Here is a 144,179-nt window from a genome sequence, read left to right as displayed (position 1 = left end):
TGCCCCTGAGTGACCAATGTGCCCCTGAGTGACCAATGTTCTCCCGAGTGACCATGGATCCCCAAGTGACCATGTGTCCCTGAGTGACCATGACCCCCTGTGTGACCATGTCCCCCTGAGTGGCCATGTGCCCCTGAGTGACCATGGATCCCCGAGTGACCATGTCCCACTGAGTGACCATGTCCCACTGAGTGACCATGTGCCCATGAGTGGCCATGTGCCCCTGAATGACCATGTGCACCTGAGTGACCATGCACCCCTTGAGTGATCATGTACCCCTTGAGTGACCATGCACCCCTGAGTGACCATGTGCCTCTGAGTGGCCATGTGCCCCTGAGTGACCAGGTGCCCCTGAGTGACCATGGCTCCCTAAGTGACCATGTGCCCCTGAGTGACCATGTGCCCCTTGAGTGACCATGGATCCCTGCCTGACCATGTGCTCCCGAGTGACTATGGATCCCTGAGTGACCATGTGCCCCTTGAATGACCATGGATCCCTGCGTGACCATGTGCTCCTGAGTGACCATGGATCCCTGAATGACCATGGAACCCTGAATGACCATGTGCCCCCGAGTGACCATGGATCCCTGAGTGACCATTTGCTCCCGAGTGACCATGTGCCCCTGAGTGACCATGTGCCACTGAGTGACCATTTGCTCCTGAGTGACCATGGATCCCTGAGTGACCATGTGCCCCTGAGTGACCATGGATCCCTGAGTGACCATGTGCCCTTTTTGTGACCATGGGCCCCATGAGTGACCATGTGCCCCTAAATCACCATGGGCTCCATGAGTGACCATGTCCCTCTGATTGACCATGTGCCCCTTGAGTGTCCATGTGCCCCTAAGTGACCATGTGCCCCTTGAGTGACCATGGGCCCCCTGAGTGATCATGTCCCTCTGAGGGACCACGTGCCCCTGAGTGACCATGGATCCCTGAATGATGATGTGCCTCTGAGTGACCATGTGCCCTTGAGTGACCATGTGCCCCTGATTGACCATGTCCCCCTGAGTGAGCATGAATCCCTGAGTGACCATGTGGCCCAGAGTGACCATGTGCTCCTGAGTGACCATGGATTCCTGTGTGACCATGTGCCACTTGAGTGACCAAATGCCCCTTGAATGACCATGTGCTCCTGAGTGACCATGGATCCCTGAGTGACCATGTGCTCCTGAGTGACCATGTGCCCCCGAGTTACTACATGCCCCGAGTGACCACGTGCTATTGAGTGACCGTGTGCCCCTGATTTACCATGTGCTCCCAAGTGGCCATGTCCCCCTGAGGGACCATGTCCCCCTAAGTGACCATGTCCCCCTGAGTGGCCATGGATCCCTGAGTGACCATGTGATCCTGAGTGACCATGTGCCCTAGAGTGACCATGTGCCCTAGAGTGACCATGTCCCCCTGAGTGTCCATGGATCCCTGAGTGACCATGTGTCCCTGAGTGACCATGACTCCTGAGTGACCATGACCCCTGAGTGACCATGGATCCCTAAGTGACCATGTGCTCCCGAGTGACCATGGATCCCTGAGGGACTATGGATCCCTGAGTGACCATGGAACCCTGAATGACAATGTTCCCCTGAGTGACCATGTGCCCCTTGAGTGACCATGGATCCCTGCGTGACCATGTGCTCCCGAGTGACTATGGATCCCTGAGTGACCATGGAACCCTTAATGACCATGTGCCCCTGAGTGACCATGTGCCCCTGAGTGACCATTTGCTCCTGAGTGGCCATGTGCCCCAGAGTGACCATTTGCACCCAAGTGACCATGGATCCCTGAGTGACCATGTGCCCCTGAATGACCATGGATCCCTGAGTGGCCATGTGCCCCAAGTGACCAGGTGCCCCTGAGTGACCATGGATCCCTGACTGACCATGTGCTCCTGAGTGACCATGTGCCCTAGAGTGACCATGTCCCTAGAGTGACCATGTGCACCTGAGTGACCATGGATCCCTGAGTGGCCATGTGCCCCGAGTGACCAGGTGCCCCTGAGTGACCATGGATCCCTAAGTGACCATGTGCTCCTGAGTGACCTTGGATCCCTGTGTGACCATGTGCTCCCGAGTGACCATGGATCCCTGAGTGACCATGGAACCCTGAGTGACCATGTGCCCCTGAGTGACCATGTGCCCCTGAGTGACCATTTGCTCCTGAGTGACCATGTGCCCCAGAGTGACCATTTGCACCCAAGTGACCATGGATCCCTGAGTGACCATGTGCCCCTGAATGACCATGGATCCCTGAGTGACCATGTGCCCTTTTTGTGACCATGGGCCCCATGGATGACCATGTCCCTCTGAGTGACCAAGTCCCTCTGAGTGACCATTAGCCCCTTGAGTGACCATTGCCCCTGAGTGACCATGTACCCCTTGAGTGACCATGTGCCCTGAGTGACGATGTCCCCCTGAGTGACCATAGATCCCTGAGTGACCATGTGCCCCTGAGTGACCATGTGCTCCTGAGTGACCATGGATCCCTGAGTGATCATGTGCCCCTCGAGTGACCATATGCCCCTGAGTGACCATGTGCCCCTGACTGACCATGTGCCCCTTGAGTGACCATGGATCCCTGCGTGACCATGTGCTCCCGAATGACTATGGATCCCTGATTGACCATGTGCCCTTTTTGTGACAATGGGCCCCATGAGTGACCATGTCACTCTGAGTGACCATGTCCCTCTGAGTGACCATTTGCCCCTTGAGTGACCATTGCCCCTGAGTGACCATGTGCCCCTGACTGACCATGTGTCCCTTGAGTGACCATGGATCCCTGAGTGACCATATACCCCTGAGTGACCATGTGTCCCAGAGTGACCATGTGCTCCCGAATGACCATGGATCCTTGAGTGACCATGTGCCCCTGAGTGACCATGGCTGAGTGACCATGGTTCCCTGCGTGACCATGTGCTCCTGATGACCATATGCCCCTTGAGTGACCATGGATCCCTGAGTGTCCATGTGCTCCTGAGTGACCAATGTGCTCCTGAGTGACCATGGATCCCTGAGTGACCATGTGCCCCTGAGTGACCATGGATCCCTGAGTGACCATGTGCCCTTTTTGTGACCATGGGCCCCATGGGTGACCATGTCCCTCTGAGTGACCATGTCCCTCTGAGTGACCATTTGCCCCTTGAGTGACCATGTGCCCCTGACTGACCATGTGTCCCTTGAGTGACCATGGATCCCTGAGTGACCATATACCCCTGAGTGACCATGTGTCCCAGAGTGACCATGTGCTCCCGAATGACCATGGATCCTTGAGTGACCATGTGCCCCTGAGTGACCATGGCTGAGTGACCATGGTTCCCTGCGTGACCATGTGCTCCTGAGTGACCAATGTGCTCCTGAGTGACCATGGATCCCTGAGTGACCATGTGCCCTTTTTGTGACCATGGGCCCCATGGGTGACCATGTCCCTCTGAGTGACCATGTCCCTCTGAGTGACCATTTGCCCCTTGAGTGACCATTGCCCCTGAGTGACCATGTGCCCCTTAAGTGACCATGTCCTCCTGACTGGCCATGGATCCCTGAGTGACCATGACCCCTGAGTGACCATGTGTTCCTGAGTGACCATGTGCCCTAGAGTGACCATGGATCCCTGAGTGACCATGTGCCCCTAGAGTGACCATGTGCCCCTGACTGACCATGTGCCCCTTGAGTGACCATATACACCTGAGTGACCATATACCCCCGAGTGACCATGTGTCCCTCGAGTGACCATATGCCCCTGAGTGACCATGTGCCCCTTGAGTGACTATGGATCCCTGAGTGACCATATACCCCTGAGTGACCATGTGTCCCAGAGTGACCATGTGCTCCCGAATGACCATGGATCCTTGAGTGACCATGTGCCCCTGAGTGACCATGGCTGAGTGACCATGGTTCCCTGCGTGACCATGTGCTCCTGATGACCATATGCCCCTTGAGTGACCATGGATCCCTGAGTGTCCATGTGCTCCTGAGTGACCAATGTGCTCCTGAGTGACCATGGATCCCTGAGTGACCATGTGCCCCTGAGTGACCATGGATCCCTGAGTGACCATGTGCCCTTTTTGTGACCATGGGCCCCATGGGTGACCATGTCCCTCTGAGTGACCATGTCCCTCTGAGTGACCATTTGCCCCTTGAGTGACCATGTGCCCCTGACTGACCATGTGTCCCTTGAGTGACCATGGATCCCTGAGTGACCATATACCCCTGAGTGACCATGTGTCCCAGAGTGACCATGTGCTCCCGAATGACCATGGATCCTTGAGTGACCATGTGCCCCTGAGTGACCATGGCTGAGTGACCATGGTTCCCTGCGTGACCATGTGCTCCTGAGTGACCATATGCCCCTTGAGTGACCATGGATCCCTGAGTGTCCATGTGCTCCTGAGTGACCAATGTGCTCCTGAGTGACCATGGATCCCTGAGTGACTATGTGCCCCTGAGTGACCATGGATCCCTGAGTGACCATGTGCCCTTTTTGTGACCATGGGCCCCATGGGTGACCATGTCCCTCTGAGTGACCATGTCCCTCTGAGTGACCATTTGCCCCTTGAGTGACCATTGCCCCTGAGTGACCATGTGCCCCTTAAGTGACCATGTCCTCCTGACTGGCCATGGATCCCTGAGTGACCATGACCCCTGAGTGACCATGTGTTCCTGAGTGACCATGTGCCCTAGAGTGACCATGGATCCCTGAGTGACCATGTGCCCCTAGAGTGACCATGTGCCCCTGACTGACCATGTGCCCCTTGAGTGACCATATACACCTGAGTGACCATATACCCCCGAGTGACCATGTGTCCCTCGAGTGACCATATGCCCCTGAGTGACCATGTGCCCCTTGAGTGACTATGGATCCCTGAGTGACCATATACCCCTGAGTGACCATGTGTCCCAGAGTGACCATGTGCTCCCGAATGACCATGGATACTTGAGTGACCATGTGCCCCTGAGTGACCATGGCTGAGTGACCATGGATCCCTGCGTGACCATGTGCTCCTGAGTGACCATATACCCCTTGAGTGACCATGGATCCCTGAGTGTCCATGTGCTCCTGAGTGACCAATGTGCTCCTGAGTGACCATGGATCCCCGAGTGACCATGTGTCCCTCGAGTGACCATATGCCCCTGAGTGACCATGTGCCCCTGACTAACCATGTGCCCCTTGAGTAACCATGGATCCCTGAGTGACCATGTGCCCCTGAGTGACCAATGTGCTCCCGAGTGACCATGGATCCCCGAGTGACCATGGATCCCAGAGTGACCATGCGCCCCTGAGTGACCATGTCCCTCTGAGTGACCATGTGCCCCTGAGTGACCATGGATCCCTGAGTGACCATGTCCCACTGAGTGACCATGTCCCCCTGAGTGACCATGTATCCCTGAGTGACCATGTGCCCCTGAGTGACCATGGATCCCTGAGTGACCATGGATCCCTGAGTGACCATGTCCCACTGAGTGACCATGCACCCCTTGAGTGACCATGGATCCCTGAGTGACCCTGTGCCCCGAGTGACCAATGTGCTCCCGAGTGACCATGGATCCCCGAGTGACCATGGATCCCCGAGTGACCATGTCAAACTGAGTGACCATGTCCCACTGAGTGACCATGTGCCCCTGAGTGACCATGGATCCCTGAGTGACCATGTGCCCTTGAGTGACCATGGATCCCTGAGTGACCATGTGCCCTTTTTGTGACCATGGGCCCCATGGGTGACCATGTCCCTCTGAGTGACCATTTGCCCCCTGAGTGACCATTGCCCCTGAGTGACCATGTGCCCCTTGAGTGACCATGTGCCCCTGAGTGACTATGTCCCCCTGAGTGGCCATAGATCCCTGAGTGACCATGTGCTCCCGAGTGGCTATGGATCCCTGAGTGACCATGTGCCCCTTGAATGACCATGGATCCCTGCGTGACCATGTGCTCCTGAGTGACCATGTGCTCCTGTATGGCCATGGAACCCTGAATGACCATGTGCCCTTGAGTGACCATGGATCTATTAATGACCATGGAACCCTTAATGCCCATGTGCACCTGAGTGACCATGTGTCCCAGAGTGACCATTTGCTCCCGAGTGACCATGACCCCTGAGTGACCATGTGCCCCTGAGTGACCATGTGCTCCCGTGTGACCATGGATCCCTGTGTGACCATGTGCTCCTGAGTGACCATGGATCCATGAATGACCATGGAACCCTGAATGACCGTGTGCCCCTGAGTGACCATGGATCTATTAATGACCATGGAACCCTTAATGACCATGTGCCCCTGAGTGACCATGTGCCCCAGAGTGACCATTTGCTCCCGAGTGACCATGACCCCTGAGTGACCATGTGCCCTTTTTGTGTCCATGGGCCCCATGAGTGACCATGTGCTCCTGAATCACCATGGACTCCATGAGTGACCATGTGCCCCTTGAGTGACCATGTCCCTCTGAGTGACCATGTGCCCCTTGAGGGACCATGTCCCTCTGAGTGACCATGTGCCCCTTGAGTGACCATGTCCCTCTGAGTGACCATGTGCCCCTTGAGTGACCATGTCCCTCTGAGTGACCATGTGCCCCTTGAGGGACCACGTGCCCCTGAGTGACCATGTCCCCCTGAGTGACCATGGATCCCTGAATGACCATGTGGCCCAGAGTGACCATGTGCTCCCGAGTGACCATGGATTTCTGAGTGACCATGTGCCACTTGAGTGACCATATGCCCCTTGAATGACCATGTGCTCCTGAGTGACCATGTGCCCTCTGAGTGACCATGGATCCCTGAGTGACCATGTGCTCCTTAGTGACCATGTGCCCCCGAGTTACGACGTGCCCCGAGTGACCACGTGCTACTGAGTGACCGTGTGCCCCTGAGTGTCCATGTGCTCCCAAGTGACCATGTCCCCCTGAATGACCATGTCCCCCTGAGTGACCATGTACCCCTGAATGACCATGTCTCCCTGAGTGACCATGTCCCCCTGAGTGGCCATGGATCCCTGAGTAACCATGTGCTCCTGAGTGACCATGTGCCCCTGAGTGGCCATGGTTCCCTGAGTGACCATGTGCTCCTGAGTGACCATGTGCCCCTGAGTGACCATGACCCCTGAGTGACCATGTGCTCCCGAGTGACCATGTGCCCCTCGAGTGACCATAGGCCCCTGAGTGACCATGTTCCCCTGACTGACCATGTGCCTCTTGAGTGACCATGTGCCCTTTTTGTGACCATGGGCCCCATGAGTGACCATGTGCCCCTGAATCACCATGGGCCCCATCAGTGACAATGTGCCCCTTGAGTGACCATGTCCCTCTGAGTGACCATGTGCCCCTTGAGTGTCCATGTGCCCCTTGAGTGACCATGTGCCCCTTGAGTGACCATGGGCCCCCTGAGTGATCATGTCCCTCTGAGGGACCATGTGCCCATGAGTGACCATGGATCCCTGAATGACCATGTGCCTTTGAGCGACCATGTGCCCTTGAGTGACCATGTCCCCCTGAGTGACCATGGATCCCTGAGTGACCATGTGGCCCAGAGTGACCATGTGCTCCCGAGTGACCATGGATTCCTGAGTGACCATGTGCCACTTGAGTAACCATATGCCCCTTGAATGACCATGTGCTCCTGAGTGACCATGTCCCCCTGAGTGACTATGTGCTCCTGAGTGACCATGTGCCCCCGAGTTACTACGTGCCCCGAGTGACCACGTGCTCCTGAGTGACCATGTGCCCCTTGAGTGACCATGGGCCCCCTGAGTGATCATGTCCCTCTGAGGGACCATGTGCCCATGAGTGACCATGGATCCCTGAATGACCATGTGCCTTTGAGCGACCATGTGCCCTTGAGTGACCATGTCCCCCTGAGTGACCATGGATCCCTGAGTGACCATGTGGCCCAGAGTGACCATGTGCTCCCGAGTGACCATGGATTCCTGAGTGACCATGTGCCACTTGAGTAACCATATGCCCCTTGAATGACCATGTGCTCCTGAGTGACCATGTCCCCCTGAGTGACTATGTGCTCCTGAGTGACCATGTGCCCCCGAGTTACTACGTGCCCCGAGTGACCACGTGCTCCTGAGTGACCGTGTGCCCCTGAGTGACCATGTGCTCCCAAGTGACCATGTCCCCCTGAGTGACCATGTCCCCCTGAATGACCATGTCCCCCTGAGTGGCCATGGATCCCTGAGTGACCATGTGCTCCTGAGTGACCATGTGCTCCTGAGTGACCATGTGCCCTAGAGTGACCATGGATCCCTGAGTGACCATGTGCCCCTGAGTGACCATGACCCCTGAGTGACCATGTGCTCCCGAGTGACCATGTGCCCCTCGAGTGACCATATGCCCCTGAGTGACCATGTGCCCCTGACTGACCATGTGCCCCTTGAGTGACCATGGATCCCTGAGTGACCATGTGCCCCTGAGTGACCAATGTGCTCCCGAGTGACCATGTGCCCCTGAGTGACCATGGATCCCTGAGTGACCATTTGCCCTGAGTGACCATGTCCCACTGAGTGACCATGGATCCCTGAGTGACTATGTGCCCTTGAGTGACCATGTGCCCCTGAGTGACCATGCACCCCTTGATTGACCATGACCCCCAAGTGACCATGTGCTCCCGAGTGACCATGGATCCCTGAGTAACCATGTGCCGCTTGAGTGACTATATGCCCCTGACTGACCATGTGTCCCTGACTGACCAATGTGCCCCCGCGTGACCAATGTGCCCCCGAGTGACCAATGTGCCCCCGAGTGACCATGTACCCCTGAGTGACCAATGTGCTCCTGAGTGACCAATGTGCCCCTGAGTGACCATTTGCCCCTGACTGACCATGGATCCCTGAGTGACCATGTGCCCCTGAGTTACCACGTGCCCCGAGTGACCACGTGCTCCTGAGTGACCGTGTGCCCCTGAGTGACAATGTGCTCCCATGTGACCATGGATTCCCGAGTGACCATGTCCCCCTGAGTCACCATGGATCCCTGAATGACCATGTGCCACTGAGTGACCATGTCCCCCTGAGTGGCAATGGATCCCTGAATGACCATGACCCCTGAGTGACCATGACCCCTGAGTGACCATGGCCCTTGATTGACCATGTGCTCCTGAGTGACCATGGATCCCTGAGTGACCATGCGACCCAGAGTGACCATGTCTCCCTGAGTGACCATGTCCCCCTGAGTGACCATGACCCCTGAGTGACCATGTGCTCCACAGTGACCATGGATCCTTGAGTGACCATGTGCCACTTGAGTGACCATATGCCCCTGACTGACCATGTGCCCCTGACTGACCATGTGCCCCCGAGTGACCAATGTGCCCCCGAGTGACCACTGTGCTCCCGAGTGACCATGTACCCCTGAGTGACCATGTACCCCAGAGTGACCAATGAGGTCCTGAGTGACCAATGTGATCCTGAGTGACCATGTTCCCCTGAGTGACCATGGATCCCTGAGTGACCATGTGCCCCTGAGTTACCACGTGCCCCGAGTGACCACGTGCTCCTGAGTGACCGTGTGTCCCTGAGTGACAATGTGCTCGCATGTGACCATGGATTCCTGAGTGACCATGTCCCCCTGAGTGACCATGTCCCCCTGAGTGGCAATGGATCCATGAGTGACCATTACCCCTGAGTGACCATGAGCCCTGAGTGACCATGTGCTCCTGAGTGACCATGGATCCCTGAGTGACCATGTCCCCCTGACTGACCATGTGCCCCTTCAGTGACCATGGATCCCTGAGTGACATTGTGTCCCTGAGTGACCATGTGCCCCTGAGTTACCATGTGCCCCGAGTGACCACGTGCTCCTGAGTGACCGTGTGCCCCTGAGTGACCATGTGCTCCCATGTGACCATGGATTCCCGAGTGACCATGTCCCCCTGAGTGACCATGGATCCCTGAATGACCATGTGCCCCTGAGTGACCATGTCCCCCTGAGTGGCAATGGGTCCCTGAGTGACCATGACCCCTGAGTGACCATGTGTCCCTGAGTGACCATGTGTCTCTGAGTGACCATGTCCCCCTGAGTTACCATGCACCCCTTGAGTGACCATGTGCACCAGAGCGACCATGGATCCTTGAGTGACCATGTGCCCCTTGAGTGACCATGGATCCCTGCGTGACCATGTGCTCCTGAGTGACCATGGATCTATGAATGACCATGGAACCCTGAATGACCATGTGCCCCTGAGTGACCATGTGCCCCAGAATGACCATATGCTCCCGAGTGACCATGACCCCTGAGTGACCATGTGCCCCTGAGTGACTATTTGCTCCTGAGTGACCATGGATCCCTGAGTGACCATGTGCCCCTGAGTGACCATGTGCCCTTTTTGTGACCATGGGCCCCATGAGTGACCATGTGCCCCTGAATCACCATGGGCCCCATCAGTGACAATGTGCCCCTTGAGTGACCATGTCCCTCTGAGTGACCATGTGCCCCTTGAGTGTCCATGTGCCCCTTGAGTGACCATGTGCCCCTTGAGTGACCATGGGCCCCCTGAGTGATCATGTCCCTCTGAGGGACCATGTGCCCATGAGTGACCATGGATCCCTGAATGACCATGTGCCTTTGAGCGACCATGTGCCCTTGAGTGACCATGTCCCCCTGAGTGACCATGGATCCCTGAGTGACCATGTGGCCCAGAGTGACCATGTGCTCCCGAGTGACCATGGATTCCTGAGTGACCATGTGCCACTTGAGTAACCATATGCCCCTTGAATGACCATGTGCTCCTGAGTGACCATGTCCCCCTGAGTGACTATGTGCTCCTGAGTGACCATGTGCCCCCGAGTTACTACGTGCCCCGAGTGACCACGTGCTCCTGAGTGACCATGTGCCCCTTGAGTGACCATGGGCCCCCTGAGTGATCATGTCCCTCTGAGGGACCATGTGCCCATGAGTGACCATGGATCCCTGAATGACCATGTGCCTTTGAGCGACCATGTGCCCTTGAGTGACCATGTCCCCCTGAGTGACCATGGATCCCTGAGTGACCATGTGGCCCAGAGTGACCATGTGCTCCCGAGTGACCATGGATTCCTGAGTGACCATGTGCCACTTGAGTAACCATATGCCCCTTGAATGACCATGTGCTCCTGAGTGACCATGTCCCCCTGAGTGACTATGTGCTCCTGAGTGACCATGTGCCCCCGAGTTACTACGTGCCCCGAGTGACCACGTGCTCCTGAGTGACCGTGTGCCCCTGAGTGACCATGTGCTCCCAAGTGACCATGTCCCCCTGAGTGACCATGTCCCCCTGAATGACCATGTCCCCCTGAGTGGCCATGGATCCCTGAGTGACCATGTGCTCCTGAGTGACCATGTGCTCCTGAGTGACCATGTGCCCTAGAGTGACCATGGATCCCTGAGTGACCATGTGCCCCTGAGTGACCATGACCCCTGAGTGACCATGTGCTCCCGAGTGACCATGTGCCCCTCGAGTGACCATATGCCCCTGAGTGACCATGTGCCCCTGACTGACCATGTGCCCCTGAGTGACCATGGATCCCTGAGTGACCATTTGCCCTGAGTGACCATGTCCCACTGAGTGACCATGGATCCCTGAGTGACTATGTGCCCTTGAGTGACCATGTGCCCCTGAGTGACCATGCACCCCTTGATTGACCATGACCCCCAAGTGACCATGTGCTCCCGAGTGACCATGGATCCCTGAGTAACCATGTGCCGCTTGAGTGACTATATGCCCCTGACTGACCATGTGTCCCTGACTGACCAATGTGCCCCCGCGTGACCAATGTGCCCCCGAGTGACCAATGTGCCCCCGAGTGACCATGTACCCCTGAGTGACCAATGTGCTCCTGAGTGACCAATGTGCCCCTGAGTGACCATTTGCCCCTGACTGACCATGGATCCCTGAGTGACCATGTGCCCCTGAGTTACCACGTGCCCCGAGTGACCACGTGCTCCTGAGTGACCGTGTGCCCCTGAGTGACAATGTGCTCCCATGTGACCATGGATTCCCGAGTGACCATGTCCCCCTGAGTCACCATGGATCCCTGAATGACCATGTGCCACTGAGTGACCATGTCCCCCTGAGTGGCAATGGATCCCTGAATGACCATGACCCCTGAGTGACCATGACCCCTGAGTGACCATGGCCCTTGATTGACCATGTGCTCCTGAGTGACCATGGATCCCTGAGTGACCATGCGACCCAGAGTGACCATGTCCCCCTGAGTGACCATGTCCCCCTGAGTGACCATGTGCTCCATAGTGACTGTGGATCACTGACTGACCATGTGCCCCTTGAGTGACCATGGATCCCCGAGTGACCAATGTGCTCCCGAGTGACCATGGATCCCTGAGTGACCATGGATCCCTGAGTGACCATGTCCCACTGAGTGACCATGGATCCCTGAGTGCCAATGTGGCCCAGAGTGACCATGTGCTCCCGAGTGACCATGGATTCCTGAGTAACCATATGCCCCTTGAATAACCATGTGCTCCTGAGTGACCATTTGCCCTCTGAGTGACCATGTTCCCCTGAGTGACCATGTGCTCCTGAATGACCCTGTGCCCCCGAGATACTACGTGTCCCGAGTAACCACATGCTCCTGAGTGACCGTGTGCCCCTGAGTGACCATGTGCTCCCAAGTGACAATGTCCCCCTGAGTGACCATGTCCCCCTGAATGATCATGTCCCCCTGAGTGGCCATGGATCCCTGAGTGACCATGTGCTCCTGAGTGACCATGTGCTCCTGAGTGACCATGTGCCCTAGAGTGACCATGGATCTTGAGTGATCATGTGCCCTAGAGTGACCATGTGCCCTAGAGTGACCATGGATCCCTGAGTGACCATGGATCCCTGAGTGACCATGTGCCCCTGAGTGGCCATGACCCCTGAGTGACCATGTGCTCCCGAGTGACCATGTGCCCCTCGAGTGACCATGTGCCCCTCGAGTGACCATATGCCCCTGAGTGACCATTTGCCCCTGAGTGACCATGGATCCCTGAGTGACCATGGATCCCTGAGTGACCATGTGCCCCGTGTGACCACGTGCTCCTGAGTGACTGTGTGCCCCTGAGTGACCATGTGCTCCCATGTGACCATGGATTCCCGAGTGACCATGTCCCCCTGAGTGACCATGGATCCCTGAAAGACCATGTGTCACTGAGTGACCATGTCCCCCTGAGTGGCAATGGATCCCTGAGTGACCATGACCCCTGAGTGACCATGGATCCCTGAGTGACCATGCGATCCAGAGTGACCATGTCCCCCTGAGTGACCATGTCCCCCTGAGTGACCATGACCCCTGAGTGACCATGTGCTCCATAGTGACCATGGATTCCTGAGTGACCATGTGCCCCTCGAGTGACCATGTGCCCCTGACTGACCATGTGCCCCTTGAGTAACCATGGATCCCTGAGTGACCAATGTGCTCCTGAGTGACCATGAATCCCTGAGTGACCATGTGCTCCGAGTGACCATGTGTCCCTGAGTGACCATGTCCCTCTGAGTGACCATGTGCCTCTGAGTGGCCATGCACCCCTGAGTGACCATGCACCCCTTGAGTGACCATGACCCCCGAGTGACCATGGATCCCTGAGTGACCAGGTGCCGCTTGAGTGACCATGTGCCCCTGACTGACCATGTGCCCCTTGAGTGACCATGTACCCCTGAGTGACCAATGTGCTCCCGAATGACCATGGATCCCTGAGTGACCATGGATCCCTGAGTGACCATGTGCCCCTGAGTTACCACGTGCCCCGAGTGACCACGTGCTCCTGAGTGACCATGTGCCCCTGAGTTACCACGTGCCCCGAGTGACCACGTGCTCCTGAGTGACCGTGTGCCCCTGAGTGACCATGTGCTCCCAAGTGACCATGGATTCCCGAGTGACCATGTCCCCCTGAGTGACAATGGATCCCTGAATGACCATGTGCCCCTGAATGACCATGTCCCCCTGAGTGACCATGGATCCCTGAGTGACCATGTGCCCCTGAGTGACCATGGATCCCCGAGTGACCATGTGCCCCGAGTGACCATTTGGCCCTGAGTGACCATGTCCCACTGAGTGACCACAGATCCCTGAGAGACCATGTGCCCCTGCGTGACCATGTCCCTCTGAGTGACCATGTGCCCCTGAGTGACCATGGATCCCTGCGTGACCATGTCCCCCTGAGTGACCATGTGCCCTTGAGTGACCATGTACCCCTGAGTAACCATGTACCCCTGAGTGACCAATGTGTTCCCGAGTGACCATATGCCCCTGAGTGACCATGTGTCCCAGAGTGACCATGTGCTCCCGAATGACCATGGATCCTTGAGTGACCATGTGCCCCTGAGTGACCATGTGCCCCTTGAATGACTATGGATCCCTGCGTGACCATGTGCTCCTGAGTGACCATATGCCCCTTGAGTGACCATGGATCCGTGAGTGTCCATGTGCTCCTGAGTGACCATGTGCCTCTGGGTAACCACGTGCCCCCGAGTGACCACGTGCCCCGAGTGACCATGGATCCTTGAGTGACCATGTATACCTGAGTGACCATGACCCACGTGTGACCATGCGCCCCAGAGTGACCATGTGCTCCTGAGTGACCATGTGCCCTAGAGTGACCATGGATCCCTAAGTGACCATGTGCCCCTTGAGTGACCATATGCCCCAGACTGACCATGGATCCCAGAATGACCATGCACCCCTTGAGTGACCATGGATCCCTGAGTGACCATGCACCCCTTGAGTGACCATGGATCCCTGAGTGACCATGTGCACCAGAGTGACCATGGATCCCTGAGTGACCATGTACCCATGAGTGACCAATGTGCTCCCGAGTGACCATGTGCCCCTGAGTGACCATGTGCCCCTGAGTGACCATGCACCCCTTGAGTGACCATGGATCCCTGAGTGACCATGTGCACCAGAGTGACCATGGATCCCTGAGTGACTATGTACCTGTGAGTGACCAATGTGCTCCCGAGTGACCATATGCCCCTGAGTGACCATGTGCTCCCGTGTGACCATGGATCCCTGAGTGACCATGTGCCCCTTGAATGACCATGGATCCCTGAGTGACCATGTGCCCCTGAGTGACCACGTGCCCCTGAGTGACCGTGTGCCCTTGAGTGACCATGTGTTCCCAAGTGACCATGGATCCCTGAGTGACAATGTCCCCCTGAGTGACAATGTCCCCCTGAGTGACCATGGATCCCTGAGTGACCATGTGCCCCTGAGTGACCATGACCCCTGAGTGACCATGTGCCCCTTGAGTGACCATGTGCCCCTTGAGTGACCATGTGCCCCAGAGTGGCCATGTGCTCCTGAGTGACCATGTGCCCTGAGTGACCATGTGCTCCCGAGTGACCATGGATCCCTGAGTGACCATGTCCCCCTAGAGTGACCATGTGGTCCCAAGTGACCATGTGCCCCTGAGTGAACATGTGCCCCTTTTGTGACCATGGGCCCCTGGGGTGACCATGTGCCTCTGGAGTGACCATGTGCCCTTTTTGTGACCATGGGCCCCATGAGTGACCATGTGCCCCTGAATCACCATGGGCCCCATGAGTGACCATGTCCCTCTGAGTGACCATGTGCCACTTGAGTGACCATGTGCCCCTTGAGTGACCATGTGCCCCTGAGTGACCATGGATCCCTGAGTGACCATGTGCCCCTGAGTGACCATAGATCCCTGAGTGACCATGTGCCCCCTGAGTGACCATGTGCCCCTGAGTGACCATGTGCCCCCCGAGTGACCATGGGCCCCTGAGTGACCATGTGCCCCCGAATGACCATGTGCCCCTCAGTGACCACGTGCCCCTTGAGTGACCATGTGCCCCTTGAGTGACCATGTGCCTCTCAGTGACCATGGCCCCTGAGTGACCATGGGTCCCCTGAGTGACCATCAGCCCCCTGAGAGGCAATGGACTCTGATGTGACTGGATAGGGGGGACTTAGTAACCTTTCTGTTAAGGGGTCGGCATATTTATAACCTTTGCCCTGTGAGGTTGGGGGGTATTTAATAACCATTGGTCTGTGGGTCAGTGGGATTTAGTGACATTTGCTGTGGGGTTTCAGCTATCTGTAACCTTTACCCTGTGTGTTAGAGGATTAACAACCATTGCTCTGAGTACCGGGGAGTGAGGGGAGCTGGTCACCTTTAAGCTGAGGGTGAGAGGGAGAATCAGTCACTTTGTTAGAGGTTCAGGGAGAGTTAGTGATCTCTGCCGTGGGGTCAGAATGGGAATGACCTTTACCCTGTAGGGAAGGATGAGAAGTTTACCTCCAAGTGGTGATGTTTGGTTGGTGGTTGGGTGGAGGAGTTGTTGGTGATGAAGGGAGTGTTCCAGTAACTGTTTAATTTCCTTTGCAGTTTCTCTCAGACACAGTTCTGAACACACAAGGGTTCCCGAGCAGTAGGAGCAGCTGCCAAGGCAGTGGCACGAGACTCTGAAGGCAGCAAATGCATCATCGGTGTGTCGTTCTCACAGGCCGCCTGACTGCGCCTCTCTGCGACTCTGAAAATAAATGGTGCCCATTAGGGCTAGCGGCCTCCCCTCCCTGCAGCTTGGCAGTAGCCATCAATCACTTCACCATGTACAGCGCGAGAGTGAAAACAAAAGCGAAGGTGTTTGGACTCTGTATCGCTGCCAAGTTCCTGTCCTGATGTTTACCTTTGGTGTAGTGTGTCACAGGGAGAGTTAAAGCCAAGTGTTTATCAACGGGCCACAGAACTGTTACAGGGAGGCCAGTCAGCTCGCTGTCTCTGTGTCAGCTCTCTGACCGAGGCCGCCGAAGATTGGAACCTCAGGGGGGGAACTTGATTGGGCTTTTCAATCAGGTGCTGGATACCGTGTGGAGGTTGGTTAGCTCAGTTGGCTGGATGCCTGGTTTGAGATGCCGGCAGCATGGGCTCAAATCTCACGGTTCTCCTTCTGCACCTCTCCCCTTGCCTGAGGTCTCCAGGGCTTTATATTGTGCATTCTGGGTAACCCCCAGTGCTATGGGGTACAGTGGGGAGATGTTAGCTGGTTTCCACCTGTGTCCTGACTATGGCTCAGTTGGCATATCACTCCCCCTCCCCCATTCCAAGCCCTGCTCCAAGGCCTCAAGCATAGCCATCAAGGGCGTTACTGAGGGAGTGCTGCCCTGTCAGAGGCTCCCTCTTTCAAATATGCCAACGCTGTAGGCACTCTGTCCGGTGAAGGTAAACAATTCTGGCACCTTGTTTTGACGGAAGAGTGGGTAAGTTCTCCTGGCTGGCCTGGCCAATTTTTCGACACTTCACATCCACGAACATTTAAAAAAAAAAGAGATGCTCACATAGTTGTTTGTGGGAGCTTGCTGTGCGCAAACTGGGAGAGACGTTTCCCGGCGACTCTACATCTCGAAATGAGTTCGCTGTCCGCGAGATTCTTTGAGGCAGCTGGCCAGTTGTGACGGGTGCTAGACGAATGAAAGTCTTTGTTTTTAACACCCACCCATCTGCCAACACGCACGGCCAACCTTTGCACACTGTACGCTTCCTTGCTCGGTGCTCACACACACTCAGATCGTTTAGATTAGATTAGCTTCCCTACAGTGTAGAAACAGGCCCTTCGGCCCAACAAGTCCACACTGACCCTCCGAAGAGAAACCCACCCAGACCCATTCCTCTACCCTATGTTTACCCTTGACTAATGCACCTAACAATACAGGCAATTTAGCATGACCAATCCACCCTAACCTGCACATCTTTGGACAGTGGGAGGAAACCGGAGCACCCAGAGGAAACCCACGCAGACACGGGGAGAATGTGCAAACTCCACACAGACAGTTGCCCAAAGGTGGAATTGAATCCAGGTCCCTGGTGCTGTGAGGCAGCAGTGCCAACCACTGAGCCACCGTGCCACCTTAGTTGTACAAAGATTGCTGTGTACCCTCCCACCTCTCCGGGCCACACAGCCGAATGCTTTAGAATCTGTATACAGATGTATACAGCTCCAGGGAGCAGGGGTGTGGGTGCAGAGGTGGTGGTGGCATGTGATGGTGTGAGGAAGCTCTTCAGCCCGACTGCCCCATGTCTGCGTGCCCAGGTACTGGGGCACATGGTATCCTCCGAAACACACAAGGTCCTCCATACCCATGGGTGGCACTATGGCTCACAGCACCAGGGACCCAGGTTCGGTTCCAGCCTCGGATGACTGTCTGTGTGGAGTTTGCACGTTCTCCCCGTGTCTGTGTGGGTTTCCTCCGGGTGCTCCGGTTTCCTCCCACAGTCCAAAGATGTGTAGGTTAGGGTGGATTAGCCATGCTAAATTGCCGTAGTGTTCAGGGATGTGTAGGTTAGGTGCATTATTCAGGGGCAAATGTAGAGCAATCGGGTAAGGGGAATGGGTCTGGGTGGGTTACTCTTCAGAGGGTCGGACTTGTTGGGCCGAAGGGCCTGTTTCCACACTGTAGGGATTCTGTGATCTTTGATTACTATGCATAAGTGAGGACTGCAGATGCTGGAGATTAGTCGAAAGTGTGGAGCTGGAAAAGCACAGCAGGTCAGACAGCATCTGAGGAGCATAAGCCCTTCATCAGGACTTTTTGCCCGAAATGTCAATTCTCCTGCTCCTCGGATGCTGCCTGGCCTGCTTTTCCAGCACCACACACTCAACCCTATGATTACTATGACCATTGGGCACCTCGGGGGCTGGAGTAAATTATCCACAACCATAACAATATCTACTTTACATTCTGTAAGTTTGATTCAAACTTTTGATTTTCATTACAGTGTACCTTAAGGAGTTTCTAATCCTTGAATTCAATTCAAATGTGTTCAACTGGTTTTAACAGACAATACTCAGTCTGCACACTCACTCCAAGTACGAACAAGAGCTAAATCACTCACACACATTGATGGTCATCGGACAGAATTGTTTAAAGAGGTTCCATCACAGTGCAATGGTGTCACTGACCAAGCCCAGCATTTATTACAGTCATTGCCCCCCAGAAGCGCGGTTAAGAGTCAACCCCATCGCTGTGGGTCTGGAGTCACATGTGGGCCAGACCAGGTAAGGATGGCAGATTTCCTTCCCGAAAGGACATTAGTGAACCAGATGGCTTTTTCCGACAATAGATTCATGGTCATCATTAGACTCTTAAACCCAGAGTTTTAATGAATCCATAATTCCACCATCTGCTGTGATGGGATTTGAACCGGGGTCCCCAGAACTTTTCCTGATTCAATGGATTAGCATTCCAGCAATAATACCACCAGCCCATTGCCTCCCCTCACACTCACTCCTTACACACTCACTATAGTGAACACAGGGGTGGAATCAGTCACACTTGCTCCTTACACACTCTCTATAGAACATAGAACAATACAGCGCAGTTCAGGCCCTTTGGCCCTCGATGTTGCACCGATCCAAGCCTACCTAACCTACACTAGCCCACTATCCTCCATATGTCTATCCAATGCCTGTTTAAATGCCCATAAAGAGGGAGAGTCCACCACTGCTACTGGCAGGCCATTCCATGAACTCACGACTCGCTGAGTAAAGAACCTACCCCTAACATCAGTCCTATATCTACCACCCCTTAATTTAAAGCTATGCCCCCTCGTAATAGCTGACTCCATACGTGGAAAAAGGTTCTCACTGTCAACCCTATCTAAACCCCTAATCATCTTGTACACCTCTATCAGGTCACCCCTAAACCTTCTTTTCTCCAATGAGAACAGCCCCAAGTGCCTCAGCCTTTCCTCATACCAGGCAACATCCTGGTAAACCTCCTCTGCACCCGTTTCAGTGCCTCCACATCCTTCCTATAGTATGGCGACCAAAACTGCACACAATATTCCAGATGCGGCCGCACCAGAGTCTTATACAACTTCAGCATGACCTCAGGACTCCGGAACTCAATTCCTCTACCAATAAAAGCCAGTACGCCATATGCCTTCTTCACTGCACTATTTACCTGGGTGGCAACTTTCAGAGATCTGTGTACATGGACACCAAGATCCCTCTGCTCTTCCACACTACCAAGTATCCGGCCATTAGCCCAGTACACCATCTTTTTGTTACTATTACCAAAGTGAATCACCTCACACTTAGCCACATTGAACTCCATTTGCCACTTTTCTGCCCAGCTCTGCAGCTTATCTATATCGCGCTGTAACCTGACACATCCTTCCTCACTGTCTACAACTCCACCGACTTTCGTATCATCCACAAACTTGCTCACCCAACCTTCTAGCCCCTCCTCCAGGTCATTTATAAAAATGACAAACAGCAATGGTCCCAAAACAGATCCTTGTGGAACACCACTAGTAAATGCACTCCAAGATGAACCTTTACCATCAACTACTACCCTCTGTCTTCCTCCAGCCAGCCAATTCCTAATCCAAACCTCCAACTCACCCTCACTATAGTGAACACAGGGGTGGAATCAGTCACACTTGCTCCTTACACACTCAATATAGTGAACAGACAGGTAGAATCAGTCGCACTCACTCCTTACACACACTACATTGAACACAGGTGGTATCAGTCACACGCCTTACACACTCGCTATAGTGAACACAGGGGTGGTATCAGTCCCGCTCACTCCTTACATACTCACTGCAGTGACCACCAGGCTGAAATCAATCACACTCGCTCCTTACACACTCAGTATAGTCACACTCACTCTTTATACACTCAATACTATGAACACGGGGGTGGAATCAGTCAAAGTCACTCTTCACACACTCTCTATGGTGAACACACAAGATGGAATCAGTCACACTTGCTCCTTACACACTCACTATAGTAAACACAGGGGTGGAATCAGTCACACTCATTCCTTACATACACAATATGGTGAACACGGGTGGAATTAGTCACACTCTTTACACACTCACTGTGGTGAACACAGGGGTGGAATCAGTCACACTTACTCCTTTCACATTCACAGTCGTGAACACAGGATGGAATCAATCACACTCACTCCTTACACACTCACTATAGTGAACAGGGGGTGGAATCAGTCACACTCATTCCTTACACACTCACTATGCTGAACACAGGGATGGAATCAGTCACACTCACTTCTTACACACTCACTATAGCGAACACATGGGATGGAATCAGTCACACTTGCTCCTTACACACTCACTATAGTGAACACAGGGGTGGAATTAGTCACGCTCATTCCTTACATACACAATATGGTGAACATGGGTGGAATTAGTCACACTCTTTACACACTCACTGTGCTGAACACAGGGGTGGAATCAGTCACACTTACTCCTTTCACATTCACAGTAGTGAACACAGGATGGAATCAATCACACTCACTCCTTACACACTCACTATAGTGAACAGGGGGTGGAATCAGTCACACTGATTCCTTACACACTCACTATGCTGAACACAGGGATGGAATCAGTCACACTCACTTCTTACACACTCACTATAGCGAACACATGGGATGGAATCAGTCACACTTGCTCCTTACACACTCACTATAGTGAACACAGGGGTGGAATTAGTCACGCTCACTCCTTACACACTCACTATAGTGAACACAGAGGTAGAATCAGTCACACCGCTCCTTACACACTCAATACAGTGAACACAGGGGTGGAATCAGTCACATTCACTCCTTACACACTCAATACAGTGAACACAGGGGTGGAATCAGTCACACTCACTCCTTACACACTCACCATAGTGAACATGGGGGTGGCATCAGTCACACTTGCTCCTTACACACTCAATATGGTGAACACACAGGGGTGGAATCGGTGCTGACTGGTGTTTTGTTTGGAGATGGACGAACGCTCTGGGGTAAAGAGACGGGAGGGGCTGGGAATCTGTTTGAAAGACCCGGCCCACTTGCAAGGTTCTGTACTGGACAGATTCTGAGAAGCGGGGTGCCGTGCTGCCTCACAGCGCCAAGGACCCTGGTTCGATTCCAGCCTCGGGCGATTGTGTGTGGAGTTTGCACGTTCTCCCCTCGTGTCTGCGTGGGTTTCCTCCCACAGTCAGAAGATGTGCAGGTTAGGGTGGACTGGCTGTAGGAAATGTGGGGTTACAGGGATGGGGATAGGGTCTGGGTGGGATGCTGTTCGGAGGGGTGGGGTGGTCTCTCTGGGCTGATTGGTCTGCGTCTATGCTCTCAGGATTGTATGAAGTCAAGACAGAAATGCCAGTTTAAAAGAAGTAAAATTTAAATAATTGGTCACTATGGAGCAATGGTCTAAGTCAGACATGTCATCCCCACGTTTTACTGCTTTTTTTCCATCTGATTGGAAAGGGAGTGGGAGCAGAATGTAAGTTCAGTTCAGCTTATATCTTTCAACTTGCTGAAAGCTCTGTGCAGGGCAATTAACTGCAGGTAGCTGCCTAATGAAGGAGCAGCGCTCCAAAAGCTAGTGCTTCCAAATAAACCTGTTGGCCTATAACTTGGTGTTGTGTGATTTTTAACTTTGTCCACCCCAGCCCAATACCATCACCTCCTCATCCTGGCTCTCCAGAAGAGTCAAACAGAATCACACAGTACGGGAAGGGGCCCTTCGACCCATCGAGTTTTTACCAGTAAAGAGGCATTACAACCTACCTTCAGGGGCTCCAGTTGCCTCCCACAGTCTAAAGGTGTGCAGCTTAGGGTGGTTTGGCCATGCCACGTTGCCCATAGTGTCCAGGGATGTGCAGGCTAGGTGGATTAGTCTTGGGCAAAGCAGGGGGACAGGGACAGGGTAGGAATTGGGATAGTCTTCAGAGGGAAGGTGTAGATTCAATGGGCTGAATGGTCTGCTTCCACACTGTAGGGATTCTATGATTCTAGATTCTGGATTAGTGGTGCTGGAAGAGCACAGCAATTCAGGCAGCATCCAAGGACCAATATCCAGAATCTGGTTTCCAGCATCTGCAGTCATTGTTTTTACCTATTCTATGATTCTAATCCCATCTTCCCACACCAAGCTTATAGCCTTCAATGTTATGGCACCTCAAGTGCTCATCTAAGTATTTTTTAAAGGTTCAGAGGTTTCCCTCCTCAACTACCCTCCATTCCACCCTCTGGCAACAAAAGGTTTCCTCCAATCCCCCTCTAATCTGCTATTCACTGTAAAATTATGCCCCCTTGTTAAGTGATCCTTCCGCTGAGAAAAACAACTCCTTCCTAAAATCCACCCAGTCCAGGCCCCTCACATTCTTCTACACCCTGAGTGGGTTCCCCCCCTTCAACCATCTCTGCCCCAAAGGACCATAGAACATAGAACAATACAGCGCAGAACAGGCCCTTAGGCCCTCAATGTTGCGCCGACCTGTGAACTATTCTCAGCTCGCCACCCCCCCCCCCCCCCCCCCCCCCAACGCTAATGGGGTGGCATGGTGGCTCAGTGGTCAACACTGCAGTCTCACAGCACCAGGGTTCCAGGTTCGATTCCACCCTCGGACGACTGTCTGTGTGGAGTTTGCACACTCTCCCCGTGTCTGCGTAGGTTTCCTCCCACAGTCCAAAGGTGTACAGGTTAAGGTGAATTGGCCATGCTAAATTGCCCACGGCGTTAGGTGCATTAGTCAGGGGTAAATGGGTCTGGGTGGGCTACTCTTTGGAGGGTCGGTGTGGACTTGTTGGGCCGAAGGGCCTGTCCCCACCCTGTAGGGAATTGAATCTAATCTATCCCATCAACATCTGTGTGCTTATCCAATAGTCATATTGGACTCAAAACCTTAACTCTGGAACTGCTGAACCTCCAGGACTTTTTTGTCTTCAATACTCCTCATGGAATTGGCTTCAGGACTTTTTTGGGGGGGGTGGGTTGGTGGAGAGGGAGAGAAGGTGAGGGATTGAGGGAGAAGAGACAAATTTCTAATTTCTGGCAGCAGAGGACGCTACTGTTACCCAGGTCTGTCCAAGATCCAGCCAACCTCTCTCAATTGGCTTCTCAATTCCAACAGCATTGCTCTCTCTCTCTCTCTCTCCTGACACCATACCTCAGGAGATTAGTTAATCAGTAACTGGTCCAACAGTCTCTCTCCTTCTCAAACACACACACACACACACACACAGAGTTGTGTTCCTGAGGTTCTCAAGCGGACCAAGAGACGGCTGGAGCTGGAAGTGGCGGGGAGATGATTTGGGGACCATCATCATTCCAGAGTTACCATTGAGCTTCCCAAGAGCTGGGCAATCTTCGGACAGCGAGACAAGGAAGGAAGTCCGGGCACTGGATCCTAGCCCCCCTCCAAGTCGGCGCTGCAAACTCTCTCCTGGATTAGTGGTGCTGGAAGAGCACAGCAGTTCAGGACCCCGCTGCAAACTCTCTCCTAATTCTCTCTGGGATACTTCTGCTCATTTTGGAAGCTAGCTGCTGGGGGGATTTTAATCTCCCACCGCCCGAGTGAATTGGAATACAATTCCGGAGCCAGAGGGATTTTAATGCAGCGTTACATCTCCATTTGGGTCCTTAGTCTCACTTTATTTCTTTTTTAAAATTCCCCATCTCTCTCTCCCAGCCCCTCGTTTATTTAAAAACACACACACAGCGAGAGACAATGCTGGGTTCGGTGAAAATGGAATGCCATGAGGTGTCGGAGTGGAACAGTTTGTATTCTGAGCCGAGCGAGGTTAGTATGAACATGCTCAGCAGCGGTCCCTATCCGAGATGCTTCCCCTGTCTGTGTGTTTTTTTTTGGGGGGGGGGAGTTGTTTGGAAGTTTGCATCCCAGGCGGACACGGAGTGAGCTGCTCGCTCTCAGTTCCCCAGGCTCACCCCTATCCCCCCTCTTGGTTGTCACACACACTGGGAGGATGCTGGAGGGGACATGGTCAGAGCCCAAAGCATCGCAGCTCCACAGGGCTCAATCCAAAGAGCCGGACACTTTGGAAATACAGCAGGAAATCCGCTCATTCATTCACTGTCTCTGTCACTGAAGGATCGCAGCGTGTCGATGGTTACTGTATTCAGAGCAGCGTGTAAACGTGGGCATTCGCTGTGTCACTGAGTGTGTTTATATCACTGTCAGTGTGTGAATTTATATCAGTGTATCAGTGAGCGTGTTTATATCAGTGTGTCAGTGTGTGAATTTATATCAGTGTATCAGTGAGCGTGTTTATATCAGTGTGTCAGTGTGTGAATTTATATCAGTGTATCAGTGAGTGTGTTTATATCAGGGTGTCAGTGAGTGTGTTATATCAGTGTGTCAGTGTGGGTATTTATATCACAGTGTCACTGAGTGTGTTTATATCACTGTCAGTGTGTGAATTTATATCAGTGTATCAGTGAGAGTGTTTGTATCAGTGTGTCAGTGTGGGTATTTATATCACTGTGTCAGTGTGTGTGTTTATATCAGTGTGTCAGTGAGAGTGTTTGTATCACTGTGCAAGTGTGTGTGTTTATATCAGTGTGTCACTGAGTGTGTTTATATCAGGGTTTCAGTGTGTGTGTTTATATCAGTGTGTGTGTTTATATCAATGTGTCACTGAGTATGTTTATAATACTGTGTCACTGTGTGTGTTATATCATTGTGTCAGTGTGAGTTTATATCAGTGTGTCAATGTGTGTTTCTGTCACAGTGTCAGTGAGTGTGTTTATATCAGTGTGTCACTGAGTGTGTTCATATCAGTGTGTCAGTGTGTGTGTTTATGTCAGTGTGTCATTGAGTGTGTTTATATCAGTGTGTATGTTTATATCACTGGTTCGGTGTATGTGTTTGTATCACTGTGTCAGTGTGTGTGTTTCTATCAATGTGTCAGTGTGTATGTTTCTATCAGTGTGTCAGTATGTGTGTTTATATCAGTGAGTTTGTTTATACTAGAGTGTCAGTGTGGGTATTTACATCAGTGTGTTACCGAGTGTGTTTATATCAGTGTGTCAGTAAGTGTGTTTATATTTGTGTGTCAGTTTGGGTGTTTGTATCAGTGTGTTACTGAGTGTGTTTATATCAGTGTGTCAGTCAGTGTGTTTATGTCAGTGGGCCAGTGAGTGTGTTTATATCAGTGGGCCAGTGTGTGTGTTTATATCAGTGTGTCAGCGTGTGTGTTTATATCAGTGTGTCACTGAGTATGTTTATATCTCTGTGTCAGTGTGTCAGTGAGTGTGTTTATCTCAGTGTGTCAGTGTGTGTTTGTATCACTGTGTCAGTGTGTGTGTTTATACAGTGTGTCACTGCATGTGTGTTCTATCAGTGTGTCAGTGAGTGTGTTTATATCAGGGTGTCAGTGTGTGTATTTATATCACAGTGTCACTGAGTGTGTTTATATCAGGGTGTCAGTGTGAGTGTTTATATTAGTGTGTCAGTGAGTGTGATTATATTAGTGTGTCGGTGAGTGTGTTTATATCAGTGTATCAGTGTGTGTGTTTATATCACAGTGTCACTGAGTGTGTTTATATCAGGGTGTCGGTGTGTGTGTTTATATCACTGTGTCAGTGTGTGTGTTTATATCAGTGTGTCACTGAGTGTGTTTATATTAGTGTGTCACTGAGTGTGTTTATATCAGTGTCAGTGTGAGTGTTTATATTAGTGTGTCGGTGAGTGTGTTTATATCAGTGTGTCAGTGTGTGTGTTTATATCACAGTGTCACTGAGTGTGTCTATATCAGTGTGTCACTGAGTGTGTTTATATTAGTGTGTCGGTGAGTGTGTTTATATCAGTGTGTCAGTGTGTGTGTTTATATCAGTGTATTACTGCATGTGTGTTCTATCAGTGTGTCAGTGAGTGTGTTTATATCACTGTGTCAGTGTGTGTGTTTATGTCAGTGTGTCATTGAGTGTGTTTATATCAGTGTGTATGTTTATATCACTGGTTCGGTGTATGTGTTTGTATCACTGTGTCAGTGTGTGTGTTTCTATCAATGTGTCAGTGTGTATGTTTCTATCAGTGTGTCAGTATGTGTGTTTATATCAGTGAGTTTGTTTATACTAGTGTGTCAGTGGGGGTATTTACATCAGTGTGTTACCGAGTGTGTTTATATCAGTGTGTCAGTAAGTGTGTTTATATTTGTGTGTCAGTTTGGGTGTTTGTATCAGTGTGTTACTGAGTGTGTTTATATCAGTGTGTCAGTCAGTGTGTTTATGTCAGTGGGCCAGTGTGTGTGTTTATATCAGTGTGTCAGTGAGTGTGTTTATATCAGTGGGCCACTGTGTGTTTATATCAGTGTGTCACTGCGTATGTTTATATCACTGTGTCAGTGTGTGTGTTTATATCTGTGTGTCAGTGTGTGTGTTATATCAGTGTGTCAGTGTGAGTTTATATCAGTGTGTCAATGTGTGTTTCTGTCACAGTGTCAGTGTGTGTGTTTATATCAGTGTGTCATTGAGTGTGTTTATATCAGTGTGTATATTTATATCAGTGTGTCAGTGTGTGTGTTTGTATCGCTGTGTCAGTGTGTGTGTTTATATCAGTGAGTTTGTTTATACTAGTGTGTCAGTGTGGGTATTCACATTAGTGTGTTTATATCAGTGTGTCAATGTGTGTGTTTATATCAGTGTGTCAGTGAGTGTGTTTATATCAGAATGTCAGTGAGTGTGTTTCTGTCACTGTGTCAGTGTGTGTGTTTATAACAGTGAGTTTGTTTATACTAGTGTGTCAGTGTGGGTATTCACATTAGTGTGTTTATATCAGTGTGTCAATGCGTGTGTTTATATCAGTGTGTCAGTGAGTGTGTTTATATCAGTGTGTCAGTGAGTGTGTTTATATCAGTGTCAGTGTGTGTGTTTATATCAGTGTGTCACTGAGTGTGTTCATATCAGTGTGTCAATGCGTGTGTTTATATCACTGTGTCAGTGTGTGTGTTTATATCACTGTGTCAGTGAGCATGTTTATATCACTGTGTCAGTGTGTGTGTTTATATCAGTGTATTACTGCATGTGTGTTCTATCAGTGTGTCAGTGAGTGTGTTTATATCACTGTGTCAGTGTGTGTGTTTATGTCAGTGTGTCATTGAGTGTGTTTATATCAGTGTGTATGTTTATATCACTGGTTCGGTGTATGTGTTTGTATCACTGTGTCAGTGTGTGTGTTTCTATCAATGTGTCAGTGTGTATGTTTCTATCAGTGTGTCAGTATGTGTGTTTATATCAGTGAGTTTGTTTATACTCGAGTGTCAGTGTGGGTATTTACATCAGTGTGTTACCGAGTGTGTTTATATCAGTGTGTCAGTAAGTGTGTTTATATTTGTGTGTCAGTTTGGGTGTTTGTATCAGTGTGTTACTGAGTGTGTTTATATCAGTGTGTCAGTCAGTGTGTTTATGTCAGTGGGCCAGTGTGTGTGTTTATATCAGTGGGCCAGTGTGTGTGTTTATATCAGTGTGTCAGCGTGTGTGTTTATATCAGTGTGTCACTGAGTATGTTTATATCACTGTGTCAGTGTGTGTGTTTATCTCTGTGTGTCAGTGAGTGTGTTATATCAGTGTGTCAGTGTGAGTTTATATCAGTGTGTCAATGTGTGTTTCTGTCACAGTGTCAGTGAGTGTCTTTATATCAGAGTGTCAGTGAGTGTGTTTATATCAGAGTGTCAGTGTGTGTGTTTATATCAGTGTGTCAGTGTGTGTGTTTATATCACTGTGTCACAGTGTGTTTATACCAGTGTCAGTGAGTGTGTTTCTATCAGTGTGTGTCAGTGTGTGTTTCTATCAGTGTGTCTCTGAGTGTGTTCATATCAGTCTGTCTGTGTGTGTTTATATCAGTGTGTCACAGAGTGTGCTTATATCACTGTGTCAGTGTGCATGTTTACATCAGTGTGTCAGTGTGTGTGTTTATATCAATGCGTCAGTGTGTGTGTTTATGTCACTATGTCAGTGTGAGTGTTTATATCAGTGTGTCACTGCGTGTGTGTTCTATCAGTGTGTCAGTGAGTGTGTTTATATCACTGTGTCACTGAGTGTGTGTTTATGTCAGTGTGTCATTGAGTGTGTTTATATCAGTGTGTATATTTATATCACTGGTTCGGTGTATGTGTTTGTATCACTGTGTCAGTGTTTGTGTTTTCATCAATGTGTCAGTGTGTATGTTTCTATCAATGTGTCAGTATGTGTATTTATATCATTGAGTTTGTTTATACTAGTGTGTTAGTGTGGGTATTTACATCAGTGTGTCACTGAGTGTGTTTATATCAGTGTGTCAGTAAGTGTGTTTATATTCATGTGTCAGTTTTGGTGATGTATCAGTGTGTTACTGAGTGTGTTTATCTCCGTGTATCAGTGTGTGTGTTTATATTAGTGTGTCAGTTTGTGTGTTTATATCACTGTGTCACTGAGTGTGTTTATATCAGTGTGTCAGTCAGTGTGTTTATGTCAGTGGGCCAGTGTGTGTGTTTATATCAGTGTGTCACTGAGTGTGTTTATATGAGTGTGTCAGCTTGTGGGTTTATATCAGTGTGTCACTGAGTGTGTTTATCTCCGTGTGTCAGTGTGTGTGTTTATATTAGTGTGTCAGTTTGTGTGTTTATATCACTGTGTCACTGAGTGTGTTTATATCAGTGTGTCAGTCAGTGTGTTTATGTCAGTGGGCCAGTGTGTGTGTTTATATCAGTGTGTCACTGAGTGTGTTTATATGAGTGTGTCAGCTTGTGGGTTTATATCACTGTGTCACTGAGTGTGTTTATCTCCGTGTGTCAGTGTGTGTGTTTATATGAGTGTGTCAGTTTGTGTGTTTATATCACTGTGTCACTGAGTGTGTTTATATCAGTGTGTCAGTCAGTGTGTTTATGTCAGTGGGCCAGTGTGTGTGTTTATATCAGTGTGTCAGTGAGTGTGTTTATATCAGTGGGCCAGTGTGTGTGTTTATATCAGTGTGTCAGCGTGTGTGTTTATATCAGTGTGTCACTGAGTATGTTTATATCTCTGTGTCAGTGTGTCAGTGAGTGTGTTTATCTCAGTGTGTCAGTGTGTGTTTGTATCACTGTGTCAGTGTGTGTGTTTATACAGTGTGTCACTGCATGTGTGTTCTATCAGTGTGTCAGTGAGTGTGTTTATATCAGGGTGTCAGTGTGTGTGTTTATATCACAGTGTCACTGAGTGTGTTTATATCAGGGTGTCAGTGTGAGTGTTTATATTAGTGTGTCAGTGAGTGTGATTATATTAGTGTGTCGGTGAGTGTGTTTATATCAGTGTATCAGTGTGTGTGTATATCACAGTGTCACTGAGTGTGTTTAATACAGGGTGTCGGTGTGTGTGTTTATATCACTGTGTCAGTGTGTGTGTTTATATCAGTGTGTCACTGAGTGTGTTTATATTAGTGTGTCACTGAGTGTGTTTATATCAGTGTCAGTGTGAGTGTTTATATTAGTGTGTCAGCGAGTGTGATTATATTAGTGTGTCAGTGAGTGTGTTTATATCAGTGTGTAAGTGTGTGTGTTTATATCAAAGTGTCACTGAGTGTGTTTATATCAGGGAGTCAGTGTGTGTGTTTATATCACTGTGTCAGTGTGTGTGTTTATATCACAGTGTCACTGAGTGTGTTTATATCAGGGTGTCAGTGTGAGTGTTTATATTAGTGTGTCAGTGAGTGTGATTATATCAGTGTGTCAGTGAGTGTGTTTATATCACTGTGTCAGTGTGTGTGTATATCACAGTGTCACTGAGTGTGTTTAATACAGGGTGTCGGTGTGTGTGTTTATATCACTGTGTCAGTGTGTGTGTTTATATCAGTGTGTCACTGAGTGTGTTTATATTAGTGTGTCACTGAGTGTGTTTATATCAGTGTCAGTGTGAGTGTTTATATTAGTGTGTCAGCGAGTGTGATTATATTAGTGTGTCAGTGAGTGTGTTTATATCAGTGTGTAAGTGTGTGTGTTTATATCAAAGTGTCACTGAGTGTGTTTATATCAGGGTGTCAGTGTGTGTGTTTATATCACTGTGTCAGTGTGTGTGTTTATATCAGTGTGTCACTGAGTGTGTTTATATTAGTGTGTCGGTGAGTGTGTTTATATCAGTGTGTCAGTGTGTGTGTTTATATCAGTGTGTTACTGCATGTGTGTTGTATCAGTGTGTCAGTGAGTGTGTTTATATCACTGTGTCAGTGTGTGTGTTTATATCAGTGTGTCACTGAGTGTGTTTATATTAGTGTGTCACTGAGTGTGTTTATATCAGTGTCAGTGTGAGTGTTTATATTAGTGTGTCAGCGAGTGTGATTATATTAGTGTGTCAGTGAGTGTGTTTATATCAGTGTGTAAGTGTGTGTGTTTATATCAAAGTGTCACTGAGTGTGTTTATATCAGGGTGTCAGTGTGTGTGTTTATATCACTGTGTCAGTGTGTGTGTTTATATCACAGTGTCACTGAGTGTGTTTATATCAGGGTGTCAGTGTGAGTGTTTATATTAGTGTGTCAGTGAGTGTGATTATATTAGTGTGTCGGTGAGTGTGTTTATATCAGTGTATCAGTGTGTGTGTATATCACAGTGTCACTGAGTGTGTTTAATACAGGGTGTCGGTGTGTGTGTTTATATCACTGTGTCAGTGTGTGTGTTTATATCAGTGTGTCACTGAGTGTGTTTATATTAGTGTGTCACTGAGTGTGTTTATATCAGTGTCAGTGTGAGTGTTTATATTAGTGTGTCAGCGAGTGTGATTATATTAGTGTGTCAGTGAGTGTGTTTATATCAGTGTGTAAGTGTGTGTGTTTATATCAAAGTGTCACTGAGTGTGTTTATATCAGGGTGTCAGTGTGTGTGTTTATATCACTGTGTCAGTGTGTGTGTTTATATCAGTGTGTCACTGAGTGTGTTTATATTAGTGTGTCGGTGAGTGTGTTTATATCAGTGTGTCAGTGTGTGTGTTTATATCAGTGTGTTACTGCATGTGTGTTGTATCAGTGTGTCAGTGAGTGTGTTTATATCACTGTGTCAGTGTGTGTGTTTATGTCAGTGTGTCATTGAGTGTGTTTATATCAGTGTGTATGTTTATATCACTGGTTCGGTGTATGTGTTTGTATCACTGTGTCAGTGTGTGTGTTTATGTCAGTGTGTCATTGAGTGTGTTTATATCAGTGTGTATGTTTATATCACTGGTTCGGTGTATGTGTTTGTATCACTGTGTCAGTGTGTGTGTTTCTATCAGTGTGTCAGTATGTGTGTTTATATCAGTGAGTTTGTTTATACTAGAGTGTCAGTGTGGGTATTTACATCAGTGTGTTACCGAGTGTGTTTATATCAGTGTGTCAGTACGTGAGTTTATATTTGTGTGTCAGTTTGGGTGTTTGTATCAGTGTGTTACTGAGTGTGTTTATATCAGTGTGTCAGTCAGTGTGTTTATGTCAGTGGGCCAGTGTGTGTGTTTATATCAGTGTGTCAGTGAGTGTGTTTATATCAGTGGGCCAGTGTGTGTTTATATCAGTGTGTCACTGAGTATGTTTATATCACTGTGTCAGTGTGTGTGTTTATCTCTGTGTGTCAGTGAGTGTGTTATATCAGTGTGTCAGTGTGAGTTTATATCAGTGTGTCAATGTGTGTTTCTGTCACAGTGTCAGTGAGTGTCTTTATATCAGAGTGTCAGTGAGTGTGTTTATATCAGAGTGTCAGTGTGTGTGTTTATATCAGTGTGTCACTGAGTGTGTTTATATGAGTGTGTCAGCTTGTGGGTTTATATCAGTGTGTCACTGAGTGTGTTTATCTCCGTGTGTCAGTGTGTGTGTTTATATTAGTGTGTCAGTTTGTGTGTTTATATCACTGTGTCACTGAGTGTGTTTATATCAGTGTGTCAGTCAGTGTGTTTATGTCAGTGGGCCAGTGTGTGTGTTTATATCAGTGTGTCACTGAGTGTGTTTTTATGAGTGTGTCAGCTTGTGGGTTTATATCACTGTGTCACTGAGTGTGTTTATCTCCGTGTGTCAGTGTGTGTGTTTATATGAGTGTGTCAGTTTGTGTGTTTATATCACTGTGTCACTGAGTGTGTTTATATCAGTGTGTCAGTCAGTGTGTTTATGTCAGTGGGCCAGTGTGTGTGTTTATATCAGTGTGTCAGTGAGTGTGTTTATATCAGTGGGCCAGTGTGTGTGTTTATATCAGTGTGTCAGCGTGTGTGTTTATATCAGTGTGTCACTGAGTATGTTTATATCTCTGTGTCAGTGTGTCAGTGAGTGTGTTTATCTCAGTGTGTCAGTGTGTGTTTGTATCACTGTGTCAGTGTGTGTGTTTATACAGTGTGTCACTGCATGTGTGTTCTATCAGTGTGTCAGTGAGTGTGTTTATATCAGGGTGTCAGTGTGTGTGTTTATATCACAGTGTCACTGAGTGTGTTTATATCAGGGTGTCAGTGTGAGTGTTTATATTAGTGTGTCAGTGAGTGTGATTATATTAGTGTGTCGGTGAGTGTGTTTATATCAGTGTATCAGTTTGTGTGTATATCACAGTGTCACTGAGTGTGTTTAATACAGGGTGTCGGTGTGTGTGTTTATATCACTGTGTCAGTGTGTGTGTTTATATCAGTGTGTCACTGAGTGTGTTTATATTAGTGTATCACTGAGTGTGTTTATATCAGTGTCAGTGTGAGTGTTTATATTAGTGTGTCAGCGAGTGTGATTATATTAGTGTGTCAGTGAGTGTGTTTATATCAGTGTGTAAGTGTGTGTGTTTATATCAAAGTGTCACTGAGTGTGTTTATATCAGGGTGTCAGTGTGTGTGTTTATATCACTGTGTCAGTGTGTGTGTTTATATCAGTGTGTCACTGAGTGTGTTTATATTAGTGTGTCGGTGAGTGTGTTTATATCAGTGTGTCAGTGTGTGTGTTTATATCAGTGTGTTACTGCATGTGTGTTGTATCAGTGTGTCAGTGAGTGTGTTTATATCACTGTGTCAGTGTGTGTGTTTATGTCAGTGTGTCATTGAGTGTGTTTATATCAGTGTGTATGTTTATATCACTGGTTCGGTGTATGTGTTTGTATCACTGTGTCAGTGTGTGTGTTTCTATCAGTGTGTCAGTATGTGTGTTTATATCAGTGAGTTTGTTTATACTAGTGTGTCAGTGTGGGTATTTACATCAGTGTGTTACCGAGTGTGTTTATATCAGTGTGTCAGTACGTGAGTTTATATTTGTGTGTCAGTTTGGGTGTTTGTATCAGTGTGTTACTGAGTGTGTTTATATCAGTGTGTCAGTGAGTGTGTTTATATCAGTGGGCCAGTGTGTGTTTATATCAGTGTGTCACTGAGTATGTTTATATCACTGTGTCAGTGTGTGTGTTTATCTCTGTGTGTCAGTGAGTGTGTTATATCAGTGTGTCAGTGTGAGTTTATATCAGTGTGTCAATGTGTGTTTCTGTCACAGTGTCAGTGAGTGTCTTTATATCAGAGTGTCAGTGAGTGTGTTTATATCAGAGTGTCAGTGTGTGTGTTTATATCAGTGTGTCAGTGTGTGTGTTTATCTCTGTGTGTCAGTGAGTGTGTTATATCAGTGTGTCAGTGTGAGTTTATATCAGTGTGTCAATGTGTGTTTCTGTCACAGTGTCAGTGTGTGTGTTTATATCAGTGTGTCATTGAGTGTGTTTATATCAGTGTGTATATTTATATCAGTGTGTCAGTGTGTGTGTTTGTATCACTGTGTCAGTGTGTGTGTTTATATCAGTGAGTTTGTTTATACTAGTGTGTCAGTGTGGGTATTCACATTAGTGTGTTTATATCAGTGTGTCAATGTGTGTGTTTATATCAGTGTGTCCGTGAGTGTGTTTATATCAGAATGTCAGTGAGTGTGTTTCTGTCACCGTGTCAGTGTGTGTGTTTATATCAGTGAGTTTGTTTATACTAGTGTGTCAGTGTGGGTATTCACATTAGTGTGTTTATATCAGTGTGTCAGTGAGTGTGTTTATATCAGTGTGTCAGTGAGTGTGTTTATATCAGTGTCAGTGTGTGTGTTTATATCAGTGTGTCACTGAGTGTGTTCATATCAGTGTGTCTGTGTGTGTTTATATCAGTGAGTCACAGAGTGTATTTATATCACTGTGTCAGTGTGCATGTTTATATCACTGTGTCAGTGTGTGTGTTTATATCAGTGTGTCGCAGAGTGTGCTTATATCACTGTCAGTGTGTGTGTTTATATCAGTGTATTACTGCATGTGTGTTCTATCAGTGTGTCAGTGAGTGTGTTTATATCACTGTGTCAGTGTGTGTGTTTATGTCAGTGTGTCATTGAGTGTGTTTATATCAGTGTGTATGTTTATATCACTGGTTCGGTGTATGTGTTTGTATCACTGTGTCAGTGTGTGTGTTTCTATCAATGTGTCAGTGTGTATGTTTCTATCAGTGTGTCAGTATGTGTGTTTATATCAGTGAGTTTGTTTATACTAGAGTGTCAGTGTGGGTATTTACATCAGTGTGTTACCGAGTGTGTTTATATCAGTGTGTCAGTAAGTGTGTTTATATTTGTGTGTCAGTTTGGGTGTTTGTATCAGTGTGTTACTGAGTGTGTTTATATCAGTGTGTCAGTCAGTGTGTTTATGTCAGTGGGCCTGTGTGTGTGTTTATATCAGTGGGCCAGTGTGTGTGTTTATATCAGTGTGTCAGCGTGTGTGTTTATATCAGTGTGTCACTGAGTATGTTTATATCACTGTGTCAGTGTGTGTGTTTATCTCTGTGTGTCAGTGAGTGTGTTATATCAGTGTGTCAGTGTGAGTTTATATCAGTGTGTCAATGTGTGTTTCTGTCACAGTGTCAGTGAGTGTCTTTATATCAGAGTGTCAGTGAGTGTGTTTATATCAGAGTGTCAGTGTGTGTGTTTATATCAGTGTGTCAGTGTGTGTGTTTATATCACTGTGTCACAGTGTGTTTATACCAGTGTCAGTGAGTGTGTTTCTATCAGTGTGTGTCAGTGTGTGTTTCTATCAGTGTGTCTCTGAGTGTGTTCATATCAGTCTGTCTGTGTGTGTTTATATCAGTGTGTCACAGAGTGTGCTTATATCACTGTGTCAGTGTGCATGTTTATATCAGTGTGTCAGTGTGTGTGTTTATATCAATGCGTCAGTGTGTGTGTTTATGTCACTATGTCAGTGTGAGTGTTTATATCAGTGTGTCACTGAGTGTGTGTTTATGTCAGTGTGTCATTGAGTGTGTTTATATCAGTGTGTATATTTATATCACTGGTTCGGTGTATGTGTTTGTATCACTGTGTCAGTGTTTGTGTTTTCATCAATGTGTCAGTGTGTATGTTTCTATCAATGTGTCAGTATGTGTATTTATATCATTGAGTTTGTTTATACTAGTGTGTTAGTGTGGGTATTTACATCAGTGTGTCACTGAGTGTGTTTATATCAGTGTGTCAGTAAGTGTGTTTATATTCATGTGTCAGTTTTGATGATGTATCAGTGTGTTACTGAGTGTGTTTATCTCCGTGTATCAGTGTGTGTGTTTATATTAGTGTGTCAGTTTGTGTGTTTATATCACTGTGTCACTGAGTGTGTTTATATCAGTGTGTCAGTCAGTGTGTTTATGTCAGTGGGCCAGTGTGTGTGTTTATATCAGTGTGTCACTGAGTGTGTTTATATGAGTGTGTCAGCTTGTGGGTTTATATCACTGTGTCACTGAGTGTGTTTATCTCCGTGTGTCAGTGTGTGTGTTTATATGAGTGTGTCAGTTTGTGTGTTTATATCACTGTGTCACTGAGTGTGTTTATATCAGTGTGTCAGTCAGTGTGTTTATGTCAGTGGGCCAGTGTGTGTGTTTATATCAGTGTGTCAGTGAGTGTGTTTATATCAGTGGGCCAGTGTGTGTGTTTATATCAGTGTGTCAGCGTGTGTGTTTATATCAGTGTGTCACTGAGTATGTTTATATCTCTGTGTCAGTGTGTCAGTGAGTGTGTTTATCTCAGTGTGTCAGTGTGTGTTTGTATCACTGTGTCAGTGTGTGTGTTTATACAGTGTGTCACTGCATGTGTGTTCTATCAGTGTGTCAGTGAGTGTGTTTATATCAGGGTGTCAGTGTGTGTGTTTATATCACAGTGTCACTGAGTGTGTTTATATCAGGGTGTCAGTGTGAGTGTTTATATTAGTGTGTCAGTGAGTGTGATTATATTAGTGTGTCGGTGAGTGTGTTTATATCAGTGTATCAGTGTGTGTGTTTATATCACAGTGTCACTGAGTGTGTTTATATCAGGGTGTCGGTGTGTGTGTTTATATCACTGTGTCAGTGTGTGTGTTTATATCAGTGTGTCACTGAGTGTGTTTATATCAGTGTCAGTGTGAGTGTTTATATTAGTGTGTCAGCGAGTGTGATTATATTAGTGTGTCAGTGAGTGTGTTTATATCAGTGTGTAAGTGTGTGTGTTTATATCAAAGTGTCACTGAGTGTGTTTATATCAGGGTGTCAGTGTGTGTGTTTATATCACTGTGTCAGTGTGTGTGTTTATATCAGTGTGTCACTGAGTGTGTTTATATTAGTGTGTCGGTGAGTGTGTTTATATCAGTGTGTCAGTGTGTGTGTTTATATCAGTGTGTTACTGCATGTGTGTTGTATCAGTGTGTCAGTGAGTGTGTTTATATCACTGTGTCAGTGTGTGTGTTTATGTCAGTGTGTCATTGAGTGTGTTTATATCAGTGTGTATGTTTATATCACTGGTTCGGTGTATGTGTTTGTATCACTGTGTCAGTGTGTGTGTTTCTATCAGTGTGTCAGTATGTGTGTTTATATCAGTGAGTTTGTTTATACTAGTGTGTCAGTGTGGGTATTTACATCAGTGTGTTACCGAGTGTGTTTATATCAGTGTGTCAGTACGTGAGTTTATATTTGTGTGTCAGTTTGGGTGTTTGTATCAGTGTGTTACTGAGTGTGTTTATATCAGTGTGTCAGTCAGTGTGTTTATATCAGTGGGCCAGTGTGTGTTTATATCAGTGTGTCACTGAGTATGTTTATATCACTGTGTCAGTGTGTGTGTTTATCTCTGTGTGTCAGTGAGTGTGTTATATCAGTGTGTCAGTGTGAGTTTATATCAGTGTGTCAATGTGTATTTCTGTCACAGTGTCAGTGAGTGTCTTTATATCAGAGTGTCAGTGAGTGTGTTTATATCAGAGTGTCAGTGTGTGTGTTTATATCAGTGTGTCAGTGTGTGTGTTTATCTCTGTGTGTCAGTGAGTGTGTTATATCAGTGTGTCAGTGTGAGTTTATATCAGTGTGTCAATGTGTGTTTCTGTCACAGTGTCAGTGTGTGTGTTTATATCAGTGTGTCATTGAGTGTGTTTATATCAGTGTGTATATTTATATCAGTGTGTCAGTGTGTGTGTTTGTATCACTGTGTCAGTGTGTGTGTTTATATCAGTCAGTTTGTTTATACTGGTGTGTCAGTGTGGGTATTCACATTAGTGTGTTTATATCAGTGTGTCAATGTGTGTGTTTATATCAGTGTGTCCGTGAGTGTGTTTATATCAGAATGTCAGTGAGTGTATTTCTGTCACCGTGTCAGTGTGTGTGTTTATATCAGTGAGTTTGTTTATACTAGTGTGTCAGTGTGGGTATTCACATTAGTGTGTTTATATCAGTGTGTCAGTGAGTGTGTTTATATCAGTGTGTCAGTGAGTGTGTTTATATCAGTGTCAGTGTGTGTGTTTATATCAGTGTGTCACTGAGTGTGTTCATATCAGTGTGTCTGTGTGTGTTTATATCAGTGAGTCACAGAGTGTATTTATATCACTGTGTCAGTGTGCATGTTTATATCACTGTGTCAGTGTGTGTGTTTATATCAGTGTGTCGCAGAGTGTGCTTACATCACTGTGTCAGTGTGTGTGTTTATATCAGTGTATTACTGCATGTGTGTTCTATCAGTGTGTCAGTGAGTGTGTTTATATCAGTGTGTAAGTGTGTGTGTTTATATCAAAGTGTCACTGAGTGTGTTTATATCAGGGTGTCAGTGTGTGTGTTTATATCACTGTGTCAGTGTGTGTGTTTATATCAGTGTGTCACTGAGTGTGTTTATATTAGTGTGTCGGTGAGTGTGTTTATATCAGTGTGTCAGTGTGTGTGTTTATATCAGTGTGTTACTGCATGTGTGTTCTATCAGTGTGTCAGTGAGTGTGTTTATATCACTGTGTCAGTGTGTGTGTTTATGTCAGTGTGTCATTGAGTGTGTTTATATCAGTGTGTATGTTTATATCACTGGTTCGGTGTATGTGTTTGTATCACTGTGTCAGTGTGTGTGTTTCTATCAGTGTGTCAGTATGTGTGTTTATATCAGTGAGTTTGTTTATACTAGTGTGTCAGTGTGGGTATTTACATCAGTGTGTTACCGAGTGTGTTTATATCAGTGTGTCAGTACGTGAGTTTATATTTGTGTGTCAGTTTGGGTGTTTGTATCAGTGTGTTACTGAGTGTGTTTATATCAGTGTGTCAGTGAGTGTGTTTATATCAGTGGGCCAGTGTGTGTTTATATCAGTGTGTCACTGAGTATGTTTATATCACTGTGTCAGTGTGTGTGTTTATCTCTGTGTGTCAGTGAGTGTGTTATATCAGTGTGTCAGTGTGAGTTTATATCAGTGTGTCAATGTGTGTTTCTGTCACAGTGTCAGTGAGTGTCTTTATATCAGAGTGTCAGTGAGTGTGTTTCTATCAGAGTGTCAGTGTGTGTGTTTATATCAGTGTGTCAGTGTGTGTGTTTATCTCTGTGTGTCAGTGAGTGTGTTATATCAGTGTGTCAGTGTGAGTTTATATCAGTGTGTCAATGTGTGTTTCTGTCACAGTGTCAGTGTGTGTGTTTATATCAGTGTGTCATTGAGTGTGTTTATATCAGTGTGTATATTTATATCAGTGTGTCAGTGTGTGTGTTTGTATCACTGTGTCAGTGTGTGTGTTTATATCTGTCAGTTTGTTTATACTAGTGTGTCAGTGTGGGTATTCACATTAGTGTGTTTATATCAGTGTGTCAATGTGTGTGTTTATATCAGTGTGTCCGTGAGTGTGTTTATATCAGAATGTCAGTGAGTGTGTTTCTGTCACCGTGTCAGTGTGTGTGTTTATATCAGTGAGTTTGTTTATACTAGTGTGTCAGTGTGGGTATTCACATTAGTGTGTTTATATCAGTGTGTCAGTGAGTGTGTTTATATCAGTGTGTCAGTGAGTGTGTTTATATCAGTGTCAGTGTGTGTGTTTATATCAGTGTGTCACTGAGTGTGTTCATATCAGTGTGTCTGTGTGTGTTTATATCAGTGAGTCACAGAGTGTATTTATATCACTGTGTCAGTGTGCATGTTTATATCACTGTGTCAGTGTGTGTGTTTATATCAGTGTGTCGCAGAGTGTGCTTATATCACTGTGTCAGTGTGTGTGTTTATATCAGTGTATTACTGCATGTGTGTTCTATCAGTGTGTCAGTGAGTGTGTTTATATCACTGTGTCAGTGTGTGTGTTTATGTCAATGTGTCATTGAGTGTGTTTATATCAGTGTGTATGTTTATATCACTGGTTCGGTGTATGTGTTTGTATCACTGTGTCAGTGTGTGTGTTTCTATCAGTGTGTCAGTATGTGTGTTTATATCAGTGAGTTTGTTTATACTAGAGTGTCAGTGTGGGTATTTACATCAGTGTGTTACCGAGTGTGTTTATATCAGTGTGTCAGTACGTGAGTTTATATTTGTGTGTCAGTTTGGGTGTTTGTATCAGTGTGTTACTGAGTGTGTTTATATCAGTGTGTCAGTCAGTGTGTTTATGTCAGTGGGCCAGTGTGTGTGTTTATATCAGTGTGTCAGTGAGTGTGTTTATATCAGTGGGCCAGTGTGTGTTTATATCAGTGTGTCACTGAGTATGTTTATATCACTGTGTCAGTGTGTGTGTTTATCTCTGTGTGTCAGTGAGTGTGTTATATCAGTGTGTCAGTGTGAGTTTATATCAGTGTGTCAATGTGTGTTTCTGTCACAGTGTCAGTGAGTGTCTTTATATCAGAGTGTCAGTGAGTGTGTTTATATCAGAGTGTCAGTGTGTGTGTTTATATCAGTGTGTCAGTGTGTGTGTTTATCTCTGTGTGTCAGTGAGTGTGTTATATCAGTGTGTCAGTGTGAGTTTATATCAGTGTGTCAATGTGTGTTTCTGTCACAGTGTCAGTGTGTTTGTTTATATCAGTGTGTCATTGAGTGTGTTTATATCAGTGTGTATATTTATATCAGTTTGTCAGTGTGTGTGTTTGTATCACTGTGTCAGTGTGTGTGTTTATATCAGTGAGTTTGTTTATACTAGTGTGTCAGTGTGGGTATTCACATTAGTGTGTTTATATCAGTGTGTCAATGTGTGTGTTTATATCAGTGTGTCCGTGAGTGTGTTTATATCAGAATGTCAGTGAGTGTGTTTCTGTCACCGTGTCAGTGTGTGTGTTTATATCAGTGAGTTTGTTTATACTAGTGTGTCAGTGTGGGTATTCACATTAGTGTGTTTATATCAGTGTGTCAGTGAGTGTGTTTATATCAGTGTGTCAGTGAGTGTGTTTATATCAGTGTCAGTGTGTGTGTTTATATCAGTGTGTCACTGAGTGTGTTCATATCAGTGTGTCTGTGTGTGTTTATATCAGTGAGTCACAGAGTGTATTTATATCACTGTGTCAGTGTGCATGTTTATATCACTGTGTCAGTGTGTGTGTTTATATCAGTGTGTCGCAGAGTGTGCTTATATCACTGTGTCAGTGTGTGTGTTTATATCAGTGTATTACTGCATGTGTGTTCTATCAGTGTGTCAGTGAGTGTGTTTATATCACTGTGTCAGTGTGTGTGTTTATGTCAGTGTGTCATTGAGTGTGTTTATATCAGTGTGTATGTTTATATCACTGGTTCGGTGTATGTGTTTGTATCACTGTGTCAGTGTGTGTGTTTCTATCAATGTGTCAGTGTGTATGTTTCTATCAGTGTGTCAGTATGTGTGTTTATATCAGTGAGTTTGTTTATACTAGAGTGTCAGTGTGGGTATTTACATCAGTGTGTTACCGAGTGTGTTTATATCAGTGTGTCAGTAAGTGTGTTTATATTTGTGTGTCAGTTTGGGTGTTTGTATCAGTGTGTTACTGAGTGTGTTTATATCAGTATATCAGTCAGTGTGTTTATGTCAGTGGGCCAGTGTGTGTGTTTATATCAGTGGGCCAGTGTGTGTGTTTATATCAGTGTGTCAGCGTGTGTGTTTATATCAGTGTATCACTGAGTATGTTTATATCTCTGTGTCAGTGTGTCAGTGAGTGTGTTTATATCAGTGTGTCAGTGTGTGTTTGTATCACTGTGTCAGTGTGTGTGTTTATGCAGTGTGTCACTGCATGTGTGTTCTATCAGTGTGTCAGTGAGTGTGTTTATATCAGAGTGTCAGTGTGTGTGTTTATATCAGGGTGTCAGTGTGAGTGTTTATATTAGTGTGTCAGTGAGTGTGATTATATTAGTGTGTCGGTGAGTGTGTTTATATCAGTGTATCAGTGTGTGTGTTTATATCAGTGTGTCACTGAGTGTGTTCATATCAGTGTGTCTGTGTGTGTTTATATCAGTGAGTCACAGAGTGTATTTATATCACTGTGTCAGTGTGTGTTTATATCAGTGTGTCGCAGAGTGTGCTTATATCACTGTGTCAGTGTGTGTGTTTATATCAGTGTATTACTGCATGTGTGTTCTATCAGTGTGTCAGTGAGTGTGTTTATCTCTGTGTGTCAGTGAGTGTGTTATATCAGTGTGTCAGTGTGAGTTTATATCAGTGTGTCAATGTGTGTTTCTGTCACAGTGTCAGTGAGTGTCTTTATATCAGAGTGTCAGTGAGTGTGTTTCTATCAATGTGTCAGTGTGTATGTTTCTATCAGTGTGTCAGTATGTGTGTTTATATCAGTGAGTTTGTTTATACTAGAGTGTCAGTGTGGGTATTTACATCAGTGTGTTACCGAGTGTGTTTATATCAGTGTGTCAGTACGTGAGTTTATATTTGTGTGTCAGTTTGGGTGTTTGTATCAGTGTGTTACTGAGTGTGTTTATATCAGTGTGTCAGTCAGTGTGTTTATGTCAGTGGGCCAGTGTGTGTGTTTATATCAGTGTGTCAGTGAGTGTGTTTATATCAGTGGGCCAGTGTGTGTTTATATCAGTGTGTCACTGAGTATGTTTATATCACTGTGTCAGTGTGTGTGTTTATCTCTGTGTGTCAGTGAGTGTGTTATATCAGTGTGTCAGTGTGAGTTTATATCAGTGTGTCAATGTGTGTTTCTGTCACAGTGTCAGTGAGTGTCTTTATATCAGAGTGTCAGTGAGTGTGTTTATATCAGAGTGTCAGTGTGTGTGTTTATATCAGTGTGTCAGTGTGTGTGTTTATATCACTGTGTCACAGTGTGTTTATACCAGTGTCAGTGAGTGTGTTTCTATCAGTGTGTGTCAGTGTGTGTTTCTATCAGTGTGTCTCTGAGTGTGTTCATATCAGTCTGTCTGTGTGTGTTTATATCAGTGTGTCACAGAGTGTGCTTATATCACTGTGTCAGTGTGCATGTTTATATCAGTGTGTCAATGTGTGTGTTTATATCAATGCGTCAGTGTGTGTGATTATGTCACTATGTCAGTGTGAGTGTTTATATCAGTGTGTCACTGCGTGTGTGTTCTATCAGTGTGTCAGTGAGTGTGTTTATATCACTGTGTCATTGAGTGTGTGTTTATGTCAGTGTGTCATTGAGTGTGTTTATATCAGTGTGTATATTTATATCACTGGTTCGGTGTATGTGTTTGTATCACTGTGTCAGTGTTTGTGTTTTCATCAATGTGTCACTGCGTGTGTGTTCTATCAGTGTGTCAGTGAGTGTGTTTATATCACAGTGTCACTGAGTGTGTTTATATCAGTGTGTCAGTGTGTGTGTTTATATCACTGTGTCAGTGTGTGTGTTTATATCAGTGTGTCACTGAGTGTGTTTATATTTGTTTGTCGGTGAGTGCGTTTATCTCCGTGTGTCAGTGTGTGTGTTTATGTCAGTGTGTCACTGAGTGTGTTTATATTTGTTTGTCGGTGAGTGTGTTTATCTCCGTGTGTCCGTGTGTCTGTTTATATTGGTGTGTCAGTGTGTGTGTTTACATCATTGTGTCACTGCGTGTGTGTTCTATCAGTGTGTCAGTGAGTGTGTTTATATCACAGTGTCACTGAGTGTGTTTATATCAGTGTGTGTGTTTATATCACTGTGTCAGTGTGTGTGTTTATATCAGTGTGTCACTGAGTGAATTTATATCACTGAGTCAGTGTGTGGGTTTATCTCTGTGTGTCAGTGTGTGTGTTATATCAGTGTGTCAGTGTGAGTTTATATCAGTGTGTCAATGTGTATTTCTGTCGCAGTGTCAGTGAGTGTGTTTATATCACTGTGTCAGTGTGTGTGTTTATGTCAATGTGTCACTGAGTGAATTTATATCACTGAGTCAGTGTGTGGGTTTATCTCTGTGTGTCAGTGTGTGTGTTATATCAGTGTGTCAGTGTGAGTTTATATCAGTGTGTCAATGTGTATTTCTGTCGCAGTGTCAGTGAGTGTGTTTATATCACTGTGTCAGTGTGTGTGTTTATGTCAATGTGTCATTGAGTGTGTTTATATCAGTGTGTCACTGAGTGTGTTTATATCAGTGTGTATGTTTATATCACTGGTTCGGTGTGTGTGTTTGTCTCACTGTGTCAGTGTGTGTGTTTCTATCAATGTGTCAGTGTGTGTGTTTCTATCAGTGTGTCAGTATGTGTGTTTCTATCAGTGAGTTTGTTTTTACTAGTGTGTCAGTGTGGGTATTTACATCAGTGTGTCACTGAGTGTGTTTATATCAGTGTGTCAGTAAGTGTGTTTATATTCGTGTGTCAGTTTGGGTGATGTATCAGTGTGTTACTGAGTGTGTTTGTATCAGTGTGTCAGTCAGTGTGTTTATATCAGTGTGTCAGTGAGTGTGTTTATATCAGTGGGCCAGTGTGTGTGTTTATGTCAGTGTGTCAGTGTGTGTGTTTATACAGTGTGCGCGTTTCTATCAGTGTGGCAGTGAATCTGTTTGTATCACTGTGTCAGTGAGTGTGTTTATATCAGTGTGTCACTGTATGTGTGTTCTATCAGTGTGTCAGTGAGTGTGTTTATATCAGTGTGTCACTGTATGTGTGTTCTATCAGTGTGTCAGTGAGTGTGTTTATATCAGTGTGTCAGTGTGTGTGTTTATATCATTGTGTCAGCGTGTGTGTTTGGATCACTGTGTCAGTGAGTGTGTTTATATCATTGTGTCAATGCGTGTGTTTATATCAGTGTGTCAGTGTGTGTTTATATCATTGTGTCAGTGTGTGTGTTTGTATCAATGTGTCAGTGTGTGTGTTTGTATCACTGTGTCAGTGAGTGTGTTTATATCATTGTGTCAGTGAGTGTGTTTATATCAGTGTGTCAGTGTGTGTTTATATCACTGTGTCAGTGTGTGTGTTTGTATCAGTGTGTCAGTGAGTGTATTTATATCACTGTGTCAGTGAGTGTGTTTATATCACTGTCAGTGTGGGTATTTATATCAATGTGTCACTGAGTGTGTTTATATTAGTGTGTCAGTGAGTGTGTTTATATCATTGTGTTAGTGAGTGTGTTTATATCAGTGTGTCAGTGTGTGTTTATATCATTGTGTCAGTGAGTGTGTTTATATCATTGTGTCAGTGTGTGTTTATATCACTGTGTCAGTGTGTGTGTTTGTATCAATGTGTCAGTGAGCGTGTTTTTATCAGTGTGTCAGTGCATGTGTGTTCTATCAGTATGTCAGTGAGTGTATTTATATCACTGTGTCAGTGAGTGTGTTTATATCAGTGTGTGTATTTATATCAGTGTGTCACTGAGTGTGTTTATATGAGTGTGTCAGCGTGTGGGTTTATATCAGTGTGTCACTGAGTGTGTTTATCTCCGTGTGTCAGTGTGTGTGTTTATATTAGTGTGTCAGTTTGTGTGTTTATATCACTGTGTCACTGAGTGTGTTTATATCAGTGTGTCAGTGTGTGTGTTTCTGTCACAGTGTCAGTGTGTGTGTTTATATCAGTGTGTCACTGAGTGTGTTTATATCACAGTGTCAGTGAGTGTGTTCATATCAGTGTGTCTGTGTGTGTGTTTGTATCAGTGTCAGTGTGTGTTTTTATATCAGTGAGTCACAGAGTGTGTTTATATCATTGTGTCAGTGTGTGTTTATATCAGTATGTATATTTATATCAGTATGTCAGTGAGTGTGTTTATATTAGTGTGTCAGTGAGTGTGTTTATATCAGTGTGTCACTGAGTGTGCTTATATGAGTGTGTCAGTGTGTGTGTTTCTATCAGTGTGTCACTGAGTGTGTTCATATCCGTGTGTCTGTTTATATTGGTGTGTCAGTGTGTGTGTTTATATCAGTGTGTCAGTGTGTGTGTTTATATCAGTGTGTCACTGAGAGTGTGTTCTATCTGTGTGTCAGTATGTGTGTTTATATCAGTGTGTCAGTGTGTATTTATATCAGTGTGTCAGTGTGTATTTATATCAGTGTGTCAGTGTGTGTTTATATCAGTGTGTCAGTGTGTATTTATATCAGTGTGTCAGTGTATGTTTATATCAGTGAGTTTGTTTATACTGGTGTGTCAGTGTGGGTATTTACATCAGTGTGTTACCGAGTGTGTTTATATCAGTGTGTCAGTGTGTATTTATATCAGTGTGTGTTTATATCAGTGAGTTTGTTTATACTGGTGTGTCAGTGTGGGTATTTACGTCAGTGCGTCACTGGGTGTGTTTATATCAGTGTGTGAATGTGTGTGTTTACATCATGTGTCACTGCGAGTGTTGATATCAATATGTCAGTAAGTATGTTTATATCACTGTGTCAGTGAGTATGTTTATATCACTGTGTCAGTGCATGTGTTTATATCAGTGCGTCAGTGTGTGTGTTTATATCAGTGTGTCAGTGTGTGTGTTTATATCAGTGTGTCAGTGAGTGTGTTTATATCAGTGTGTCAGTGTGTGTTTATATCACTGTGTCAGTGTGTGTGTTTCTATCAGTGTGTCACTGAGTGTGTTCATATCCGTGTGTCCGTGTGTCTGTTTATATTGGTGTGTCAGTGTGTGTGTTTATATCAGTGTGTCACTGAGTGTGTGTTCTATCTGTGTGTCAGTGTGTGTGTTTATATCAGTGTGTCCGTGTGTGTGTTTATATCAGTGTGTCAGTGAGTGTGTTTATGTCATTGTGTCACTACGTGTGTGTTCTATCAGTGTGTCAGTGAGTGTGTTTATATCACTGTGTCAGTGTGTGTGTTTATATCAGTGTGTCACTGAGTGTGTTTATATTTGTGTGTCGGTGAGTGTGTTTATATCAGCATGTCAGTGTGCGTGTTTATAACAGTGTGTCACTGAGTATGTTTATATTTGTGTGTCGGTGAGTGTGTTTATATCAGCGTGTCAGTGTGTGTGTTTATAACAGTGTGTCACTGAGTATGTTTATATCACTGAGTCAGTGTGTGTGTTTAATATTTGTGTGTCAGTGCGTGTGTTATATCAGTGTGTCAGTGTGAGTTTATATCAGTGTGTCAATGTGTTTTTCTGTCGCAGTGTCAGTGAGTGTGTTTATATCAGTGTGTCAGTGTGTGTGTTTATGTCAGTGTGTCATTGAGTGTGTTTATATCAGTGTGTATGTTTATATCGCTGGTTCGGTGTGTGTGTTTCTATCAATGTGTCAGTGTGAATGTTTCAGTATGCGTGTTTATATCAGTGAGTTTGTTTATACTAGTGTGTCAGTGGGGGTATTTACATCAGTGTGTCACTGAGTGTGTTTATATCAGTGTGTCAGTAAGTGTGTTTATATTCGTGTGTCAGTTTGGGTGTTTGTATCAGTGTGTTACTGACTGTGTTTATATCAGTCTGTCAGTCAGTGTGTTTATGTCAGTGTGCCAGTGTGTGTGTTTATATCAGTGTGTCAGTGTGTGTGTTTGTATCACTGTGTCAGTGAGTGTGTTTATATCAGTGTGTCACTACATGTGTGTTCTATCAGTATGTCAGTGTGTGTGTTTATATCAGTGTGTCAGTGAGTGTGTTTATATCACTGTGTCAGTGTGTATGTTTATATCAGTGTGTCCGTGTGTGTGTTTATATCAGTCTGTCAGTCAGTGTGTTTATGTCAGTGTGCCAGTGTGTGTGTTTATATCAGTGTGTCAGTGTGTGTGTTTGTATCACTGTGTCAGTGAGTGTGTTTATATCAGTGTGTCACTACATGTGTGTTCTATCAGTATGTCAGTGTGTGTGTTTATATCACTGTGTCAGTGAGTGTGTTTATATCACTGTGTCAGTGTGTATGTTTATATCAGTGTGTCCGTGTGTGTGTTTATATCTGTGTGTCAGTGTGTGTGATTATATCACTGTGTCACTGAGTGTGTTTATATCAGTGTGTCACTGAGTGTGTTTATATCACTGTGTCAGTGAGTGTGTTTATATCACTGTGTCAGTGTGTTTGTGTCTATCAGTGTGTCAGTGTATGTGTTTATATCAGTGTGTCAGTGTATGTTTCTATTAGTGTGTATTACTGAGTGTGTTCATATCAGTGTGTCACTGAGTGTGTTTATATCACTGTGTCAGTGAGTGTGTTTATATCACTGTGTCAGTGTGTTTGTGTCTATCAGTGTGTCAGTGTATGTGTTTATATCAGTGTGTCAGTGTATGTTTCTATTAGTGTGTATTACTGAGTGTGTTCATATCAGTGTGTCCGTGTGTGTGTTTATATCACGATGTCAGTGTGTGTTTATATCAGTGTGTCAGTGTGTGTGTTTCTATCAGTGTGTCCGTGTGTGTGTTTCTATCAGTGTGCCAGTGTGTGTGTTTATATCAGTGTGTCAGTGTGTGTTTCTATCAGTGTGTCAGAGTGTGTGTTCATATCAGTGTGTCACTGAGTGTGTTTATATCAGTGTGTCAGTGTGCGTGTTTATATCACTGTGTCACTGAGTGTGTTTCTGTCACAGTGTCAGTGTGTGTGTTTATATCAGTGTGTCACTGAGTGTGTTTATATCACAGTGTCAGTGAGTGTGTTCATATCAGTGTGTCTGTGTGTGTGTTTATATCAGTGTCATTGTGTGTGTTTATATCAGTGAGTCACAGAGTGTGTTTATATCATTGTGTCAGTGTGTGTTTGTATCAGCATGTATATTTATATCAGTATGTCAGTGAGCGTGTTTATATCAGTGTGTCACTGAGTGTACTTATATGAGTGTGTCAGTGTGTGTGTTTCTATCAGTGTGTCAGTGAGTATTTCTATCAGTGTGTCACTGAGTGTGTTTATATGAGTGTGTCAGTGAGTGTGTTTATATCAGTGTGTCAGTGTGTGTTTATATCACTGTGTCAGTGTGTGTGTTTCTATCAGTGTGTCACTGAGTGTGTTCATATCCGTGTGTCCGTTTATATTGGTGTGTCAGTGTGTGTGTTTATATCAGTGTGTCACTGAGTGTGTGTTCTATCTGTGTGTCAGTGTGTGTGTTTATATCAGTGTGTCAGTGTGTATTTATATCAGTGTGTCAGTGTGTGTTTATATCAGTGAGTTTGTTTATACTAGTGTGTCAGTGTGGGTATTTACATTAGTGTGTTTATATCAGTGAGTTTGTTTATACTAGTGTGTCAGTGTGGGTATTTACTTCAGTGCGTCACTGAGTGTGTTTATATCAGTGTGTGAATGTGTGTGTTTACATCATGTGTCACTGCGAGTGTTGATATCAATATGTCAGTGAGTATGTTTATATCACTGTGTCAGTGAGTATGTTTATATCGTTGTGTCAGTGCATGTGTTTATATCAGTGTGTCAGTGTGTGTATTTATGTCACTGTGTCAGTGTGTGTGTTTATATCAGTGTGTCAGTGAGTGTGTTTATATCATTGTGTCACTGCGTGTGTGTTCTATCAGTGTGTCAGTGAGTGTGTTTATATCACTGTGTCAGTGTGTGTGTTTATATCAGTGTGTCACTGAGTGTGTTTATATTTGTGTGTCGGTGAGTGTGTTTATATCAGCGTGTCAGTGTGTGTGTTTATAACAGTGTGTCACTGAGTATGTTTATATCACTGAGTCAGTGTGTGTGTTTAATATTTGTGTGTCAGTGTGTGTGTTATATCAGTGTGTCAGTGTGAGTTTATATCAGTGTGTCAATGTGTGTTTCTGTCGCAGTGTCAGTGAGTGTGTTTATATCAGTGTGTCATTGTGTGTGTTTATGTCAGTGTGTCATTGAGTGTGTTTATATCAGTGTGTATGTTTATATCGCTGGTTCGGTGTGTGTGTTTGTATCACTGTGTCATTGTGTGTGTTTCTATCAATGTGTCAGTGTGAATGTTTCAGTATGCGCGTTTATATCAGTGAGTTTGTTTATACTAGTGTGTCAGTGGGGGTATTTACATCAGTGTGTCACTGAGTGTGTTTATATCAGTGTGTCAGTAAGTGTGTTTATATTCGTGTGTCATTTTGGGTGTTTGTATCAGTGTGTTACTGAATGTGTTTATATCAGTCTATCAGTCAGTGTGTTTATGTCAGTGTGCCAGTGTGTGTGTTTATATCAGTGTGTCAGTGTGTGTTTATATCACTGTGTCAGTGTGTGTGTTTATATCAGTGTGTCAGTGTGTGTGTTTGTATCACTGTGTCAGTGTGTGTGTTTGTATCACTGTGTCAGTGAGTGTGTTTATATCACTGTGTCAGTGTGTATGTTTATATCAGTGTGTCAGTGTGTGTGTTTATATCAGTGTGTCAGTGTGTGTGTTTATATCACTATGTCAGTGTTGGTATTTATATCACTGAGTGTGTTTATACCAGTGTCAGTGAGTGTGTTCATATCAGTGTGTCTGTGTGTGTGTTTATATCAGTGTCAGTGTGTGTGTTTATATCAGTGAGTCACAGAGTGTGTTTATATCATTGTGTCAGTGTGTGTTTATATCAGTATGTATATTTATATCAGTATGTCAGTGAGTGTGTTTATATTAGTGTGTCAGTGAGTGTGTTTATAACAGTGTGTCACTGAGTGTTTCTATCAGTGTGTCACTGAGTGTGTTTATATCCGTGTGTCAGTGTGTGTGTTTATAACGGTGTGTCAGTGTGTGTGTTTATATCAGTGTGTATATTTATATCAGTGTGTCAGTGTGTGTGTTTGTATCACTGTGTCAGTGAGTGTGTTTATATCAGTGTGTATTTATATCAGTGTGTCAGTGTGTGTTTATATCAGTGAGTTTGTTTATACTAGTATGTCAGTGTGGGTATTTACGTCAGTGCGTCACTGAGTGTGTTTATATCACAGTGTCAGCGTGTGCGTTTATATCAGCGTGTCCGTGTGTGTGTTTATATCAGTGTGTCACTGTGTGTGTTTATATCAGTGTGTCCGCGTGTGTGTTTATTTCAGTGTGTCAGTATGTGTGTTTATATCAGTGTGTCAGTGTGTGAGTTTATATCACAGTGTCAGTGTGCGTGTTTATATCACTGTGTCACTGAGTGTGTTTATATCACTGTGTCAGTGTGTGTGTTTATATCAGTGTGTCCGCGTGTGTGTTTATATCAGTGTGTCAGTATGTGTGTTTATATCAGTGTGTCAGTGTGCGTGTTTATATCACTGTGTCACTGAGTGTGTTTATATCACTGTGTCAGTGTGTGTGTTTATGTCACTGTGTCAGTGTGTGTGTTTATATCAGTGTGTCACTGAATGTGTTTATATCACAGTGTCAGTGTGTGTGTTTATGTCACTGTGTCAGTGTGTGTGTTTATATCAGTGTGTCACTGAGTGTGTTTATATCACTGTGTCAGTGTGTGTGTTTCTATCCGTGTGTCAGTATGAGTTTCTATCAGTGTGTCACTGAGTGTGTTCATATCAGTGTGTCTGTGTGTGTGTTTATATCAGTGAGTCACAGAGTGAGTTTATATCAGTGTATCACTGAGTGTGCTTGTACCAGTGTTAGTGAGTGTGTTTATATCAGCGTGTCAGCGTGTATGTTTATAGCACTGTGTCACTGAATGTGTTTATATCACTATGTCAATCTGTGTGTTTATATCAAAGTGTCAATGTGTGTGTTTATATCAGTGTGTCAGTGTGTGTGTTTATATCAGTGTGTATATTTATATCAGTGTGTCAGTGTGTGTGTTTGTATCACTGTGTCAGTGTGTGTGTTTATATCAGTGAGTTTGTTTATACTAGTGTGTCAGTGTGGGTATTTACATTAGTGTGTTTATATCAGTGTGTCAATGTGTGTGTTTATATCACTGTGTCAGTGTGTGTGTTTATATCAGTGTGTCAGTGTGTGTGTTTATATCATTGTGTCATTGAGTGTGTTTATATCAGTGTGTATATTTATATCAGTGTGTCAGTGTGTGTGTTTGTATCACTGTGTCAGTGTGTGTGTTTATATCAGTGAGTTTGTTTATACTAGTGTGTCAGTGTGGGTATTTACATTAGTGTGTTTATATCAGTGTGTCAATGTGTGTGTTTATATCAGTGTGTCAGTGTGTGTGTTTCTATCAGTGTGTCAGTGTGTGCATTTACATCATGTGTCACTGCATGTGTTGATATCAGTGTGTCAGTGAGTGTGTTTATATCAGTGTGTCAGTGTGTGTTGTTATCAGTGTGTCAGTGAGTGTGTTTATATCACTGTGTCAGTGTGTGTGTTTATATCACAGTGTCAGTGTGTGCGTTTATATCAATGTGTCACAGAGTGTGCTTATATCACTGTGTCAGTGTGAGTGTTTCTATCAGTGTGTCACTGAGTGTGTTCATATCCGTGTGTCCGTGTGTGTGTTTTTATAACAGTGTCAGTGTGTGTGTTTATATCAGTGTGTCAGTGTGCGTGTTTTCATCATGTGATACTGAGTGTGTTTATATCAGTGTGTCAGTGTGCGTGTTTATATCACTGTGTCAGTGTGTTTGTGTCTATCAGTATGTCAGTGTGTGTGTTTATATCAGTGTGTCAGTGTGTGTGTTTACATCATGTGATACTGAGTGTGTTTATATCAGTGTGTCAGTGTGTGTGTTTATATCAGTGTGTCAGTGTGTGTGTTTCTATCAGTGTGTCAGTGTATGTTTCTATCAGTGTGTATTACTGAGTGTGTTCATATCAGTGTGTCACTGAGTGTGTTTATATCAGTTTGTCAGTGAGTGTGTTTATATCAGTGCATAAGTGAGTGTGATTATATCACTGTGTCACTGAGTGCGGTTATATCAGTGTGTCAGTGTGTGTGTTTATGACAGCGTGTGTGTTTATATCACTGTGTCAGTGTGTGTGTTTATATCAGTGTGTCAGTGAGTATGTTTATATCTGTGTGTCACTGAGTGTGTTTATATCAGTGTGTGTGTTTGTATCACTGTGTCAGTTTGTGTGTTTATATCAGTGTGTCACTGCATGTGTGTTCTATCAGTGTATCAGTGAGTGTATTTATATCACTGTGTCAGTGAGTGTGTTTATATCAGTGTGAATATTTGTATCAGTGTGTCACTGAGTGTGTTTATATAAGTGTGTCGGTGTGTGTTTATCTCCGTGTATCAGTGTGTGTGTTTATATCAGTGTGTCTGCGTGTGTGTTTATATCAGCGTGTCTGCGTGTGTGTTTATATCACTGTGTCAGTGTGTGTGTTTATGTCACTGTGTCAGTGTGTGTGTTTATATCAGTGTGTCACTGAATGTGTTTATATCACTGTGTCAGTGCGTGTGTTTATGTCACTGTGTCAGTGTGTGTGTTTATATCAGCGAGTCACTGAGTGTGTTTATATCACTGTGTCAGTGTGTGTGTTTCTATCCATGTGTCAGTGTGAGTTTCTATCAATGTGTCACTGAGTGTGTTCATATCAGTGTGTCTGTGTGTGTGTTTATATCAGTGAGTCACAGTGAGTTTATATCAGTGTATCACTGAGTGTGCTTGTACCAGTGTTAGTGAGTGTGTTTGTATCAGCGTGTCAGCGTGTATGTTTATTGCACTGTGTCACTGAATGTGTTTATATCACTGTGTCAATCTGTGTGTTTACATCAAAGTGTCAATGTGTGTGTTTATATCAGTGTGTCAGTGTGTGTGTTTATATCAGTGTGTCAGTGTGTGTGTTTATATCATTGTGTCATTGAGTGTGTTTATATCAGTGTGTATATTTATATCAGTGTGTCAGTGTGTGTGTTTGTATCACTGTGTCAGTGTGTGTGTTTATATCAGTGAGTTTGTTTATACTAGTGTGTCAGTGTGGGTATTTACATTAGTGTGTTTATATCAGTGTGTCAGTGTGTGTTTATATCACAATGTCAGTGTGTGTGTTTATATCACTGTGTCAGTGTGTGTTTATATCAGTGTGTCAGTGTGTGTGTTTATATCACAGTGTCAGTGTGTGCGTTTATATCAACGTGTCACAGAGTGTGCTTATATCACTGTGTCAGTGTGAGTGTTTCTATCGGTGTGTCACTGAGTGTGTTCATATCCGTGTGTCCGTGTGTGTGTTTTTATAACAGTGTCAGTGTGTGTGTTTATATCAGTGTGTCAGTGTGCGTGTTTTCATCATGTGATACTGAGTGTGTTTATATCAGTGTGTCAGTATGCGTGTTTATATCACTGTGTCAGTGTGTTTGTGTCTATCAGTATGTCAGTGTGTGTGTTTATATCAGTGTGTCAGTGTGTGTGTTTACATCATGTGATACTGAGTGTGTTTATATCAGTGTGTCAGTGTGTGTGTTTATATCAGTGTGTCAGTGTGCGTGTTTATTTCAATGTGTCAGTGTGTGTGTTTATATCAGTGTGTCAGTGTGTGTGTTTCTATCAGTGTGTCAGTGTATGTTTCTATCAGTGTGTATTACTGAGTGTGTTTATATAAGTGTGTCACTGAGTGTGTTTATATCAGTTTGTCAGTGAGTCTGTTTATATCAATGTGTCAGTGAGTGTGTTTATATCAGTGCATAAGTGAGTGTGATTATATCACTGTGTCACTGAGTGCGGTTATATCAGTGTGTCAGTGTGTGTGTTTATGACAGCGTGTGTGTTTATATCACTGTGTCAGTGAGTGTGTTTATATCAGCGCGTCAGTGAGTGTGTTTATATCAGTGCGTCAGTGTGTGTGATTATATCACTATGTCACTGAGTGTGTTCATATTAGTGTGTCAGTGTGTGTGTTTTTATCAGTGTGTCACTGAGTGTGTTTATATCACTGTGTCAGTGAGTGTACTTATATCAATGTGTCAGTGAGTGTGTTTATATCAGTGTGTCAGTGTGTGTGTTTACATCATGTGATACTGAGTGTGTTTATATCAGTGTGTCAGTGTGTGTGTTTATATCAGTGTGTCAGTGTGCGTGTTTATTTCAATGTGTCAGTGTGTGTGTTTATATCAGTGTGTCAGTGTGTGTGTTTCTATCAGTGTGTCAGTGTATGTTTCTATCAGTGTGTATTACTGAGTGTGTTTATATAAGTGTGTCACTGAGTGTGTTTATATCAGTTTGTCAGTGAGTCTGTTTATATCAATGTGTCAGTGAGTGTGTTTATATCAGTGCATAAGTGAGTGTGATTATATCACTGTGTCACTGAGTGCGGTTATATCAGTGTGTCAGTGTGTGTGTTTATGACAGCGTGTGTGTTTATATCACTGTGTCAGTGAGTGTGTTTATATCAGCGCGTCAGTGAGTGTGTTTATATCAGTGCGTCAGTGTGTGTGATTATATCACTATGTCACTGAGTGTGTTCATATTAGTGTGTCAGTGTGTGTGTTTTTATCAGTGTGTCACTGAGTGTGTTTATATCACTGTGTCAGTGAGTGTATTTATATCAATGTGTCAGTGAGTGTGTTTATATCAGTGCATAAGTGAATGTGATTATATCACTGTCGCTGAGTGCGGTTATTTCAGTGTGTCAGTGTGTGTGTTTATGACAGCGTGTGTGTTTATATCACTGTGTCAGTGTGGGTGTTTATATCAGTGCGTCAGTGAGTGTGTTTATATCAGTGCGTCAGTGTGTGTGATTATATCACTATGTCACTGAGTGTGTTCATATTAGTGTGTCAGTGTGTGTGTTTGTGTCAGTGTGTGTGTTTTTATCAGTGTGTCACTGAGTGTGTTTATATCACTGTGTCAGTGAGTGTATTTATATCAGTGTGTCAGTTTGTGTGTTTATATCAGTGTGTGTGTTTATTTCAGTGTGTCAGTGAGTGTGTTTATATCAGTGTGTCACTGAGTGTGTTTATATCAGTGTGTGTGTTTGTATCACTGTGTCAGTTTGTGTGTTTATATCAGTGTGTCACTGCATGTGTGTTCTATCAGTGTATCAGTGAGTGTATTTATATCACTGTGTCAGTGAGTGTGTTTATATCAGTGTGAATATTTGTATCAGTGTGTCACTGAGTGTGTTTATATAAGTGTGTCGGTGTGTGTGTTTATCTCCGTGTGTCAGTGTGTGTTTATATCACTGTGTCAATCTGTGTGTTTACATCAAAGTGTCAATGTGTGTGTTTATATCAGTGTGTCACTGAGTGTGTTTATATTAGTGTGTCAGTGAGTGTGTTTATATCAGTGCATAAGTGGTGTGATTATATCACTGTGTCACTGAGTGTGGTTATATCAGTGTGTTAGTGTGTGTGTTTATATCAGTGTGTCAGTATGTTTGTTTACATCATGTGTCACTGAGTGTGTTTATATCAGTGTGTTAGTGTGTGTGTTTTTATCAGTGTGTCAGTGTATGTTTCTATCAGTGTGTATTACTGAGTGTGTTCATATCAGTGTGTCCGTGTGTGTGTTTATATCACAATGTCCGTGTGTCTTTTTATATCACTGTGTCAGTGTGTGTGTTTATATCACTGTGTCAGTATGTGTGTTTATATCAGCGTGTCAGTGTGTGTTTGTATCAGCACGTCTGTGAGTGTGTTTATTTCAGTGTGTCAGTGTGTGTGTTTCTATCAGTGTGCCAGTGTGTGTGTTTATATCAGCGTGTCAGTGTGTGTTTCTATCAGTGTGTCAGAGTGTGTGTTCATATCAGTGTGTCACTAAGTGTGTTTATATCAGTATGTCAGTGTGTGTGTTTCTATCAGTGTGTCAGTGTATGTTTCTATCAGTGTGTATTACAGAGTATGTTCATATGAGTGCGTCCGTGTGTGTGTTTATATCACAATGTCAGTGTGTGTGTTTGTATCAGTTTGTCAGTGTGTGTTTGTATCAGTGCGTCTGTGAGTGCGTTTTTATTAGTGTGTCAGTGTGTGTGTTCCTATCAGTGTGTCAGTGTGTGTGTTTCTATCAGTGTGCCAGTGTGTGTGTTTATATTAGTGTGTCAGTGTGTGTGTTTCTATCAGTGTGTCAGAGTGTGTGTTCATATCAGTGTGTCACTGAGTGTGGTTATATCAGTGTGTCAGTAAGGGTGTTTATATTAGTGTGTCAGTGAGTCTGTTTATATCAATGTGTCAGTGAGTGTGTTTATATCAGTGCATAAGTGAGTGTGATTATATCACTGTGTCACTGAGTGTGGTTATATCAGTGTGTCAGTGTGTGTGTTTATGACAGTGTGTCTGTTAATATCACTGTGTCAGTGAGGGTGTTTATATTAGTGTGTCAGTGAGTCTGTTTATATCGATGTGTCAGTGAGTGTGTTTATATCAGTGCATAAGTGGTGTGATTATATCACTGTGTCACTGAGTGTGGTTATATCAGTGTGTTAGTGTGTGTGTTTATGACAGTGTGTGTGTTTATATCACTGTGTCAGTGTGGGTGTTTATATCAGAGTGTCAGTGTGTGTGATTATATCACTGCGTCAGTGTGTGTGATTATATCACTGTGTCTCTGAGTGTGTTCATATTAGTGTGTCAGTGTGTGCGTTTATATCAGTGTGTCAGTGTGTGTGTTTGTATCACTGTGTCAGTGAGTGTGGTTATATCAGTGTGTATATTTATATTAGTGTGTCTGTGTGTGTGTTTATATCACTGTGTCAGTTTTTGTGTTTATATCAGTGTGTCAGTGTGTGTGTTTATATCATGTGTCACTGAGTGTGTTTATATCAGTGTGTCAGTGTGAGTATTTATATCGGTGTCTCTCAGTGTGTTTATATCAGTGTGTTAGTGTGGGTGTTTATATCACTGTGGCAGTGTGCGTGTTTATATCAGTGTGTCAGTGAGTGTGTTTATATCAGCGTGTCAGTATGTGTGTTCATATCGCAGTGTCATGAGTGTGTTTATATCAGTGCGTCAGTATGTGTATTTATATCATGGTGTCAGTGTGTGTGTTCATATCAGTGTGTCACTGAGTGTGTTTATATCAGTGTGTCAGTAAGGGTGTTTATATTAGTGTGTCAGTGAGTCTGTTTATATCAATGTGTCAGTGAGTGTGTTTATATCAGTGCATAAGTGAGTGTGATTATATCACTGTGTCACTGAGTGTGGTTATATCAGTGTGTCAGTGTGTGTGTTTATGACAGTGTGTCTGTTAATATCACTGTGTCAGTGAGGGTGTTTATATTAGTGTGTCAGTGAGTCTGTTTATATCGATGTGTCAGTGAGTGTGTTTATATCAGTGCATAAGTGGTGTGATTATATCACTGTGTCACTGAGTGTGGTTATATCAGTGTGTTAGTGTGTGTGTTTATGACAGTGTGTGTGTTTATATCACTGTGTCAGTGTGGGTGTTTATATCAGTGTGTTAGTGTGTGTGTTTATATCAGTGTGTCAGTGTGGGTGTTTATATCAGAGTGTCAGTGTGTGTGTTTATATCACTGCGTCAGTGTGTGTGATTATATCACTGTGTCTCTGAGTGTGTTCATATTAGTGTGTCAGTGTGTGTGTTTATATCAGTGTGTCACTGAGTGTGTTTATATCACTGTGTCAGTGAGTGTGTTTATATCAGTGTGTCAGTGTGTGTGTTTATATCAGTGTGTGTGTTTATATCAGTGTTTCACTGAGTGTGTTCATATCCGTGTTTCCGTGTGTCTGTTTATATCACAGTGTCAGTGTGTGTGTTTGTATCAGTGTGTCAGCATGTGTTTATATCACTGTGTTAATCTGTGTTTTTATACCACTGTGTCCGTGTGTGTGTTTATATCAGTGTATCAGTGTGTGTGTTTATATTAGTGTGTCAGCGTGTATGTTTATATCATTGTGTCACTGAGTGTGTGTTCTATCAGTGTGTCAGTGTGTGTGTTTATATCAGTGTGTCAGTGTGTGCGTTTATATCAGTGTGGCAGTGAGTCTGTTTGTATCAGTGTGTCAGTGAGTGTGTTTATATCAGTGTGTCAGTGTGTGTGTTTGTATCACTGTGTCAGTGAGTGTGGTTATATCAGTGTGTATATTTATATTAGTGTGTCTGTGTGTGTGTTTATATCATGTGACAGTGAGTCTGTTTATATCACTGGGTCAGTGAGTTTGTTTATATCAGTGTGTATATTTATATAAGTGTATCAGTGTGTGTGTTTATATCACTGTGTCAGTTTTTGTGTTTATATCAGTGTGTCAGTGTGTGTGTTTACATCATGTGTCACTGAGTGTGTTTATATTAGTGTGTCAGTGTGAGTATTTATATCGGTGTCTCTCAGTGTGTTTATATCAGTGTGTTAGTGTGGGTGTTTATATCACTGTGGCAGTGTGCGTGTTTATATCAGTGTGTCAGTGAGTGTGTTTATATCAGCGTGTCAGTATGTGTGTTCATATCGCAGTGTCATGAGTGTGTTTATATCAGTGCGTCAGTATGTGTATTTATATCATGGTGTCAGTGTGTGTGTTTATATCAGTGTGTCACTGAGTGTGTTTATATAAGTGTGTTAGTGTGTGTGTTTATGACAGTGTGTGTGTTTATATCACTGTGTCAGTGTGTGTGTTCATATCAGTGTGTCACTGAGTGTGTGTTCTATTAGTGTGTCAGTGTGTGTGTTTCTATCAGTGTGTCATTGAGTGTGCTTATATCTGTGTGTATGTTTATATCACTGTGTCAGTTTATGTGTTTATATCACTGTGTCAGTGTGTGTGTTTAAATCACTGTGCCAGTGTATGTGATTGTATCAGTGTGTCACTGAGTGTGTTTATATCACTGTGCCAGTGTGTGTTTATATCAGTGTGTCAGTGTGTGTGTTTAAATCAGTGTGCCAGTGTGTGAGTTTATATCAGTGTGTCACTGAGTGTGTTTATTTCACTGTGTCAGTGTGTATGTTTATATCAGTGTGGCACTGAGTATGTGTTTCTATCAGTGTGCCAGTGTGTGTGTTTATATCAGTGTGTCAGTGTGTGTGTTTATATCACTGTGTCAGCGAGTGTGTTTATATCAGTGTGTATATTTATATCAGTGTGTCAGTGTATGTGTTTGTATCACTGTGTCAGTGTGTGTGTTTCTATCAGTGTGTCAGTGTGTGTGTTTATATGCAGTGAGTTTGTTTATACTAGTGTGTCAGTAGGGGTGTTTACATCAGTATGCCACTGAGTGTGTTTATATCAGTGTGTCAGTGTGTGTGTTTACATCATGTGTCACTGAGTGTGTTTATATCAGTGTGTCAATCAGTGTGTGTATGTCAGTGTGGCAGTTTGTGTGTTTATATCAGTGTCTCTGAGTGTGTTTATATCAGTGTATCAGTGTGTGTGTTTACATCAGTGTGTCAGTGTGTGTGTTTATATCAGTGTGCCAGTGTGTGTGTTTCTATCAGTGTGTGTTTATATCATTGATTTTGTTTATACTCGTGTGTCAGTGTGGGTATTTACATCAGTGTGTCACTGAGTGTATTTATATCACTGTGTCACTGCATGTGTTGATATCACTGTGTCAGTGGGTATGTTTATATCACTGTGTCAGTGTGTGTGTTTATATCAGTGTATCACTGTGTGCGTGTTTATATCAGTGTGTCACTGAGTGTGTTTATATAAATATGTCATTGTGGGTGTTTATATCACTGTGTCAGTGTGTGTGTTTATATCAGTGTGTCACTGAATGTGTGTTCTATCAGTGTGTCAGTGTGTGTGTTTATATCAGTATGTCACTGAGTGTGTTTATATCACTGTGACAGTATATGTGTTTATATCAGTGTGCCAGTGTGTGTGTTTATATCAGTGTGTCAGTGTGTGTGTTTATATCATTTGGCACTGAGTGTGTTTATATCACTGTGACAGTGTATGTGTTTATATCAGTGTGCCAGTTTGTGTGTTTAAATCAGTGTGCCAGTGTGTTTATATCAGTGTGCCAGTTTGTGTGTTTATATCACTGTGTCAGTGTGTGTGTTTCTATCAGTGTGCCAGTGTGAGTGTTTATATCAGTGTGTCAGTGTGAGTGTTTATATCCGTGTGTCAGTGTGTGTTTGTATCACTGTGTCAGTGAGTGTGTTTATATCAGTGTGTCACTGCATGTGTGTTCTGTTAGTGTGTCAGTGTGTGTGTTTATATCACTGTGTCAGTGAGTCTGTTAATATCACTTGTCCGTGTGTATGTTTATATCAGTGTGTCCATGTGTGTGTTTGTATCACTGTGTCAGTGAGTGTGTTAATATCACTGTGTCAGTGAGTGTGTTTATATCAGTGTGTCAGTGTGTGTGTTTCTATCACTGTGTCAGTGAGTGTATTTATATCAGTGTGTATATTTATATCAGTGTGTCAGTGTGTGTGTTTGTATCACTGTGTCAGTGTGTGTGTTTCTCTCAGTGTGTCAGTGTGTGTGTATATCAGTGTGTCAGAGTGTATGTTTATATCAGTGTGTCACTGAGTGTGTGTTCTCTCAGTGTGTCAGTCTGTGTGTTTATATCATGGTGTCAGTGTGTGTGTTTATATCAGTGTGTCAGTGTGTGTGTTTATATCACTGTGTCAGTGAGTGTGTTTATATCAGTGTGTATATTTATATCAGTGTGTCAGTGTGTGTGTTTGTATCACTGTGTCATTGTGTGTGTGTGTGTATCAGTGTGTCAGAGTGTATGTTTATATCAGTGTGTCACTGAGTGTGTGTTCTATCAGTGTGTCAGTGTGTGTGTTTATATCACGGTGTCAGTGTGTGTGTTTATATCACTGTGTCATTGAGTGTGTTTATATCAGTGTGTATATTTATATCAGTGTGTCAGTGTGTGTGTTTGTATCAGTGTGTTAGTGTGTGTGTTTATATCAGTGAGTTTGTTTATACTAGTGTGTCAGTTTGGGTATTTACATTAGTGTGTCACTGAGTGTGTTTATATCAGTGTGTCAGTGTGTGTGTTTATATCAGTGTGTCAGTGCGTGTGTTTGTATCAGTGTGTTAGTGTGTGTGTTTATATCAGTGAGTTTGTTTATACTAGTGTGTCAGTTTGGGTATTTACATTAGTGTGTCACTGAGTGTGTTTATATCAGTGTGTCAGTGTGTGTGTTTATATTAGTGTGTCACAGAGTGTGTGTTCTATCACTGTGTCAGTGAGTATGTTTATATCACTGCGTCAGTGTGTGTGTTTATATCACTGTGTCAGTGAGTGTGTTTATATCACTGTGTCAGTGTGCGAGTTTATATCAGGGTGTCAGTGAGTGTGTTTATATCACTGTGTCACTGAGTGTGTGTTCTATCACTGTGTCAGTGTGTGTGTTTATATCACTGTGTCAGCGTGTGTGTTTATATCACTGTGTCAGTGTGCGGGTTTATATCAGAGTGTCAGTGTGTGTGTTTATATCAGTGTGTCAGCGTGTGTGTTTATATCACTGTGTCAGTGTGCGGGTTTATATCAGAGTGTCAGTGTGTGTGTTTATATCAGTGTGTCAGTGAATGTGTTTATATTAGTCTGTCAGTTTGGGTGTTTTTATTAGTGTGTCACTGAGTGTGTTTATATCACTGTGCCAGTGTGTGTGTTTATATCAGTGTGTCAGTGAATGTGTTTATATCAGTGAGTCTGTTTATACTAGTTGTCAGTATGGGTGTTTACATCAGTGTGTCACTGAGTGTGTTTATATCAGTGTGTCAGTGTGTTTTTCTATCAGTGTGTCACTGAGTGTGTTCATATCACTGTGTCAGTGTGTGTGTTTCTGTCAGTGTGCCAGTGTGTGTGTTTGTATCAATGTTTCACTGAGTGTGTTTATATCAGTGTGTCACTGCATGTGTGTTCTATCAGTGTGTCAGTGTGTGTGTTTATATCACTGTGCCAGTGTGTGTGTTTGTATCACTGTGTCACTGAGTGTGTTTATATCAGTGAGTCTGTTTATACTATTTGTCAGTATGGGTGGTCACATCAATGTGTCACTGAGTGTGTTTCTAACAGTGTGTCAGCGTGTGTGTTTATAGCACTGTGTCACTGAATGTGTTTATATCACTGTGTCAATCTGTGTGTTTACATCAGAGTATCAATGTGTGTATTTATATCAGTGTGTCACTGAGTGTGTTTATATCAGTGTGACAGTGTGTCTGTTTATATCAGTGTGTCACTGAGTGTGTTTATATCACTGTGACAGTGAGTGTGTTTATATCAGTGTGTCAGCGTGTGTGTTTCTATCAGTGTGCCAGTGTGTGTGTTTATATCAGTGTGTCAGTGTGTGTGTATATCACTGTGTCAGAGTGTATGTTTTTATCAGTGTGTCACTGAGTGTGTGTTCTATCAGTGTGTCAGTCTGTGTGTTTATATCAGTGAGTTTGTTTATAGTAGTGTGTCAGTGTGGGTATTTACATTAGTGTGTCACTGAGTGTGTCTATATCAGTGTGTCAGTGTGTGTTTATATCAGTGAGTTTGTTTATACTCGTGTGTCAGTGTGGGTATTTACATCAGTGTGTCACTGAGTGTGTTTATATCAGTGTGTCACTGTGTGTGTTGATATCAGCGTGTCAGTGAGTGTGTTTATATTAGTGTGTCACGGAGTTTGTGTTTTATTACTGTGTCAGTGAGTATGTTTATATCACTATGTCAGTGTGTGTGTTTATATCACTGTGTCAGTGTGTATGTGTTTATATCACTGTGTCAGTGTGTGTGCACCTATCAGCGTGTCTATGTGTGCATTTCTATCACTATGTCAGTGTGTCTGTTTATATCAGTGTGTCAGTGAGCGTGTTTTTATCAATGTGTCAGTGTGTGTTTATGTCACTGTGTCAGTGTGTCTGTTAATTTCAATTTGTCAGTGTAAGTTTTTATATCAGTGTGGCAGTGTGTGTGTTTATGTCACTGTGTCACTGTGTGCGTTTATATCAGTGTGTCACTGCGTCTGTTTATATTAGTGTGTCAGTCTGGGTGTTTATATCAGAGTGTCAGTGTGTGTGTTTCTATCAATGTGTTTATGTCACTGTGTCAGTGTGCGTGTTTATACCAGTGTATCAGCATGTGTGTTTATATCAGTGTGTCAGTGTGTGTGTTTATATCACTGTGTCAGTGTGTTTGTTTGTTTCAGTGTGCCAGTGTGTGTGTTTATATCAGTGTGTCAGTGTGTGTGTTTATATCACTATGTCAGTGTGTGTGTTTATATCACTGTGTCAGTGAGTGTGTTGATATCGCAGTGTCAGTGTGTGTTTGTGTCAGTGTGTGTTTGTATCACTGTGTCAGTGTGTATGTTTGTATCAGTGTGTCAGTGTGTGTGTTTATATCAGTATGTCAGTGTGTGTGTTTGTATCGCTGTGCAAGTGTGTGTGTTTATATCAGTATGTGCATATCTCAGTATGTCACTGTGTTTATGTCAGTGTTTCAGTGTGTGTGTGTTTATATCAGTGTGTCACTGAGTGTGTTTATATCAGTGTGTCAGTATGTGTGTTTGTTTCAGTGTGCCAGTGTGTGGGTTTATCTCAGTGTGTCTGTGTGTGTGTTTATAGCAGTGTGTCAGTGCATGTGTTTATATCAGTGTGTCAATGTGTGTGTTTATATAGCAGTGTCAGTGTGTGTTTGTATCACTGTCAGTGTGTGTGTTTATGTCAGTGTGTCAGTGTGTGTGTTGAATTCGCTTTGTCAGTGTGTGTGTGTTTGTATCACTGTGTCAGTTTATATCAGTGTGTCAGTGAGTGGGGTTGTGACGCTGTGTCTGTGTGTGTTTACGTCACTGTGTCAGTGCGTGTGTTTATATCAGTGTGTCAGTGTGTGTTGAATTCACTTTGTCAGTGTGTGTGTGTTTGTATCACTGTGTGTATGTTTATATCAGTGTGTCAGTGAGTGGGATTGTGCCGCTGTGTCTGTGTGTGTTTACGTCACTGTGTCAGTGTGTGTGTTTATATCTGTGTGTGCTTATCTCAGTGTATCACTTTGTGTTTATATTGGTGTAACAGTCTATGTATTTATATTAATGTCAATGTCTGTGTTTATATCAGTGTGTCACTGTGTGTTTATATCAGTCTCAGGGTGTGTGTTCATATCAGTTTATGTTTTTCTGTCACTGTGTCAATGTGTGTGTTTAAATCAGTGTGTTAGTGCGTGTGTTTATATCAGTGTGTCAGTGTGTGTTTATATCAGTGTGTCAGTGCGTGTGTTTATATCACTGTGTTGATGTAAGTGTTTATATCATTGTTTGCTTATCCCAATACATCACTGTGTGTTTATATCAGTGTGTCATTGAGTGTGTTTTGTATCACTGTGTCAGTGTGTCAGTGAGTGTATTTATATCAGTGTGTCAGTGTGTGTGTTTATATCGCAGTGTCAGTGTGTGTGTTTATATCAGTGTGTCAGTGTGTGTGTGTTTGTATTACTGAGTCAATCTGTGTGTTCATATCAGTGTGTCTGTTGAATTCACTTTGTCAGTGTGTGTGTGTTTGTATCACTGTGTCAGTTTATATCAGTGTGTCAGTGAGTGGGGTTGTGCCGCTGTGTCTATGTGTGTGTTTACGTCACTGTGTCAGTGTGTGTGTTTATATCTGTGTGTGCTTATCTCAGTATATCACTTTGTGTTTATATTGGTGTAACAGTGTATGTATTAATATTAATGTCAATGTCTGTGTTTATATCAGTGTGTCACTGTGTGTTTATATCAGTCTCACGGTGTGTGTTCATATCAGTTTATGTTTTTCTGTCACTGTGTCAATGTGTGTGTTTAAATCAGTGTGTTAGTGAGTGTGTTTATATCACTGAGTCAGTGTGTGTTTATATCAGTGTGTCAGTGTGTGTGTTTATATCAGTGTGTCAGTGTGTGTGTTTATATCACTGTGTCAGTGTGTGTGTTTATATCTCTGTGTTAGTGTAAGTGTTTTATTATTGTGTGCTTATCCCAATACATCACTCTGTGTTTATATCAATGTATCAGTGTGTGTTTATATCACTGTGTGAATGTGTGTCTATGTCAGCGTGTCAATTTGTGTGTTTATATCAGTGTGTCAATGTGTGTGTTTAGATCAGTGTGTCAGTGTGTTTTTATTTATATCACTGTGTCAGTGTATGTGTTTATATCAGTGTGTGCATGTGTGTCTATATCAGCGTGTCAATTTGTGTGTTTATGTCAGTGTGTCAGTGTGTGTACTTATATCAGTTGGTCAATGTGTGTATTTGTATCAGTGTGTGCTTATCTCAGTATGTCACTGTGTTTATATCAGTGTGTCAGTGTGTGTGTTTATGTCAGTGTGTCAGTGTGTGTGTTTATATCAGTATGTGCTTATCTCAGTATGTCACTGTGTTTATATCGGTGTGTCAGTGTGTGTGTTTATACCAGTGTGTCAGTGCGTGTGTTTATATCAACGTGTCAGTGCGTGTGTTTATATCAGTGTGTCAGTGTGTGTTTGTATCAGTGCGTCTGTGAGTGTGTTTATATCACTGTGTCAGTGCGTGTGTTTATATCAACGTGTCAGTGCGTGTGTTTATATCAGTGTGTCAGTGTGTGTTTGTATCAGTGCGTCTGTGAGTGTGTTTATATCAGTGTATCAGTGTGTGTGTTTGTATCACTGTGCAAGTGTGTATGTTTATATCAGTATGTGCTTATCTCAGTATGTCACTGTGTTTATATTGGTGTTTCGGTGTGTGTGTTTATATCAGTGTGCCAGTGTGTGTGTTTATATCAGTGTGTCAGTGTGTGTGTTTATATCAGTGTGTCAGTGTGTGTGTTTATATCAGTGTGTCAGTGTGTGTGTTTATATCACTGTGTCAGTGTGTGTGTTTATATCACTGTGTCAGTGTGTTTGTTTGTTTCAGTGTGCCAGTGTGTGTGTTTATATGAGTGTGTCAGTGAGTGTGTTGATATCGCAGTGTCAGTGTGTGTTTGTATCACTGTATCAGTGTGAGTGTTTGTATCAGTGTGTGTGTTTATATCAGTGTGTCACTGAGTGTGCTTATATCAGTGTGGCAGTATATGTGTTTATATCACTGTGTCAGTGTGTGTGTTTTTATCAGTGTGTCTGTGTGTGTGTTTATATCAGCGTGTTAGTGCATGTGTTTATATCACTGTGTCTGTGTGTGTGTTTATATCACTGTGTCAGTGTGTGTGTTTATATCAGTGTGTCTGTGTGTGTGTTTATATCACTGTGTCAGTGTGTGTTTATATCAGTGTGTCAGTGTGTGTGTTTATATCACTGTGTCAGTGTGTTTGTTTGTTTCAGTGTGCCAGTGTGTGTGTTTATATGAATGTGTCATTGAGTGTGTTGATATCGCAGTGACAGTGTGTGTTTGTATCACTGTATCAGTGTGAGTGTTTGTATCAGTGTGTGTGTTTATATCAGTGTGTCAATGTGTATGTTTGTATCACTGTGCAAGTGTGTGTGTTTATATCTGTATGTGCTTATCTCAGTATGTCACTGTGTTTATGTCGGTGTTTCAGTGTGTGTGTGTTTATATCAGTGTGTCAGTGTGTGTGTTTGTTTCAGTGTGCCAGTGTGTGTGTTTATATCAGTGTGTCAGTGAGTGTGTTTATATCACTATGTCAGTGTGTGTGTTTATATCACTGTGTCAGTGAGTGTGTTGATATCGGAGTGTCAGTGTGTGTTTGTATCAGTGTGTGTTTGTATCACTGTGTCAGTGTGTGTGTTTGTATCAGTGTGTCAGTGTGTGTGTTTATATCAGTATGTCAGTGTGTGTGTTTGTATCACTGTGCAAGTGTGTGTGTTTATATCAGTATGTGCATATCTCAGTATGTCACTGTGTTTATGTCGGTGTTTCAGTGTGTGTGTTTATATCAGTGTGCCAGTGTGTGGGTTTATATCAGTGTGTCTGTGTGTGTGTTTATAGCAGTGTGTCAGTGCGTGTGTTTATATCAGTGTGTTAATGTGTGTGTTGATATCGCAGTGTCAGTGGGTGTTTGCATCACTGTCAGTGTGTGTGTTTATATCACTGTGTCAGTATGTTTGTTTATATCACTGTGTCAGTGTGTGTTTATATCAGTGTGTCAGTGCGTGTGTTTACATCACTGTGTCAGTGTGTGTTTATATCAGTGTGTCACTGAATGTGTTTATATCACGGTGTCAGTGCGTGTGTTTACATCACTGTGTCAGTGTGTGTGTTTATATCAGTGTGTCAGTGCATGTGTTTATATCAGTGTGTCAGTGCGTGTGTTTATATCAGTGTGTCAGTGCGTGTGTTTACATCACTGTGTCAGTGTGTGTGTTTATATCAGTGTGTCAGTGCATGTGTTTATATCAGTGTGTCAGTGCGTGTGTTTACATCACTGTGTCAGTGTGTGTTTATATCAGTGTGTCAGTGCATGTGTTTATATCAGTGTGTCACTGTGTGTGTTTATATCAGTGTGTCAGTGAGTGTGTTTCTATTAGTGTGTCAGTGTATGTTTCTATCAGTGTGTATTACTGAGTGTGTTTATATCAGTGTGTCCATGTGTGTGTTTATATCACAAAGTCAGTGTGTGTGTTTGCATCAGTTTGTCAGTGTGTGTTTGTATCAGTGCGTCTGTGAGTGCATTTATATTAGTGTGTCAGTGTGTGTGTTTCTATCAGTGTGTCAGTGTGTGTGTTTTTATCAGTGTGTCAGTGTGTGTTTATATTAGTGTGTCAGTGAGTGTGTTTCTATCAGTGTGTCAGTGTGTGTTTCTATCAGTGTGTATTACCGAGTGTGTTTATTTCAGTGTCAGGATGTGTGTTTATATCAGTTTATGTGTTTATGTCACTGTGTCAGTGTGTATATTAATATCAGTGTGTCAGTGAGTGTGTTTATATCAGTGTGTCAGTGTATGTGTTTATATCAGTGTGTTTTTATTTATGTCACGGTGTCAGTGTATGTATTTATGTCACTCTGTGAATGTGTGTCTATATCAGCATGTCAATGTGTATGTTTACATCAGCGTGTCAATGTATGTGTGTCACTGTGTCAGTGTGTGTCTGTGTCAGTGTAAATTTATATCAGTGTGTCAGTGAGTGCGTTTACAGCACTGTGTCAGTGTGTATATTCATATCAGTGTGTCAGTGAGTGGGGTTACGCCATTGTGTCAGTGAGTGTGTTTATATCACTGTATCAGTGAGTGTGTTTATATCACTGTGTCAGTGTGTATGTTTATATCAATGTGTCAATATGTGAGTTTATATCAGTGTGTCAGTGTGTGTTTATATCAGTGTGTCAGTGTGTGTGTTTATGTCACTGAGTCAATGTGTGTGTGATAGTATCCGTGTGTCAGTGAGTTGTTTATGTCACTGTGTCATTGTGTGTGTTTATGTCACTGTGAAGTTATGCATTAATATCACTGTGTCAGTGTGTGTGCATATATCAGTGTGTCAATGTGTGTGTTTATATTAGTGTGTCAGTGTGTGTGTTTATATCACTGTGTCAGTGTGTGTGTTTGTATCACTGTGTCAGTGTATGTGTTTTTATTTATATCACCGTGTCAGTGTGTGTATTTATGTGACTCTGTGAATTTGTGCCTATATCAGGTGTGAATGCGTGTGCTTACATCAGCGTGTCAATGTATGTGTTTGTGTCAGTGAGTGTTTATATCAGTGTGTCAGTGAGTGCATTTACAGCACTGTGTCAGTGTGTATATTTATATCAGTGTGTCAGTGAGTGCATTTACAGCACTGTGTCAGTGTGTATATTTATGTCAGTGTGTCATGATTGGGGTTATGCCACTGTGTCAATATGTTTGTTTATGCCTCAGTGTCAGTGTGTGTGTTTGTGTTACTGTGACATAGTGTGTGTTTATGTCACTGTGTCAGTGTCTGTGTTTGTGTCACTGTATCAGTGTGTGTGTTTATGTCACTGTGACAGTGTGTGTGTTTATGTCACTGTGCTAGTGTGTGTGTTTGTGTCACTGTGACAGTGTGTGTGTTTATGTCACTGCGTCAGTATCTGTGTTTGTGTCACTGTGTCAGTGTCTGTGTTTGTGTCACTGTGACAGTGTGTGTGTTTGTGTCACTGTGACAGTGTGTGTGTTTATGTCACTGTGCTAGTGTGTGTGTTTGTGTCACTGTGTCAGTGTCTGTGTTTGTGTCACTGTGTCAGTGTCTGTGTATGTGTCGCTGTGACAGTGTGTGTGTTTGTGTCACTGTGACAGTGTGTGTGTTTATGTCACTGTGCTAGTGTGTGTGTTTGTGTCACTGTGACAGTGTGTGTGTTTATGTCACTGTGTCAGTGTGTGTGTGTTTGTATCAGTATGTGCTTATCACGGTATGTCACTGTGTGTTAATATCAGTATGTCAGTGTGTATCAATATGTGTTTATGTCACTGTGTCAGTGTGTACATTTATATCAGTGTGTCAGTGAGTGGGGTTATGCCACTGTATCAGCATGTGTGTTTATATCACTGTGTCAGTGTGTGTGTTTATATCAGTATGTCAGTGTCTGTGTTTGTGTCACTGTATCAGTGTGTGTGTTTATGTCACTGTGACAGTGTGTGTGTTTATGTCACTGTGCTAGTGTGTGTGTTTGTGTCACTGTGACAGTGTGTGTGTTTATGTCACTGTGTCAGTATCTGTGTTTGTGTCACTGTGTCAGTGTCTGTGTTTGTGTCACTGTGACAGTGTGTGTGTTTGTGTCACTGTGACAGTGTGTGTGTTTATGTCACTGTGCTAGTGTGTGTGTTTGTGTCACTGTGTCAGTGTCTGTGTTTGTGTCACTGTGTCAGTGTCTGTGTATGTGTCGCTGTGACAGTGTGTGTGTTTGTGTCACTGTGACAGTGTGTGTGTTTATGTCACTGTGCTAGTGTGTGTGTTTGTGTCACTGTGACAGTGTGTGTGTTTATGTCACTGTGTCAGTGTGTGTGTGTTTGTATCAGTATGTGCTTATCACGGTATGTCACTGTGTGTTAATATCAGTATGTCAGTGTGTATCAATATGTGTTTATGTCACTGTGTCAGTGTGTACATTTATATCAGTGTGTCAGTGAGTGGGGTTATGCCACTGTATCAGCATGTGTGTTTATATCACTGTGTCAGTGTGTGTGTTTATATCAGTATGTCAGTGTCTGTGTTTGTGTCACTGTATCAGTGTGTGTGTTTATGTCACTGTGACAGTGTGTGTGTTTATGTCACTGTGCTAGTGTGTGTGTTTGTGTCACTGTGACAGTGTGTGTGTTTATGTCACTGTGTCAGTATCTGTGTTTGTGTCACTGTGACAGTGTGTGTGTTTATGTCACTGTGCTAGTGTGTGTGTTTGTGTCACTGTGTCAGTGTCTGTGTTTGTGTCACTGTGTCAGTGTCTGTGTATGTGTCGCTGTGACAGTGTGTGTGTTTGTGTCACTGTGACAGTGTGTGTGTTTATGTCACTGTGCTAGTGTGTGTGTTTGTGTCACTGTGACAGTGTGTGTGTTTATGTCACTGTGTCAGTGTGTGTGTGTTTGTATCAGTATGTGCTTATCACGGTATGTCACTGTGTGTTAATATCAGTATGTCAGTGTGTATCAATATGTGTTTATGTCACTGTGTCAGTGTGTACATTTATATCAGTGTGTCAGTGAGTGGGGTTATGCCACTGTATCAGCATGTGTGTTTATATCACTGTGTCAGTGTGTGTGTTTATATCAGTATGTCAGTGTCTGTGTTTATGTCACTGTGTCAGTGTGTGTGTTTGTGTCACTGTGTCAATATGTGTGTTTATATCAGTGTGTTAGTGTGTGTGTTTATATCACTGTGTCAGTGTGTGTGTTTATATCACTGTGTCAGTGTGTGTGTTTATATCAGTGTGTCAGTGTGTGTGTTTATATCACTGTGTCAGTGTGTGTGTTTATGTCACTGTGTCAGTGTGTGTTTATATCACTGTGTCAGTGTGTGTGTTTATATCAGTGTGTCAGTGTGTGTGTTTATATCACTGTGTCAGTGTTTGTGTTTATGTCACTATGTCAGTGTGTGTGTTTGTATCAGTATGTGCTTATCACGGTATGTCACTATGTGTTAATATCAATATGTCAGTGTGTGTGTTTATATCACTCTGTCAGTGAGTGTGTTGATATCGCAGTGTCAGTGTGTGTTTGTATCAGTGTGTGTTTGTATCACTGTGTCAGTGTGTGTGTTTGTATCAGTATGTCAGTGTGTGTGTTTGTATCACTGTGTCAGTGTCTGTGTTTGTGTCACTGTGTCAGTGTCTGTGTATGTGTCGCTGTGACAGTGTGTGTGTTTGTGTCACTGTGACAGTGTGTGTGTTTATGTCACTGTGCTAGTGTGTGTGTTTGTGTCACTGTGACAGTGTGTGTGTTTATGTCACTGTGTCAGTGTGTGTGTGTTTGTATCAGTATGTGCTTATCACGGTATGTCACTGTGTGTTAATATCAGTATGTCAGTGTGTATCAATATGTGTTTATGTCACTGTGTCAGTGTGTACATTTATATCAGTGTGTCAGTGAGTGGGGTTATGCCACTGTATCAGCATGTGTGTTTATATCACTGTGTCAGTGTGTGTGTTTATATCAGTATGTCAGTGTCTGTGTTTGTGTCACTGTGACAGTGTGTGTGTTTGTGTCACTGTGACAGTGTGTGTGTTTATGTCACTGTGTCAGTGTGTGTGTGTTTGTATCAGTATGTGCTTATCACGGTATGTCACTGTGTGTTAATATCAGTATGTCAGTGTGTATCAATATGTGTTTATGTCACTGTGTCAGTGTGTACATTTATATCAGTGTGTCAGTGAGTGGGGTTATGCCACTGTATCAGCATGTGTGTTTATATCACTGTGTCAGTGTGTGTGTTTATATCAGTATGTCAGTGTCTGTGTTTATGTCACTGTGTCAGTGTGTGTGTTTGTGTCACTGTGTCAATATGTGTGTTTATATCAGTGTGTTAGTGTGTGTGTTTATATCACTGTGTCAGTGTGTGTGTTTATATCACTGTGTCAGTGTGTGTGTTTATATCAGTGTGTCAGTGTGTGTGTTTATATCACTGTGTCAGTGTGTGTGTTTATGTCACTGTGTCAGTGTGTGTTTATATCACTGTGTCAGTGTGTGTGTTTATATCACTGTGTCAGTGTGTGTGTTTATATCAGTGTGTCAGTGTGTGTGTTTATATCACTGTGTCAGTGTTTGTGTTTATGTCACTATGTCAGTGTGTGTGTTTGTATCAGTATGCGCTTATCACGGTATGTCACTATGTGTTAATATCAATATGTCAGTGTGTGTGTTTATATCACTCTGTCAGTGAGTGTGTTGATATCGCAGTGTCAGTGTGTGTTTGTATCAGTGTGTGTTTGTATCACTGTGTCAGTGTGTGTGTTTGTATCAGTATGTCAGTGTGTGTGTTTGTATCACTGTGCAAGTGTGTATGTTTATATCAGTATGTGCATATCTCAGTATGTCACTGTGTTTATGTCGGTGTTTCAGTGTGTGTGTGTTTATATCAGTGTGTCACTGAGTGTGTTTATATCAGTGTGTCAGTATGTGTGTTTGTTTCAGTGTGCCATTGTGTGGGTTTATATCAGTGTGTTTGTGTGTGTGTTTATAGCAGTGTGTCAGTGCATGTGTTTATATCAGTGTGTCAATGTGTGTGTTTATATCGCAGTGTCAGTGTGTGTTTGTATCACTGTCAGTGTGTGTGTTTGTATCAGTGTGTCAGTGTGTGTGTTGAATTCGCTTTGTCAGTGTGTGTGTTTTTGTATCACTGTGTCAGTTTATATCAGTGTGTCAGTGAGTGGGGTTGTGACGCTGTGTCTGTGTGTGTTTACGTCACTGTGTCAGTGCATGTGTTTATATCAGTGTGTCAGTGTGTGTTGAATTCGCTTTGTCAGTGTGTGTGTGTTTGTATCACTGTGTGTATGTTTATATCAGTGTGTCAGTGAGTGGGATTGTGCCGCTGTGTCTGTGTGTGTTTACGTCACTGTGTCAGTGTGTGTGTTCATATCTGTGTGTGCTTATCTCAGTGTATCACTTTGTGTTTATATTGGTGTAACAGTCTATGTATTTATATTAATGTCAATGTCTGTGTTTATATCAGTGTGTCACTGTGTGTTTATATCAGTCTCAGGGTGTGTGTTCATATCAGTTTATGTTTTTCTGTCACTGTGTCAATGTGTGTGTTTAAATCAGTGTGTCAGTGAGTGTATTTATATCAGTGTGTCAGTGTGTGTGTTTATATCGCAGTGTCAGTGTGTGTGTTTATATCAGTGTGTCAGTGTGTGTGTGTTTGTATTACTGAGTCAATCTGTGTGTTCATATCAGTGTGTCTGTTGAATTCACTTTGTCAGTGTGTGTGTGTTTGTATCACTGTGTCAGTTTATATCAGTGTGTCAGTGAGTGGGGTTGTGCCGCTGTGTCTGTGTGTGTTTACATCACTGTGTCAGTGTGTGTGTTTATGTCTGTGTGTGCTTATCTCAGTATATCAATTTGTGTTTATATTGGTGTAACAGTGTATGTATTTATATTAATGTCAATGTCTGTGTTTATATCAGTGTGTCACTGTGTGTTTATGTCAGTCTCAGGGTGTGTGTTCATATCAGTTTATGTTTTTCTGTCACTGTGTCAATGTGTGCGTTTAAATCAGTGTGTTAGTGAGTGTGTTTATATCACTGAGTCAGTGTGTGTTTATATCAGTGTGTCAGTGCGTGTGTTTATATCAGTGTGTCAGTGTGTGTGTTTATATCACTGTTTCAGTGTGTGTGTTTATATCTCTGTGTTAGTGTAAGTGTTTTATTATTGTGTGCTTATCCCAATACATCACTCTGTGTTTATATCAATGTGTCAGTGTGTGTTTATATCACTGTGTGAATGTGTGTCTATGTCAGCGTGTCAATTTGTGTGTTTATATCAGTGTGTCAATGTGTGTGTTTAGATCAGTGTGTCAGTGTGTTTTTATTTATATCACTGTGTCAGTGTATGTGTTTATATCAGTGTGTGCATGTGTGTCTATATCAGCGTGTCAATTTGTGTGTTTATGTCAGTGTGTCAGTGTGTGTACTTATATCAGTTGGTCAGTGTGTGTGTTTGTATCAGTGTGTGCTTATCTCAGTATGTCACTGTGTTTATATCAGTGTGTCAGTGTGTGTGTTTATGTCAGTGTGTCAGTGTGTGTGTTTATATCAGTATGTGCTTATCTCAGTATGTCACTGTGTTTATATCGGTGTGTCAGTGTGTGTGTTTATACCAGTGTGTCAGTGCGTGTGTTTATATCAACGTGTCAGTGCGTGTGTTTATATCAGTGTGTCAGTGTGTGTTTGTATCAGTGCGTCTGTGAGTGTGTTTATATCACTGTGTCAGTGCGTGTGTTTATATCAACGTGTCAGTGCGTGTGTTTATATCTGTGTGTCAGTGTGTGTTTGTATCAGTGCGTCTGTGAGTGTGTTTATATCACTGTGTCAGTGTGTGTGTTTATATCACTGTGTCAGTGTGTTTGTTTGTTTCAGTGTGCCAGTGTGTGTGTTTATATGAGTGTGTCAGTGAGTGTGTTGATATCGCAGTGTCAGTGTGTGTTTGTATCACTGTATCAGTGTGAGTGTTTGTATCAGTGTGTGTGTTTATATCAGTGTGTCACTGAGTGTGCTTATATCAGTGTGGCAGTATATGTGTTTATATCACTGTGTCAGTGTGTGTGTTTTTATCAGTGTGTCTGTGTGTGTGTTTATATCAGCGTGTTAGTGCATGTGTTTATATCAGTGTGTCAGTGTGTGTGTTTATATCACTGTGTCAGTGTGTGTGTTTATATCACTGTGTCAGTGTGTTTGTTTGTTTCAGTGTGCCAGTGTGTGTTTATATGAGTGTGTCAGTGAGTGTGTTGATATCGCAGTGTCAGTGTGTGTTTGTATCACTGTATCAGTGTGAGTGTTTGTATCAGTGTGTGTGTTTATATCAGTGTGTCAATGTGTATGTTTGTATCACTGTGCAAGTGTGTGTGTTTATATCTGTATGTGCTTATCTCAGTATGTCACTGTGTTTATGTCGGTGTTTCAGTGTGTGTGTGTTTATATCAGTGTGTCAGTATGTGTGTTTGTTTCAGTGTGCCAGTGTGTGTGTTTATATCAGTGTGTCAGTGAGTGTGTTTATATCACTATGTCAGTGTGTGTGTTTATATCACTGTGTCAGTGAGTGTGTTGATATCGCAGTGTCAGTGTGTGTTTGTATCAGTGTGTGTTTGTATCACTGTGTCAGTGTGTGTGTTTGTATCAGTGTGTCAGTGTGTGTGTTTATATCAGTATGTCAGTGTGTGTGTTTGTATCACTGTGCAAGTGTGTGTGTTTATATCAGTATGTGCATATCTCAGTATGTCACTGTGTTTATGTCGGTGTTTCAGTGTGTGTGTGTTTATATCAGTGTGTCAGTATGTGTGTTTGTTTCAGTGTGTCAGTGCGTGTATTTATATCAGTGTGTTAATGTGTGTGTTGATATCGCAGTGTCAGTGTGTGTTTGCATCACTGTCAGTGTGTGTGTTTATATCACTGTGTCAGTATGTGTGTTTATATCACTGTGTCAGTGTGTGTTTATATCAGTGTGTCAGTGCGTGTGTTTATATCAATGTGTCAGTGCGTGTGCTTACATCACTGTGTCAGTGTGTGTGTTTATATCAGTGTGTCAGTGCATGTGTTTATATCAGTGTGTCAGTGCGTGTGTTTGCATCACTGTGTCAGTGTGTGTTTATATCAGTGTGTCAGCGAGTGTGTTTATATCAGTGTGTCAGTGCATGTGTTTATATCAGTGTGTCACTGTGTGTGTTTATATCAGTGTGTCAGTGAGTGTGTTTATATCACTGTGTCAGTGTGTGTTTGTATCAGTGTGTCTGTGCGTGTGTTTATATCAGTGTGTCAGTGTGTGTTTATATCAGTGTGTCAGTGTGTATGTTTCTATCAGTGTGTCAGTGTGTGTTTCTATCAGTGTGTCAGTGTATGTTTCTATCAGTGTGTCAGTGTATGTTTCTATCAGTGTGTCACTGAGTGTGTTTATTTCAGTGTCAGGATGTGTGTTTATATCAGTTTATGTGTTTATATCACTGTGTCAGTGTGTATATTAATATCAGTGTGTCAGTGAGTGTGTTTATATCAGTGTGTCAGTGTATGTGTTTATATCAGTGTGTTTTTATTTATGTCACGGTGTCAGTGTATGTATTTATGTCACTCTGTGAATGTGTGTCTATATCAGCATGTGAATGTGTATGTTTACGTCAGCGTGTCAATGTATGTGTTTGTGTCACTGTGTCAGTGTGTGTTTATATATCTGTGTCAGTGTAAATTTATATCAGTGTGTCAGTGAGTGCGTTTACAGCACTGTGTCAGTGTGTATATTCATATCAGTGTGTCAGTGAGTGGGGTTACGCCATTGTGTCAGTGAGTGTGTTTATATCACTGTATCAGTGAGTGTGTTTATATCAATGTGTCAATATGTGAGTTTATATCAGTGTGTCAGTGTGTGTTTATATCAGTGTGTCAGTGTGTGTGTTTATGTCACTGAGTCAATGTGTGTGTGATATTATCCGTGTGTCAGTGAGTTGTTTATGTCACTGTGTCATTGTGTGTGTTTATGTCACTGTGAATTTGTGCGTTAACATCACTGTGTCAGTGTGTGTGCATATATCAGCGTGTCAATGTGTGTGTTTATATTAGTGTGTCAGTGTATGTGTTTATATCAGTGTGTCAGTGTGTATGTTTATATTAGTGTGTCAGTGTGTGTGTTTATATCAGTGTGTCAGTGTGTGTGTTTGTATCACTGTGTCAGTATATGTGTTTTTATTTATATCACCGTGTCAGTGTGTGTGCATATATCAGCGTGTCAATGTGTGTGTTTATATTAGTGTGTCAGTGTGTGTGTTTATATCAGTGTGTCAGTGTGTGTGTTTATATTAGTGTGTCAGTGTGTGTGTTTATATCAGTGTGTCAGTGTGTGTGTTTGTATCACTGTGTCAGTGTATGTGTTTTTATTTATATCACCGTGTCAGTGTGTGTATTTATGTCACTCTGTGAATTTGTGCCTATATCAGGTGTGAATGCGTGTGCTTACATCAGCGTGTCAATGTATGTGTTTGTGTCAGTGAGTGTTTATATCTCTGTGTCAGTGTAACTTTATATCAGTGTGTCAGTGAGTGCATTTACAGCACTGTGTCAGTGTGTATATTTATATCAGTGTGTCAGTGAGTGTTTATATCTCTGTGTCAGTGTAAATTTATATCAGTGTGTCAGTGAGTGCATTTACAGCACTGTGTCAGTGTGTATATGTATGTCAGTGTGTCATGATTGGGGTTATGCCACTGTGTCAATATGTTTGTTTATGCCTCAGTGTCAGTGTGTGTGTTTGTGTTACTGTGACAGTGTGTGTGTTTATGTCACGGTGTCAGTGTCTGTGTTTGTGTCACTGTGACAGTGTGTGTGTTTATGTCACAGTGACAGTGTGTGTGTTTATGTCACTGTGCTAGTGTGTGTGTTTGTGTCACTGTGACAGTGTGTGTGTTTATGTCACTGTGACAGTGTGTGTGTTTATGTCACTGTGACAGTGTGTGTGTTTATGTCTCTGTGCTAGTGTGTGTGTTTGTGTCACTGTATCAGTGTGTGTGTTTGTGTCACTGTGTCAGTATGTGTGTTTGTGTCACTGTATCAGTGTGTGTGTTTGTGTCACTGTGACAGTGTGTGTGTTTATGTCACTCTGCTAGTGTGTGTGTTTGTGTCACTGTGACAGTGTGTGTGTTTATGTCACTGCGTCAGTATCTAAGTTTGTGTCACTGTGAAAGTGTGTGTGTTTATGTCACTGTGCTAGTGTGTGTGTTTGTGTCACTGTGACAGTGTGTGTGTTTATGTCACTGTGCTAGTGTGTGTGTTTGTGCCACTGTGACAGTGTGAGTTTGTGTCACTGTGACAGTGTCTGTGTTTATGTCACTGTGCTAGTGTGTGTGTTTGTGTCACTGTGACAGTGTGTGTGTTTATGTCACTGTGCTAGTGTGTGTGTTTGTGTCACTGTGACAGTGTGTGTGTTTGTGTCACTGTGTCAGTATGTGTGTTTGTGTCACTGTGACAGTGTGTGTGTTTATGTCACTGTGCTAGTGTGTGTTTGTGTCACTGTGACAGTGTGTGTGTTTATGTCACTGTGTCAGTGTCTGTGTTTGTGTCACTGTGTCAGTGTGTGTGTTTGTATCAGTATGTGCTTATCACAGTATGTCACTGTGTGTTAATATCAGTATGTCAGTGTGTATCAATATGTGTTTATGTCACTGTGTCAGTGTGTACATTTATATCAGTGTGTCAGTGAGTGGGGTTATGCCACTGTATCAGCATGTGTGTTTATATCACTGTGTCAGTGTGTGTGTTTATATGAGTGTGTCAATATCTGTGTTTATGTCACTGTGTCAGTGTGTGTGTTTGTGTCACTGTGTCAATGTGTGTGTTTATATCAGTGTGTTAGTGTGTGTGTTTATATTACTGTGTCAGTGTGTGTGTTTATATCAGTGTGTCAGTGTGTGTGTTTAGGCCACTGTGTCCGTGTGTGTTTATATCACTGTGTCAGTGTGTGTGTTTAGGCCACTGTGTCAGTGTGTGTGTTTATGTCACTATGTGAGTGTGTGTGTTTGTATCAGTATGTGCTTATCACGGTATGTCACTATGTGTTAATATCAAAATGTCAATGTGTATCAGTACATGTTTGTGTCAGTGTGTTAGTGAGTGTGTTGATATGTTGTGGTTGTGTTCGCCGAGCTGGGAATTTGTGTTGCAGACGTTTCGTCCCCTGTCTAGGTGACATCCTCAGTGCTTGGGAGCCTCCTGTGAAGCGCTTCTGTGATCTTTCCTCCGGCATTTGTAGTGGTTTGAATCTGCCGCTTCCGGTTGTCAGTTCCAGCTGTCCGTTGCAGTGGCCGGTATATTGGGTCCAGATCGATGTGTTTGTTGATAGAATCTGTGGATGAGTGCCATGCCTCTAGGAATTCCCTGGCTGTTCTCTGTTTGGCTTGTCCTATAATAGTAGTGTTGTCCCAGTCGAACTCATGTTGCTTGTCATCTGCGCGTGTGGCTACTAAGGATAGCTGGTCGTGTCGTTTCGTGGCTAGTTGGTGTTCATGGATACGGATCGTTAGCTGTCTTCCTGTTTGTCCTATGTAGTGTTTTGTGCAGTCCTTGTTTATGTCACTGTGTCAGTGTGTGTTTATATCAGTGTGTCAGTGTGTGTGTTTATATCAGTGTCAGTGTGTGTTTATATCAGTGTGTCAGTGTGTGTGTTTATATCACTGTGTCAGTGTGTGTGTTTATCTCTGTGTGTCAGTGTGTGTGTTTATATCAGTATGTCAGTGTGTGTTTATTGTCACTGTGCTATTGTGTGTGTTTATATCAAGATGCGCTTATCTCAGTATGACCCTGTGTGTTTCTACTACTGTGTCAGTGTGTGTTTAAGTCACTGTGTGAACTTGTGAGTTTATATCACTGTGTTAGTATGTGAGTATTTATCAGCATGTCAATGTGTGTTTATATCAGTGTTTCAGCGAGTGTGTTTGTATCAGTGTGTCATTGTGTGTGTTTATGTCAGTATGTCAGTGTGTGTATTTGGATCAATATGTGTTTATCTCAATATTTCATCTCAATATTTATCTCAATATTCAATATGTTTATATTGGTGTGTCAGTGTGTGTTTATGTCAGTGTGTTGGTGTGTGTTTATATCACTGTGTTGGTGTGTGTTTATATCACTGTGTCAATGTGTGTGTTTACAGCACTGTGCCAGTGTGTATATTTATGTCAGTTTGTCAGTGTGTGTGTTTAGGTTACTGTGTCAGTGTGTGTTTATATAAGTGTGTAATTATCACAGTATGTCACTTTGTGTTTGTATCAGTATGTGCTTATCTCAGTATGTCACTGTGTGTCTTTATATCAGTGTGTCAGTGTGTTTATTTTTGTCTGTGTGTCCCTGTGTGTGTTTATATCAGTGTGTCAGTATGTGTGTTTATGTCACTGTATCAGTGCGTGTGTTTATATCAGTGTGTCAGTGCGCGTGTTTATATCTGTGTGTGTGTGGATGTTTATTTCACTGTGTCAGTGTGTGTTTATATCAGTGTATCAATATGTGTGTTTATATCACTGCGTCAATGAGTGATTTGGCTGTGAGCATAAGTGGTATAGTTAGTAAGTTTGTGTGTGTGTTTGTGTCAGTGTGGCAGTGTGTATGTTTATATCAGTGTGTCAGTGTGTGTGTTTGTGTCAGTGTGGCAGTGTGTATGTTTATATCACTGTGTCAGTGTGTGTGTTTGTGTCAGTGTGGCAGTGTGTGTGTTTATATCAGTGTGTCAGTGTGTGTGTTTGTGTCAGTGTGGCAGTGTGTATGTTTATATCACTGTGTCAGTGTGTGTGTTTGTGTCAGTGTGGCAGTGTGTATGTTTATATCACTGTGTCAGTGTGTGTGTTTGTGTCAGTGTGTCAGTGTGTGTGTTTATATCAGTGTGACAGTGAGCATGTTTTTATCACTGTGTCAGTGTGTGTGTTTGTGTCAGTGTGTCATTATGTTTCATCAATGTGTCAGTATGTGTGTTTATATCACTGTGTCAGTGAGTGTGTTTATATCAGTGTGTCTGTATGTGTTTATGTCAGTGTGCGTGTTTATATCAATGTGTCAGTATGTGTTTATGTCAGTGTGTGTGTTTATATCAATGTGCCAGTATGTGTGTTTATATCAATGTGTCAGTATGTGTTTACGTCAGTGTGTGTGTTTATATCAGTGTGTCAGTATGTGTGTTATATCAATGTGTCAGTTATGTGTGTTATATCAATGTGTCAGTATGTGTGTTATATCAATGTGTCAGTTATGTGTGTTATATCAGTGTGTCAGTGTGCATTTGTACCAGTCTATCAATATGTGTTTATGTACGTGTGATGGTTCACATATTTATATCAGTGCGTCAGAGTGTGGGTGTATATCAGTGCATCGAGGGTTCCTATGTTTGTTAGAGAGTGTTAGTCTTGTTAGTGAGTGTGTTTCTATCAGTGTGTCCATGTGTGTTTATATCAGCGTTAGACTGTGTTAGTGAGTGTGTTTGTATCAGTGTGTCAGTGCGTGTTTATATCAGTGTTAGTCTGTGTTAGTGAATGTGTTTCTATCAGTGTGTCAATGTGTGTTTATAGCAGTGTGTGTGTTTATACCAATGTGTCAGTATGTGTTTATGTCAGTGTGTGTGTTTATATCAATGTGCCAGTATGTGTGTTTATCAATGTGTCAGTATGTGTTTATGTCAGTATGTGTGTTTATATCAGTGTGTCAGTATGTGTGTTATATCAATGTGTCAGTATGTGTGTTATATCAGTGTGTCAGTGTGCATTTGTACCAGTCTATCAATATGTGTTTATGTACGTGTGATGGTTCACATATTTATATCAGTGTGTCAGAGTGTGGGTGTATATCAGTGCATCGAGGGTTCCTATGTTTGTTAGAAAGTGTTAGTCTTGTTAGTGAGTGTGTTTCTATCAGTGTGTCCATGTGTGTTTATATCAGCGTTAGTCTGTGTTAGTGAGTGTGTTTGTATCAGTGTGTCAATGTGTGTTTATAGCAGTGTTAGTCTGTGTTAGTGAGTGTTTTTGTATCAGTGTGTCAGTGCGTGTTTATATCAGTGTTAGTCTGTGTTAGTGAATGTGTTTCTGTCAGTGTGTCATTGTGTGTTTATATCAGTGTTAGTCTGTGTAAGTGAGTGTGTTTCTATCAGTGTGTCAGTATGTGTTTATATCTGTGTTAGTCTGTGTAAGTGAGTGTGTTTCTATCAGTGTGTCAGTATGTGTTTATATCGGTGTTAGTCTGTGTTAGTGAGTGTGTTTCTATCAGTGTGTCCGTGTGTGTTTATATCAGTGTTAGTCTGTGTTAATGAGTGTGTTTCTATCAGTGTGTCAGTGTGTGTTTATATCAGCGTTAGTCTGTGTTAATTAATGAGTGTGTTTCTATCAGCGTGTCTGTGTTAGTGAGTGTGTTTCTATCAGTGTGTCAGTGCGTGTTTCTATCAGTGTTAGTCTGTGTAAGTGAGTGTGTTTCTATCAGTGTGTCAGTGTGTGTTTCTATCAGTGTTAGTCTGTGTTAATGAGGGTGTTTCTATCAGTGTGTCCGTGTGTGTTTATGTCAGTGTTCGTCTGTGCTAGTAATTGTGTTTCTATCAGTGTGTCAGTGCATGTTTCTATCAGTGTTAGTCTGTGTTAGTGAATGTGTTTCTATCAGTATGTCAGTGTGTGTTTCTATCAGTGTTAGTCTGTGTTAGTGAGTGTGTTTCTATCAGTGTGTCAGTGTGTGTTTATATCAGTGTTAGTCTGTGTTAATGAGTGTGTTTCTATCAGTGTGTCAGTGTGTGTTTATGTCAGTGTTCGTCTGTGCTAGTAATTGTGTTTCTATCAGTGTGTCGGTCCATGTTTATATCAGTGTTGGTGAGTGTGTTTCTGTCAGTGTGTCAGTGTTGTCATGATTTGTAGATGCCAGTGTTGGACAGGGGTAAAGGAAGTTAAAAATCACACAACACCAGATTATGGTCCAACAGGTTTAATTGGAATCACTAGCTTTCGGAGCGACACTCCTTCATCAAGTGGTTGCGGAGGATACAATTGTAAGACACAGAATTTGTAGCAAAAATTTACAGTGTGATGTAACTGAAATTATACATTGAAAAACATCTTGATTGTTTGTTAAATCTCTCATCTGTTTGAATGACCATGATAGTTTCACTTCTTGTATATGTAAATCACAAAACATTTTTTAGAAGTTACATTTTCAGGTTCACTGTAACAATTTGTGTCAGCTAGATAAGATGTTGGAGGTGTTAGCCCCCTGTGTTCTGGTGTATGTGCCATAATGTTTAGACTGATTCTAATCTTAAAAATGAGTTAACAGAGTCTTACATGGATTCATACAGTTTTTGAGCAAAGTTCAATGTAACTCTGCAAGTACAAATTCACCTCACAAACGTCTATGTCTATGTGTGCATGTGTCTTCCAAATAAACCTGTTGGACAAAAACCTGGTGTTGTGTGATTTTTAACTTTGTGTCAGTGTATGTGTTTATATCAGTGTTCGTCTGTTTTCATGAGTGTTTTTCTGTTAGTGAGTGTATTTGTATCAGTGTGTCAGTGCGTGTTTATATTAGCGTTAGTCTGTGTTAGTGAGTGTGTTTCTATCAGTGTGTCAGTGCGTGTTTATATATCAGTGTTAGTCTGTGTTAGTGGATGTGTGTTTATCGTTGTGTCAATGTATGTGTTTGTATCAGTATTAGTCTGTGTTAGTGAATTTATTTCTGACATATTGTCAGCATAACTGTTTATATATCAGTGTTAGTCTGTGTTAGTGAATGGGTTTCTATCAGTGTGTCAGTGCGTGTTTATATCAGTGTTAGTCTGTGTTAATGAGGGTGTTTCTATCAGTGTGTCCGTATGTGTTTATATAAGTGTTAGTCTGTGTTAATGAGGGTGTTTCTATCAGTGTGTCAGTGTGTGTTTATATCAGTGTTAGTCTGTGTAAGTGAGTGTGTTTCTATCAGTGTGTCAGTGTGTGTTTATATCAGTGTTAGTCTGTGTTAGTGAGTGTGTTTCTGTCAGTGTGTCAGTGTGTGTTTATATCAGTGTTAGTCTGTGTTAGTGAGTGTGTTACTGTCAGTGTGTCAGTGTGTGTTTATATCAGTGTTAGTCTGTATAAGTGAGTGTGTTTCTATCAGTGTGTCAGTGTGTGTTTATATCAGTGTTAGTCTGTGTTAGTGAGTGTGTTTCTGTCAGTGTGTCATTGTGTGTTTATATCAGTGTTAGTCTGTGTTAGTGAGTGTGTTTCTGTCAGTGTGTCAGTATGTGTTTATATCAGTGTTAGTCTGTGTTAGTGAGTGTGTTTCTATCAGTGTGTCAGTATGTGTTTCTATCAGTGTTAGTCTGTGTTAGTGAGTGTGTTTCTATCAGTATGTCAGTGTGTGTTTATATCAGTGTTATTCTGTGTTAATGAGTGTGTTTCTATCAGTATGTCAGTGTGTGTTTATATCAGAACTGAAAATGTGTTGCTGGAAAAGCGCAGCAGGTCAGGCAGCATCCAAAGAGCAGGAGCATCGACGTTTCGGGCATGAGCCCTTCTTCAGGAAGGCTCATGCCCGAAACGTTGATTCTCCTGCTCCTTGGATGTTGCCTGACCTGCTTCGCTTTTCCAGCAACACATTTTCAGCTCCGAACTCCAGCATCTGCAGTCCTCACTTTCTCCTGTGTTTATATAAGCATTAGTATGTGTTAGTGAGTATATTTCTGTCAGTGAGTCAGTGTGTTTTTATGTCAGTGTTTGTCTGTGTTATTGAGTGTGTTTCTATCAGTGTGCAAGTATGTGTTAATAACATTATCGCTTTGTGTTATTGAGTGTGTTTCTACCAGTGTGTCAGTGTGTGTTTATATCAGTGTTAGTCTGTGTTAGTGAGTGTGTTTCTATCAGTGTGTCAGTGTGTGTTTATGTCAGTGTATGACTGTGTTAATGAGTGTGTTTCTATCAGTGTCAATGTATGTGTTTATACCAGTGTTATTCTATGTTAGTGTGTGTGTTTCTAGCAGTATGTCAGTGTGTGATTATATTAGTGTTAGTCTGTGTTAGTGAGTGTGTCTCTATCAGTGTGTCAGTGTCTGTGTTTATACCAGTGTTAGTCTGTGTCAGTGAGAGTGTTTCTATCAGTGTATCGTTGCGTGGTTATCTCAGTGTCAGTCTGTGTTAGTGAGTGTGTTTCTATCAGTGTGTCAGTGCATATTTATGTCTGTGTTTATCTGTGTTTGTGAGACTGTTTCTATCAGTGTGTCAGTGCGTGTTTATATCAGTGTTAATCTGTGTTAGTGAGTGTGTTTCTGTCAGTGTGTCATTGCGTGTTTATATCTGTGTTTGTCTGGGTTAGTGAGGGTGCTTCTGTCAGTGTGTCACTGCATGTTTATATCAGTGTTAATCTGTGATAGTGAGTGTGTCTCTATGAGTGTGTCAGTGTATGTGTTTTTTACCAGTATTTGTCTGTGTCAGTGAGAATGTTTCTATCAGTGTTTCATTGCGTATTTATATCAGTGTTAGTCTGTTTTAGTGACTGTGTTTTTATCAGTGTGTCTTTGCGTGTTTATATATGTGTTAGTCTATGTTAGTGAGTGTGTTTCTATAAATGTGTCAGTGGCTGTTTATGTCAGTGTTAGTCTGTGTTAGTGAGTGTGGTTCCATCACTGTGTCAATGAATGTTTATGTCAGTGTTTTTCTTTGTTGGTGTGTGTGTGTCTCCATCACTGTGTCATTGTGGGTTTATATCAGTGGTAGTCTGTGTTAGTGAGTGTGTTTTTATCAGGGTGTCAATGTGTGTTTATATCAGTGTTAGTCAGTGCTAATGTGTGTGTTTGTATCAGTGTAGCAGTGCAGGTGTTTATACAAGTGTTAGTCTGTGTTAGTGAGAGTGTTTCTCTCAGCGTGTCGTTGCGTAGTTATCTCAGTGTCAGTCTGTGTTAGTGAGTGTGGTTCTATCAGCATGTCAGTGCGTGTTTATACCAGTGTTTGTCAATGTTTATGAGTGTGTTTCTGTCAGTGCGTCATTGCACGTTTATATCAGTGTCAGTCTGTGTTAGTGCGAGTGTTTCTATCAGTGTGTCAGTGCGTGTTTATATCACTGTTAATCTGTGTAAGTGAGTGTGTCTCTGTCAGTGTGCCATTGCGTGTTTATATCAATGTTAATTTGTGTTAGTGTGAGTGTTTCTGTTATTGTGACATTGCGTGTTTATATCAGTGTTTTAATCTGTGTTAGTGAGAGTGTTTCTATCAGTGTGTCAGTGCATGGTTATATCAGTATTCGTTGGTGTTGTCAGTGTGTGTACTTCTGTGTTACGGTGTGTTTTTATATCAGTGTTAGTCTGTGTTTGCCAGTGTGTTTCTGTCAGTGTGTCATTGTGTGTTTATATCAATGTTGGTCTATGTTAGTGTCTGTTTTTCTATCAGTGTGTCAGTGCGTGGTTATATCAGTATTATTCTGTGTTACTGTATTTACATCTGTGTTTGGGTGTGTTTTTATATCAGTGTTAGTCTGTGTTAGTGAGTGTGTTTCTGTCAGTGTGTCTTTGCATGTTTAGATCAGTGTTAGTCTGTGTTAGTGAGTGTGTCTCTATCAGTGTGTCAGTGTATGTGTTTATACCAGTGTTTGTCTGCGTCAGTGAGAGTGGTTCTATCAGTGTGTCAGTGTGTGTTTATACCAGTGTTAGTCTGCGTCAGTGAGAGTGGTTCTATCAGTGTGTCAGTGTGTGTTTATATCAGTGTTAGTCTGTTTTAGTGACTGTTTTTATCAGTGTGTCTTTGCGTGTTTATATTCGTGTTAGTCTATGTTCATGAGTGTGTTTCTATAAGTGTGTCAGTGTGTGTTTATGTCAGCATTAGTCTGTGTTAGTGAGTGTGGTTCCATCACTGTGTCAGTGCAGGTTTATGTCAGTGTTTTTTTGTGTTGGTGAGTGTGTCTCCAACACTGTGTCATTGTGGGTTTATATCAGTGTTAGTCTGTGTTAGTGAGTGCGTTTCTATCAGTGTGTCCGTATGTGTTAATATCAGTGTTAGTCTGTGTAAGTGAGAGTGTTTCTATCAACTTGTCGTTGCGTGGCTTTTTCAGTGTTAGTCTGTGTTAGTGAGTGTGCTTCTATCAGTGTGTCAGTGCGTATTTATATCCGTGTTTATCTGTGTTTGTGAGAGTGATTCTATCAGTGTGTCATTACTTGTTTATATCAGTGTTAATCTGTGTTAGTGAGTGTGTTTCTGTCAGTGTGTCATTGCGTGTTTATATCAGTGTTTGTCTGCATTAGTGAGTGTGTTTGTATCAGTGTATCAGAGCGTGATTATATCATTATTAGTCTGTGTTGTCAGTGTGTTTACATCTGTGTTCGGTGTGCTTTTATATCAGCGTTAGTTTGTGTAAGTGAGTATGTTTCTGTCAATGTGTCATTGCGTGTTTATATCAGTGTTTGTCTGTGTTCGTGAGTGTGTTTCTATCCGTGCGTCATTGCGTGTTTATATCAGTGTTAGTCTATGTTAGTGAGAGTGATTCTATCAGTGTGTCAGTGCGTGTTTATATCAATGTTAGTTTGTGTCAGTGAGAGTGTTTCTGTTAGTGTGTCAGTGCATGTTTATATCAGTGTTTTAGTATGTGTTCGTGAGAGTGTTTCTATGATTGTGTCAGTGCGCGTTTATGTCAGTGTTCATCTGGTTTAGTGACTGTGTTCCTATCAGTGTGTCTTTGCGTGTTTATATCAGTGTTAGTCTATGTTAGTGAGTATGTTTCTATAATGTGTCATTGCATGTTTATATCAGCGTTAGTCTGTGTTAGTGAAAGTGATTCTATCAGTGTGTCAGTGCAGGTTTATAGCAGTGTTAATCTATGTTAGTGAGTGTGTTTCTGTCAGTGTGTCATTGCGTGTTTATATCAGTGTTAATCTGTGTTAGTGAGAGTGTTTCTATGAGTGTGTCAGTGCGTGTTTATGTCAGTGTTCATCTGTTTTAGTGACTGTGTTCCTATCAGTGTGACTTTGCGTGTTTATATCAGTGTTAGTCTGTGTTAGTGAGTGTGTCTCTATCAGTGTGTCAGTGTATGTGTTTATATCAGTGTTAGTCTGTGTTAGTAAGTGTGTCTCCATCACTGTCATTGCGTGTATACATCAGTGTAAGTCTATGTTAGTCAGTGTGTTTATATCAGTGTTATCCTATGTTAGAGAGAGTGTTTCTGTCAGTGTGTCAGTGCGTGTTTATATCAACGTTAGTCTGTGTTAGCGAGTGTGTTTCTGTCAGTGAGTCAGTGTGAGTTTATGTCAGTGTTTGTGTTATTGAGTTTGTTTGTATCAGTGTGTCAATGTATGTGTTTATATCCGTATTAGACTGTGTTAGTTTGCATGTTTCAATCAAGATGTTACTGTGTGTTTCTATCAGTGTTAGTCTGTGTTAGTGAGTGTGTCTCTATCAGTGTGTCAGTGTATGTGTTTATATCAGTGTGAGTCTGTGTAAGTGAGTGTGTTACTATCAGTGTGTCAGTGTGTGTTTATGTCAGTGTTAATCTGTGTTAGTGAGTGTGTTTCTATCAGTGTATCGTTGCGTGGTTATCTCAGTGTCAGTCTGTGTTAGTGAGTGTGTTTCTATCAGTGTGTCAGTGCGTATTTATATCTGTGTTTATCTGTGTTTGTGAGAGTGTTTCTATCAGTGTGTCATTGCATGTTTATATCAGTGTTAATCTGTGTTAGTGAGTGTGTTTCTGTCAGTGTATCAGTGCGTGATTATATCCGTATTTGTCTGTGTTAGTCAGTGTGTTTACATCTGTGTTCGGTGTGCTTTTATATCAGCGTTAGTTTGTGCAAGTGAGTATGTTTCTGTCAGTGTGTCATTGCTTGTTTATATCGGTGTTAGTCTGTGTTAGTGAGTGTGTTTCTATCAGTGTGTCCGTGTGTGTTTATATCAGTGTTAGTCAGTGCTAATGTGTGTATTTGTATCAGTGTAGCAGTGCAGGCGTTTATACAAGTGTTAGTCTGTGTTAGTGAGTGTGCTTCTATCAGTGTGTCAGTGCGTATTTATATCCGTGTTTATCTGTGTTTGTGAGAGTGATTCTATCAGTGTGTCATTGCGTGTTTATATCAGTGTTAATCTGTGTTAGTGAGTGTGTTTGTATCAGTGTGTCAGTGTGCGTTTATATCAGTGTTAGTCTATGTTAGTGAGTATGTTTCTGCCAGTGTAACAGTGTGTGAATATATCAGTTTTAATCTATGTTAGTCAGTGTGTTTACATCTGTGTTCGGTGTGCTTTTATATCAGCGTTAGTTTGTGTAAGTGAGTATGTTTCTGTCAGTGTGTCATTGCGTATTTATATCTGTGTTTGTCTGTGTTAGTGAGTGTGTTTCTGTCAGTGTGTCACTGCATGTTTATATCAGTGTTAATCTGTGTTAGTGAGTGTGTCTCTATGAGTGTGTCAGTGTATGTGTTTTTTACCAGTATTTGTCTGTGTCAGTGAGAATGTTTCTATCAGTGTTTCATTGCGTATTTATATCAGTGTTAGTCTGTTTTAGTGACTGTGTTTTTATCAGTGTGTCTTTGCGTGTTTATATTCGTGTTAGTCTATGTTCATGAGTATGTTTCTATAAGTGTGTCAGTGTGTGTTTATGTCAGCGTTAGTCTGTGTTAGTGAGTGTAGTTCCATCACTGTGTCAATGAATGTTTATGTCAGTGTTTTTCTGTGTTGGTGTGTGTGTCTCCATCACTGTGTCATTGTGGGTTTATATCAGTGTTAGTCTGTGTTAGTGAGAGCGTTTCTATCAGTGTGTCAGTATGTGTTAATATCAGTGTTAGTCTGTGTAAGTGAGAGTGTTTCTATCAACTTGTCGTTGCGTGGTTATCTCAGTGTCAGTCTGTGTTAGTGAGTGTGTTTCTATCAGTGTGTCAGTGTGTGTTTATATCTGTGTTTATCTGTGTTTGTGAGAGTGTTTCTATCAGTGTGTCATTGCATGTTTATATCAGTGTTAATCTGTGTTAGTGAGTATGTTTCTGTCAGTGTATCAGTGCGTGATTATATCCGTATTTGTCTGTGTTAGTCAGTGTGTTTACATCTGTGTTCGGTGTGCTTTTATATCAGCGTTAGTTTGTGCAAGTGAGTATGTTTCTGTCAGTGTGTCATTGCTTGTTTATATCGGTGTTAGTCTGTGTTAGTGAGTGTGTTTCTATCAGTGTGTCAATGTGTGTTTATGTTAGTGTTAGTCAGTGCTAATGTGTGTATTTGTATCAGTGTAGCAGTGCAGGTGTTTATACAAGTGTTAGTCTGTGTTAGTGAGAGTGTTTATATCAATGTGTCAGTGCGTGGCTTTTTCAGTGTTAGTCTGTGTTAGTAAGTGTGCTTCTATCAGTGTGTCAGTGCGTATTTATATCTGTGTTTATCTGTGTTTGTGAGAGTGATTCTATCAGTGTGTCAGTGCAGTTTATACCAGTGTTAATCTGTGTTAGTGAGTGTGTTTCTGTCAGTGTGTCATTGCGTGTTTATATCAGTGTTTGTCTGTGTTAGTGAGTGTGTTTGTATCAGTGTATCAGTGCGTGATTATATCAGTATTTGTCTGTGTTGTAAGTGTGTTTGCATCTGTGTTCGGTGTGCTTTTATATCAGCATTAGTTTGTGTAAGTGAGTATGTTTCTGTCAATGTGTCATTGCGTGTTTATATAAGTGTTTGTGTTCATGAGTGTGTTTCTATCCGTGCGTCATTGCGTGTTTATATCAGTGTTAGTCTATGTTAGTGAGAATGATTCTATCAGTGTGTCAGTGCGTGTTTATATCAATGTTAGTTTGTGTCAGTGAGAGTGTTTCTGTTAGTGTGTCAGTGCATGTTTATATCAGTGTTTTAGTATGTGTTCGTGAGAGTGTTTCTATGATTGTGTCAGTGCGCGTTTATGTCAGTGTTCATCTGGTTTAGTGACTGTGTTCCTATCAGTGTGTCTTTGCGTGTTTATATCAGTGTTAGTCTATGTTAGTGAGTATGTTTCTATAATGTGTCATTGCATGTTTATATCAGCGTTAGTCTGTGTTAGTGAAAGTGATTCTATCAGTGTGTCAGTGCAGGTTTATAGCAGTGTTAATCTATGTTAGTGAGTGTGTTTCTGTCAGTGTGTCATTGCGTGTTTATATCAGTGTTAATCTGTGTTAGTGAGAGTGTTTCTATGAGTGTGTCAGTGCGTGTTTATGTCAGTGTTCATCTGTTTTAGTGACTGTGTTCCTATCAGTGTGACTTTGCGTGTTTATATCAGTGTTAGTCTGTGTTAGTGAGTGTGTCTCTATCAGTGTGTCAGTGTATGTGTTTATATCAGTGTTAGTCTGTGTTAGTAAGTGTGTCTCCATCACTGTCATTGCGTGTATACATCAGTGTTAGTCTATGTTAGTCAGTGTGTTTATATCAGTGTTATCCTATGTTAGAGAGAGTGTTTCTGTCAGTGTGTCAGTGCGTGTTTATATCAGCGTTAGTCTGTGTTAGCGAGTTTGTTTCTGTCAGTGAGTCAGTGTGAGTTTATGTCAGTGTTTGTCTGTGTTATTGAGTTTGTTTGTATCAGTGTGTCAATGTATGTGTTTATATCCGTATTAGACTGTGTTAGTTCGTATGTTTCAATCAAGATGTCACTGTGTGTTTCTATCAGTGTTAGTCTATGTTAGTGAGTGTGTCTCTATCAGTGTGTCAGTGTGTGTTTATGTCAGTGTTAACCTGTGTTAGTGAGTGTGTTTCTGTCAGTGTGTCAATGTGTGTTTATGTCAGTGTTAGTCAGAGTGCATCTCTGTCAGTGTGTCAGTGTGTGTTTAAGTCAGTGTTTGTCTGTGATAGTGAGCGTGTTTCTATTCATGTGTCAATGTATGTGGTTTATATCAATGTTTGTCTGTGTTTCAATCAGTGTGTCAGCGCGTATTTATATCTGTGTTTATCCATGTTTGTGAGTGTGTTTCTATCCGTATGTCATTGTATTTTTATATAAGTGTTAGTTTATGTTAGTGGGTGTGTTTATATCAGTGAGTGATTGCATGTTTATATCAGTGTTAGTCTATTTTAGTGAGTGTTTTTCTGTGTGTGTCATCACGTGTTTTTATCAGTGTTTATCTGTGTTAGTGAATGTGTTTGTAACAGTGTGTCAGTGCGTGTTTATAGTAGTGTTAGTCTATGTTAGTGAGTGTGTTTCTATCAGTGTGCCAGTGCGTGATTATATCGGTATTAGTCTGTGTTAGTCAGTACGTTTACATCTGTGTTCAGTGTGTTTTTATATCAGTGTTAGTTTGTGTAAGTGAATATGTTTCTGTCAGTGTGTCATTGTGTGTTTATATCAGTGTTAATCTATGTTAGTGAGTGTGTCTCTGTCAGTGTGTAATTGCGTGTTTATATCATTGTTAGTTTGTGTTTGTGAGAGTGTTTCTATTAGTGTGTCATTGCGTGTTTATATCAGTGTTTTAGTCTGTGTTACTGAGTGTGTTTCTATCCGCCTGTCAGTGTGTGGTTACATCAGTATTAGTCTGTGTTGTCAGTGTGTTATCATCTATGTTTCGGTGTGTTTTTATATCAGTGTTAGTCTGTGTTAGTGATGTGTTTCTGTCAGTGTGTTAATGCTTGTTTATATCAGTGTTAGTCTGTGTTAGTGAGAATTTTTGTATGAGTATGTCATTGCGTGTTTATTTCAGTGTTAGTCTGTTCGTGAGTGTGTTTCTATCAGTGTGTCAGTGCGTGATTATATCAGTATTAGTCTGTGTTACTGTATTTGGGTGTGTTTTTAAATCAGTGTTAGTCTGTGTTAGTGAGTGTTTTTCTATCAGTGTGTCATTGCGTGTTTATATCAGTGTTAGTCTGTATTAGGGTGTTTCTATAAGTGTGTCAGTGTGTGTTTCTATCAGCGTTAGTCTGTGTTAGTGAGTGTGTTTCTATCAATGTGTCAGTGCAAGTTTATATGAGTGTCTGTGTTGGTGAGTGTGTTTCCATCAGTATGTCAGTGTGTTTTTATATCAGTGTTAGTCTGGGTTAGTGAGTGTGTTTCTATCAATGTGTCAGTGCATGTTTATGTCAGTGTTAGTCTGTATTAGTGAGTGTGTGTTTATCAGTGTGTCAGTGTATGTGCTTGTATCAATGTTAGTCTGTATTAGTGAGTGTGTGCTTATCAGTGTGTCAGTGTATGTGTTTGCATCAGTGTTAGTCAATGTTAGTGAGTGTGTCTCTATCTGTGTGTCAGTGTATGTGTTTATACCGGTGTTAGTCTGTGTCAGTGAGAGTGTTTCTTTCAGTGTGTAAGCGCGTGTTTATATCAGTGTTGGTCTGTGTTAGTGAGTGTGGTTCTATCAGTGTGTCAGTGCAAGTTTATTTCAGTTTTACATGTGTTGGTGAGTGTGGTTCTATCAGCGTGTCAGGGTGTGCTTACATTAGTGTTTATCTGTGTTGGTGAGTGTGTCTCTATCTGTGTCTCATTGTGGGTTTATATCAGTGTTAGTCTGTGTTAGTGAGTGTGTTTCTATCAGTGCGTGAATGTGTGTTTATATCAGTGTTAGTCAGTGTTAGTGAGAGTGATTGTATCAGTGTGTCAGTGCGTGTTTATACCAGTGTTAGTCTGGATTAGTGAGAGTGTTTCTTTCAATGTGTCAGTGCATTTTTATGTCAGTGTTAGTTTGTGTTGGTGAGTGTGTTTCTATCAGTGTGTTAGTGCGCATTTCTGTTAGTGATTCATTGCATGTTTATAGCGGTGTGTCAGTCAGTGTTAGTGAGTGTGTCTCTATCAGTGTTCAGTGCATGTGTTTATACCGGTGTTAGTCTGTGTCAGTGCGAGTGTTTCTTTCAGTGTGTCAGTGCATGTTTATATCAGTGTTTATATGTGTTGGTGAGTGTGGTTCTATCAGTGTGTCAGTGTGTGTTTATATCAGTGTTTATATGTGTTGGTGAGTGTGGTTCTATCAGTGTGTCAGTGTGTGTTTATATCAGTGTTTATCTGTGTTAGTAAGTGTGGTTCTATCAGTGTGTCAGTGCAAGTTTATATCAGTGTTAGTCTGTGTTAGTGAGTGTGGTTCTATCAGTTTGTCAATGTGTGATTATATCAGTGTTAGTCTGTGTTAATGTCCGTGTTTGTATCAGTGTATTAGTGTGTTTATATCAGTGTTAGTCTGTGTTAGTGAGTGTGTTTCTATCAGTGTGTCAGTGCGTGTTTATATCAGTGTTAGTCTGTGTTGGTGAGTGTGTTTCTATCAGTGTGTTAGTGCGCATTTGTATCAGTGTTAGTCTGTATTAGTGAGTGTATGTTTATCAGTGTGTCAATGTATCTTTATATCAGGGTTAGTTTGTGTTAGTGAAAGTGTTTCTGTTCGCATGTCATTGCGTGTTTACATAAGTGTTTTAGTCTGTGTTAGTGAGAGCGTTTCTATCAGCGTGTCAGTGCATGTTTATATCAGTGTTGATCTGTGTTAGTGAGTGTGTTTCTGTTAGTGTATCGTTGCATGTTTTTATCAGTGTTTTAGTCTGTGTTGGTGAGTGTGTTTCTATCAGTGTGTCAGTGCGTGTTTATATCAGTGTTAGTCTGTGTTGGTGAGTGTGTTTCTATCAGTGTGTTAGTGCGCATTTGTATCAGTGTTAGTCTGTATTAGTGAGTGTATGTTTATCAGTGTGTCAATGTATCTTTATATCAGGGTTAGTTTGTGTTAGTGAAAGTGTTTCTGTTCGCATGTCATTGCGTGTTTACATAAGTGTTTTAGTCTGTGTTAGTGAGAGCGTTTCTATCAGCGTGTCAGTGCATGTTTATATCAGTGTTGATCTGTGTTAGTGAGTGTGTTTCTGTTAGTGTATCGTTGCATGTTTTTATCAGTGTTTTAGTCTGTGTTGGTGAGTGTGTTTCTATCAGTGTGTCAGTGCGTGTTTATATCAGTGTTAGTCTGTGTTGGTGAGTGTGTTTCTATCAGTGTGTTAGTGCGCATTTGTATCAGTGTTAGTCTGTATTAGTGAGTGTATGTTTATCAGTGTGTCAATGTATCTTTATATCAGGGTTAGTTTGTGTTAGTGAAAGTGTTTCTGTTCGCATGTCATTGCGTGTTTACATAAGTGTTTTAGTCTGTGTTAGTGAGAGCGTTTCTATCAGCGTGTCAGTGCATGTTTATATCAGTGTTAATCTGTGTTAGTGAGTGTGTTTCTGTTAGTGTATCGTTGCATGTTTATATCAGTGTTTTAGTCTGTGTTGGTGAGTGTGTTTCTATCAGTGTGTCAGTGCGTGTTTATATCAGTGTTAGTCTGTGTTGTCAACGTGTTTACATCTGTGTTTCGGTGTATTTTTATATCAGTGTTAGTCTGTGTTAGAGAGTGTGTTTCTGTCAGTGCGTCATTGCGTGTTTATATCAGTGTTAGACTGTGTTAGTGAGTGTTTTTCTATCAGTGTGTCATTGTATCTTTATATCAGTGTTAGTCGATGTTAGTGATTGTGTTTCTATCAGTGTGTCAGTGCGTAGTTTTATCAGTATTAGTCTGTGTTTCTGTATTTACATCTGTGTTTGGGTGTGTTTTTATATCAGTGTTAGTCTGTGTTCGTGAGTGTGTTTCTGTCAGTGTGTCATTGTGTGTTTATATCAGTGTAAGTCTGTGTTAGTGAGTGTGGTTCTATCACTTTGTCAGTGTGTGTTTATATCAGTATTTATCTGTGTTGGTGAGTGTGTCTCTATCAGTGGATTTGTGGATTTATATCAATGTTTGCGTAAGTGAGAGTGATTCTATGAGTGGGTCAGTGTATGTTTATGTCAGTGTTGGTCTATGTTAGTGAGTGTGTCTCTCTCAGTGTGTCATTGCGTGTTTATATCAGTGTTAGTCTGTGTTAGTGAGTGTGTTTCTATCAGTGTGTCAGTGTAGGTTATATCAGTATTAGTCTGTGTTAGTCAGTGTGTTTCTATCAGTGTGTCAGTGCATGGTTATATCAGTAGTAATCTGTGTTAGTGTATTTACATTTGTGTTTCGTTGTGTTTTTATATCAGTGTTAGTCTGTGTAAGTGAGTGTGTTTCTGTCAGTGTGTCATTGCATGTTTATATCAGTGTTAGTCTGTATTAGTGTGTTTCTATAAGTGTGTCAGTGTGTGTTTATATCAGCATTAGTCTGTGTTAGTGTGTTTCTGTCAGTGTGTCAGTGTGTGTTTATATCGGTGTTATCTGTGTTGGTGAGTGTGTCTCTATCAGTGTGTCACTGTGGGTTTATATCAGCGTTAGTCTGTGTTAGTGAGTGTGTTTCTATCAGGGTGTCAATGTGTGTTTATATCAGTGTTAGTCAGTGTTAATGTGTGTGTTTGTATCAGTGTATCAGTGCAGGTGTTTATACAAGTGTTAGTCTGTGTTAGTGAGAGTGTTTCTATCAGCGTGTCAGTGCGTGGCTTTTTCAGTGTTAGTCTGTGTTAGTGAGTGTGTTTCTTTTAGTGTATCGTTGCATGTTTATATCAGTGTTTTAGTCTGTGTTGGTGAGTGTGTTTCTGTCAGTGTGTTAGTGCGCATTTGTATGAGTGCTAGTCTGTATTAGTGAGTGTGTGTTTATCAGTGTGTCAATGTATGTGTTTGTATCAGTGTTAGTCTGTGTTATTGAGTGTTTTTCTGTCAGTGTGTCAGTGTAGATCTGTGTTCATGAGTGTGTTTCTATCAGTGTGTCAGTGCATGGTTATGTCAGTATTAGCCTGTTTTAGTGAGTGTGCTTCTGTCAGTGTGTGTTTATATCAGTGTTATTCTGTGTTAGTGAGTGTGTTTCTATCAGTGTGTTAGTGCGCATTTGTATCAGTGCTAGTCTGTATTAGTGAGTGTGTTTCTATCAGTGAGACATTGCGTGTTTATGTCAGTATTTGTCTTTGTTAGTGAGAGTGATTCTGTCACTGTGTCAGTGCGTGTGTATATCAGCATTAGTCTGTGTTAGTTAGTGTGTTTCTGTCAGTGTGTCAGTGTGTGGTTATTTCAGTGTTAGTCTGTGTTAGTGAGAGTGTTTCTATCAGTGTGTCAGTGTTTATCTGTGTTCATGAGTGTGTTTCTATCGGTGTGTCAGTGCATGTTTCTATCAGTATTAGTTAGTGTTAGTGAGTGTGTTTCTGTCAGTGTTGCATTGCGTGTTTATATCAATATTAGTTTGTGTTAGTGAGTGTGTTTCTATGAGTGTGTCAGTGCGTGTTTATGTCAGTGTTGATCTATGTTAGTGAGTGTGTTTCTATCAGTGTGTCAGCGCATGGTTATATCAGTGTTAGTCTGTGTTGTCAGTGTGTTATCATCTGTGTTTCAGTGCGTGTTTATATCAGTGTTAGTCTGTGTTTGTGACTGTGTTTCTGTCAGTGTATTAATGCGCATTTGTATCAGTGCTATTCTGTATTAGTGAGTGTGTGTTTATTAGTGTGTCAATGTATGTGTTTGTATCAGTGTTAGTCTGTGTTAGTGAGTGTTTTTCTATCAGTGTGTCAGTGTTTATCTGTGTTCATGAGTGTGTTTCTATCGGTGTGTCAGTGCAAGTTTATATCAGTGTTAGTCTGTGATAGTGAGGGTGTTTCTGTCACTGTGTCAGTGCGTGTTTATGTCAGTGTTAGTCTGTGTTAGTGAGTGTGTTTCTGTCAGTGTGTCAGTGCGTGTCTATATCAGTGTCAGTCTATGCTAGTGAGTGTGTTTCTATCAGTGTGTCAGTGCATGGTTATATCAGTATTAGTCTGTGTTAGCCAGTGTATTTACATGTGTGTTTCGTTGTGTTTTTATATCAGTGTTAGTCTGTGTTAGTGAGTGTGTTTCTATCAGCGTGTCAGTCTGTGGTTTTATCAGTGTTAGTCTGTGTTAGTGAGTGCGTTTCTGTAAGCTTGTCAGTGTGTGTTTACTTCAGTGCTTATCTGTGTTAATGAGTGTGTTTTTATCAGTGTGTCAGTGCGTGATTATATCTGTATTAGTCTGTGTTACTGTATTTACATCTGTGTTTCGGTGTATTTTTATATCAGTGTCAGTCTTTGTAAATGAGTGTGTTTCTGACAGCGTGTCATTGAGTGTTTATATCAGTGATAGTCTGGGTTAGGAAGTGTGTTTCTGTCAATGTGTCAGTGCATATTTATGTCAGTGTTAGACTGTGTTGCTGAATGTGTTTCTATCAGTGTGTTAGTGCACGTTTGTATCTGTGTTAGTCTGTATTAGTGAGTGTGTGTTTATCAGTGTGTCAGTGTATGTGTTTGTATTAGTGCTTGTCTGTATTAGTGAATGTTTTTTTATCAGTGTGTCAGTGTGCGATTATATCAGTGTTAGTCAGTGGTTAGTGAGTGTGTCTCTATCAGTGTGTCAGTGTATGTGTTTATACCACTGTTAGTCTGTGTCAGTGAGACAGTTTCTCTCAGTGTGTCAGTGCGGGTTTATATCAGTGTTGGTCTGTGTTAGTGAGTGTGTTTCTATCAGTGTGTCAGTGCAGATTTATATCAGTTTTTATATGTGTTGGTGAGTGTGGTTCTATCAGTGTGTCAGTGTGTGTTTGTATCAGTGTTTATCTGTGTTGGTGAGTGTGTCTCTATTAGTGTGTCTTTGTGGGTTTATATCAGTGTTAATCTGTGTTGGTGAGTGTGTTTCTATCAGTGTGTCAATGTGTGTTTATATCAGTGTTTATCTGTGTTGATGAGTGTGTTTCTATTAGTGTATCATTGTGCGCTTATGTCGGTGTTAGTCTGTGTTAGTAAGTGTGGTTCTATCAGTGTGTCAGTGCAGGTTTATATCAGTTTTTATACGTGTTGATGAGTGTGGCTCTATCAGTGTGTCAGTGTGTGTTTATATCAGTGTTTATCTGTGTTGGTGAGTGTGTATCTATCAGTGTGTCTTTGTGGGTTTATATCAGTGTTAGTCTGTGTTGGTGAGTGTGTTTCTATCAGTGTGTCAATGTGTGTTTATATCAGTGTCAGTCTGTGATAATGTGCATGTTTGTCTCAGTGTATCAGTGTAGGTGTTTATACCAGTGTTAGTCTGTGTTAGTGAGTGTGTTTTCTATCAGTGTGTCAATGTGTGTTTATATCAGTGTCAGTCTGTGTTAATGTGCATGTTTGTCTCAGTGTATCAGTGTAGGTGTTTATACCAGTGTTAGTCTGTGTTAGTGATAGTTTTTCTATCAGCGTGTGAGTTTGTGGTTATTTCAGTGTTAGTCTGCGTTAGTGAGTGTGAATCTGTAAGTGTGTCAGTGCATGTTTATTTCAGTGTTTATCTATGTTAGTGAATTTGTTTCTATCAGTGTGTCATTGCGTGTTTATATCAGTGTTTGTCTGTGTTAGTGGGTGTGTTTCTATCAGTGTACCATTGCACACTTATATCAGTGTTCGTCTGTGTTAGTAAGTGTGGTTCTATCAGTGTGTCAGTGCAGGTTTATATCAGTTTTTACATGTGTTGGTGAGTGTGGTTCTATCAGTGTGTCCTTGTGCGTTTATATCTGTGTTACTCTGTGTTATTGAGTGTGTTTCTATCAGCGTGTCAGTGCGTGGTTATATCAGTAATAGTCTGTGTTACTGTATTTACATCTGTGTTTCAGTGTGTTTTTATATCAATGTTAGTCTGTATAAGTGAGTGTGTTTCTGACAGTGTGTCATTGCGTTTTTATATCAGCGTTAGTCTGTGTTGGTGAGTGTGTTTCTATTAGTGTGTCAATGTGTGTTTATATCAGTGTTAGTCTGTGTTAATGTGTGTGTTTGTATCAGTGTATCAGTGTAGGTGTTTATGCCAGTATTAGTCTGTGTTAGTGAGTGTGTTTCTGCAAGTGTGTCAGTGCGTGTTTATTTCAGTGTTTATCTGTGTTGGTGAGTGTGTTTCTATAAGTGTGTCAGTGTGCGTTTATATCAGTGTTTATCTGTGTTGGTGAGTGTGTCTCTATCAGTGTGTCATTGCGTGTTTATATCATTGTTAGTCTGTGTTAGCGGGTGTGTTTCTATTAGTGTATCAGTGCGTGGGTATATCAGTGTTAGTCTGTGTTACTGTTATTACATCTGTGTGTTTTTATAGCAGTGTTAATCTGTGTAAGTGAGTGTGTTTCTCTCAGCGTGTCATTGCGTGTTTATATCAGTGTTTGTCTGTGTTGGTGATTGTGTTTCTATCAGTGTGTTAGTGAGCGTTTGTATGGGTGTTAGTCTGTATACTAGTGAGTGTGTGTTTATCAGTGTTTGTCTGTGGTGGTAAGTGTTTTTCTATCAGTGTGTCTGTGTGTGTTTCTATCAGTATTAGTTTGTGTTAGTGAGTGTGTTTCTATCAGTGTTGCATTGCGTGTTTATATCAATTTTAGTTTGTGTTAGTGAGTGTTTCTATGAGTGTGTCAGTGCGTGTTTTTGTCAGTGTTGATCTATGTTAGTGAGTGTGTTTCTATCAGTGTGTCAGCGTGTGGCTATATCAGTGTTAGTCTGTGTTGTCAGTGTGTTATCATCTGTGTTTCGGTGCGTTTTTATATCAGTGTTAGTCTGTGTTAGTGACTGTGTTTCTGTCAGTGTATTAATGCGCATTTGTATCAGTGCTATTCTGTATTAGTGAGTGAGTGTGTTTATTAGTGTGTCAATGTATGTGTTTGTATCAGTGTTAGTCTGTGTTAGTGAGAGTGTTTCTATCAGTGTGTCAGTTTTTATCTGTGTTCATGAGTGTGTTTCTATCGGTGTGTCAGTGCAAGTTTATATCAGTGTTAGTCTGTGTTAGTGACTGTGTTTCTGTCAGTGAGACATTGCATGTTTATATCAGTGTTAGTCTTTGTTAGTGAGAGTGATTCTGTCACTGTGTCAGTGCGTGTTTATGTCAGTGTTAGTCTGTGTTAGTGAGTGTGTTTCTGTCAGTATGTCAGTGCGTGTTTATATCAGTGTCAGTCTATGCTAGTGAGTGTGTTTCTATCAGTGTGTCAGTGCATGGTTATATCAGTATTAGTCTGTGTAAGCCAGTGTATTTACATGTGTGTTTCGTTGTGTTTTTATATCAGTGTTAGTCTGTGTAAGTGAGTGTGTTTCTATCAGTGTGTCAGTGCATGGTTATATCAGTATTAGTCTGTGTTAGCTAGTGTATTTACATGTGTGTTTCGTTGTGTTTTTATATCAGTGTTAGTCTGTGTTAGTGAGTGTGTTTCTATCAGTGTGTGATTATATCAGTGTTAGTCTGTGTTAATGTGTGTGTTTGTATCAGTGTATCAGTGTAGGTGTTTATATCAGTGTTAGTCTGTGTTAGTGAGGGTGTTTCTATCAGCGTGTCAGTGTGTGGTTTTATCAGTGTTAGTCTGTGTTAGTGAGTGCGTTTCTGTAAGCGTGTCAGTGCGTGTTTACTTCAGTGCTTATCTGTGTTAATGAGTGTGTTTCTATCAGTGTGTCATTGCGTGATTATATCTGTATTAGTCTATGTTACTGTATTTAATTCTGTGTTTTGGTGTGTTTTTATATCAGTGTCAGTCTGTGTAAGTGAGTGTGTTTCTGACAGCGTGTCATTGAGTGTTTATATCAGTGATAGTCTGGGTTAGGAAGTGTGTTTCTGTCAATGTGTCAGTGCATATTTATGTCAGTGTTAGACTGTGTTGCTGAATGTGTTTCTATCAGTGTGTTAGTGCACGTTTGTATCTGTGTTAGTCTTTATTAGTGAGTGTGTGTTTATCAGTGTGTCAGTGTATGTGTTTGTATTAGTGCTTGTCTGTATTAGTGAATTTTTTTTATCAGTGTGTCAGTGTGCGATTGTATCAGTGTTAGTCAGTGTTAGTGAGTGTGTCTCTATCAGTGTATCAGTGTATGTGTTTATACCAGTGTTAGTCTGTGTCAGTGAGACGGTTTCTATCAGTGTGTCAGTGCGTGTTTATATCAGGGTTAGTCTGTGTTGGTGAGTGTGTTTCTATCAGTGTGTCAGTGCGTGTTTATATCAGGGTTAGTCTGTGTTGGTGAGTGTGTTTCATTCAGTGTGTCAATGTGTGTTTATATCAGTGTCAGTCTGTGTTAATGTGCATGTTTGTCTCAGTGTATCAATGTAGGTGTTTATACCAGTGTTAGTCTGTGTTAGTGATAGTTTTTCTATCAGCATGTGAGTTCGTGGTTATTTCAGTGTTAGTCTGCGTTAGTGAGTGTGAATCTGTAAGTGTGTCAGTGCATGTTTATTTCAGTGTTTATCTATGTTAGTGAATGTGTTTCTATCAGTGTGTCATTGCGTGTTTATATCAGTGTTTGTCTGTGTTAGTGGGTGTGTTTCTATCAGTGTACCATTGCACACTTATATCAGTGTTCGTCTGTGTTAGTAAGTGTGGTTCTATCAGTTTGTCAGTGCGGGTTTATATCAGTTTTTACATGTGTTGGTGAGTGTGGTTCTATCAGTGCGTCCTTGTGGGTTTATATCAGTGTTAGTCTGTGTTATTGAGTGTGTTTCTATCAGTGTGTCAGTGCGTGGTTATATCAGTAATAGTCTGTGTTACTGTATTTACATCTGTGTTTCAGTGTGTTTTTATATCAATGTTAGTTTGTATAAGTGAGTGTGTTCCTGACAGCATGTCATTGCGTTTTTATATCAGTGTTAGTCTGTGTTGGTGAGTGTGTTTCTATTAGTGTGTCAATGTGTGTTTATATCAGTGTTAGTCTGTGTTAATGTGCATGTTTGTATCAGTGTATCAGTGCAGGTGTTTATGCCAGTATTAGTCTGTGTTAGTGAGTGTGTTTCTGCAAGTGTGTCAGTGTGTGTTTATTTCAGTATTTATCTGTGTTGGTGAGTGTGTTTCTATCAGTGTGTCAGTGTGCGTTTATATCAGTGTTTATCTGTGTTGGTGAGTGTGTCTCTATCAGTGTGTCATTGCGTGTTTATATCAGTGTTAGTCTGTGTTAGCGGGTGTGTTTCTATTAATGTATCAGTGCGTGGGTATATCAGTGTTAGTCTGTGTTACTGTTCTTACATCTGTGTTTCGGTGTGTTTTTATAGCAGTGTTAATCTATGTAAGTGAGTGTGTTTCTCTCAGCGTGTCATTGCGTGTTTATATCAGTGTTTGTCTGTGTTGGTGATTGTGTTTCTATCAGTGTGTTAGTGAGCGTTTGTATGGGTGTTAGTCTGTATACTGGTGAGTGTGTGTTTATCAGTGTTTGTCTGTGGTGGTGAGTGTTTTTCTATCAGTGTGTCTGTGTGTGTTTCTATCAGTATTAGTTTGTGTTAGTGAGTGTGTTTCTATTAGTGTGTCAGTGCATGTTTATATCAGTATTAGTTTGTGTTAGTGAGTGTGTTTCTGTTAGTATGTGAGTGTGTACGTTTGTATCAGTGATAGTCAGTGTTAGTGAATGTGCTTCTATCAGTGTGTAAGTCTGTGTTTATATCAATGTGTCAGTGCGTGTGTTTATATCAATGTGTCAGTGTGTGTGTTTATATCAGTGTATCAATATGTGTGCTTATGTCAGTGGGTCAGTGATGTGTTTACGTCAGTTTGTCAGTTTGTGTATATAACAGTTTGTGACTGAGTACATATATCAGTCTGTCAATGTGTGTCAATGTTTATATTGCTGTATCAATGTGGCAAAATATGTATTTATATCAGCATGCCGTGTGTGTTAATTAGTGTGTTTATATCGGTATAACGGTGTGTCTGTTTCTATCAGTGCAACAGTGCGTATTAGATCAGCCTGTCAGTTTGGGTGTTTTTAAACAGTGTCTCAGTCTGTGTGTTTATATCAGTGTCCCAATCTGTGTATTTATATCAGTGTGTCAGTGTGTATTTATGTCAGTGTGTCAGAGTGTATGTTTCTATCAGTGTGTCAATGTGTGTTTATATCAGTGTTAGTTTGTGTTAATGTGCGTGTTTGTATCAGTGTGTCAGTGCGTGTTTATATCAGTGTTAGTCTGTGTTAGTGAGGGTGTTTCTGTAAGTGTGTCAGTGCGTGTTTATATCAGTGTTAGTCTGTGTAAGTGAGTGTGTTTATATCATGGTTCGGAGATGCCGGTGTTGGACTGGGGTGTACAAAGTTAAAAATCACACAACACCAGGTATAGTCCAACGGGTTTAATTGGAATCACACTAGCTTTCGGAGCGACGCTCCTTCATCAGGTGATAGTGGGGGGCTCGATCTAGAACACTTCAGTGGTCCAGGACATTCAGCCTCGGACCTTCGGGTGACCATCCTCCAAGGTGGACTTCAGGACAGGTAGCAGAGAAAAGTGGCCAAACAGAGGCTGATGGCTAAGTTCGGTACCCATAGGGAGGGCCTCAACCAGGACCTTGGGTTCATGTCACATTACAGATGATCAACGTTGCACTACACACATACACAGATATTCCTACACACGCACACTCTCACATACACATGGACAGAGGTACACACAGACACACACACAGACACCCACACACACCCTTATGGACACACACACTCCCACACTCAAACATGCACCCCCTCACAGACTTAAGACATTCTGCACTCGCTACACACACACACACACACTTTCTCACACTCACAACCCCCACCCCAGACAGACACACACACAGAGACAAAGACCCACATGCACACATATATTTTGTGGGGTGAATTTGTACTTGCAGAGTTACATTGCACTTTGCTCAAAAACTGCATACATTCATGTAGAACTCTGAGGTTAAAAACTGCATGAATTTATGTAAAACTCTGTAATCTCACATTTTAGATTAGAATCAATCTAAACATCAGGTCATAGACAGAGAACACAGGGGGCTAACACCTTCAACATATTGTCTAGCTATCACCATTGTTAACAGCTAACCCGAGAATGCAACTTTAAAAAATGGTTTTGTGATTTACACATGAAAGAAGTGAAACTATCACTGTATTCTAACAGATGAAAGACTTAACAATCAGTTTTTCAATGTAAAATTTCAGTTACATCACACTGCAAATTTTTGCTATAAATTCTGTGTTACGATTGAGCCCTCCACTATCACCTGATGAAGGAGTGTCACTCCGAAAGCTAGTGTGCTTCCAATTAAACCTGTTGGACTATAACCTGATGTTGTCTGATTTTTAACTGTGTTTCTATCAGTGTATCAGTGCGTGGTTCTATCAGTGTTAGTCTGTGATAGTCAGTGTGTTTACATCTGTGTTTCGGTGCGTTTTTATATCAGTGTTAATCTGTGTTAGTGAGTGTGTTTCTGTCAGTGTGTCAGTGTGTGTTTATATCAGTGTTAGTCTGTGTTAGTGAGTGTGTTTCTATCAGTGTGTCAGTGTGAGTTTATATCAGTGTTAATCTGTGTTAGTGAGTGTGTTTCTATCAGTGTGTCAGTGTGTGTTTATATCAGTGTTAGTCTGTGTCAGTGAGTGTGTTTCTATCAGTGTGTCAGTGTGTGTTTATATCCATGTTAGTCTGTGTTAGTGAGAGTTTCTATCAGTGTGTCAGTGCGTGGTTATATAAGCGTTAGTCTGTGTTAGCAAGTGTGTTTCTGTCAATGCCTCAGTGCATATTTATGTCAATGTTAGTCTGTGTTGGTGAGTGTGTATCTATCAATTTGTCAGTGCGTGGTTATATCAGCGTTAGTCTGTGTCAGTGAGAGTTTCTATCAGTGTGTCAGTGTGTGGTTATATCAGCGTTAGTCTGTGTTAGTGAGTGTGTTTCTGTCAATGCGTCAGTGCATATATATGTCAGTGTTAGTCTGTGTTGGTGACTGTGTTTCTATCAGTGTGTCAGTGCGTGGTTATATAAGCGTTAGTCTGTGTTAGCAAGTGTGTTTCTGTCAATGCCTCAGTGCATATTTATGTCAATGTTAGTCTGTGTTGGTGAGTGTGTATCTATCAATTTGTCAGTGCGTGGTTATATCAGCGTTAGTCTGTGTCAGTGAGAGTTTCTATCAGTGTGTCAGTGTGTGGTTATATCAGCGTTAGTCTGTGTTAGTGAGTGTGTTTCTGTCAATGCGTCAGTGCATATATATGTCAGTGTTAGTCTGTGTTGGTGACTGTGTTTCTATCAGTGTGTTCGGGCGCGTTTGTACTAATGTTAGTCTGTATTAGTGAGTGTTTTTCTATCAGTGTGTTATTGCGTGTTTATATTAGTGTTAGTCTATGTTAGTGAGTCTGTTTCTGTCAGTGTGTCAGTGTGTGTTTATATCAGTATTAGACTGTGTTAGTGCATGTGTTTCTATCAGTGTGTGTTTATATCAGTGTCGGTCTGTGTTAGTGAGTGTGAATCTCTCAGTGTGAGAGTCTACGTGTTTTTATCATTGCTAGTCTTTGTTACTACGTTTGTATTAGTGTGTCAGTTTGTGTAGTTATATCAGTGTTGGTCTGTGTTAGTGTGAGTTTTTCTGTCAGTGTGCAAGTCCGTGTTTATATCAGTGTTAGACTGTGTTCGTGAGTGTGTTTCTGTCAGTGTGTCAGTGTGTACGTTTGTATCAGTGATAATCAGTGTTAGTGAGTGTGCTTCTATCAGTGTGTAAGTCCGTGTTTATATCACTTTGTCAGCGTGTTTATGTCAGTGTGTCAGTGTGTGTGTTTATATCACTGTGTCAGTGTGTATGTTTATATCATTGTGTCAGTGTGTGTGTTTGTATCAGTGTGTCAGTGTGTGTGTTTATATCAGTGTGTCAGTGTGTATGTTTATATCATTGTGTCAGTGTGTGTGTTTGTATCAGTGTGTCAGTGTGTGTGTTTATATCAGTGTGTCAGTGAGTGTGTTTATGTCAGTGTGTCAGTGTGTGTGTTTATATCATTTTATTTTTCATTGTGTGTGTTTGTATCACTGTGTCAGTGTGTGTTATATCACTGTGTCAGTGTGTGTTTATATCAGTGTGTCAGTGTGTGTTTATATCACTGTGTTAGTGTGTGCTTATATCACTGTGTCAGTGTGTGTATTTACCTCAGGACAGCAATGTGAGCCAAATCAACAAGTCAATCTGTGCGTTTATTCCACTTTGTCAGTGAGGATGTTTGTATCTTTGTGTGTGTGTGCCTGTGTGTGTGTCTGTGCATGGGTGTGTGTATGTGAGTGTGTGTGTCTGTGTGTGTGTATCTGTGTGTGTGTCTGTGTCTGTATGTGTGTCTGTGTCTGTATGTGTGTATGTGAGTGTGTGTGTGGGTGTGTTTGTGTCTTTGAGTGTGTGTGTGTGTCTGTGTGTGTGTGTGTCTGTGTGTGTGGCAGAGGGAGTGTTTTTGATACTTGCCCGTGTGCGCGTTTACATTAATGTCAGTGTCATTGTGTGTAAGTATATTCCTGCATCCATGTGTGTCTTTATTTCTGTGTGTCACTGTGGTTTTATATCAGTGTGTCATTATGTGTTATATAAGTCTGTTTGTTTATGTGCTTTAAATTAGTGTCTCAGTGTGTGAGTTTATATAAGTGTGTCAATATCTATTTACATCAGTGAGTTGGTGTCTGCATTTATATTGGCTTTATTCCTGATGAAGGGTTCCTGCCTGAAACATTGATTTTCCTGCTCCTCAGATGCTGCCTGACCTGCTGTGCTTTTCTAGCGCCATACTTATCTTGTCTCTGATCTCCAGTATCTGCAGTCCTCACTTTCACCGTGTGCATTTATATTGCTGTGTCAAAATGTTCATATTGTTATGGTAATGTGTGTTTACATCTGTGTCGGAGTGTATGTTTTTATATGTATGTGTCAGTGTGTGAATGTGTGTTTTTATCAGTGTATTAGTGTGTTTATATCATTGTGTATTAATGGGTGAGTTAATATCAGTATTGTTGTGTGAATATCCTTGAATGTGTGTTTATATATTATCTCTGTGTGTTTATGTCACAGTGACAGTGAGTGTTTATATCAGTGTGTCATTGTGTTTATGACAGGGCGAAATTTTGCATATATTATTTGTGATTTCAGTTTGTCTCTGTGTGATTATGTCAGTGTCAGTGAGTGTACTTATATCTGTGTGTTTATGTTAGTGTGTTTATATCAATGTGATATTTTGCATGTACCATTTGTTATATTAGTTTGTCTCTGTGTGTTTACATCAGTATGTCAGTGTGAGCATTTATTTCAATGGGTCAGTGTATGTATTTATATCAGTGTGTCAGAGTGTGTGTTTGCATCAGTGTGTCAGTGTGTGTATTTACATCAGTGTGTCAGAGCGTGTGTTTGCATCAGTGTGTCAGTGTGTGTATTTATATGTGTATCAGAGTGTGTGTTTATATCAGTGTGTCAGAGTGTATGTTTATATCAGTGTGTCAGTGTGTGTATTTATATCAGTGAGTCAGTGTGTGTGTGTGTTTATATCACTGTGTCAGTGTGTGTGTTTATATCAGTGTGTCCGTGTGTGTGTGTTTATGTCAATGTGTCAGTGTGTGTGTTTATATCAGTGTCAGTGTGTGTTTATATCAGTGTGTCAGTGTGTGTATTTATGTCAGTGAGTGTGTTTATATCAGTGTGTCAGTGTGTGTGTTTATATCACAGTGTCAGTGTGTGTTTATATCAGTGTGTCAGTGCATGTGTTTGTATCAGTGTGCGTGTTTATTTCACTGTGTCAGTATGTGTGCTTGTATCAGCGTGTTAGTGTACGTGTTTATATCAGTGTGTCAGTGTGTGTGTGTTTATGTCACTGTGTCGTTGCGTGTTTATATCAGTGTGTCAGTGTGTGTGTTTATAATGGTGTCAGTGAGAAGTTTATATCAATGTGTGTTTATATTGCTGTATCGATGTGGCAAAATATGTATTTATATCAGCATGCTGTGTGTGTTAATTAGTGTGTTTATATCGGTATAACGGTGTGTCTGTTTCTATCAGTGCAACGGTGCGTATTAGATCAGCCTGTCAGTTTGTGTGTTTTTAAACTGTGTCCTAGTCTGTGTGTTTATATCAGTGTGTCAGTGTGTGTGTTTATATCAGTGTGTCAGAGTGTGTGTTTATATCAGTGTGTCAGTAATGTGTGTGTTTATATTAGTATGTCAGTGATTGTGTTTATGTCAGTGATTGTGTTTATGTCAGTATATATGTTTATATCAGTGTGTCAGTGTGTGTTTATATCACTGTGTCAGTGTGTGTTTAAATTAGTGTGTCAGTGATTGTGTTTATATCAGTGTGTAAGATTATATATTAATGTATCTATCATTGTGCTTATATCACTGTGTGTGTGTTTTTATAGTGTATTTGTGTCATTGTGTTTATATTAGTGTGTCAACAGATGTATATAATTGCCTCAGTGCATGTTTATATCAATGTGTATTAATATCAGTGTTGCAGTTTGTGTTTTCATCATTGTGTCAGTGTGTTCGACTATATCGGTTTGTCTGTGTGTTTATATCCATGTCTCTGCATGTGTTCATAACAGTGTGTGTGTTTATATCACTGAGTCAGCCTGTGTTTGTATCAACTTGTCTGTGTATCAATGTGTGTTTATATTTCTGTGTCAATGATTGTGTTTATATCATTGTGAGAGTGTGGATTTTTTTATCAGTTTGTCTCTGTGAGTGGTTATGCTTTGTGAATGGTTCTGTTTTTATCACTATGACAATGTATGTTTATATAGAGAGTTTGTTTTTGTTTTTATATCAGTGTATATGTTTATGGCAGAGTGCCACTTTCTGAGTTATATCAACGTGACAGTGTCTATTTTGATTAATGCAACAGTGACTGTATTTATAAATGTTTGCATCACTATGTCAGTGAGTGTGTTTATATCATTGTGTGTATTTATATAGTGTGTCAGCGTGAGTGTTAATATCAGTATTTGTTTCCAGTCAATGCATCAATATGTGAATTCATATCATGGTGTTTGGGTCTGTATACTGTATGTCAATATTTCTGTATATGTGCAAAAGTGAGTACTGCAGATGCTGGGCGTCAGAGTCAAGATTAGAGTGGTGCTGGAAAAACACAGGAGTGAGGATGATGAAGGACTTTTGCCCAAAACATTGATTTTCCTGTTCTTCGGATTCTGCCTGATCCACTGTGCTTTTCCAGCACCACTCTAATCTTGTCTCTGTATATGTATTCATATCAGTGTGTCAGTTTTTATCAGCGTGTGAGTGTGTGCGTTTGTATCAGTGTGAGGGTGTATGTGTTTCAGTGTGTCAGTGTGTGTTTATATCAGTGTGTCAGTGTGTTTATATTAATGTGTCAGTGAGTGTGCTTATATCAGTGTGTCAGTGTTTATATCAGCATGTCTGTATGTGTTTCTATCAGTGTGTGTTTATATCAGTGTGTCAGTGTGTTTGTATTATGTTATTGATTGTGTAGATTGTGTCAGTGTGTGCTTATATTAGTGTGTCTGTATTTGTATGCCTATGTCATTATCGCAGTGTTTCATTTTCTGTGTTTATATCAGTGTGACAGTATCTGCCTTCATATAAGTCTGTCAGTGTGTGGTCATACCAGTATTTGTGTGTGTGTGTGTGTGTGTGTGTGTGTGTGTGTGTGTGTGTGTGTGTGTGTGTGTGTGTGTTCTGTTTTGGGTTGTGGGCATCGCTGGCTGGTCAACATTTATTGCCCAACCTGAGTTGACCTTGATTAGGTGGTGATGAGCTGCTTTCATCATACCGTGGTATTCCATGTGCTGTCGGTGGACCCACAAAGCCATTACACAGGGAAATCCAAGATTTTTGCCCAGTGAGAGTAATGGGCAGCATTATATTTCCAAATCTAGATGGGAAGCGGCTTGAAGGGAAATGGCAAATGGTGGTGTTCCCATATATCTGCTGCATTTGTCCTTCTAGACAGAAGTGATCAGGGGTTTGGAAGGTGCTGTCTGAGGATCTTGGGTGAATTTCTGCACTGCATCTTGTAGATGGTACATACAGCTGCTGCTGAGCATTGGTGGTGGAGGGACTGACTGCTTGAGGGGTGTGATGCCAGTCAAGGAGGCTGCTTAGTCTTGGATGGTGTCGAGCTTCGTGAGTGTTTTTCAAACTGCTCCCCTCCAGGGGCAAGTGGGGAGTATTCCATCACACTCCTGACTTGTGCCTTGGAGATGGTGGACACGCTTTTGGGAGTCAGGAGGTGAATGACTTGCCGCGGTATTCTTGGTCTCTAACCTGCTCTCGTAGCGACTGTGTTTATGTGGTGAGTCCGGTTGTGTTTCTGGTCAATGGTAACCCCCCCCCCCCAGGATGTTGATCGTGGGGAAATCAGTGATGGTAACGCCTTTGAATGTCAACAGACTGTCTGCTATTGGAGATGGTCACTGCCTGGCAGTTGTGTGGCCCAAGCCTGGATATTGTCCAGGTCTAAGTTGCATTTGGGCAAGGGCTGCTGCAGTCTGTGGGGAGTTGTGAGTGATGCTGAACATTGTGCAATGTGAGTTTTACGTCTGTAAGTATGTGTTTATGTCAGTAGTGGCGAGAGAAGTAGGATCCAAATAGGGACCAAGAAGTAGATCTACACTTAGAAGCAAGAGAAAACGCTGAGGTTTTGAATCAATACTTTCCATGTTTATTTACAAGACAGGTACTGCACATGCCTTGTTGACAGAGGAGGAACCTCCATCACTAGAAGGGTTTAACGTATAGAAGGAAGAGGTATTGGATAAGTTACCATGCTGCAATTTGACAAGGCACCTGGACCAGGTGAAACTGTTAGGGTCCCAACTGAAGTTATGAAAGAACAAATTAAATCCCTGACAGGAGCACGGCTTGATAGATTTGTTTCCCCTTTAACAAAATGCTTTCTGCTGAAATTCAAATATGCAATGCTGAAGACTAACCATAGAACAGAAGTCAATTCAGAAAAGAAATGAAAGAATAATCCATACTCTCCCCCATGCTATATATCCAAAGTGATTAAATTTTGAAACACATAGAAAAGGTTTAATCCTATTAATCCCAGAATGTCCCTTTTTGGGGCGGCACAGTGTCTCAGTGGTTAGCACTGCTGCCTCACAGCGCCAGGGACCCAGGTTCGATTCCAGCCTTGGGCGACTGTCTATGTGGAGTTTGCACATTCTCCCCGTGTCTGCGTGGGTTTCCTCTGGGTGCTCCGGTTTCCTCCCACTTTCCAAAGATTTGGCGGATTGGCTGTGCTAAATTTCCCATAGTGCCCAGGGGATGTGTGGGTTAGTTGGATTAGCCGTGGAAAATGCAGGGACTGGGTGGGATGCTCTTCAGAGGGTCAGTGTGGACTTGCTGGGCTGAATGGCCTGTTTCTACACCGGAGGGATTCTGTTCTATGAAACTGAGTTTTTGAAGAAGTAACAGAGAGTGTTGATGAGGGCTGGGCTGCTGATGTGGTGTAGGAGACAGTGAGGTGTGCAGATGCTGGAGATCAGAGTGAGAGTGTGTTGCTGGAAAAACACAGCAGCATCCGAGGAGTGGGAAAATCGACGTTTCGGGCCGGAGCCCTTCATTAGGATGTGGGGTACACGAAGGCATTTGATACAAACCCACACAACAGATTTATGATGACACTGATAGGTCACGGTTTAAACGGGACAGCAGAAATTTGGAGGCAAGATTGTTTGAGGGATTGGTCATGGAATAAATAGACCTGTCGCAATGCGGGTATAAAACTGGCTGAGGGGTAAGGAAGGAGACAGAAACAGGTAAGGGGCAGTTTTGGGGCTGTAGTGGGGGTCCCCATGAATCAGTATTGGGACCTCTGCTTTCCCTGATGCACATTGATCTAGATCGTAGTGTACAGTGGACAACTACAAAGTTTCAAACAACAGAAACCTTGGGAGAATTGTAAACTGTGAGGAGGGTATGGTATTTGAAAGGAACTTCGCACATTGATGCAATGAGCAGATAAGTGGCAGACGATGTTCAATGGCCTTTCTATGTATTTCAAAATGTAATCACTTTGGACATATATTATAGGTGGAGGGTATGGATGAGGCGAAAGTAATATATTTTGGCACGTAGCCAAAGCAGACAGTCAAAAACAAAGGGCTATTGCAAAATGATGTGCAGGAACAAAAGCCTGGGCCTATATGTCCATTATTCATTAAAGTTGGAAGGACAGGCAAAGACAGTTATTAATTTAAAAAATGCTTTTTTTTTTCCAGACTTCATTCATAGCAGCACAGAGTGCAAAAGCAGCATACAAGATGAATGTATGGTTAGGCCTCAGCTGGAGTACTGTGGAGCAGTTCTGGGTGCTGCTCTGCAGATAGGATGTGAATGCAGCGGGGAGAGCGCGGAAGGGGTTTGCAAGAACGCTTCCAGGGATAAGAGAGTTCCGTTCTGAGGGAAAGTTTGGAGAGGTTGGGACTGGTTTTCTTGGACAGAAGGCCTTGGGGAGATTTGACAGAGGTTTTCAATATCATGAGTGGTCTGGATAGATGGGATGGGGGGGGTGGGGGGGTGGGAAAACAGTTCCTATATGCAAAAGGCTTGAGATGCAGAGGGCACAGTTTTAAAGTGTTTTGCAAAATATGCAAATTCAGGGTGTAGTGCAACATTTACAAACCGTGAGCAGTTAAGGTCTGGAATGTCCTGGTGGAAGCAGGTTTCGTCGAAGCAGTGAGAAGGATGATTGTTTAATTAGAATCAATGTGCAAGAGGTAAAGGCAAGGGAATGGCAACTTGATTGCTCATAAAAGCCAGAGCAGACACGATGGACAAAGTGGCTACCTTTGACATTGTAACACTTCTCTGGAAGGGTACACACGCTTGTATCAATTGGAATGTTTATATCAAGTATGTCAGTGAGTGTGTTTATTTCATTACTTAGAGAGTCATAGAGATGTACAGCATGGAAACAGACCCTTCGGTCCAACCTGTCCATGCCGACCAAATATCCCAACCCAATCTAGTCCCACCTGCTAGCACCCAGCCCATATCCCTTCAAACCCTTCCTATTCATGTACCCATCCCTACTTAGATTAGATTAGATTACTTACAGTGTGGAAACAGGCCCTTCGGATATCAAATTGTCTAAAGACTGGCACCTGCAATGATGGGGTTCTCCAGGGGAGGCTGAGATGAACATCCACTTTGCACTCCTAAAAGACTGTTCAAATGTTGTCATTTGTACTGATCGGTTATGTTTCCCCGTCGCTAAAGCCATATTTGTGGTGCCTCCTCCTCTGGTGATCTGTTTCATTGCCCACCATTCACAACAAGGTGAGGCAGGACTGCAGAGCTTAGATCTTATCCATCAGTTGTTGAGTTGCTAAGCCCTGTTCTACTACATACTGCTTAATGCTGTTTGGCACATTCATCCTGTATTATAGCTTCACCAGATTGACATCTCACATTTCGGTATGCTTTGTAAGCTCTTGGCATGCCCTCCGTCACCCTTTATCGAGCTAGCATTGATCCCCTGGCTTGATGGTAATGGTAGAGACGGGTGATACGCCAGGCCATGAGGTTGCAAATTGTGGTTTGAGTGTGATTCTGGTCCTGCTGACGATCCACAGTGCTTCATGGATATTGAATGTTGAGTTGCGGGATCTGTTTAAAGCCTGTCCCATTTGGCACGGCGATAGTTCCACACAACCCGACGTAAGGTATTCTTAATATGAAGATGGGACTTGGTCTCATGAGGGCTATGTAGTGATCAATCCTATTTATACGTTAATGGACAGATGCATCTGCAACAGGCAGTTTGATGAAGATTAAGGGAAGACTGCTTTCCCTCTTGTTGGCTCCTTCACCACCAACAACGCAATCCTGTACCTATGTCCTAAGGACTTGACCAACATTAGTGCTACCAAGTCACCCTTAGTGATGGATATTTTAAGTCCCTCACCTGGAGTATGTTTTGTGTCCCTGCTGCTCTCAGTACTTCCTCCAAGTGGTGTTGAACCTGAAGGAGTACTGATTCATCAGCTGAGGTGACAGTATGTGATCATTAGCAGGAGGTTCCCTTGCCTGTGTTTGACCTGATGTTCTGAGGTCATGGGGTCCAGAGTCAAGCTCGAAAACTACCAGGGTGACTCCCTCCTGACAAAATAACATTGTACCTCTGTTAAGTCTGTTCTGCCAGCATGCCAGGACATATCCGAGGTAGGGATGGTTTCACCTGAGGTCTTATCTGTAAGGTGTGGTTCTATGAATATGATGATGTCGACTTGACTGGTGTATGAGATAGCTTCCCTAATTTTGGCACTAGCCCCCAGATGTTAGTAAGGAGAACTTTGCAGAGTTGACTGGCTGTGTTTTCCATTTTCGTTACATTGTGTTTCTGTAGTCTAGTGGTTACCATGTACACCTCACACATGAAAGGTTCCTGGTTTGATACCAGGCAGACACAGGGATGCTCCCTCGTTATCGAGATAAGGTATGTTGTTCCAACTTTTTGGGAAAGGTGAACAGAGCTCATTCAACGTGCAGCAGGTTGGCTCAGTGGTTAGCCTCGCTGTCGCACGGCACCAGTGACCCGGGGTCGACTCCACTCTTGGGCGACTGTGCGGAGTTTGCACATTCTCCCCATGTCTGTGTGGGTTTCCTCCGGGTGCTCCGGTTTCTTCCCACAGTCCAAAGATGTGCAGGTTAGGGTGGATTGGCCATGCTAAATTGCCCCATAGTGTCCAGGGATGTGTAGGCTAGGTGGATTAGCCATGGGAAATGCAGGATTGCAGAGATAGGGGGTAGGTCTGAGTGAGTTGCGATCGGTGTGGATGAATGGCCTGTTTCCTCACTGTAGGGATCCTATGGTTTCCAATCCCCAGGTCATGGGTCTGATTTCATTCCTTTTTGTTGAGACTCTTTAGTAATTTGATAAAAGCCAAACCCGGTCAGTTCGGAGTCAACCATATTGCAGTGGGTCTGGAGTTACATGCAGCATACTTCCTTCTCTACAGGGCATTGAGAGGCAGAGAGGTTTTTCATGACAATCAACAAAGAGCATTATTGGACTTTTATTCAACTCAGATTTCAACATCTCCTGTGGTGGTATTCAAACCTGCATTGCCTGCATGGCTGGATTACTGTAATAAAATCTTAAAAACTGTGGACGCTAGCAACTTGAATCAAAACCAGAAAGTGCTGGAGAAATTCAGCAGCATTTTAGAGAGAAACAGAGTTAGCATTTTGAGTCCAGCATTTACAATTTGTGTCCCTTGCTTACTAATCAGGATAACGCATGGCTTAGAAAGGGTGGACGCTGGGAATTTGTTTCCGTTAAGTGGGGATACTAGGACCCATGGGCACAGCCTAAGAATTAGAGGGGGTCAATTCAGAACGGAAATGAGGAGACATTTCTCCAGCCAGAGAGTGGTGGGCCTGTGGAATTCATTGCCACGGAGCGCAGTGGAGGCCGGGACGTTAAATGTCTTCAAGGCCGAGATTGATAAATTCTTAATCTCCCAAGGAATTAAGGGATATGGGGAGAGCGCGGGTAAGAGGCGTTGAAATGCCCATCTGCCATGATTGAATGGCGGAGTGGACTCGATGGGCCGAATGGCCTTACTTCCACTCCTAGTCAAGTGACAACACCACTACACCATCACCTCCCCATATTCATGTGTCAGTGTGTGTGTTCACATCAGTGTGTATGTGTCGGTTTATATCTGTGTGTGTATTTATATCAGGGTGGGTAATTATATTCCGGTGTCAACATATCCATTTGTCCAAGTGTGTCTGTCAATAAGCAACAAGGGCATGTAAAAACAGCACAGGAATACCTGTATCCTTCAACAGACAAGCAGGACTAATGCATGTTACTTGTTGCAACATGTATGTTTGTATCAAATGACTGTTAAATCTAATCTGATGACTAAAAGTTAAATAATGCAGCAGGCATATCTCAGTTTAGGCTTAGAAATACATCCATAAGAATACAACAAAATTACAGCATGGAAACAGGCTACTCAGCCCAACTTCTCCAGGCTGGTGTTTATGCTCATTATAAGCCTACTCCCACCCCGAACCCAACCCCCTTCTTATTTTACCCGCTGAACATAGCCTCCTATTTCTTTCCTGTGTTTATGCATTCCTATTAAATGCATCCCTGATGTTCACTGCAGCTGCTCCCTCTGGTGAGATCAGACCTGGAGTACTGTGTACAGTTTTGGTCCCCTTGTGTGAGGAGGGATGTCGTTGCAGTAGAGGTTTTTAAGAAGTGGCTTACTTGATTGACTCCAGAAATTAGGGGTTTGTCTTCTGAAGAAAGATTACTCAGGTTAGGAGTATACTCTCTGAGTATAAGAAGAATGAGAGGCAATCTAATTAAGGTACAGGCAATTCTTCTATAACGCCATGGTTGCGTTCTTATGCAGCCCCTGCGTTACGGGAAAATCGCACTTTCAAAACAGTGCTTAGAGCATTGGAGCTGTAATCGTGTTACAGCCAACACGCGTTTTAAAAGTTCACATTCGAGAAACAGTGTCCCCCAATTCGTGTTACAGCGAACTCGTGTTGACAAAACACGTGTTATATAACAGAACGACCTGCACATAAATGCTAAAGAGGACTGGCAAAGTGGTCGTAGAGAGGGTGTTTCCTCTTTTGGGGTAGTCTAGAATGACAGGTCATAGCTTTAGACTCAGGGGATGGCAGATTCAAGACAAAGAGGAGAAGTAACTAGTTCTGTCTAAAGGTTGTGAATCTGCGGAATTCACTCCCCGGGAATGTGGGGGATGCTGAGTCTTTTCAGTGTTTCATTTCTTTCTGTCTTTTCGCCCGTCCTCATTTACGAGGATGGGATTCTGCATCTCCGCTGGATTGGCCCATGCTTTTCAGCAAAACACTGCAGTGATTTGTCAAAGCCTCCTGCAGCCTGACTGACCAGAAGACTCTCTTGCTCTTACCACCAGCCGACAAACATGCTGGAAGGATTTACTGGCTGTCAAGCTGTTTGGCCACAGTACAAATGCACCTTGCATGGCCACCAAGTGCTGGAGTGGGACTTGAACTGGAGCCCCTGGCCCAGAGGTAGCGACACTACCCTCTGCACCCACCAGATCTCCTTGTGGTCCCCTTTGTATTCCTGTTAGTTTCTCCTCATTGATGGCTGTAAGTTCTTCCCTCACCTTTGTCTCTTGATTTTCACTGACTGCTTCTTGTCTCTTCTACTATGAAGCTGCATACAAAATATTGTTTAGTTCTTCCTGGTAGGAAGAAGTTCCGGCATCATCCCCCTTTGAATCTTGCGTCTCCTCCAGTGTGGAGAAAGTGAGGTCTGATCTCCTCCAGTCTCTCCTCTAATCCATTTTTTAAAAAATGTTTTGGAAACCAGAACTGAGAACGACCTAGTACACCGAGGTAGTTCCGAAGAAGGGTCGTACAGGTCAGGAAATAATAATTCTGTTTCTCTCTCCAGATATACTGCCAGACCTGCTGAGTTTCTCCTGCACTCTCTGTGTTTATTACAGAAATGTGGTCACCGTTGAAAATACAAGCACAGTCGCAACCAGTCCCTGGAGTACCACTCTCACCTCTGTGCTCCAAGGTTGTCGTTCAGAGTTCTGAACACACAATACTAACTGGTGATTCCAGTCTGTTACTTGGGGGTTGTCACTGCTCAGATGAAACGTGAAGCCGAGATCCTTTCCGCCCTCTGTTTGTTTGATTTATTGTAGTCATGTGTACCTAAGTACAGTGAAAAGCTTTGTTTTGCAAAGTGTACCGGCAGATGATAGCAAGTAGGGGCATACAGAACGTACGCTGCTCAGACAGGGAGAGGTATACCGGGTTACACAGGAGGTGTACAAAGCAGGATTGATATTATTTGAAGTTAGAGAGGTCCGTTCATCAGCAAGGAAGAAGCTGTTCCTGAACCTGTCGGTGCGTGTGTTCAGGTGTCTGTATCTTCTGCCTGATGGAAGGGGTTGCAGTGGAGCATTACTGAGGTGCAATGGGGCTATGATGATGTTTGGCAGTCTTTTTGCGGCAACGAGAGGTGCTCATGGATGGGAGGTCGGATTCTGTAATGGTCTGGGCTGGGCACACCAACTTCTGTAGTTTCTTACCATCCTGGGCAGAGCACTGCTTCAAAGAAGAGGAGAGTAACTCCCCTCTTTTAAGGACAGACTAGATAAAATTGGATTATATTCTTTCGAGCACAGAAGACTGAGGAGGTACATGATTGACACATGTAAGATTACGAGGGGTAGGAACAGGGTGAATAGTGAGCAGCTGTTCCCCTTGGTTGATGGGTCAAGCACGAGGGGCCACAGTTTTAGGGGAAGGGACAAGAGATTCAGAGGGGATTTGGGGGAAAATAACGTCTCCACTCAGTGGGCGGTGGGAGTCAGGAATGCATTACCTGGAAAGGCAGGGGAGACTGGAAACCTTACAACCTCTAAAACAAAATTTAGACAAACTCTTGAAATATCATAACATTGAAGAATATGGGACAAGTGCAGGAAAATGGGATTAGCACGCCTTTAGCAATAAATGCGGGAAAATGGGATTAGCACGCCTTTAGCGCTAAATGCAGGAAAATGGGATTAGCACGCCTTTAGTGCTAAATGCAGGAAAATGGGATTAGCACGCCTTTAGCAATAAATGCAGGAAAATGGGATTAGCACGCCTTTAGTACTAAGTGCAGGAAAATGGGATTAGCACGCCTTTAGTACTAAATGCAGGAAAATGGGATTAGCACGCCTTGAGCGCTAAATGCAGGAAAATGGGATTAGCACGCCTTTAGCGCTAAATGCAGGAAAATGGGATTAGCACGCCTTTAGTACTAAATGCAGAAAAATGGAATTAACATGCCTTTAGTGGTAAATCATCGTGGGTGATTACTCGATCGAGCGAAGGGCCTTTTCAGCCCTGTATGAATCATTCTGGTCATTATTTATCCCTCAACCAGCGTCGCTAAAAACAGATTCTGTGGTCATTGTCGCAATGTTGATTGTGGGATCTTGCTGTGTACAAACTGACTTGTGGCTTTTCCTAATAAATCATTTGCTCTGGGAAGCCTTGTGGTTCTAGACTTAATGTTGAAGAAAACATGAAATTTTACTGGGTGGAATATTTATTAATGGAGGTTGCTTGACCCAGTGGGCTAGCCTCCCTGCTTGAACCAGAAGCTCTGGATTTGACTCCCAGTCCAGCAAAAGTGCATTCATAAGGTGGCCAAACAAGCAAATGTTGCCAACGCACATCAAAGGCAAGCAGGAAGGGTGGGAGAGATTCCCAATCTGTTGTTCTTGATACATATAGACAAGGAAGAAACTATGGTCTCATTCGATGTAAAGGCACTGTTCACCTCTATCGACAAAACCCTAGCCAGAGAAACAATAGCCAACCTGCTGGACATACAGAACAGACAACAGGACGGGGAACCTAGCAACAAAGACGGCATAATCAAACTACTGGACCTGTGCCTCACAACACACTTCACATTCAACAACCAAACAACCAACCTCAAACTCTTGGTTTGTTGAAGAAAGAAGCAGGTGTAAAGAATAGTGCTTTCAATATTTGTCTTCTGTGCCATTAGACAAGGGAAGTCTTCTCAGTAAGTTCTGAAGAAGGGTCACCGGTCCTGAAACATTAACTCTGCTTTCTCTCCACAGATGCTGCTAGATCTGCTGGGTTTTTCCAGCAGTTTCTGTTCTGGTCTTCTCAGTCGAACGTTGACATTTACACTCAATTTCTTTCTCCCACCCAGATGTACCCCGTGGCAAGCAGTATGAATCCCAGTCTGGGCACCATGAACTCAATCAACACCTACATGGGCATGAATTCCATGGGCTCCGTCGGGAACCTTTCTCCTGCTTCACTCAACATGTCCTACACCAACCTCAGCCCGCCTCTCTCAGTGCTACCGGGCACGGTCAGCCCCATCACCAATGGACTCTCGTCGATGCCAAGCTCCATGAGCCCCGGTGTGGGTCCGACTGGGGGTCAGACAGCGCCGGCCAACTCGCTGTCCCCGTACCAGCCCATGGGCCAGACCTTGGGTTCCTTGGCGCTCTCGCCGGGTCTGAGCAGGGGCAAGGACTCCAAGCCATACCGCCGCAACTTCAGCCACGCCAAGCCTCCCTACTCCTACATCTCCCTGATCACCATGGCGATCCAGCAGGCCTCCAACAAGATGCTGACCCTGAACGAGATCTACCAGTGGATCATGGACCTCTTCCCTTACTACAGGGACAACCAGCAGCGTTGGCAGAACTCCATCCGGCACTCGCTCTCATTCAACGACTGCTTCGTCAAGGTGCCACGCTCACCGGACAAACCGGGCAAGGGCTCCTACTGGGCCCTGCACCCAGACTCGGGCAACATGTTCGAGAACGGCTGCTACCTGCGCCGCCAGAAGCGCTTCAAGTGCCCGAAGGAGAAGCTCTCGCCCCGGGAGGCGGCGGCCTCCTCTACCACCGCCGCCACCTCCTCCTCCGCCGCCATTGACGGCGCCGTGAAGAATTCTAGCCCCAGCTCCGAGGACGCCGAGTCCAGTCAGTGCGACACCCCGCCGGGCACTGAGGAGAGGAGGACCCTCACCGAGCTCGGCTGCCAGAGGGCGGTGGGCACCTCCTCTTCAGCGTCAGGGGTGTCACCGTCGCCTCTGCCTCAGAACATGGCGGCCACTGCCCACCACCACCATCAACAACAACAGCAACATCACCATCACCACCACCATCATCACCACCTCCTCCCACTGCTGCCCGACCTCCAGACGGACCTGAAGATGGACCCTCACTACAGCTTCAACCACCCGTTCTCAATCACGAACCTGATGTCCTCCGAGCAGCCGCACAAAATGGACGCCAAGCTCTTCGAACCACCCGCTCACTACAACAACAGCAGCGGCAGCAGCAACAACAACAAATACAACAACAACTCCTACAACAACAACAACAACAACAACAACAACACGCTGCTCGCCAAAAGCGGCTTCGAGCCGCCCGGTGTCGCCAACGATCCCGGCTCCTATTATCAGCTCATGTACAACAGGTCGCTCCTCAATGCTTCATAAGTCTACATGCCCCCCCCCCCAACCCCACCCCACCCTCTCTCCAACTCCAGTCGCCAACAAGCAAGGGAGAAAATTGAGGGTGGGTATGGGGGCTGACTTCTCGAAAGGCCCCTCTTCAGCCCAACTTGCCCCTCCCCCAATCACTCGAGGCCTTTATCTGATTTCTTTGCAACCTTTCTTTATGTGTGTGGTCCTGTCAGGATTCCCAAGGTCAGACATAGAACACAGAAGAGTAGAGCACAAGTATGAGCCCTTTGGCCCTTGTTGTGTGTGCCAATCTTTTACCCTACTCTAAGATCAAGCCAGCCTACAAACCCTACATTTTGCTATCATCCATGTGTCTACCCAAGCATCACTTAAAATGTCCCTAGAGCATCTGACTCTGATACCATGTTGGCAGTGCATTCCGCACACCCAACACTCTCCCCTAAACCTCCCTCCAGTCACCTTAAAATGATGCTCCATTGTAATAACCATTTCTGCCCTGGGAAAAAGTCTCTGGCTCTATCTGTGCCTCTCATCATCTTGTACACCTCTATCCAGTCACCTATGAACCTTCTTCACTCCAATGAGAAAAGCCCTAGCTCCCTCAACCTTTCTTCATAAGACATGCCCTCTAGTCCTGGCAGCATCCTGGTAAATCTCCTCTGCGCCCTCTCTAAAGCTTCCACATCCTTCCTATAATGAGAGGACCAGAACTGAACACAATATTCCAGGTGTGGTCTAACCAGGGCTCTATAGAGCTGCAGCAAAACCTTACAGCTCTGAAACTCAATCCCCTGCTAATGAAAGCCAACACACCATACACCTTCTTAACACCTCAATCAACTTGGGTGGCAACTTTGGACATAGACCCCAAGGTCCCTCTGTTCCTCCACACTGCCAAGACTCCTGCCTTTAACTCTGTATTCTGCATTCAAATTCAATCTTCCAAAATGACTCACTTCCCTCTTTTCCAGGTTGTGTGAGTATTGTGTGTGTGTGCCTGTCTGTGTATGTGAGAGAGAGTGTGTATGTATGAGTGAGAGAGAGTAAGTGTGTTTGTGTGTGAGAGAGTGTGTGTCTGTGTGAGAGAGAGAGTGTGAGTGTGTGTGTATCTGTGTCTGTGTGAGAGTGTGTGTGTGTGAGTGTGTGTATCTGTATCTGTGTCTGTGTGAGAGAGAGTGTGAGTGCGTGTGTGTGTGAGAGAGAGTGTGTGTGTGAGTGTTTGTGTGTGAGAGTGTGTGTGTGAGTGAGAAAGTCACAATCATTTAGGATCCTCAAAGTTATCAGCAGACACCTTCTGTTCATACATATTCCAAAAATATATTTAATTCACAAATGATCTATAGGTGAATACACCAAGTACAAAACAGTTCCTTACAGATTTTGCGGAAAATACTGTGGGGAATTTTGACAATCCTTAATAGAGCTTCAATCCAGTGTCTGCAGGAAAACAGCATTTTCCAAACATAAAATAGAAACTATTTACATGTTTGAAAAGGCTAAGAGGATATCTCAAAACATACCGGAATCTTGTATTCCTGAGGCAACATCCCAGAGACGTTGCTTTGATTTATTTATTGTTAGGTGTACCAATGTACATTATAAAGCATTGTTCATGAGATAGCAGCATCCCTTTACATAGGATCGTGCAGCACAAAAACAGTCCATTCAGCCCAACCAGTCCATGCCGACCATAATCCCAAACTTAACTAGTCCCACCTGCCTGCTCCTGGCCCATATCCCTCCAACCCCTTCCTATTCATATACTTATCCAAATCTCTTTTAAACGTTTGAACTGTACCCACATCCACCACTTCCTCTGGAAGTTCATTCCACACTCACTATATAAAAAATTTGCCCTTCATGACTTTTATAAATCTCTCTCCCACCTTCAAAATCTGCCAGCTGGTTTTGAAATTCCCCCATCCCACGGAAAAGACAACTACCATGAACTTTACCTGTACCCTTTGTTATCTTATTAACTTCTATCAGGTCACCTCTCAACCTCCGACACTCCAGGGACAAAAGTCCCAGACCACTCAGCCTTGCTTTATAACTCACTATTGTCTTTTTAAAATCCTTCTCCTTTCACCTTAAAAAATGTCCCCTGGTCTTGAAACCCCTACCCTAGGGAAAAGACACCTGCCATTCACCTTCTCTATACCCCTTATTATTTTATAAATCTGTTTGACATGTTTCATGTAATGATGTAAGATGGATTTCAGATATGGAAACAAAGTCCCACTCTGAAATCCTAATACTTCATCCTATATTGTGTACAAGTCAAGAAAGTGAGTTTTGTTTTCCAGTTCTTTCAGAGGATGTGGGCATCATTGACTGTAGTCTAGATTAGAGTGGTGCTGGAAAAGCACAGCACGTCAGGCAGCATCCGAGGAGCAGGAAAATCGACGTTTCGGGCAAAAGCCCTTCTTCAGGAATGAGGCCTCACTCCTGATGAAGGACTTTTGCCTGAAACGTCGATTTTCCTGCTCCTCAGATGCTGCCTGACCTGCTGTGCTTTTCCAGCACCACTCTAATCTCGACTCTGATCTGCAGTACCCACTTCTGTCATCACTGACTGTAGGCCAGCATGTTCTTGCCCATCTCTAGCTGCCTCTTGAGAAGGTGGTGGTCAGCTGCTTTCATGAACTGCTGCAGTCTATATGCTGTAGGTAGACCCACTGTGCCATGAGGGAGGGAATTCCAAGATTCCGCCCTTAAGGAATGGCCATTATATTTCCAAGTCAGGATGGTGAGTGGCTTAGAGGGGAAACTGCAAGGGCTGGTATTCCCATGCATCTGCTACCCTTGCCCTTCTAGACGATAGAGATCGCTGGTTTGGAAGATGCTGTGCCAAGGGTGCCTGGGTGAGTTGGGTGAGGAACAGATGAGAACCTGACTGAGGCTGCTCCATGCATCTCCATCTGAGCAGTCCCACTGGGTAACTGCAGACTTAGATGGGGCAATAGAAGAAAGAGGAGCCAGAGCAGAGCATTTCCAACCCTCACCCAACACTGAAAGAGACCAGTCAGCTCATCAAGCAATGTGTCTTTCTATAAAACAATCCAGTCATTCCCATTCCCCCACTTGATCCCTGAGATCCTGAAAGTGCTCATCTGATTTTCTAATGGGAAGAATCCATCCGTCCACGTTATCCAAACTGCTCTGATCAGAGGAGGACACGTCAATCCTAAAACCTGAGACTCTTGAGGACTCTTGGTCGATATTATATATTCTCCTCTGCGCATTCTCTGGCATTGAGCTCTCAGGATCTGACAGAAGTTAAACTTTGTCACTTTATCTCACCCTGCATGCTTTTTATCATGTAAGAGATTTGAGAGTTCCACTTTTGTTTTGTCAGTACACCCTGGTTCTGAGCCGTCTCTATCCACTCCTTGAATGCCTCCCACTGTCCTGGCGCTTAACTTGACTTCCATTGGCTACTCTCAGTGCACTTCTCTCATATGAACTCTTGAGTTTCGTAAAAACCGACCATTCCCCAATTCTGGCTCCATTCCCCAGAGGAACCATCACTGTCACCGGTTGGATAGTGAGATACACTAAGGCATTCCGGCACCATCTGCTGGATCCTCATTGTTAGCCTGACAGCAGCCCATTCCTTCCCTCCAAAAACAGGTGACCATATCGCTCACCGCCAAACCTGGAGCTTGAATTCCTCCAGCTATTTCCTGAGCATGTGATTGCCCATGGACACAGGGAGTGGGATGGCATTCCCACATGGAACAGGATGCATATTCTATGGCACTGAGGTGGTCTGCCATTTTCCCTTTACTTCTGAACATTGACTACCTGCACTGAAGTAATCTTAAAACCTGATCCAATCAAAAGGAAACACTGTCAGATGTGCACCGATCATGTATTTCAGAATAGACCATAGGACGTAGGAGTGGAACCAAGGCCATTCGGCCCATCGAGTCCACTCCGCCATTTAATCATGGCTGATGGGCGCTTCAATTCCACTAACCCGCATTCTCCCCGTATCCCTTCATTCCTTGCCGGATCAAGAATTTAACAATCGCTGCCTTGAAAACATTTAATGTCCCAGTCTCCACTGCACTCTGTGGCAATGACTCTAATCTCGACTCTGATCTGCAGTACCCACTTCTGTCATCACTGACTGTAGGCCAGCATGTTCTTGCTCATCACTAGCTGCCTCTTGAGAAGGTGGTGGTCAGCTGCTTCCATGAACTGCTGCAGTCTATATGCTGTAGGTAGACCCACTGTGCCATGAGGGAGGGAATTCCAAGATTCCACCCTTAAGGGATGGCCATTATATTTCCAAGTCAGGATGGTGAGTGGCTTAGAGGGAATTCCACAGGCCCACCACTCTCCGGCTGAAGAACTGTCTCCTCGTTTCCGTTCTAAATTGACCCCCTCTAATGTTAAGTCTATGCCCATGACTCCTAGTCTCCCCGCCTAACAGAAACAACCTCCCAGCATCCACCCTTTCTAAGCCATACATTATTTCGTAATGTCACAGATCAGCCATGACCACGTTGAATAGTGGTCGATTAGATTAGATTCCCTACAGTATGGGTGCAGGCCCTTCGGCCCAACAAGTCCACACCGACCCCCGTGGAACAGATTGTTCCCAGTTTCCTGTGCTGAATTAATCGGCCCATCTAGTTAGCAGCTACACACTTCAGATCTTTACAAGGTTGCAAAGTGGTTGGGAATGAGAGGGAGAGAGTGAGTGGATGGAGGGTGGTGCCACGTGCAGTGCAAACTCCAGGTTTCCTGGAGTCTCCTTTGCTTGTACGGCTAGGGACGCTGCCTTCCAGTCATTCTGAAACACTTGTGAACTAACCCTTAGACAGAAGTCAGTCTGGCCCCTGCAACAGACCAGAAGAAAACAGTGTCCATAAGCCTAGCGCTGTCTTGCAGAGGGGCATCTTAACTACATTCCCACAGTCAGAAGGATTGATACCTATCATCTCTGAAACTGTATCTTAGCAACAGTTAGCATCCCTAAACTATATCCCAGCAACAGTTAGCATTCCTAGAACAGTACCCTAGCAACAATCAACATCCCTGGAACTGGAACTTGGCAACAGTCACATTCCCGGATTTGTATCTTCTCAACTTTCAACATTCCCTGGAATTATATCCCAACAAAAGTTTGTGTTCCTAGAACTGTAACCTAGCAACAGTCAGCCTGGGAGCTGTGCCTTAGCAACAGTCAACGTCTTTGGGACTGTGCCTTAGCAACAGGCAACATCTTTGGGACTGTGACTTAGCAACAGTCAACGTCTTTGGGACTGTGCTTTAGCAACAGGCAACATCTTTGGGACTGTGACTTAGCAACAGTCAATGGCTTTGGGACTGTGTCTTCGCAACAGTCGACTCCTCTGAAACTGTGCTCCAGCAACAGTCGGTTTCCATGGAAATATATCCCAACATGAGAAAATACCTTCAGGAAAGGAAGGAAGAAACCTTGGTGGGAACTTCCCATCGCATTTGTCTTAGAATTTTATTCGAATTTTTGCAAAACTGTTCCTTCTGCATTATGACCATCTGCAGTTTGAAGCTTACAACCGACAAATTCACAGTCCTTTTAGTGGTTGATTTAAGAAGTGAATATAAAGACTTTATTCCTCACCTAAAGGTGTAAAACAGGTTGAATTTAATTTTATTAACTACATTGTAAATCCTAAATAACCATGACTGAGCAGAACTGACTCACTAAGATCGGTTGCTGTATTTAAGAATTGTGTTAACAGTAATTTTTCTCAGTAGTATCTTGAATATATCATAGCGTAGCTGGTTTAATGTTTTATTTAATTAAATGTTGAGAAGGAAGAAAGAGGCCTCACCACAAAAGAACCAATTGGTATTAAAGTACCCACTCTGTAACTTGGCTCAGTAACAGAGACGCAGTAAATGTACCTGGCATCCTCACAGCCTGTGACTGGGCTCGGTACTGCCGATGTACCCAGATTGGTTACTACGGGTACAAGACCTAACAATGCCACAACCAGGAGATCATTTGTGGTTGAGACCGTAATGAGGCAGGTCATTGGTTGAGATCCTTTGCTCACCCTGTACAGGTAACAGGCAAACTTTGCAGGGTTCGTAGCCAGCACCTAAAATGATTCACCACAGGGAGAAGAGATGGCTATATTGTGGTAATGTCACTGGACTAGTAATCTGGAAACCCAGACTAATACTGTAGGGGGTCATAGTTCTGCTGGAATTTAAATTCAATTAATAAAATCTGGAACATAAATTTCGTCTTGATAATGGTGACCATGGCAACCGTTGTTGTAAAAGCCCCATCTGGTTCACTGATCCCCTTTAGTGAAGGAAATCTGCCTCTTTACTGAAACCAAAACATGCTGGAGATCACGACGGGTCAGGCAACATCCATGGAGAGACAACAAACTGGCGTTTTGATGCTAGATGATTCATATAGAGTCATACGGCATGGAAACAGACCGTTCAGTCCAACCACTCCGTGCTCTTCATCAGAACTGAGTCATCTAGACTCAAAATGGCACAGTGCCTCAGTGGTCAGCACTGCTGCATCATAGTACCGGGGACCCAGATTCAATTCCTGCCTCGAGCGACTGTCTGTCTGGAGTTTGCACATTCTCTGTGTGGGTGTGCTCTAGTTTCCTCCTGCAATTCCAAAGCTATGCAGGTTAGGCCATGCTAAATTACCCATAATGTGAGGTGTCGGGGAATGGGTCTGGGTGAGTTACTCTTCAGAGGGTTGGTATGGACTTGTTGGGCTGAAGGGTCTGTTTCCCCACTGTAGGGAATCTAATCTAAAAGAGGCATTAGCTTATCTCTCCCTCCATGACCCACTGTGATCTCCAGCATTTGTTGTTTTCAGTGCAGATTCCAGTCTCCGCAGTAATTTGCTCCTAATCTGCCCCCTTGCCTAGTCTGGGCCTACATGTGACTCCAGACCCACAGCAATGTGTGGTCGGCTCTTAGATGCCCTCTGAAAGCGCCCAGAGAGACCGTCAGATCACGGGCAATTAGGGATGGGCACCCAAATGCCGACCTTGCCAGTGACATCCACAGCCTATGACGAAATAATGATCAGAGTTGGGATGCCATCACTTTCGAACGAGATGCCCAGCTGTGCCCAGTGGAATCTGTAATAAGTGGTGAAATCTTGCCTCCACCCTTGTGTCTTCCAACTGATGCAGTTTTTCAGTAAATGAGGATGTGGAAGACTATTGGTTACCCTGGGTGAAAGCTTAGTCTCACAGGTTTAATCGCAATTCAATTCACAGATATTTTGTGATGGAAATTATATTAAGAAATAAATCAAATTATTTTCAGTAACAGTGGTCTCATTTGATTATTTCCTTGCTACATACAACCTTCCTAAGTCTCATCTCAGTGAGAAGTAACTATATCCCACCAAGCTGAGAATCTGAACACACCATGACTTCGGGTCAAATTAGCAAGAGAATGGGATCGCGAAATGCACACAGCGTGAGATAGACACTCAGATAGGCAAGAGACACAGTCACCCAGAGTGACAGGGAGACAGACAGAAAGGCAGCCAGGCTAGGAAAGAAATAGCAGGAGCATGAGAGAGTCATAGAGTCACAGAGATGGACAGCACAGAAACAGACCCTTCAGTCCAACCTGTCAATGCCGTTTAGATATCCCAATTCAATCTAGTCCCACTTGCCAGCACCCGGCCCATCTCCCTCCAAACCCTTCCTATTAATACACCCATCCAGATGCCTTTAAAATGTTGCAATTGTACCAGTCTCCACCACTTCCTCTGGCAGCTCATTCCATACAAGTACCACCCTCTGCGTGGAAAACGTTGCCCCTTAGGTCTCTTTTATATCTTTCCCCTCTCACCCTAAACCTATGCTCTCTAGTTCTGAGAGAGAGATCGTTAAACAAAGGGAAAGGCAGATAGATAGAGAAAAGAAGAGTCAGATATAATAGACACAGTGACGTGGTATTTGTGGGTTCCTTGACTGGTCTAAGGACCTACTTTGTTTACAACTGTACATCCACCAGTGACCTTTAACAAGAAGAGGCCGTTATCTTAATGAGATGTGGTTTATTGCATGATAGCATAGCAATTAAGTACAAGTTACATTAGCTTGTTAACCATTGTTACTAAAATCTATGAGGAATTCTGTGGATATCACTCTGTAACCCTTGGGACCCACATATGTTCTGCTTTATCCCTGCTCAAGCAAGTATGAATTAATCAGATTGTACAGAGCTTCATGGAGACTCCAACATTCACCTTTTCGAAACCATTAATGCACACAACAAATGATACAGAAAGAGACGCACTCATACAGATGCATGTGGAGAAATAGGTTGAGTTACAGTCACACAGAGAGAGAGAGAGAGAGAGAGAGACTCACACACAGGCAGAGAGAGATTGAATCATAGAAACCCCAGAGTGTCAAAGCAGGCCATTCAGCCCATTGAGTCCAAACCAACCCCCTGAAGAGGATCCCACCCAGACCTACTCCCCCCTACCCTATCCCTGTAACCCTGCAATCCCCATGGCACATCCCTGGATACTATGGGACAATTTAGCATGGTCAATCCACCCTAACCTGCACATCTTTGGACTGCAGGAGGAAACCAGAGCATCCGAAGGAAACCCATGCAGACACGGGGAGAATGTGCAAACTCCACACAGACAGACACTGAAAGGTGGAATCGAACCCTGGTCCCTGGTGCCGTGAGGCAGCATTCTTAACCAATGAGCCCGAGTAGACAGATGGGCAGAGTTATAGTCACAAAGAAACGTGGGAAGAGACAGAAGCAAAGAGATACAGAGGCAAGCAGAGACTCAGAAAGAAGTAGTCTGACGAAGCCAGGTGGAGTGACAGAAAAATATTTAGGCTGAGCAACAGACAGACAGAGACAGGCCGAATGGTGGTCAGACAGAGAGAGGGTCAAATAGACAGGCAAACACAAACAGGCGAAAAAGTGAGAGAGCTCTGTGGAGAAGGTATTAGAGGGAGGAAAGGTGGATGAAAGCCAAACTATCAGGCAACAAAGAGTTCCCCATCCCATTGTGCCTACACTGTTAACAGCCAATAGCAGCAAGAGTAAACAAACCAACCGTGGAGGGAGTTAGTGTGTGTTTTCGGAGGAGTGTGGAATATTGCTGAAGTGAGCAGGACCTCCCCTGTGTACACAGTTTGTCCACTCACAAGGAGCAGGTGTAGATTAGGGCTTTTGGAGCTCTATCAGATTCATATTCATCTCAATGACAAAAATCCATGCTGCTCAGGACATCTGGAGACAATTATTCACTCATCGCCTGAGGCGGTGCTGGGCGTGAGGAATTGGCTGTGCCAGTCTGCGTTGACCTCTCCTGGTCCATTCACAGAGAGTCCACTAACACCTTAAACATCTGACACAACATTCCCAGAAGCAGCTTCTGAACTGGGCCCCTGGCAGATGGTGCCCGATGCCGTGTCAGGTGCACATCCACCTTCTTGACCCAGGAATCAGCCCAAACACAGGCTCCTGATCAAATGAGAATATTCTGACCAGAGAGTCAGAAGCTGTGAGATGGCCGGATAGAGAGTTGGAGTAACAGAGGACTACAGAGACAGGATGAAATGGAGAGAGTGAGACAGTTGGGTAGAGAAAGAGAGGCAGAGAACTTGAGTGAAATAGAGGAATAGTGAGACAGTGAAACAGTTGGATAGAGAACGCGAGAGACAGATGGAAAAATAGAGTCATAGAGTTGTACAGCATGGAAACAGACCCTTCGGTCCAAATCATCCAAGCCAACCAGATATCCTAATTTGATCTAATCACATTTGCCAGCACTTGGCCCATATCCCTTCAAACCCCATCCTATTCATATACCCATCCAGATGCCTTTTAAATGTTGCAATTGTACCACCACTTCCTCTGGCAGCTCATTCCATACAAACATCACCCTCTGTGTGAAAAAGTTGCCCTTCCGGTCCCTTTTACATCTTTCACCTCTCACCCAAAATCTATGCCTTCTAGTTTTGGACTCATCCACTCTGGGAAAAAGACCTTGTCTATTTATCCTATCCATGCCCTTCATGATTTTATAAACTTCTATAAGGTCACCCCTCAGCCTCCGACGCTCCAGGGAAAACAGCCCCAGCCTGTTCAGCCTCTCCCTGTAGCTCAAATGCTCCAACCCTGGCAACATCCTTGTGATTTTTTTCTGAACCCTTTCAAGTTTCACAACATCTTTCCAATAGGGAGGAGACCAGAATTCAATGCAGTATTCCAAAAGTGGCCTAACCAATGCCTTGTACAACTGCAACATGACCTCCCAACGCCTCATCACAGTGACCAGAGGAATGTACGGTGAGACAGATAGAGAGAAAGATAGAGAGGCTGAATGAAATGGAGAGACAGGGGAATTGAGAGACTGTAAGACAGTCAGAGACACAGAGAACGAGAGAGAGAGAGAGAGAGAATAGGTGGAAACAGAGAGGAACAGAGAGACATTAATAAAGAGGAATAGAGGCAGTGACAGAGATAGAGAGATGGAGACAGCAGAGAACTAGAGAGAAAGAGTGAAATAGATAGCGAAGAAGGGAGAGATGGTATGATAGAGAAATAGACAAAATTGAATAGTTAGAGACAGACAGAGAGGTAGAAAAGAAAGAATAAGAGAGAAAGAATAAAGGAAGAAGGCAGTTCACACAGAATGATTGAGAGAGATGGTGGGGCAGAGGGAAGCAGTTTTTAAAAGAACTCATTTTTTTCCATGCTAACAGTTTCTCTTGATTGATTGAAACATGATCTGTTTGCTGATCAGATCCGCACGTTAATAATTAAGCAGTTTCCAGGACATCAGATGTATGTCATGGTGAGTATGCAAACTTAAATATCAGCACCACTCTCGGTGAGTCACTCGGCCAAAGAAGCTGCCATTGTTTCAGAGACCGTGGCCCTGGAGAAATCGCATTGGCAGAACCTCTTGGTTGGGCCCTACGCCCTTCCCCATCCAATGCTATCAACCTCACACACCCTAAGGCCTGCTCTCAATTTAATCGGATGGGTGGGTCCCATTAAAGTTCACTCCAAGTTTCCATTATGTTCTACCCTACTTTTTCCAGGCATTAATTTACCCTGACTTTGATGAAGCAATGCATGAGTGTCCATTCAGCCCATCTGCCTGTTCTGGCTCTTTGAAAGAATTACCCATCAGTTGCACCTGCCCTTTCCCTGCAACTCTGCAAATGTTTCCCTTTCAAGCATTGAAAGGCTTCAGGAGAGATTTACAAGGATGTTGCCAGGGTTGGAGGATTTGAGCTACTGGGAGAAGCTGAACAGGCTGGGGCTGTTTTTCCTGGAGCGCCAGAGGCTGAGGGGTGATCTTAAAGAGGTTTATAAAATCATGAGGGACATGGATAAGATAAATAGGCAAAGTCTTTTTCCTGGGGTGGGGGAATCTAGAACTAGAGGGCATAGGTTTAAGGTAAAAAGGGAATAATTTAAAAGGGACCTAAGGGGAAACTTTTTCACTCAGAGGGTGGTGCGTGTATGGAATGAGCTGCAGAGGAAGTGGTGGAGGCTGGTACAATTACAGCATTTAAAAGGCATCTGGATGGGTATATGAATAGGAAGGGTTTAGAGGGATAGAGAAAAATGCTGACAATTGGGAATAGACTAATTTAGGATATCTGGCCAGCATGGATGAGTTGGAGGGAAGGGTCTGTTTCCATGCTGTACATCTCTATGGCTCTATGACTCTTAAGTACAATGCAATTCCGTATTGGAAATAAGTTATCAGTGGATCTGCTTCCACTGTCCATTCAAGGTGGTGAATTCTAGGCCATAACAGCCCTCTCTATCAAAACAAAATAATTTTGATCTCCCCTCTTGTGCTTTTGCGAGTTAACTGAACTACATTTCTGATTCTCCAGCCAGTATCACGGTGGCTCGGTGGTTAGCACTGCTGCCTCACAGTGCTAGGAGTTCAGGTTAGAATCCACCCTTGAGCGAATGTCTGTGTAGAGTTTGCACATTCTCCCTGTGTCTGCGTGGGTTGCCTCCCACAGTCTAAAAGATATGCAGTTACATGGATTGGCCATACTAAATCGCCCATAGTGCTCAGGTTAGGTGGGTTAACCACGGGAAATGCAGGGTTATAGGGTGGGATGCTCTTCGGAGGATTGGCATGGACCCGATGGGCTGAATAGCTCGCTTCCACACTGTAGAGATCCTATCTCCTCAACAACTACATAGTTCCTGGTTTTGAGCACTTCTGCTAAATCTCCCTTTAACTTTCTCTGCTCTTAAGGAGAACCATCACAGCTTCCGTAGCCCATCTATTGAGCTGAAAGGTTTCTCAACTGAAAGAAAAATAGTTATTTTGGGCTTGTCGGCATTCTGCTGTGCCTCAGGTATGAATTACTCAACAGATAAGGTTGTAAATTCTGTGGTTGAGTGGTTGACCCTCCCTTCAGCCTCTCCCACAGAAAGTTCACCCTGAAATAACGCAGAGCTGCAGCACTCCCAGGAGCCACCTCTGCTATTGTTGCATTTCTAACAGCTCAACCCTGGCAAAGGGATTCCCCGCTGACTTGGGAGCTTTGCCTGAATTTGTTCCCAATATCTCCATTGGTGTTACAGAAGAGGGCCCAGCACTGTCCTAGCACAGAAGTGGAGCCTAGAAGCCTACACTGAAACACTGACAACCTCTCTCAGGTCAGACTGGCCTGAAACCCAGGAATATATTGCACAAAACTAAAGAGAAGTGATGATAAAAGAGGCAGGGGGTGGGGGGGTGGCGGGGAGGAAGTTTTTTATACAGTGTCCTCTGTGACTGGTTAAAGAAATAAGAACAAAAATGGCAATTCTGAGACGCATGTTGCTGTTTATCTAAATTCCAATTTCCTCACCTAGACCCTGTGCAGCACAGTAAGGAGAATCCAATTTTTAACTTTAGCTGTTCACTTCATTGGCTTCGAGGGTAGGAGACTCCTTAAAGGCAAAAGTAATCTAGACTCGAAGTTTGCTCTCTGTCCATAGATGCTATATGACCCACTGTGATCGCCAGCATTTTGTGTTTCCCAGTGTCCGCACTAATGTGCTCCTCCCATGTACCATACCAGATAGATCAAACCCATTTTGATACTTTTTGTTTTCAAAATGTTTATCTCATACCTCGTGAGGAGTGATCATTTGATTCAGAAGCTTCTTTGATTAAGGAAAAACCTCCAATGGTATGCCTGCTGGTGTATCTCATTATTATTGATTTGGAGATGCCGGTGTTGGACTGGGGTGGACAAAGTTAAAAATCACACAACACCAGGTTATAGTCCAACAGGTTTATTTGGAAGCACTCGCTTTCGGAGCGTCGCTCCTTCATCAGGTAGCTGTGATGAACCACCTGATGAAGGAACAGCGCTCCAAAAACTAGTGCTTCCAATTAAACCTGTTGGACTATAACCTGGTGTTGTGTGAGTTTTTTTAACTCATTATTATTGGTATTGATGATAAGACTCTTTTTTTATAAATGGCTCTCATTATGACTGCCAATCTTTAATTCATCTATCCATTGCGTTCTGCCCCCAGGGCAGGTCCTAACGTAACTCTCACATATGGGACTCTTCAACCACCAACGAGTGAAGAGTTGGTTACTCATTGAATTCCTCAAAGCTGTTATCTTCAGAAACTCTTGGGTCATAGTGAACTTGCTTCCAGGCCTTGTAATCGCAGGTTTCCCACTGTCTCACCAGTCACCCTTTGACCAACTTTATCACATAGGAGTGGGGTAGGCCATTCAGCCCCTCATGACCGATCATCTACATCAATGCCATTTTCCTGCACTATCTCTATATCCCCTGACATCATTAACATTGATCAACTTCAATCTTGAACAATCCTCACAACCTTTGGGGACCATGACAAGACTCATACCAATTTTCAAAAAGCCAAGGTTCGATTCCTGACCCAGGCAACTGTCTGTGTGGAGTTTGCACATTCTCCCCATGTCTGCATTGGCTTCCTCCAGATGCTCCAGTTTACTCCCACTGTCCAAGGATGTGCAGGTTAGGGTGGATTGGCCATGCTAAATTGTCCCATGTGTCCAGGGATGTGCAGATTAGGGTGGATTGGCCATGCTAAATTGTCCCATGTGTCCAGGGATGTGCAGGTTAGGGTGGATTGGCCATGCTAAATTGTCCCATGTGTCCAGGGATGTGCAGGTTAGGGTGGATTGGCTATGCTAAATTGCCCCATAGTGTCCAGGGATGTGCAGATTAGGGTGGATTGACCATGCTAAATTGTCCCATAGTGTCCAGGGATGTGTAGGTTAGGGTGGATTGGCCATGCTAAATTGCCCCATAGTGTCCAGGGATGTGCAGGTTAGGGTGGATTGGCCACGTTAAATTGCCCCATAGTGTCCAGGGATGTGCAGGTTAGGGTGGATTGGCTATGCTAAATTGCCCCATAGTGTCCAGGGATGTGTAGGTTAGGGTGGATTGACCATGCTAAATTGCCCCATAGTGTCCAGGGATGTGCAGGTTAGGGTGGATTGGCCACGTTAAATTGCCCCATAGTGTCCAGGGATGTGCAGGTTAGGGTGGATTGGCCATGCTAAATTGCCCCATAGTGTTCAGGGATGGGTAGGTTAGGTACATTAGTCAGGGGTAAATATAGGGTAGAGGGAATAGGTCTGGGTGGGTTACTCTTCGGAGGGTCGGTATAGACTTGTTGGGCCGAAGGGCCTGTTTCTGTACTGTAGGAATTCTATCATTTTGTCAGGCACCACATCAGAAACGTTATGGGAAGGGTAATGGATCTGGGAGGAGAATGAGTACCGAGACAGGTGACCAGTGTGGTTCAGTGGGAAGCACACTCACTTCCTGAGAGAGATGGTGCGGATCCAGTCTCTCTCCAGAGACATGCTCAGATGCTTGAGACTCCTCGACTCATTGTTGTCCATTTTGCCTTGGGAAAATCACAAAGGGAAGCAGGTAACATTCATTGAGCAAGACTTATAGCACTGAAGGAGGCCATTTGGCCCATCATGTTTGAGAGAGCTATCCAGCCTAATCCCAGCTCTTGGTCCATAGCCCTGTAGGTTACATCTCCTCAAGTAAACACTTTAATGTTCCTTTAAGATGAAGGTTTCTGGCTCAACCACCTTTTCAGGCAATGAGTTCCACCACTCTGCCGCTGTTTGGGTGAAAGGTTTACTCCTCAATTGCCCACAATCTTTTTCAATCTACACCCCTCTCTGCTAAGGTGTATCGGTCCTGCCTGCAAGCTTTATCCAACTCCTTAACAATTCCACCTATCTCTCAATGAAATCTCCAACTTGGCCTTGTCTGATCGAAGTGGAACACCACCAGCATTCCCCTGCAGCTCTTTCCCTGGTAACCGTCCCTGGTAATTCTCCCCTGTACCCTGCTTGATATCCTCCTAGCTACAGAAAGGTCGGTTTTATTTATACTCAGAGATTTGACCCAAAGGCAAAAGAATCGGCAATCAGTAAGACTTCTGTTTCTGCCTGATTCACCGACCACCCCAGTAGACCTCTCTTCCCCCCCCACCCCCAAAAATCAGCCTCCTCCTTGCTTACCTTTGATTTTCTTCCCTAGGTGAAGGCATCTGAAGTGTTCCCTCCAGGAATGCCCATTTCTGGACTTGAGACATTTGATGCAGTGAGACCACCCAGGAATCTCACTGCTTTATGCGCACGGGCAACTTTACTTTATGAACGATCTTGCAAGCCTTATGCAGCAGGGGTGGCACGGTGGCTAGCGCTGCTGCCTCTCAGCGCCAGGGACCTGGGTTTGACTCCACCCACGGGTGACTGTCTGTGTGGAGGTTGCACATTCTCCCTGTTCCCTCCGGGTGCTCCAATTTCCTCCCACAGTCCAAAGATGTGAAGGTTAGGTGAATTGGCCAAGGGAAATACAGGGTAGGGTAGGGGTCTGCGTGCAATGCTCTTCGGACGGTCGGTGTTGGGTCAATGGGCCAAACTGCCTGTTCCCACACTGTAGAGATTCTACCATTTCCCTGGGGGTCATAACAGCACATATCACAAATGACAGGGAAGTGACCTGGCCAAACAGTCCCTCTGTCAGGACCTTGGGATTGTTTGACTAGAAAGGTGTGAGGGGAAATGCTCCTGTACTTGTCACCTTCATAGCAACCTACAGAAATGAATTTGTGGGTCTACAAATCAAGAAAGAATTGGGAAATCCAAAGCAGAAATCGCTGGAAAAGCTCAGCAGGTCCAGCAGCATCTGTGGAGAGGGAATCAGAGTTTTAACGTTTCAGGTCCAGTGACCCTTCCTCAGAACAGTGAAAGAATTGGATCCATCCTCTCATGAAGAGAGGAGAGGGGGGGTGATTAATCGAGGTCTTGAAAGTGATGGAACGTTTTGTTTGAGTAGGTACGGGAAGAACATTTCCACTTGTGGTGAGGGAGAAGAGAACTGAAGCCCGTCAATCGAAGGTAATCCCAAAGGACGTCCGACAGGGAATTCAGGAGCAACAGCTTTATCCAGGTAGTGGTGACAATTTGGAACATATGGAGTGAAGGAAACATTAGCAGAGATGAATTTAAAGGGGGGAAAGGCTGTGAGGGAGAAGGGGATAAGAGAGTTACAACAAAGAATCTAGATAAAGGAACAGGGAAGGAATCTCAAGTTAAACATAGACACCTGTAGGGACCTATGCCTGGTTGAGCCAAATAGCTCATTTGTCTGGAATCTAATTTAAGTCCTCCTCATTAAAATGCAGAGGTGAAGGGGCAATTTTGGTCCTATGTCAGCATCCGGCATCCTGGGTAAGCACAGAGTAGATCAAAATTCATTAAGGTCCATTGTTTGAACCTGGAGGTGTCAGTTTGTGATCTGCTCATGGTGAGGTGGATGGACCGCACATTTGGTGCTGCCTCCATGTCTGTAAGGATGAGCATTGGTCCAAGCACTGCCAGCTGTCTGAGTGCTCAGCAAAGGCCTGAGGCCTGAGGCCTGAGGTCTGAAGCCTGAGGCCTGAGGTCTGAAGCCTGAGAAGTGCTCCTCTGTTAAAGATCCGCCATGCTCAGTGGAAGGGATTTACTGATGGCTTCCTGCGCTGATTCTGGCGGAACTTAGGGCCTGCACACATTGAGTACCCACCTGCGAGAACGAGAAGGAAGAGTCGAGGATTCATTGCTGCAGCCCTCGGTGCTGGGAGGTGAACGGACTGGGACAGGTAATGTTCCTACAATAAGGCCCGAGATCCTCAACGCAGGAGAGTCTAGGACCAGACGGCATCATCTCAGGGTAAGGCCAACCTAAGACAGAGACAGAGGAGAAATTTCTTCCCTCAGAGGGTAGTGTGTCTGTGGAATTCTTTACCACAGAGGGGCGTCAATGCTGGATTGTTCAATATGTTCAAGGCTGGGATAGACAGAATTTTAATCAATAAGGCAATCAAAATTAGTGGGGAAAGTGCAGGTTAGCGGAGTTGAAGATTATCAGAAACATTATGATTTCATTGACCAGTGGAATAGAATTGAAGAACTGAATGGTCTACTTCTGCGACTCCATCTAATGGCAAACGGTTGAAGGAAATGAGAGCAGATGGCCTGGGAGGTGTAAACCTGATCTTGAGAGAACAGGCTGGGGCTATTTTCCCTGGAGCCGAGGGGTGACCTTATAGTGGTTTATAAAACCATGAGAAGTATGGATAGGGTAAATAGGCAAAGTCTTTTCCCCGGGGTGGGGGAGTCCAGAACTAGAGGGCATAGGTTTAGGGTGAGAGGGGAAAGATATAAAAGAGACCTAAGGGGCAACCTTTTCACACAGAGGGTGGTACGTGTATGGAATGAGCTGCCAGAGGAAGTGGTGGAGGCTGGTACAATTACAGCATTTAAAAGGCATCTGGATGGGTATATGATTACGAAGAGTTTAGAGGGATGTAGGCCAAGCGCTGGCAAATGGGACTAGATTAATTTAGGATATCTGGTTGTATGACATGGACCGAAGAGTCTGTTTCCGTGCCGTACATCTCTATGACATGACAGCAGTGTTGCAAGATGTTCAATGACCTCATACAATTGGTCAAGATCAATGGTCAATCTTCAAAAGGACCTGTGTCCATCACATCACCAAGACCCTTAGTCCAACACCCAGATACCACATACCCTCTGACCCTCACACACAGACCAATAGGACCAGCTTAAGAGCAGCCCTCAGTTTCTCTTCAGTTACTCAGCAGATTATCCAAACACAATGGTGACAGGGTCACTAACATTCCACACTATCACTTTAACCAAAGGTGACCCATAACCAACAGGACACGAGCATAATCAAAGTAACACAAAATATTCCTTGAGTGTCGACTACAGGGCCAGCTGCAAGGAGTTAGATACAGAGGAAAACTCCCTCTACACTGTCTCAATCAACCACTCGCAGAATGGGGACAGCACAGGGTTAGATACAGACTAAAGGTCCCCTTAAAACGCCCAGGAAAACGCAGATTAGGTACCGACCCAGACAGATCTACGAACCGGTCCTTATCACTATTGGGCAAGGACAGGATGAGAGTTCACCCTGGGATTCCACAGTGAAATGACGAGAGGGATTCCAGAGGCAATGTAGGATTGCAGGGAGTCTGAACAACAGTGCAGGAATTACTGAGGGGGGGTCTGAGCAACAGTGCAGGAGTTACTGAGGGGGGGTCTGAGCAACAGTGCAGGAGTTACAGAGGGGGGGGTCTGAGCAACAGTGCAGGAGTTACTGAGGGGGGTCTGAGCAACAGTGCAGGAGTTACTGAGGGGGGTCTGAGCAACAGTGCAGGAGTTACTGAGGGGGGGTCTGAGCAACAGTGCAGGAGTTACTGAGAGGGGTCTGAGCAACAGTGCAGGAGTTACTGGGGGGGGCACAGAGACAGTACTGGTGTTACGGGGGGGCACAGAGACAGTGCTGGTGTTACGGGGGGGCACAGAGACAGTGCAGGAGTTACTGGGGGGGTCTCAGAGACAGTGCTGGTGTTACTGAGGGGGGGGGGTCTCAGAGACAGTGCAGGTGTTACTGGGGGGGGGGCACAGAGACAGTGCAGGTGTTACTGAGGGGGGGTCTCAGAGACAGTGCTGGTGTTACTGAGGGGGGTCTCAGAGACCGTGCTGGAGTTACTGGGGGGGGGTCTCAGAGACAGTGTTGGAGTTACTGAGGGGGGTCTCAGAGACCGTGCTGGAGTTACTGAGGGGGGTCTCAGAGACAGTGTTGGAGTTACTGAGGGGGGGGGTCTCAGAGACAGTGTTGGAGTTACTGAGGGGGGGGGGTCTCAGAGACCGTGCTGGAGTTACTGGGGGGGGGGCACAGAGACAGTGTTGGAGTTACTGAGGGGGGGGGTCTCAGAGACAGTGTTGGAGTTACTGAGGGGGGTCTCAGAGACCGTGCTGGAGTTACTGGGGGGGGGTCTCAGAGACCGTGCTGGAGTTACTGGGGGGGGGTCTCAGAGACAGTGTTGGAGTTACTGAGGGGGGTCTCAGAGACAGTGTTGGAGTTACTGAGGGGGGTCTCAGAGACCGTGCTGGAGTTACTGGGGGGGGGGTCTCAGAGACCGTGCTGGAGTTACTGGGGGGGGGTCTCAGAGACAGTGTTGGAGTTACTGAGGGGGGTCTCAGAGACCGTGCTGGAGTTACTGAGGGGGGTCTCAGAGACAGTGTTGGAGTTACTGAGGGGGGGGGTCTCAGAGACAGTGTTGGAGTTACTGGGGGGGGTCTCAGAGACCGTGCTGGAGTTACTGGGGGGGGGTCTCAGAGACAGTGTTGGAGTTACTGAGGGGGGGGGGGGGGTCTCAGAGACCGTGCTGGAGTTACTGAGGGGGGGGGGTCTCAGAGACAGTGCTGGAGTTACTGAGGGGGGGGGGTCTCAGAGACAGTGTTGGAGTTACTGAGGGGGGGGGGTCTCAGAGACAGTGTTGGAGTTACTGAGGGGGGGGGTCTCAGAGACAGTGTTGGAGTTACTGGGGGGGGGTCTCAGAGACAGTGCTGGAGTTACTGAGGGGGGGGGTCTCAGAGACAGTGCTGGGGTTACTGAGGGGGGGGGTCTCAGAGACAGTGCTGGAGTTACTGAGGGGGGGGGGTCTCAGAGACAGTGCTGGGGTTACTGAGGGGGGTCTCGGAGACAGTGCTGGAGTTACTGAGGGGGGAGGCACAGAGACAGTGCGGGAGTTACTGAGGGGGGGGGCACAGAGACAGTGCGGGAGTTACTGAGGGGGGGGGGGGCACAGAGACAGTGTTGGAGTTACTGAGGGGGGTCTGAGCAACAGTGAAGGAGTTACTGGGGGGGGGGTCTCAGAGACAGTGCAGGGGTTACTGAGGGGGGGGGTCTCAGAGCCATCGTTTGAATTTGTGAGGAGGGTTGACTACGCAGACAGAATGGTCAGTGTGATGATGGAGTTACTGTTGAGTTTGTTGGGTGTTGTTGGAGATAGTGTTGGTGGGCCCTGGCTGAGCAGGGGAGCCGAGTTTCTGCGAGAAGGGGTGAGGAGTAAGTCGTTTCTGAGACTCCTTGCCAGATGGCTGCTGAAGGACAAGGCTGTTATTCCAGAGTGGAGCATCCACCTGAAGCCCAGGGAACGGTCTGTTTGTTTTTACTGAACATCTCTGTCACGAAAGAGTGATGCCTGGTCTCGGTCAGTCTCCCCTCAGCCTTCCTGTTGTGATTGAGTCTGGTATGTGGGGTGGGGAGTGGTTTGTGGGAGTTGGGGTGGCGGTGGGGGGGGAGTGGGTTTGGGGCGAGTTGTGGGGGCGGGTGGGTGCTCACATGGTATCCAGATGTAGCAGTGGCCAGCCGTCAGCCCTCTGTTTGATTTGAAAGGTGCTCCACACCTTCAGTCACTGAAAGCATTTCCATCTGCTTATCCAAGCCTGGATTCAATGTGGGAGAGACAAGAGCCAGACCAGGACGCAAACAGTGAGCAGGAACTAAATGCTGCCTGTGTCCTGTCTGAGCGTGAAAATTCCTCCACTAAGAAGGCTGCACTGTTTCATCGTGAGCTTCAGGGCTCGACCCAGACTCTATTCTGAGGAATCATAAACCCAAAGAAGCCACACAGAGCAGCTGTTGAAATCTCCTTTCCCTAATTCTCCAGGAATTCAGTTTATTTCCTTCCTGCCCTGAGACATTCACTGGCGACCCTTTCCTGCAATTTTCCACATATCTTGGATGTGGAGGGTGGGTGGAGAGGTCCGATGAATGAATTCTGAAAGCCCATTCACGCTCTCAGGTTGTGGGAGGCGGAGGATCGTAAGAAAAAGGAGCAGCACTGGCTCGCTCAGCTCCTCGATCTTTCACTCAGGTTGTGGGCTGCTCTGATTGGGGCGCACACAGTGGGCTCAGTGGGTAGCACCGCTGCCTCACAGCGCCAGGGGACCCGGGTTTGATCCCACCTTCGGGTGAATGTGTAGAGTGTGTACATTCTCCTTGTGTCTGCATGGGTTTCCTCTGGGTGCTCCAGTTTCCTCCCACTGTCCAAAAATGTGCAAGTCAGGTGGATTGGCCATGCTAAATTACCCATAGTATTCAGGGATGTGCAGGTTAGGGGGGATTGGCCATGCTAAATTACCCACAGTATTCAGGAATGTGCAGGTTAGGGTTGATTGGCCATGCTAAATTACCCCATAGTGTTCAGGGATGTGCAGGTTAGGGTGGATTGGCCATGCAAAATTGCCCTATAGTATTCAGGAATGTGCAGGTTAGGGTGGATTGGCCATGCTAAATTGCCCATAGTGTTCAGGGATGTGTAGGTGAGGGTGGATTGGCCATGCTAAATTACCCATAGTGTTCAGGGATGTGCGGGTTAGGGTGGATTGGCCATGCTAAATTACCCACAGTATTCAGGAATGTGCAGGTTAGGGTGGATTGGCCATGCTAAATTGCCCATAGTATTCAGGGATGTGCAGGTTAGGCTGGATTGGCCATGCTAAATTGCCCATAGTATTCAGGGATGTGCGGGTTAGGGTGGATTGGCCATGCTAAATTACCCACAGTATTCAGGAATGTGCAGGTTAGGGTGGATTGGCCATGCTAAATTACCCACAGTATTCAGGAATGTGCAGGTTAGGGTGGATTGGCCATGCTAAATTACCCCATAGTGTTCAGGGATGTGCAGGTTAGGGTGGATTGGCCATGCTAAATTGCCCTATAGTATTCAGGAATGTGCAGGTTAGGGTGGATTGGCCATGCTAAATTACCCATAGTGTTCAGGGATGTGCGGGTTAGGGTGGATTGGCCATGCT

The 144,179-nt window shown here is 43.4% G+C and overlaps 1 protein-coding gene across 1 annotated transcript; it reads left to right on the top strand.

Moving 5' to 3' along the window:
• The first annotated feature begins 23,908 nt into the window (after positions 1 to 23,908).
• Positions 23,909 to 124,311, top strand: LOC140454532 (hepatocyte nuclear factor 3-beta-like). Its single transcript, XM_072549344.1, has 2 exons — positions 23,909 to 24,523; positions 120,665 to 124,311. The coding sequence occupies exons 1-2, from the start codon at positions 24,452 to 24,454 to the stop codon at positions 121,970 to 121,972; spliced, it is 1,380 nt and encodes a 459-aa protein (XP_072405445.1). The 5' UTR covers positions 23,909 to 24,451; the 3' UTR covers positions 121,973 to 124,311.
• Positions 124,312 to 144,179: the final 19,868 nt, after the last annotated feature.

This window comes from Chiloscyllium punctatum, chromosome 29 (genome assembly GCF_047496795.1).
Source record: "Chiloscyllium punctatum isolate Juve2018m chromosome 29, sChiPun1.3, whole genome shotgun sequence".
In the NCBI taxonomy this organism is placed as follows: Eukaryota; Metazoa; Chordata; class Chondrichthyes; order Orectolobiformes; family Hemiscylliidae; genus Chiloscyllium; species Chiloscyllium punctatum.
Note: the sequence above shows the minus strand (reverse complement) of the source record. Positions and strands in the feature narration are given on the sequence as shown.

What these genes read in the sequence shown, in the direction of transcription:
- LOC140454532 (XM_072549344.1), top strand. Translation starts at nt 24,452, where the DNA reads ATGCTGGGTTCGGTGAAAATGGAATGCCATGAGGTGTCGGAGTGGAAC. An exon ending in TGTATTCTGAGCCGAGCGAG is followed by an intron (nt 24,524 to 120,664) that starts GTTAGTATGAAC and finishes TCTCCCACCCAG; the next exon opens with ATGTACCCCGTGGCAAGCAG.